The following is a 135,808-nucleotide window of genomic DNA, read 5'->3' as shown; positions in this document are numbered from 1 at the left end:
CAGCTTTCGAAACAGACCAGAGTGCCTGAAGACGCAAACATCATGTACCTTTCCCGGCCATCCCATGTTGATGTTGGTGAAACGTCCCTTGTGATTCACCAGGGCTTGCAGCAGCATTGAAAAGTACCCCTTGCAGTTTATGTACTCGGTGGCTTGGTGCTCCGGTGACAAGATAGGGATATGGGTTCCGTCTATCGCCCCACCACAGTTTGGGAATCCCATTGCAGCAAAGCCATCCACTATGACCTGCACGTTTCCCAGAGTCACTACGCTTGATATCAGCAGGTCTTTGATTACCCTGGCAACTTGGATCACAGCAGCCCCCACAGTAGATTTGCCCACTCCAAATTGATTCCCAACTGATCGGTAGCTGTCTGGCGTTGCAAGCTTCCACAGGGCTATCGCCACTCGCTTCTCAACTGTGAGGGCTGCTCTCATCTTGGTATTCTGGTGCTTCAGGGCAGGGGACAGCAAGTCACAAAGTTCCATGAAAGTGCCCTTATGCATGCGAAAGTTTCACAGCCACTGGGAATCGTCCCAGACCTGCAACACGATGCGGTCCCACCAGTCTGTGCTTGTTTCCCGGGCCCAGAATCGGCTTTCCACAGCATGAACCTGCCCCAGTAACACCATGATTTGCACATTGCTGGGACCCGTACTTTGTGTGAGGGCTGTGTCCATGTCAATTTCCTCATCACTCTCATCGCCACGCTGCAATCGCCTCATCAGCTGGTCCTGGTTTTGCTTTGGCATGTCCTGGCTCTGCATATACTCCAGGACAATGCGCGTGGTGTTCATAGTGCTCGTAATTGCCGCGGTGATCTGAGCGGGCTCCATGATCCCAGTGCTATGGCGTCTGGTCTGAAAAAAGGCGCGAAACTGACGGAGGAAGGGAGGGGCAACTGACGACATAGCGTACAGGTACAGGGAATTAAAATCAACAAAGGTGGCTGTGCATCAGGGAGAAACACAAACAACTGTCACACAGAATGGCCCCCCCAAAGATTGAACTCAAAACCCTGGGTTTAGCAGGCCGTTGATTTCACAGAGGGAGGGGGAAGCAAATGAATACATCTATTTTTTACATCTTAAGCTGGCAGCCGATGGTCCAGCATGACTGATAGCCCTCAGCATCTTCTGGGTGCTTGGCAGAAGATACTGTACTACGACTGCTAGCCATCATCGTCAAGACGGTTCAACAGGACTGCCAGCAGGACTGAATCTCTAGGAGACAAAGCATGTCTGCCCAGGTGCCTATGATTGAACTGGAGTACGACGACAACAGATACCAGTCGTAATACACCATCTACTGCCTTAGGGGCTGCTGCTGTGTAGCAATGCAGCCCCACATCTGCCAGCACCCAGTTAGCCGATGAAGGCTACCAGTCATACTACACCATCTACTGCCAAAAGGCAATTAGCTGCTGCTGTGTGTGGAGTTCCTCAGGGATCAGTTTTGGGACCAATCTTATTTAATCTTTTTATTACTGACCTTGGCACAAAAAGTGGGAATGTGCTAATAAAGTTTGCGGATGACACAAAGCTGGGAGGTATTGCCAATACAGAGAAGGGCTGGGATATCATACAGGAAGATCTGGATGACCTTGTAAACTGGAGTAAAAGTAATAGGATGAAATTTAATAGTGAAAAGTGCAAGGTCATGCATTTAGGGATTAATAACAAGAATTTTGGTTATAAGCTGGGAACAGATCAGTTGGAAGTAACAGAGGAGGAGAAGGACCTCGAATTATTGGTTGATCACAGGATGACTATGAGCCACCAATGTGATATGGCCGTGAAAAAGGCTAATGTGATCTTGGGATGCATCAGGCGAAGTATTTCCAGTAGAGATAAGGAGGTGTTAGTACCATTATACAAGGCATTGGTGAGATCTCATCTGGAATACTGTGTGCAGTTCTGGTCTCCCATGTTTAAGAAGGATGAATTCAAATTGGAACAGGTACAGAGAAGGGCTACTAGGATGATCTGAGGAATGGAAAACCTGTCTTATGAAAGGAGACTCAAAAAGCTCAGCTTGCTTAGCCTAACCAAAAGAAGGCTGAGGGGAGATACGATTGCCCTCTATAAATATATCAGAGGGATAAATACCAGGGAGGGAGAGGAATTATTTAAGCTCAGTACCAATGTGGACACAAGAACAAATGGATATAAACTGGCCATCAGGAAGTTTAGACTTGAAATTAGATGAAGGTTTCTAACCATCAGAGCAGTGAAGTTCTGGAACAGTCTGCCAAGGAGTAGTGGAGGCAAAAGACATATCTGGCTTCAAGACTAAGCTTGATACGTTTATGGAGGGGATGGTATGATGGGATAGCCTAATTTTGGCAATTAATTGATCTTTGATTATTAGCGGTAAATATGCCCAATGGCTTGTGATGGGATGTTAGATGGGGTGGGATCTGAGTTACTACAGAAAATTCTTTCCTGGGTGTCTGGCTGGTGAGTCTTGCCCACATGCTCAGGGTTTAGCTGATCGCCATATTTGGGGTCGGGAAGGAATTTTCCCCCATGGCAGATTTTGCCTTCATCTGTAGTGTGGGTCACGGGTCACTTGCTGGAGGATTCTCTACACCTTGAAGTCTTTAAACCATGATTTGAGGACTTCAATGGCTCAGATACAGGTTAGTGGTTTGTTACCAGAGTGAGTGGGTGAGATTCTGTGGCCTGCGTTGTGCAGGAGGTCGGACTAGATGATCATAATGGTCCCTTCTGACCTTAAAGTCTATGATTCTATGATTAATCTTTAATTAAAGATAATGTCATGTGATGAAACCTCCAACAATTTGTCCAACCAAAGATGGTAATCCTATTCGTTCACAAAGCTGTAGGTTGAGTTGAAGTCACAGGAAACTTGGTCCACTGTTATTGATTTCTTAATCCCCTACTGTTCCATTTAGTTATTCTTTATAAAATATTTGAACATATAAATTCCTACATATGTGCTAAATATTATTATTCCTAAAAAGAAGAACAGGAGTACTTGTGGCACCTTAGAGACTAACACATTTATTAGAGCATAAGCTTTCGTGGATAAATTTGTTAGTCTCTAAGGTGCCACAAGTACTCCTGTTCTTCTTTTTGCGGATACAGACTAACACGGCTGCTACTCTGAAACCTGTTATTATTCCTAAGAAATTTATTAGCTCTTCAAAACAAAACTGGAAAACAAAAGCTTCTCAGCTGAGCAGCCCAACAATAACAATTATTTCCACTCATGGGTAGATTCATAGATTCTAGGACTGGAAGGGATCTCGAGAGGTCATCAATACACATGAATACATAATTTGCATTATTCCTCCATTTTGCCAGCTTGCTCCATTCTCCAAAGCAGAGTATTAATATTTACAAGAACCCTGTTCTCAAATATAAAGCTGACTATCCAAATATTAAGCCTAAAAGACATAGTAACAACTGAGTTGGTTGGAGAAACTTCAGCAGAACCATATTCTGTCAGAATATGCAGGTCTGTCTAAATCAAAATGCTTTGTGAAATTGACCTAATTTTGCTGGAATTTCATTTCAGAAGAAACAAACAAGAATAGTTCCAACAATGTTGAAACATTCCATTTTGACATTTTTGTGCATGAAATATTTTGATATTTTGTTTTGAAACAACTTTTCAAATTTTTTATCTTGTATATATAATATTATGTAAAAAAGTCAAACTCAAAATGAAACTTGTTAAAACAAAACATTTTGTTTGACCTGAAACAAATTTCTTTTCCAGGATTTTCCTTCAGGAAATCTCAAAATTTTGGGTTTTCATTCCAATTCAGAACCAAGCCAGATTTCAAAATCTCAAAATCCATCATGAAATGGAATGTGCATCATCCACAGAGCTTTAGTAACTGTACAGCAGTGTTTCATGAGTTTAGCAATATATCCTGTGCAGTTGACAATTAGCTGTTTTAAGACACTATCAACACAAATATTTAAGGCCAAATTTTCAGCTATACCCTCATCTTTTCCCACCAAAAATATACACATTAATGTTTGCACCTAAAAATGACATACACAAACACAGGTACACATCCAATTTGGTGAACATAAACATTTAGAACATAAATGTATTTTTGTGATCTAAAAATTATGGGTCAGCTTGAGGTCAACTGAACTTGGCCCCACATATTTAAAATCTTGTAAGCACAAGAAATTTGCTTTAATGGGACCACTCAGTGCATAATGCTAAGCATGTACCTAAGTCTCTGTAAAATAGGAAACTTTGATTGTAAGTTCTTTGGAGGAGACTCTTCTTTTGTTAGGTGTGTGTAAAATGCTTGCTACAATGGATCCTCTAAGCACTATTGCAATACAAATAATAATACGATTAACCATTGATCTCTCACTATTATTGTGCATTATAATATGTAATAATGTTTGCTACTCTACATAACAAATAAAAGGCACCAATCCTGTAATTTACAACATGTGGGCGCAACAGTCCACCAACACATTGTAAATTAAAGGATTGGTGCCAAAGTTACTAGTTTGGAGCCATAGCAATCGTACTGGTCGTGTGCTCTAGCATTCTTGGCTAAGCAGATGCTTATCCAAAGTCTTACTAATGTGAGAAACAGCAAGCACTGATAGTTATGCAATAGGCATCCAGTGCTGAGACACTACATAACTACTATACATAAACTTGAGGAGAGAGATGAATACTTTATTCCAATTGCCATACAAAAAGACTATTTTTGGGAGGAGGAGAGAGCATGGCTCATTCAGAACTGACCATCATCATAGAATTTGTTCTTGTCCACTGGCCGAATAATACAGGATAAAGGTCTCACGCTGCAAAAGCAGAAGTTTTGCAGAAACCTTCTGAAATTAAAAAGGTTCAATGTTTTCAAAATCTCTTGCCCTTTTCATCAAGATTTGCATGTCAGTTATTATCACTTTGTCGTATACTCTTGACAAACTGATAGTATTAAAGACCTTAGCTGTTAACACTACAAAATCATTAGCTATGTATTACGCTGTATGTCTATAGATTAATCAGTTATGTAAAATCTCAATAATTTCCCTGGAATCCTTTGGGCCTAGCTACAATACTGAACCATGTTTGCTTCTGGAAGAAGAACAGCCCTGTCTCCATGCCAGTCAAAGAATAGGTCATCTATTTATACAGATATATCAATAAGATGTAATACAGCTTTTTTATAAGCATTCATCTCCTAAAATTTCAAGAACAATAATTTTCAAACTAATGCACAAAAGATTTACCAGTATTTCTCCTATTATTTTTAGTGGAAATTTCACTTTGAAATGTCCCATACATTTATGGAAAAATATGTGAAATGTAGCATTGCTATGTATGCTAAAGTTCTAGTATTATTTTAACTATTATGTTACACACACACACACCCCACAAAAAATAAAGCTTCCAGATCACATTCTTAATCTTTTATTCAATTATTATGCCTGAAATCTGCCAGTCAGATGCTGGAGGTGGGGGGGGGGGGCAGTGTCACTCCCTGTCACGGTGGCAGGGCAACTGTTGCGAGCCCAGGATGCAGCAACAGCTGTCAGTCAGCACCCCTCTGTGGGACCCCTTCCTCAGGGCTGAGAGCTGGGTGGGGGGGCGGGATCCAGCAGCTGTGGCTTGCAAGGGAATGGACCAATCAGATGCAGATGTAGGGGAGGGACCAATCAGGAAGCAGACCAACTGGGGCCAGCTTGTCTGGTCTGCAAAAACCCTGGACTTTGCCTGTTATTTTTAAAATCCCTCCCATACCCCCACCTCCACCCCCCGCCCTGGACAGAGAAAGGTGGCTACAAAAAGAGGCTGTGTCTGGGAAAACCCAGATGTATGATAACCCTATCTGTGACACAAGAATACCAAGAATCACAGCAATTCAGGTTACTCATAATCCTAAGGACCCGTTACAAGTCAACTGTGTTTTAGTCTCACACCAAAGATGACAGCGGTAGCCAATCCTATAGTAAATAACATGAAAACTTATTAAATAGGAAAAAGAAATTAAGGAGTTATTTATAAGGTTAAAGCGAGCAGACACACAAATAAATTACCGTCTTAGGGCATGTCTACACTGGCAGAGTTACAGCACCAGCAGGTACAGTGCCGCTCAGAAAGTGCTGAAGGGAAACTGCTGTTATGTGTTCACACTTTCAGCTGCCTGTGCAATAGCGTGCTCACACTTCCAGCACTTGCAGTGGTATTCAGAGCAGTGCACTCTGGGGAGCTATCCCACAGAGCATTTATTCTTCGTCCACAGTTGTGGGAAGACGGACGGGGGTCGCAGGGCATCCTGGGTCCTGTCCCAATGCCCCATGATGCATTGCTTTGCATCCCAGCAATTCCTGTGTGTCCATCCACATTTGGCGCCATCTTTCAACGGTTTGTGTACTGCACGCCCTGCCTCTTTGGGCTACAAGAATGGATCTTGAACTGTTGACCAGTATGCTGCTCACTCTGACCAACACTTCACGAGTGGCAGTGGAAAGGCAAGAGGAGTGCGACATTGATCTCGCCACGCATAGTAGCTATGACACGAGGTTGCTTGTGGCATTCACAGAGGTGTTGACCACAGTGGAACGCTGCTTTTGGGCTCGGGAAACAAGCACTGAGTGGTGGGATCACATAGTGATGCACATCTGGGATGATGAGCAGTGGCTGCAGAACGTTTGGATGAGGAAAGCCACATTCATGGGACTGTGTGTTGAGCTCGCCCCAGCCCTGCGGCACAAGGACACGAGAATGAGAGCTGCCCTGCCATTGGAGAAGCACATGGCGATTGCACTGTTGAAGCTGGCTGCTCCAGACTGCTACCGATCAGTCACTAACCAGTTCAGAGTGGGAAAGTCAACCGTTGGACTCGTGTTGATGGAAGTGTGCAGGGCCATTAATCGCATCCTGTTCCGAAAGACCGTGACTGGGCAACATGCGTAACATTGTGGATGGCTTTGCACAAATGGGCGTCCCTAACTGCAGAGGGGTGATAGATGGCATGCACATTCCAATTCTAGCACCAGACCACCTAGCCACCGAGTACATTAATTGGAAGGGGTATTTCTCTATGGTTCTCCAGGCACTTTTGGATCACCGTGGACATTTCACAAGCATTAATGTAGGCTGATCCGGAAAGGTGCACGACACATGCATTTTTCGGAATACTGGCCTGATCAGGAAGCTACAAGCAGGGACTTTCTTCCCGGACCAGAAGATCACCATAGGGGAAGTTAAAATGCCCATTGTGATCCTGGGAGACACCGCCTACCCTTAATGCCATCGCTTATGAAGCCATACATGGGGCAACTTGATAGCAGCAAGGAGCAGTTCAACAACAGGCTGTGCAAGTGAAGAATGATTGTTGAGTGTGCTTTTGGCCATTTAAAGGCCCTATGGCATTGCCTCTATGGGAAGCTGGACCTGGCCAATGACAATATTCCTATGCTTATAGCCACGTGCTGTACGCTCCATAATATTTGTGAAGGGAAGGGTGAAAGCTTCACTCAGGGCTGGACCACAGAGGCTCAGCGCCTGGAGGCTGAGTTTGAACAGCCAGAGACCAGGGCTATTAGAGGGGCACAGTGCAGGGTCATAAGGATCAGGGATGTCTTGAGGCAGCCATTTGATGCTGAAAGTCACTAATATTTGTTGCTATTCTTGGGAGTGTAGTCCTTGTAATGCTAGGAGGTGATTGTGATTGGTGCAGACGATGCAATATGAAGGTTTAACATAATTGTCTGTTGCTTTGCAGGGCTCTGTTTGCTTTCAATTAGTAGAATAAAGATTGCTTTCAAACCCACACAATTCTTTTATTAAAAAACAACAACCGGAGGAGAGAGTCAAACAAACAAACAAAAAAAAAAAACAATCAGCAGTGAGGGGGATGGGGGAAGGGAATGTCCCAGGAGGAGGTGGGGTCCCGGGATGGCTAAAGATTTGTGTATGTCCAGGGATCATATCCAACCTTCTCCTTTGGAGTACAATGCAGCAGGTGCTGTACTTCAGCAGGGCCAAACTTCAGAGGTGTTGAGTGTAGTGGGAGTCCACAATGCTGGACTGTGAGGGGGAGAAGTGGAATGCCTCAGGTATAGACTGGAGCCAGGAGGTTGATAAGAGTGTGTTGGGGGGGGAGGGGGCCATGGGAAAGAGTTTTGCGACAGCAGCTGCAGGGGAGGGCAGTGTGGAGCTGCTCGGTTTGCAGAGCTAGTATCACCTAGAGCATGTCTGCTTGGCACTTCATAACCTTTAAGAGCCACTCCGTGGCTTCATTCTGGTGTGCCGCGTTCTCCTTTTGGTTCCTCTTCTCGCTGTCCTGCCACTTCTTCAATTCCTGTTTCTTGGCGGCGTTCATCATAACATCACACAGGAAGTCCTCCTTAGTTCTTCTTGGCCGCTTTCTAATTCTGTGCAGCGATTCAGCTGCTGATAAAGAGGGAGGCTGGGCTCCCAAGGTCATCTCTGTGAAGTTTAAACACAACCTTTTTTCAGAAGCAGTATGTTTGCAACACAGAGAACAGTGATTCAGTGATTTAAAACACAGCCATTACTCACACACCTGTCACTAACTGGCAGACCCCAGACAAGCACACATGAGCCACAAACAGGGTCAGCTCCAGGGTTTTTGCTGCCCCAAGCAGCCCCCCCCCCCCCCCCCCCCAAAAAAAGCCGCAATCGCGATCTGCGGCAGCAATTCGGTGGGAGGTCCTTCACTCCGAGCGGGAGTTAGAGGAGTGAGAGACCCTCCGCCGAATTGCCGCCGAACAGCTGGACGTGCCGCCCCTCTCCGGACTGGCTGCCCCAAGCACCTGCTTGCCAAGCTGGTGCCTGGAGTCGGCCCTGGCCACAAGACCACTAAAATGGTGAGTAGTCGCAGGGGCAGGGAAAATCACTCTTCCCAGACCCTGCTGTACACTGGGCACGTGGCTGTTGGGGAGAGCCAGCACTGTAGGGGCAGCCTAATAATCATTCCTGTCCCCACACTTTCCACAGGATGTGATCATTATGGAAGATATCTCGCTGCTGAGCGTGATCAGTGAATCAAGGGAGTGTCTTCTCCAAGACTGCGGCTTCCGCCCTGGCCCCTATGCGGCTCGACCTTGTGCAGCAATGGTCCCCGCCCCCATGACAGCACAGTGGAGGGGGGAAAGTTACCGTTAATGGGGCAAGAAACAAAGCAGCTCTGCCAAAGAACCTGCAGCAGCAGATTCTCCTGGAGATACTGGGCAGTTTCCTGGAGATCTCTGAGGGAGATTTCCATGAAGTGAGGGAGTCAATCAACAGCTTGTTCCACTGCTCAGACTAGGCGTGCGGTGGGAGACAAGCCTGCTTTCTGCAACCCTTCTTTCCCTAAAAACTCGCTTCAGCGATTCCCAAATCAAATCCACTTACCAGAGGCCTTCTCTTCTTTTTGTGCTTCGCCAACATCCAACAGCTGTGACTGGCTAACCTCCTCTGGGCTAGAAAAGAGCTCCTGCTGCATGCATCTCTGACCTTTGAGTCATCCTCTGCCTCTGGGTTCCCCTCCCGCTCCACATCCTCGTCCAAAATTTCCTCTTCATATGAGCCACCGAAGTATCCACAGCGGTCTTTGCAGTAGAGGTGGTGTCACCGCCGAGTATTGCGTCCAGCTCTTTGTAGAACTGGCGGGCACAGCACCAGAGCGGCGGTTTGCCTCCCGTGCCTTGTGGTAGGCATTCCGCAGCACCTTCACTTTGACCCTGCACTGTAGTGTGTCCCTGTCATGGCCCCTTTCTGTCATACATCGTTAAATCTGTCCGTAGATATCATAATTCCTACGGCTGGAGCGCAGCTGGGACTGGACAGCCTCCTCTCCCCAAATGCTGATGAGGTCCAGCAGCTCAGCATTGCTCCAAGCAGGGACTTTCCAGGTGGCCATGCTTGCTCCATGCAGACAGCTCTTTTAAAGCAGCTGGGGACCTCTTGCTTATGCCTAGAAACACCTTGCCTCCCCCCACCCCAAGTCCAAGCAGCATAGAGATCCTTAGTTCCTTTGGTTTCAGGTTTTTATCCCCCTCCTGCCATTCATGTGCTCTCAGCTGACTGTAGGAGTCCACTTGCATGACTCATCTTCAGAGGGAGGAGAGCAGACCAACAATAAGAATCTTAATTCTTGTGTTGATGGTTTCTCAATCCAGATGTAAGGAGTTTCCAGTTGAAAGATCCAGCCATAGCCTGGTATTGATAGGTCTTTTCTTTCAGGGCGTGTGTGTGTGTGTGTGTGTGTGTGTAACAATTTCTGTAGAAGAGCAGCTCTTCACACTAATTAATCTCCCTCTCCTGTGTGGCAATTCATACAGTTGCAGAGGCTCACAATACAATCACTCAAATTACATTACAATATGGAACACAGAAGTTACAAGTAAGATTAATGCTTGCAATTCACAAGCATTCAGAGTCTCAACAATAAAAACTTTCTTGTAATTCAAATACCTATTTTATCAATATTAACCCACAAGTTAGCCAGACAAACTCCAACTATGTGTCTGTTAGTGTCCAGCTGAGACATGGGGACCTTGGCATGAACTGGCACCTGGTCTGCCAGTGTCACAATTTTGAAGTGCTTTCTCCTCATTTAAATTGTCTCAATCGTATCCAGGATAAGAATGAGCCAGCTACTTTCCAGTTTATTGTCTATTACAGATATTGAGGCAATTGTGTCATGATATTGTCTGCTCTTGATGAAAAAGATATATATGGCTGGCAGGGCCAGTGCAACCATTAAGGCAAACTAGGCGATTGCCTAGGGCGCCAAGATTTGGGGGTGCCAAAAAGCGGTGCCCCCAATTTTTTTTTTACAGCATTCCTACGCCCCCCTCCCCGAGCGCGTGGTTGCCGCTCCACTTTTCCCGCCCCCCCCCAGACTTGCAGCACCAATCAGCTGTTTGGCGCCACAAGCCTGGGAGGGGAGGAGAATTCGAGGGGGGATGGTGTGCTCAGGGAGGAGGCGGAGCAGAGGTGAGCTGGGGTGGGGAGCTGCCACATGGCTCCCGGGGGGGGAGTTGCCACGGGGGGGGGCGCCTCAGGGCAGAGGGGCGGGAGCTGCCGCGGGGGGGGCATCTCAGGGCGGGGGGGGCAGGGAGCTGCCGCAGGTCTGGGGAGGGGGCACGAGGTGGAAGTTTCACCTAGGGGACGAAACTTCCTTGCACCGGCGCTGATGGCTGGACACCATTCATAGCCTATTGGCATTTGAGCGCATGATCTGATAGTTTCCCCTGCTATTCTGTCTTGGATGTGAATAGCCAAAAAGCTATGTTTAGGCTTGGAAGGATTAGATTTTTAATCAGTAAATGTCAATTTCACTGTACACACACAAACTGATCAAAAATATTTCCATTGATGATCAACATTTACAGCTAAGCAAAGTAAGAAAAATGCTGCTTGAAAACTTAGCGTTTGATTTAAGGCCATTAACGTTGCATATTTTGACATATTATGACTATTTACTTTAATGGTTATAAAGCTTTAACTTTCTGAATCTCAGTATATACTGTAATTAAATAATTAATCTGACCTCTTTCCATTATTTCCCACACCTGTCAAAATTTAAATTGATAATAAAAAATGCTTAAAACCCATAATTTTTCACAGTGAAAATTTAAATTGATCAAAATTGAAAAAATGCTTTAAAATCATCAAATTAACTGTCAAAATTATAAAAAAAATAATAAATGAATTCTGCCAAACCTGCCTACATTCAAGCCTTGTGGGACTCCCCATGTAAGAACGTTCAAAGTGAAGAAGCAGCTGCCAGTCAAAGCCTTTGGGATTTGTCAAAAAGGAATAAACCGAATCAGTTTAACTTCATCCATCCCTGCCATATGGCACAGGGATTTGGTGGTGTTAAAAGAGGTTGAAAAGTCTAGTAATGTCACCATGAGATTTTGGTGAAGGGAGGGGTTGCCTTCCCTCCATGGCTTGAGTCATTGCTAGCACATATTCTGCATGGCACAATCTGTAAGGGCATCCAGCATAAGGAAATGATCAATGAGCTTTTCTGACCACTTTGCCATCTGAGATAAAGCTTGCATGCCCTTACCATTTATGAAATGGCTCCTGGATGTTGAGAGAGCTCCTGAAACATTATGGTCAAGTTGCAGCTGGTCCTTTGCTAGTGAACAAGTGTGGAAGAGGTCATCGGGGGTCCTCATGACCCTGTCCCTTGTGCTGGCACAGTTCAAGAATAAGAGGCAGTGTTAGTATTGCCAGATGCTCCAAAAGAGGTATGGGCATGGCCCAACTTTTTCTACAATGGCTGATGGACTCAAGGGAATTTGCACACGGTACTCCTCAAAAAGTTGTAGGAGCAGCCTATTAGAACACTGTGGTGGAGGGCACAGTGGTGCATAAGAGTTACAGGGCTCCTCTGCGTCTGCTATTTACAAACTTGCTCACCAAAGAGTCTCATGTAAGGTCTTTATTGTAAGTCTGAGTTGCACTGGTCATTGTAATCTTTGCAAAATGTACATGCAGATAATATGTAAGGAGATTATATATATATATATATAGGAAATTATGTTCTTAAATCCTTGAAGTTAAAGGCAGGTCACCCAGAGGTTCCACCAGACAGGAGGAAGGAGACACTTATATATTATGTGTATAGTATGTATCAAAGGGTACATCTACACTACAGCGGGGAGTTGATTTAAGATACGCAAATTCAGCTACGTGAATAGCGTAGCTGAATTCGACGTATTGCAGCCGACTTACCCCGTTGTGAGGACGGCGGCAAAATCGACTTCTGCCGCTTTTTGTCGGCGGCGCTTACTACCACCTCCGCTGGTGGAGTTAGAGCGCCGATTTGGGGATCGATTGTCGCGTCCCAACGGGACGCGATAAATCAATCCCCGAGAGGTCGATTTCTACCCGCTGATTCAGGCGGGTAGTATAGACCAGACCTTAGAGTGGAAGTCTATTTGCATACTGAGTCAAATGCAAATGAAGAGATTGCGGGACTCCATGAGAATAAATTAACAGGAAGAGGAAAGAGGTGACCAGCCAGGACGGGAGGAGGACAGTTTATAGGTGAAGAACAAAGAACTGATCTAATATAGCTAGGGAGGTGCAGAGCAATGCCTTGGCTTCCTTCTTCTGGGGAGACAAGCTGCCAGTGGGCTTGGTTTTATGAAAGGATGGTCTCAGCCATCTTGTTAAAAACATTATGAGATGGCCTTTGTGTAAGCAGTATTTTATTAGACAAAAGGGCATCTTGTTAGATAAGTTTAGATTCTAGAGTGCATGTTATGATTTTGTTTTATATGTAACCATTTGTTTCCAGTATTTCTACTTGCTATCATTAGTATCCCTGAACTTTGTTCAATAAACTTATTCTTGTTTTTGCTATAAACAAATTAAGTGCTGTGTGTTAAGCGGAGCTCTGTCCTTTGGTGTAACTGGTAAGCTGTGGTGTACTGTTCCTTTGGGAACAGAGGATCTGGAAATTCTGAGTATCTAGTGCAACAGGGGCTGGGCACTTTAGGGAGACACTCAGAGAACTCAGGTGTTGGAGTGTGCCAATTGCTTAACTGCAGCGCTGCCTGGGCAGTGTTTGTGTTGCTTCTAGCTGATATAGTCAGGGAGCTGATCCCTGGCATGCAGACAAGGCTTCCTCATGCCAAGGGCAAGTGGTAGTGAGGTGCCTCTCAGTCCTGAGTATCCCTGGAAAGCATCACACACAAACACACATGCGCACACATCCCCCTGCTAACAAAAATACTCTGCCTGTTCTCAGGAACTACCAGTAGTACAGTGGCTCTTCTACTGTCTTCCCCCCGGAGCACAGCTCTGACTCAAAGACAGCCACAATCGAACTCTATTTTGCCACACCCAAAGTGGATTTCGGTTGATAGGAGGTTAATGTTGCTTAGGTCCTCCTTTTGTAGCTGTTACGTGTACAAAGTCCTCACTGAAGTCAACAAGAGTTCAATGTGTGTAACAGCTATAGGAACGGGCTCTACTTCCTGTAATATCTTGTATTATTTTTCCAGAATAGCAAACGTGTAAGACACATGCTTCACTGTTTCTTGTTACAAGCCTGCAGTTCTTTTTCTTGAGATGATAACCTCTAGAATTGTTACTTATTTAATACAGTTCAAGATTTAAACATTCTTGCAATGAAAATAAATACATACTACTACTACTATCCAGCTGTTATGGCTCTTTTCATTAGTAGATCACAAAGTGCTTTACAAAGGAAGGAAGTATCATTATCCTCATTTTACAGTAAATTTTCAGTTCTTCTGAGAGGGACCTTCTTTGTGTTATAAATAATATACTAACCAGGTGGTTTTGGCTTCTGTGAAGAATTTAGAGGCATGTTTTAAATTAATTACTACAGTTTTCAGTACACAAGCCAGGAGAACATTTGGCCTATTACCAAAAAAAAAAAAAAATCTGTGTAACTAGCAGGACTCTGGTATGATAATATAGGCACTATACAAATAGAAAATGAATGGGAAGGTGGGAGTGTACTAATGAGAGTAAAGATATGAGGTGGCTAATTTAATATGCTGAGGTGTTGACACAAGGATGGTTGTGATCAGATTAAAAAGCTTTGTAAGGGAGCATTATGTGGATGAAAGAAGTCTTTTATCATGTTTGTGGAGCTTAATGAGAGAGACTGACACCCTCCTCACTTTAGAATTTCAAGTAATCCGTATGGATTTAGTTTCATCTTGAAATTGCACTGTCTCTTCTAATCTTTTATTGTATTCTGCGATCTGTAGGTACAATTAACACAGCACTTTTCTGGGGGTTTTTTTGTTTTTTTTTTGTTTTTTTTTTAAATCAGGAGAGAATCTTGCTCAGATCATCTTTGGAATTTAATGAGACTACAATCAGGACATGAAAAACCTTGAGAACTACTATTAACAGTTGAAACTATCTTACAGAATAGATAAAAGTTATGCTGTATGGTATGCAGAGTTTGATTGTGGGTTTGTAAGTTGTTTGGTGAGGTTTGAGTGGATCAGGTTTTTGAAAAGCCTGGGAAGCATGTGTAAAACTGTATGATAGGACATGTAAAAATGTATTGTTGTATATGTGTTCCTAGAGAAGGAAATGGAAGGAGTGAATTAGGGTAGATTTCAATATGAAGAGAGAGTGATATTTTCTTGGGAATATATGAGATACAGTAGAATCTCAGAGTTACAAACTGACCAGTCAACCGCACACCTCATTTGGAACTGGAAGTATACAATCAGGCAGCAGCAGAGATGACAAAAAACAAACATATACAGTACTGTGTTGAACATAAATGATTAAAAAAAATAAAGGGAAAGCAGCATTTTTCTTCTGCATAGTAAAGGTTCAAAGCTGTATTAAGTCAATGTTCAGTTGTCAACTTTTGAAAGAACAACCATGACGTTTTGTTCAGCATTACAAACATTTCAGAGTTATGAATAGCCTCCATTCCCGAGGTGTTCATAACTCTGAGGTTCTACCGTAACAGCACAAGGCCTGGTATGCATAGTTCTGTATGCATTTATTTATACATAATTATACTTTTCCTTCAGACTGTCTCACAGAACACCTGCTTTAAAAATTTGCTGTGATCATGCAATGAGTTAAATGGAGGTTTTCTTCACATCTTAATGCAGTAAGAGAGAGATCATTTGATTCTATATGGTTGTCTCTGCTGGTAAAAAAGACGAAATAATACCAACTGCTCCATTGCAGAGAGCCTGAAAGGGGCATGTATGGAACCTCACAAACTATTATTGCTTGGACAATGGAGAGTTTTTCTTTGCATTTCCCCATCGTAAATGATTATCCAAGGAAAGTGTATGCTGTGGAGGGACAGAAAGACAATTTCTACCTGAAGGCCTATTTACATCAAGGGGAGCAAAGTTAGGCCAATGCTGAGCCCTCTTTACAATCCCATCGTACACATGCTGTGCCTTAAGATTGACATTTTTTTGAGGCAGGACCTATAAAACACAACAAGCATATTGTCTCAGGGTATGTCTACACTACTAGCGCTACAGCGGCACAACCACTGTAGTGTAGTGTAGACACTACAGTGACAATGTGTTTTTCCATTCTTGTAGTAAATGCACCCCTGCAAGAGGGGATAGCTAGGTCAACAGAAGATTTCTTCCATCACTCTAGCAGCATCTACAGTGGGAGTTCGGTCGATCCAACTACATCACACAGTGGGAGACATTTTTCACAGCCCTGAGTGATGTAACTAGGTCAACCTGGGTTTTAGGTGTAGACCAGGTCTCAGTAATGTAAAGTATAAATCGTTTAAAAAATATAAAGTACTGCACATTAAGATCAAGATCAGTCCATATTAGGCAATAATGGACAGGGTTTTATCCCAGCAGTGTCTGGGTTCATTCTGGGACTCCTATTTTACAGATGGGAAGCTGAGGCACAGAGAGGCTCAGTCACACATGATGACCCTGGTGGAGTAGAGAACTGAACCCAGGTCTCTCACATCCCCGTCTCTGGATCAGAGACCGATAATACCTTTCTCAAATTATTGCTCCCCTTGGCTAATTGTATTGAATTAACTTCCCATAACTTTTAACTTTCTTTTTTGCTACAAAACTATTCTAATGTCTTCTGTAGATTTTTGCTTTGGTATTGTTCACTTCCATTTACATCTGTAGTATTCCACTGGCCCATTTCTGCACTCCTTGAACACTGAAATGCCCACTGATGTCAATGAGAGTTTTGGAAGCAAAAGGAATGCAGGATTAGTAAAATGCTACCATCTACATCTAGGGTTATAAAACTTGACAGGAATAGACTAATCTCAGAGTTTATTTGAAGAACCCACACAGAAAAGTTTAAGCACCACCTCATGAAATTTCATTTGATGTCAAATTGTTTGTTTAGCTCTTGGATGCAGTAGTCTCCACCTCCTCTCAAAAATCCATTTAGCCCCTGTAGAAAATGTATAACACACAGAGATGACAACAAAATACTATCACTTCTACCACAGAGTCTTTGTATTTCTATTATTCTCTAATATCAAGGATTCACTTTTCAGAACCAGAAGGATTTCCATTTGGATTAGAACTTTTTATGATTTGACACTTTACTTTTTTTTTTTTTACCTCTGAAAATCTAAAGAGATTCTTAACCACAGGTCTGGAATTGTTAAAAAAATACAAAAGGATCTCAAATCACCGTGGACTTATATATATATATCTTTTCAAATATGTCATAAATTAAAGGGCTGGGTAGGAGGTATTTCATATATAACATTTCCTCTTGGAACTATATTATATTACTTGTAAAACAGGGCAAAAGGATGTTGTGTTTTGAATTCTGATACATTTTGTTAATTACTTCTAATTATTACCTGAATAAGGAATTCAGAACACCAATGTCTATTGTAAGAAATCATCAAATGCTAAACAGGTTTTCTACATTTAGTTGAATAAAGAAATGAGCACAGCTTCCTTTTTAAACTTTAACAATATTTCGCTGGCTGACTCTCCTGAGGATGATGACAATTGGACTGCAAGGTTTACCCAGCCTGGATGGCAAACAGCCCTTTGGGCTATCACTTATTCTTTCATAGTTACTGCATCAATTATTGGCAATGTGATTGTCAGCTGGATTATTGTAGCACACAAGAATGAGGACTGTTACCAATTATTTTATTGTTAATTTGGCTCTTTCTGATCTACTTATAGCTGCTTTCAATACACTTTTCAATTTTATTTATGCCAGCCTCAACGTCTGGTATTTTGGCAAGGAATTCTGCAGGTTTCAGAACTTTTTTCCTATAACTGCAATGTTTGTGAGTATTTATTCTATGACTGCGATTGCTGCTGACAGGTAAAAGATGCAATGGAAAGGTAAATAAGAAAATTAAAGATAAAGGAAGATTATTTTATTGCAAGACTTTGATTATGGAACAGTTTCACAACTGGCCACTTCAGTGGTTTATTAACAAAAAAGGATTAATATCTACATATTTACTGAGGGATTGGATGGTTTAGGAGATTGGTAATGGGATATAGACCCTTTCACCTCTAGGTCACTGATCTGACTCAAACCTGGGTTAATGTAATGAATGAAAGTGGCTTGTACAGTATTTCTGAGTTTTGCTTTGTTTGAAATATTAAATATCACAGGAGGTTCCTAAATCTTCATGTAAATATAAATACTTTTTTCACCCCAGAAAGACCCATCATTTGTTTGGAGGTGGAATTTATATGATCTCTTACTAAAAATGTCATAATCCACAATGCTATTTCTGAATCAAGATGCAACTACAAAGAAAAGGCAAAGAAATGTACTTCAGATACAAGACTTAGCATCCACAAATGGTTAGGATTTATTATTCAAGAACAAAACTTAGATTATATTCATTGTGATTTTGAATGTCTCTGATAAGTAAGAGGCAATTTAATATTTTCAAAATGCTCCATTAGATTTGCAAAATTTATTTCACAACAAGAGCAACTTGCAAGGTTTGGGTACATTTATGGTCCACATGCTAAATGAGTTAACATTTTTCTTTACTAGGAAGTAGTCTAAATTCAATTGAAGTTATTTTTCATTGTCTGTAAGAAAGGAAAAGGAGTGAAAGCGGGCTAAACTGACTCCCAAACTCTCCAGTTCCTTCCAGGCCTTCTCCAGACCTATTTGATCTTCTCCTTGATCAATCTTCTCCCCAATCTCCTCCATTCTCCACCAGGCACTAGAAACACCTTTAATCTTTCCCCTCCTACCTTCTCTGAGTCTCCGATCTTCCACAAGTCTTCTCACGGAAGTGACTCAGAATCCACAGTTCAGGAAATATCTGGGTTTCACTGATTCTTCTCAATGGAACTGCGATGTCTGACAGAATTTTTCCGCCTATCAAAGAAGGGCAACATATAAGTCTCCTGCCAACTGTCTCTGTCAGAAACACTGTTTATCTGCAAGGGTAAGACATGCTTCCCTCTGGAATCCTTCCAAAGGCATTATTTAATTAATCACCAGGAGCTGCTTTTATAGCAGCTTCTGCTGTTAGCAGTCCTGTTCAGAAGTGAGAGTAACTGTTGTGACACACTCAGTCCCTGCCAACCTCGTGATAGAAAAATCAAGTTCAGGATAAACAGATTTGCTTGCATAATATCCTGCAAAATAAGTCATTATGCCCTTGCAGAACATTAGACATGCAATGTATGCTGAAAATTATACTTGAAAATAGAAACATGTCCTGATTAAGAGTTACCAAATTTTAACACAGAATGGTGCTGTTGATAATTAGCCCATAGTTAGTACAAATAGAAGTAAATATGATTTAAGAGGGAACAGTATTTTGATTTTAGAATTCAGATACAGGTTGCTTTTCTGGCTTTAAATCAAAGATTTTTGATAACTCTTATGTACATCCTTAGAACTTGTCAAAGAACATTTAATAAAATCCATTCCACCTCAGCCCATTCTGATCTGTATCTACTTTTCCTCCTTAGGGATTCTTGGTAAAAATATCTACAAAGCTAAAACCTTTTTAGTCATATGGTAAGGTTCAAAAACAAAACTTGGCAGCTCTGCCTAACCATGTTTAGCTATCCTTTACTTGACCTTAAATAGATCCTGACACTGTCGCCTGGAAACTGAAAGATTCTGTTTCCGTTTATTGTTATATGTTAATATCTGCTCAAGCTCAGTTGTCTCCCCTCAATGAAACACACGAATTTAAAACAGTTCATCCTAAAGGAGCAAGCTAAAAGTGGCATGTCTAAAAGTCACTTACCGCACTTTTAGTCATTACTATGGGGGAAGACGCCAGTCATTTTGCCTGTGTCACAATGATTAGCATTGAGCTGTTTCTTTCTTGCCAGCCAAAGGATCTGCTAATATTTCCAGCTGCACTGTATATTATAATACCTGTAGAACCTGCACAGTATCGCTAATGCAGACAAGCTACACGTAGGCCTCCAGGCAGAGGTGTATGAGTAGCTGGAGATTCAAATTCCAGATAACAAGCCCCTCCAGGCTCCCTTGAAAAAGTTCATAAGCACATAATGTTCATACTATAGTTTGTGCCATTGATCCAGTTGTTTTGTCTAAGTAGGGAGGAAGTCACATCGAGTGGGGCATGATGGAAGCCTGTAGGGAGTGAGGGAAGAGAAAGAGAAGGGAAGCTCAGGGACATAGCAAGGAGGGAGGGAGAAAAAATCTCTGGATTTGGATGAGTGTCCAAACTTGTTGGTGCTTATCTAAAACCATCATCTCTCTAATCTGCTCTGCATTGCTGTAATACCTTCCTTAGCTCCAACACTTGGTTCAATTTCAATTCCTCATTGACAGCTCAGTCAGTGCCATAGTTGACAGTTATATTTCAGAGTTGCTTTTCATCATGAGAAATGGAATAGAACACAGATAGATTCATAAACTTCTGTAAGCAAACACTTAGGGGATTGTTTACTGTTTGACTCTTTCCTGGCCAGGTTCTAACAAAGTATAACTTAATATACTGTAGACTAAAGAAACAAAGTATCACAGGAATTGTACATTTCTTCTCGCTAAATAAGGCTGACAGATATGCAATACTTATGGTGCTTGTGTTCATGTATTCTTTATCATGTCTATATTATATGAAGACCTGGACAGAATTCTCTTCAATAGCCACAGTCTTCCTTTGCTATGAAAACAAGGAAGTAATTGGAGTTTTCCACTGTAGCTGGACTTTGAAACAACCATGATAAAGAATAAGGCAGATATGAATAATCGATTATATAGTCTCTAGGATACAACTGCATTTTTTACACAGAGAAGTTAAAAACAAGGCATTGCTCTTCCAAGTAATTTTACAGTCAGCTAGATACTGGACATGATTGTTCTGAACAGGTGTGGGAGAAAAGGATACAACTGCATTTTTTACACAGAGAAATTAAAAACAAGGCATTGCTCTTCCAAGTAATTTTACAGTCAGCTAGATACCAGACATGATTGTTCTGAACAGGTGTGGGAGAAAAGGATCAACACTATACCACTTAAACTGCTAACACAAGTGCTAGAGTGGTTACAGAAAGAGGAGGAGGGTGACACAAGGAGTTTCCAATGCTAAAATCAACAATTCAGATCCATGGCAAATGACTTGCAAGACCACGATCTGCGGTTGAGAATAAAATAGGAGGCTTTGGTGGAGACCCTGCTTTAATTTAACCTTCCCCTGATAGCGGGAAATAGATTCCATGCAACAAAGCAGTATGTAACTCAAAGCTTTAATAGGAATAATATATATACACATCTGCTACTGAAAATATTAATGCAATTCATGCTACCAAGATTCAGACTGAATACATATCACAGTTTCAGTACTTTTTTCTGGCTTCAGTGAGAGACAGCTGCAACGATGTAGCAAATCATTCTTGTGGACTGAGCTGGCTTTGCAATTATTCAGCTGGGCCTAACATCAGTTCCACAACAGCAGCACATTCAGCTGTCTTCGTTATTTAAGGTGGACTGTGTTCATTCATGTACAATCGTTTGTGTTAGTCTTTGCAGAAAGTTTAATTTATCTTAGTTCATTCAAGCTTTCCAAATTAGTAAATTATAACATACAGCGAGGAAGCAGTAATTAAGATTAGAAGGAAGAAGGATCACTGCAAACCTATTATGCATGTACTCTTACACAAAAGGATTGCTCTCTCTCTCTATGAATGTTATTGTACTAACTAAGACCCTGTTGATACAAGGTATAAGAAGTTTCACACACAATAGTGCATTCCCTTGGGATAAACTAGCAGTGATTTTTATAAAATATTTTAATTTTTCCTTCCAGTGGAAGATACTAAACCAAACCAAACCAAAACTAACAAACAAAAAAATCCTGCACCAACTGAAATATGTAGTTTTGGTTATTTATTGATAAATGATTTGGGATATTTTTGCCCTCATTATAATTTTTGACTAGTTTATTGGTACAACAATAAAAATGATGTTACCCCATTTTTCTCCTAGGTACATGGCTATAATTTATCCCTTTAAGCCCAAACTTTCTGCTGTGAGCACCAAAGTAATGAAAGGAATAATATGGTTGGTGGCTTTTGGACTTGCCTTCCCACAGTGCTTTTATGCTGAGATCATGATTGATAATGGAATGACTAAATGTATTGTTGCCTGGCCAGATGGTGTTGGACGGAAGCATCAGCTCACGTAAGAACTCCTCAATTGTATAAAATAGAAATGAGAACTCTATGCAGCATCACCTGAAAGTTTACTGAACATTTTTATAATTTCAGTACCCTTGGTTACAAGAGCTATAAACAATGAGGAAGTAATATCCTTCTGACTCCATGAGGCGAAGGGGAGGACAACTGTAACCTTAAGCACCCCTTGTAGCCAGAAATAAAACAGCATTGCAACCTAGGAGAAGGTTATTCATCTCCTTGATCAGAGAATTTGTACTGTAACCCAGCTAATGTTGCAGAGGGAGACAATCAAGGGGATGGAAATGGGGGTTATATTGTGTGAATGTGATAAGAGAAAACTGAATGTAAAGTCTGATAAATAGACAATAAATCTTGGTTCCAGTGAATCCCCTGCACCCCCTACTTCAGGCAGGAAGAACCCAAGTATTTTTATAATCTGAGGACCATATAATTAGCTAAACATGTAATCTACTTTGATGTAGCAAATAAGTACATAATGTCATCATTCTGAGAAGACACACATATGTAGCCTTTTGTGGTTAATGCCAGAAGCGTGTGGCAAAGGCTTCATGCATAATCCTCCTTTTACAGAATTTATCTGAAAATGACATCTGCTGTAACTGAGTAAATCAGTTGTTCCCTCCCTATAAATGGTGGTTGCTTAAAATAATCATACCAAGCATAACATTTATATTTTCCTTACATGAGATGAAACTTGGGGGATAACATTAGATAGTGTTCTCATATACAATCGAAGCAGATGCTATTGGTTTTGGTAGTAGCGACAGCTGGTAGCCTGCTTTGACAATTGGTTTAAGTATTTATTTTTGTGTTTATAAATCAAAAAACAATATATATAATAATCTAAGTTTGAATGCCATTCACTTATCAAAACTTTACAAAGAAATATTCCTGGTTATCTTTCTTAAAAATCCAGCCACACTTGCTTCCAATACATTGAAATTTGAAGTACTTAATCCAACAAAATTCCCATTGACTTCAACAGGAGTTTGCAGGATTAAGAACCTCAGAATTCAGCCCAGTGTCCTTGTGTACTGGAAGGTACTTTATGATTTTATAGCATTTTGATTTTATATCTTCCATAATTTGTGGCTAACTTTTTTATAGCCACAAATGCTATAAATCCCTCTGTCATGACCCAAGTAAGGCAGTGAACCCTGAACAAGATGACATGAAATCTAAGTCACTGTTAAAAAGATAAATAATGTTGTCCTTAAAAAGAGCCAAGACTTCAGTTCAAGGAAAGATCTCTGGAACATGAAAGAAATGCATTTTTACAGTTTGTGGAAGTTCCTTCCATCTGCATTGAGGCTTTAAAGTGAAATTCTGTTCTCAGATGCAGGTGCACAGCTCCCATTGAAATTAATGGAAACCATGCAACAACCACACATCCACGGCAAGTATTTGACACTTGGACAAAAGCTCTTTGAGACACACATTAAATGTGAAGATGTATCTGTTTTTCTTTTTCAGGTATCAAATCATAGTGATTGCCTTGATTTACCTGCTGCCTTTAATAGTGATGTTTGTCGCATATAGCATTATAGGAATTACTCTTTGGAGTAGTACAGTCCCCGGAGACCACACTAATAGGATCTATTATCACTGTCAAGTTACTGCCAAAAAAAGATTAGAAGTGAAACTTAATAATTATCTTTTATCTTGCCAGTGGTTCTGACATATTAAGGATGTATGAAAAAGTGGCAAAATATTTTAGAAGGAGGGTGTGACGTTCCCCTCTGGTGTTATCTGCTAGGTCACTCCAATCCTTGACTCTGGGAGCCAGCCTTACCCTGCTCTGCTGTGAGAAGCCCCACTCCTGGGCTGTTCACACACAGCCTCTGGCATGTAAGCTGCTCCTTGGATTTGCAACTGAATGACACTAGCCAATATCTTTGGTCCCAGACACAACCCTAGGAACCTCCATTTTGCAGAGTCCAGTTATGCCTGCTGGATGCTGCAAGCTCATATGAGTTCGTCAATTTAACAAAGAAAATAATATGTACCAGGCTTGTTATCCCAAAGGGAGTTTCTGACATGTTTCAAACCAAATGCACTGCTCCAGGTAGAATAAACGAACAGTTTTATTAACTATAAAGATAGATTTTAAGTGATTATAAGTCAAAACATAAGTCAGATTTGGTCAAATGAAATAAAAGCAAAATGTATTCTAAGCTGATCTTGATTGTAATGTCCTTACAAACTTAGATGCTTCTCACCACAGGCTGGCTGGTTGCTCTTCAGCCAGGCTCTCCCCTTTGATCAGCGCTTCAGTCGCTTGGTGTGGTGTCTGTAGATGTAGGTGGAAGAGAGAGGAAGAGCATGGCAAATGTCTCTACCTTTTATCATGTCCTTTCTTCCCTCTTGGCTTTGCCCTTCCCACCCTTCAGAGTCAGGTGAGCATTACCTCATCGCAGTCCCAAACTGACCAAAGGAAGGGGGGTGACTCCCTCCAGAGTCTAACAGATCCTTTTGTTGCTGCCTAGGCCAGCATCCTTTGTTCCTGTGAGGCTGAGCTGGGTTTGTCCCATACCTGCCCTGATGAGGTGTGAACTGCCCCTCTGCTCCTGGAGAGTTTTTGCCTGCGCTTGCTTTAAGCCATGAGGGTACATTTTCAGCCTCATAACCATATACATGAAATTATATACAATTACTATAACATTACTGTAACAATTACTATAACAATCATGCTCAGTGCATCATGAACCTTCCGAAGACACCCAACATGACAAACTTTTCATTGGATACCACACAATCATTTTATAAAGATGAACATGGGGGTGTAGGGTGTTCCCCCGAGATACAGAGTGTCACAGAGGGGGTGAGGTGCTCTTTTCACAGACCTCCTAACGAGTGTGAAATGCAATTATTTGTCATAAGACAGTCTCTACAAGAGAGAACTTCCAATCAGGAGAATGTACTGATTTGCCCAAGGCTACATTGAGTGGAGGAGGTAGCGTCCAATGGATTCATGCTTCAAGGAATAGATCTATGTATGCTGCAGATAGGAAGAAATTTCTCTTCCCATTATACACCACCACCAGTTCAACTGATGGTCTCATTACCTACCTTTCCCTAATAATTCCAATTTGACTGTAAACAATTCCGATGGAGCAGGCTACCTTCATATGCTAAAATGTATTAATGCAAAGAAACATATAAAATCTACAGTCACTATATGCCCTTGCACTTTCTGCGCTCAGAACTCCTATCAGCATCAATAGTGTAGGAGTTCTTCTCATTGATCTAAGGCATAATAAGTTCCCTAATATATGATAAAAATATGCACTGACTTAATAATTCAGGAGGAAGAACAGTATTGTTTTAAATCAGTTAAACATGAAACTTCAGATAATTGCACAGAGACAATGAAGTAAAATATTCCTTTTATTTTTCTAGTTTGTGAGAACCATAGTCATTGTTGTGATAACTTTTGCTGTCTGTTGGTTACCTTATCACCTCTACTTCATCCTGGGGAGCTTCAGGGAAGACATCTATCAGCAAAAGTATATTCAGCAAGTATATCTTGCAGTCTTTCTGCTTGCTATGAGTTCTTCGATGTACAATCCAGTTATTTACTGCTACCTTCACCAAAGGTTAGTAGCAAAAATATATATATATATATATATATATATATATATATATCCCACCATCCTATAGACAACTGGCTAAATTCTCTAGCTGTGAATGGGAGGAATTCTATTGAACTCGATGGAGCTGTGCCCATTTAGACCCACAGAGAATTTAGTCTGTTGTTCTCTGAACGCGCTTTGCATGTTACTAGCCATTTTAAATCAGCTTTAAAACGTTTTGCTCTCGGGAAAGTTCAGAAAGTTACTATGTGATCAAGTGATCAGAACTTGCATCCACTTCCGTGGTGCAGGATCATTCCATAATAGAGTAACAAAAGGCATTTGTATTATCTGCCTCTTGTTTGCCTACCTGATGCAGTAACACCTGACATTGGTGTGTCTAGCTATGGGCTGCCTACAGCATAAATCACAAACAATTAATTCTATAACAAAGCTCTTCACGTTTAAAATTAATTATTAGTTTCTTCTGACTAGCAAAAAAAGAAAGCAGGCAAGGGCACAGAAGCAATAGTCATCCTGATTGCTTATTCAGGTATCCACGTAAGCAGGCTTGCAAAATAAAGACCTAATGAATTAATAACAACTCTTCTTTATTCAAAGCAGCTCCTCTAATGTACTATCTCTAACTGGAATTTTCTTAATACAGCTCACGGTCATTTAGCATTTATTAAGAGTGACTATATTAAACACACAACGGACCTACATGAACATCCCATCTATAAATGTCAGAATGAAAAACTAGCTAACAAGTACAATCTTGCCACAGCCCAAACTTGTAGGGGTTTTTAGGGGCTTCTGTGTCGGGTGGAGCACTCACTTTTAGGCTCTGATAGTGCATTGCGTAAAATAGAAAGAGACTTCATCACTGCCTCATACTGCTTTGTCCATCTGAGCAGTGAAAGTGTCTCTCTGTTTTTATGCATTCAATCCCCCAACTGCCAAATTCTTCCCTCAGACAAGTGCACAGGGCTCTCATTGACTTCAATGGAAGCCTTTCATATCCCCATGCTCATTCAAGGGTGGAACACACCCCATCTCCCTCTCTCTCTCTCTCTTTGCAGTTAGCATGATCATTGTAGCATTTAATCTCTTTTTTGTATTTGTGCACGTTTGCAGGTTTCGTTCTGGCTTCAGATTAGCTTTCCAATGGCGCCCATGTATAAAAGCAACGGAGGGAGACAAACAAACTTATTTACCCATCAACTTCACAGCTGATCTGCAACCAGCCAGCCAAACAAAGCTAATTGAAAAACAGACACACTGAAATGAGAAACAGAAGACATCATTAACCTGCATGCATTTAACACTTGGATTTTTATTTTGATGCTCTGGAATATTGTTCAAAATATAGTCTCTAAAAGATAGTGTCTGTGATTTTTGAAGCCTGGGATCGATTCTTAATTGATTATTTTGTACCATGCTGTGCCAGATGCCATCAACATTGAAAATAGGATAAGAGTAGTCGGTATTTATCGGTTTCAGAGGTGGACTTTTTCAGCCAACCCTTTCCTCCTCCTCCTCACCAAAAAATGCAGGTTTGAGTCAATCAAAACATATCAGAAATTTATGTGGCTTTTGTCAAATTGTTTGAGCTGAAACAATCAAAAAAATATGTTGGAAATGTCTAAATAGGTTGTTTCAGCAATAGTGAAACAGAGGGGATTTAGGCATCAGTCACAAAATGGAGATGATGGCAGGGGCAATGGGACCCTTATACTCACTAGTTAGGGCACTCACCTGGGATGTGGGAGATCCCATGTTTGAATCCCAGCTTTAGAGAAGGGATTTCAACCCAGGTCTCTCCCACCAACATGTGAGTAGCTACCAGGCTATACAATCATTCTCTTGTGTTCTCTCACTCTCTCTCTCTGGCTAGTCAAGTATTTTATACAAAGTGGGCAACCAATTGCCTGGTGTTTAGCTGGGAGAAAGCAAACCTGGGTTCAAGTCCCTGTTCCAGAGTAGGGATTCAAACCTGGTTCCCTAGGTAAGTGCCCTAGCCACCTCCTCCTCTCTTTTGTGAATCTAGCCCCTCGCTTTCTTTGCCTTTATCCAAATAAAATAAATAAATGGTTAAAATGTCTGAAATCAAAATGAAAATTTCATTTTGTGTCAAACCAAACATCTCCTTTGCCCCAAAACAATTTTTCTGACTTTTTCCATTCACCAAAAATTCTAAAAAAATTCAGTCTTGGTTTGACCCAAACTGAATTTGTTTTTTATATTTTTAAACTCCCAGTGTTACTGAAAAATCCATTATTCATACAACTCTACTTGCACCATGATACAGTGTCCATAAGCTGTACAGGCACGTATTTTCCAAATACCATCATCAACTTAAGAATTTATATCAGCCCATCCCAGGATTGAAAATCATAATAGGAAGAATTCAATAAAAAAAATAAATGAAAATAAATAAATAAATTGGGTTAACAAAAGGGTTAAATAAAAAAATCCTGATGGAAATGTCCTTCCTTTTTCTCTTCTTTAAGAAACTTTTCTATGGAAAAGAACCAACCTACAGCTATAGGTCCCAGTTCCACAATCAGATCCATTCAGCGGGACCCTCACTCACACAGATCAGGAGTACACCCACAAGATGAGATTGCAGGATTGGGCCATAGGAGATATTTATAACTAAAACAAATTATAACCATAAATTAGAGCTTGACCCAAGCTGCAAAGTTTGGCTTTGAACTTTTCCAGAGATCTGGGGTGTTTGGGCTTTTGTTCTGATATGGCCTTATAGTTTATCAATAAAAATTGGGAAGCCATTCCTTAAAGAATCTTTATTGGTGGAATTCTTATTTATAAGAAGTAGGACCAAAATCTCAGCATCATTTCTTTATAAACTTATCTCAGAAATTAAACCTTTAATAGACATTATTATACAAGCAAAACATAAGTTACCAACATGGACATTAATTAACACCCATGTTAACAGAATAAAATACCTGAGCCTCTGAGATCCTCTATAGATCTAAAAGCATTTTGCAAATGAAAATATAATTATCCCCAATTTACAGGTGAAGACATGGTGGCACAAGAAGGTTTTACCCACGGGCACACAGCAGGTTCAGTAGCAATGCTGGATACAGATCACAAATCTCCTAACCCCCTGTCCAGTGCCCTGTGTATTGGCCATGCTGTCTCCCATGCAAATGTCATATGGGCTTGTAATAGTTCTCGTGCACTGAAGGAAGCAGATGAAGCTTGAGTGACATTGGCTGTTATCTTTCAGTTTAATACTTCTCAGGAGCACAATAGTTCTGTCTGAGGCCTTCACAACTAGAGGAAGAAACCTCTCTAAGTAGAATCTGTACAGTTAGATCATCTCCCTCCTTACTAGCAGTTATTTCAAATGTATTTCATCTGATTCATTGGCTGATAATTGCTTGTTACTGATTAACAACATTTAGTAGGGATTGTATGTTCCCAGCCCATGCCTCAAGCTAACACATACATGCAAATGCAACCACTGCTAGAAGCTAGGTTTAATATAAAATGAATAGACCATGCAGAGAACTGTTTTAATCCTTTGAACCCAGCATGACACTGTGACAGACTGACAGTTTTCTACAGTATCCTGAATGAACTTTATTAGGTTAAACCTTATTGAATTAGGGTTCATACCTTGGGAGTCCATTGAATTAAAAATACAATTGTGTATGTACTATTGTGGCATTGTATGTACATGCTCTAGTAGGAGGGGGAAACTAACCAGAGAAATTACATTTTGGCCCTTTAAAGCCAGCCCCCTGGAGAGATTTGCACATATACCTCTACCCGGATATAACGCGACCCAATATAACACAAATTCGGATATAACGCAGTAAAGCAATGCTTGGGGGGGGGAGACGGGGGGGGGGGGGGCAGGGCTGTGCACTCCTGCGGATCAAAGCAAGTTCGATATAACGTGGTTTCACTTATAACACAGTAAGATTTTTTGACTCCCGAGGACAGCGTTTTATCGGGGTAGAGGTGTACTAGTTTAAACTTGATTCTCCGGCGTCCAACAGACAGAGAAAGGATTTTTGGACAAATAGCCTGTTTATAACCAGGCTAACGAGCTTTTTCCTGATCTACCCAATGGACAGCACCCGTATCCACAGAGATCCCCAATCCTTAGGGAAGGCATGGCATGACTTGGCCAACTGAGGCCCCATTAGACTGTGTGCTTCTTCTGACTCCAAGCTGTAATGAACTTGGAATCACAAGGATGCCCCTTGCGTGGGGAGTTGAAGGTTTGCTGCTGCCAGCGTCCGTGTTAGGGTTGGGGTGATCTCTGGTAAGCTTACTAGCATGTGTGTAGGTTCTTTTACTGTTCTTAACGTTTTCTCTGTAATCTTTTTACCTTAAGAATAAAGTAGCTTGCATAGGAAGTGCTGTGTGGTAACTTGTAACTGTAGCAATTACACCTGTTAACTGTCTCTGAAGAGAAAGCAAGCAGTTCTATCTGTCTTTGCTGGGAATAACACAGTGAAGGCAGGGACCTGTGGGGCCTGGAAATATCCCAGTCAGAAGAGAGACGTGTATCTCTACCCAAGAAAGGCACGGCTGCAGGAGCAGGAAGCCTGAGAGTGGGTGCCCATGCTGGACCACTGAGGGGAAATGCATGTGTGGTTGCCCTGAATTGGCACAGCCATTTTGATCATCCAAGCGTCCTGACTGCCTAACTCATTTACTCCCACCCTTACACCCATCTCAGCTCCCTTCCAGTGTTAGTTATCCACACCATTTCTCCTCCCCCATATTAAAAATAAAAGCAAGGGTGAATAGGGGAATGATGCTGTGTTAAAAGTTTGAGAAATTAAGCACAATAAATTGAAGACATACAAACATGGTGAGTGACTGATAAGGGTTTAGAATAGACGCACCTTCTCCATCATAAGCAGAGTGTTCTATAATATTAAAGAGCCTTACCGTGACCGTAGATGGAACACCTGGTGAGACTTAGCTCCTTCTTTTCTATTACACCCTCCATTTTGTCAGTCATTTGGAAATATTCCACCTTTGCTCTAAGAGCTTGGTAGCTATGAAGTGTTGGCCTGGATGGGGATTAGAGGACTAGCACCTCCCCTTCTTCCTCTGCTCAATTGGAGCAATGGGAAGAGAGAAAGGAGGAGAAAGAAAGAAAACTTCAAGGCTTAGTGCAACTGAAAATATGAAGATATATTTCCTGAGGCCCCTATAAGCAGTGGAAATAGGACACATACCTAGCTGGAGTCCCTGAATGTGTGGGGAGCAAAGAAAAGATTTCTGATGTACTGCCAGGTCCCCAACATTCACAGTGACAAAAGGTGACATCAGAGATGCTCGCTTGCAAGCAGTGTTTGAAGAACAGTTTGAAAACAAGGTAGTTCCAGGAGGAGGGTTGAAAATCCACACCACAAACAGTAGGCTAGTGAAATACTTAGACTTCACTATACATTTCATCACACACTACATTAATCTGTAGTTTGATTGCCTGTTTATAAAAGTCAATATATGCAACTGTCTTGAATAATGTTCAGATTTTCAGTTACTTGTCCATTTTAGAAATTTGGTGAAATATCAAACATTTGAACAAATGACTAAATGTTTCAATCATTTAATCAAAAGATTAGTTTCAGAGTGAATGTTATACAGATATATATTGTTTATATTTATATAGACACGTCCAGTTACATGTATGATATTGTTTGGGTGTTTGTTTCGGTTTGCTTATATTATGTGCAATGAATGGATGGATGTTAACTTTGGGAAATAAAAAATAAGAAAGGGGAAAAGCAATCTCATTTGCTACTTTAATTTGTTACACCTCCAAGTTTTACCAATCCCTTCATTCTGCAAACACAGAATTACTAAGGCCTCATCCAAAACCCATTTGAGTCAATGGGATTTCTTTCTATTGACTTTAGTGGGATATAATCAGGCCCATGAATGAATAAAGAGTAATAAAGCCATGTTTGTAAATAAAATTGAAAGAGTAGACAGGGACAATTTTCCTTCCCAGTTTTGTTTTAGGCAGGGGAATAGATGGTACCTCTTCAATATCTGCCTAATAATCCCACGTATGCACCCTGTAGAAAATTCTGCTCAAAATTACACTGGTATGACTCCATAGTTCTGTGGGTTCCCATCACTGTAACTGCAGTTTGGCACTGTCTCTTTCATCTTTCAAAGGTTCAGCTTTGTTTTTAAAGATTTCAAAAAATTACCAAAAGCTGTTCCTAGTCCTGACACTAGTCAACTATCCCTTGACTGTACAGCTTGATTTTTCCAGAGACAGCATTTCTCATCCACATGTGGCAGTCAGGGCTATTTCTGGTGGCACTAATTCCCAGAAGACTGTAGCACATGATGGGTAACTGCAGTAAGGAACAGGGTTTTTAAACAGTACAGTACCATTCAGATGTTTAATCTGGACATTATTTAGCTGGTTTTGGGGGGCATGCAACTGTTTACCATTATTTTAAGAAAATGAATGGGAGTTAGAAAAAGAAACCACCTATAGTGATGCTACTAAATATAGTACAACAGATAAAAAAAATGAAAGCTCATTTTCTCTTACACACACACACCTTGATAAGCAGTCTCTGAAAGAAACTGAAATGAAGACAGCTTTGTTTAATAAGAACCACCATGATTCCTTCTGCTACAGGAAATAAAAGCAATTTAGGAGAGATTCTCTGCTAAAGAAATTTGTCAAGTGTTCCTAGTCACTGTAAGCCTGAGTTACACATCATTATGGGTCTATCCCTAGATGATGCAAAAAGGTGCTTTTTTCAACTAAGTTAGATTAACACTACTGGAAAGCCCCATTAACACCCTATACAATTGTGTTATAGTTGTCCATTCCTCAGCTACAATATGACCCAGCTAATTTAACTGTAATGATGTTAAAGTGTCTACACAGATGTTAAGGACAGCTTAACCTGAATTGATAAAAGCAACTAAACAGAGAGCACTAGTTCACTTACTGTGCCTGCCAACCATTTCAGATTCCAAGGCCAGAAGGGACCATTGCAATCCAAAATAATTCCTAGAATGTATCTTTTAGAAAAACATCCAATCTTGATTTTAAAATGGTCAGTGATGGAGAATCCACCATGACCTGTGTCCATTCTTCCAGAAAGCTAGTTCATCTTCCATCTCTTCTTGACATATAACCAGATTGTTTGCACTTTTGGTGACTACCTTGAGTTTTCCTCCCACTAAACAGCTCTACAATACCCTAGTAAGGAACTGAAGGGTTGCTGTATTGAGGGAGTGGGATATAGATTACCCTTCTGGGCATCAGGTTGTTCTTTTTCTTGAAGGGCTGGGATAGCATGTTGCAGAGCTAGCATCACCATCCTTCCTTGAACTGTATGGCTATGAAGGTTGCAACCATTTTCTGATGGATCAGATCACTGATGTTTTTTGTTAGCCTGGTTCTGGTTCATATTCGGAGAATGTCTTCTAAAACTGAAGAAATCATCGCTAAATTTCTATGCAGGAATCAGAATATGATTTCTGATAAGATCTGTCATGTCACTGATGCAGTAGTTGAAAGTGGAGACTTTTTCCCCATCGTTCAGTCGGCACAGCAATAAGACGGTGGAGTGTAAGGCAGGTTGCATTATTTATAGCAATTCACAAGGTAACAAGAAGATGGCTCTCCATAATAATAAATAAAATCCTTCATAATATATAGATATAGAAATGATTAAATATTAAACTGCAGTTAAAATATCCAGTTACTGAGAACTGCCATTTACAGTTATTTTTGTTTTTAAATACCAAAAAAAGGAGTCCCTTGTATTCATTAAGGAAAAATTGTCTGAAGAATCTCATCATTCCAACAAAAAGAAGAAACAAAAAGCACAAAATAGTTTCAGAAATTAGGAAACTCTTTATTTTTACCTTCTGCTAATTTAAAATGAACAAAAATTGCTTGTTTTAAAACATTAAAATGCCGATGAGACCGTTGTAAGAGAAACACTAAAGGACCCTCAAATCAGCATGAGCAGATGACAGCATAACATGGGTATGCAAATGACACTTTTCCCATGAAATAAGGTTTATATGATCATTTTTAAATAACAAACATCTTACAAAGTAAGGATCATAATTTTATTCTTCAAGCCACAAACCTTTAAATAATGCACTGTAAGACATCTCAATTACTGCTTGGTCAACATGGAATTTAAGACATTTTTAAAAATACAATCAAGACTTGCACTTCACTCTTAACACACTTCTTATGGGTAAGAAGCAGTTTAGAGATTAAAGTCCTGCATACATCTATCTTCTGCTTAGAAAAGAACTAGGGCTTCTCATCTCACATCAACTATCCTCCATGACAGCGAAAGTTCCACTGTTATAAACACAAAGCCACCTCCATGCTTATTGTCATCTCCTTTTTATTTATTATAAATTATGAAGATTGGCCCAACCAAACATCCACATATCCAAGCACCTCCAAATTTAGTGGGAAGAGGTTTCACAATCTAAACTTTGATCCAGATTTGAATTTTGCTGCCATTCAGTCTCTCTATACTGAACCAAATTCTCAGATTCAAACAGACCCAAATTTACTAGTGCTCAAAAGTCAGATCCAAATTTTATGGCTCAAGCCATCTCCAAAAGATTGTTGACATCATAAATAAGATTCATGCAATTAAAATGATAGAAAATGTAACTTACACTAACAAGCAAACAAAAACCTTGTTCAGCATAGCAAGCTTCTCACTTTATTTTGTCTAATCATTTTGGATTACAGATGCATATCTGGGTCTTGGCAGGCTGACAGCAGAGATTATGAGTTGTAGTTTCAACTAGAGGCACAATTGGCACACCTGCGAGAGCACAACATTTGTGCACACAAACTGACATTTCAACATACAAATCAGGTAAATGCATATGCAACCCAGTGGATGTGTGTAGTTACCCGACACATGTGGGTGTACAAATGTCAGATGGTGCGCACAAACAAGGCGGTTGTGGACTCCATAAGAGTATGTGCAGCTTTGCAGAAGTGCATCTATCATATCCTGGACTGAACAGCTGGCCAAATGTATTTCTAAGCAGGTTTGCTTTAGTACAATAGGCCAAGTCTTTGTCATGCCTGTGGACTCCTCTTTAGTAATAGAGTACATAGGAATATAAAAACCCCTGACATTGCTGCGATGAGGTTTTATACCTTTATAAAACAGAAGAGCTTTGCAAAGTACCAAGCCATCATCCAACAGAGCCTCTTCCAGAAAGAATCACGGGACACCAGTTAACACACATCAAAAAAAGTTTAATATTTTCACAAATATCACTTAACACTAGTATAACTATTACTAGTGTGCAAAGTAAAAAGACTTTCTACCTTTGCAAAACCAGTTAGGCATGCAATTCTTCAGGTAGACACACACACACTTAAAGCTGCAAGTACTGTTTGTGACTCACATGTTACCTTACAACATTCAATCACAGTGCATCATAATGCATACTGAAATGTTATCAATAACTAGGGCAATCCAAATCTTGGGAGTGACACAAGAAGAGGGAAGAGCAAGCTGCATATCCAGATTTTCTGCAGGAAAAAACCATGCAGAGACCTCAATTCATTTCTGGTAGAAAAGGAGGAATTAACTACAAAGGATGCTCCTTTTTTTGCAGGAAAAAAAGTGTGACATGCAAAAGTTATTTAATGTAGACTGGCTTAACTTGCTTCTCGGTTTAAAAAAATAGATGTGCTAAATACTTACACGACAGAATCGATTCAACATAGGAAGGGATACTCAGTATGTATATCATCTTTGTCGTCGTTGTTTTAGTCCATGGAATAACTGGGCCTGGCATTGTTTTTGTGGTTTATTTGTTTTACGCACCTGGGTCCTTAACGTCCAAACCAAAGCCAGACCCTGGTATTTCCTTAGGATCATGAACTTTAGCTGGGTGTTTGTTTTGAGAAGGTGTTTAAACATTAAAACTTGCTTTGAAGCGCAAAAAAAAAAAAAAAAAAAACCTCTTTAAAGTAAGAGGGGGAATTTTACACTTCTGTATGATGCTGTTTCAGTCTGTTTAGCTACAGACTCAGCAAAACAGCAGTGTGCTGATTTATTTAGTTAAAAAAAGGATAGAAAACTTTTACAAGAAATCTTAGACTCTGAAAAATACAACAAAATCTGCTAAAGACCACAGATTTCCCATGTCCAGAGATTTGGATTACCCCAAGCAATCACTTGATTTTACTAGTAAAGATTTTCCTCTTTAAACAATACATATTGTAGTTGGTAACACAACACTATTCACGGAAGCAATGGGAAATGCCAGTGATACCAGATTTGTGGGACAGAGCCATTTACTTTTACTGTAATAAAACATGAACTGAGGAAGCAAATAAGTCATATTCTAAGTCCCACTATAGAGTTACATGAGCACCCAGTGCTGACACACTGTAATATTTCCAGAGTCATTTTAAGTGAAACAACATTAGACAGAAATGCAGGAGGGAATTATTACTTCTGCTTCTATAAGCATAAACACCTTGATTTTATGTTCAGCATAACAGTGGTGCATTTAACATGGACGTAGTATCTGCTGGAGAGAATACATTTCATACAAACTAACAGTAGCTCTCATTAATGTATATCGTTTGGCTGTAATTTTATCTCAAAGAATAACTTATTTTGACAACTGCATAAATAATAAACTGATTTTCATGACCTAGAGATGGGGAATGTATGTACCAACCAGGTGGAAAAGAAACATGCAGATTGGGGGTCCAGAGATGGGTGATATTATCAACAGCACACACTCTATTTTGTATCCTATTTTTTATGTCATTAGTTGTATTTTTCAATAAAGCAGTGAATTCTGGTCTTCTACCAGTTCAGACTACAGAGTCGCAGCTTTATAAGAAAGTGCTCGAAAGGCAGAATTAAAGCCAGTGTTCTGGAGTTTAGTTTTGCTCAGCATCACGCAGTCTACATCCCACAGCAGTAATGAGAGCTGCTCCTTTCCCACTGCCATCTTCCGAAAGGAGGAATGTCACATTGCATTTTGGTGCGAGATCCTTTACTGTTTGGTGCATGATCTTTGAAAAGCTACAAAACAAACAGATAGGGATGTAAGTGTAATCCAGCAGCATCGCTACAGGATTCTGCCATGAGGAACATAGTCCCAACAAAATTCTGAACACTGGCTAGGCACATAAAGAGAGATGAAGAACATTGCTGGAGAGTGCAGATGATTGGGAGAAAATATAACAATGGTTGTTATGAAAGGAAAAAGCTGTTTAAATGATAACTATTTAGTTCTACCCCTTAGCTGTAGGCGCATGGTTGCCTGAACCTATACTACCTCTGCCCTTCCCTCCTACCATCATTAATGCGAGACAGACTCAGGAGTTTATCCTATCTCTCCACACACTCACTGGCTCTGGGAAGTCTATGGGGAAGCTCCCTTAAGCCCCACAGCTGATGAAGAGTTGTCTTTACCACCTGGGCTGCTTGCTCCTGCCTCCCACCACTGCTGCTACGAGGTAACTGTACCAAATGCACCCCTGCAGTCACACCCTACACACGACTATAATAAGCTTTGTACAAAATATGCCTTGTGAGGTATTATTTGAAAACTTATAACTCACTGGTCATTAATATCATGATGAAATATGTGTAGTAACATTATGTGTAAAGTTATAAACAGAAGCCGAAATTAGGCCTGAAATGTGTTTACCAGACAAGTCTGAGTAAACCAGTCTCTCAAAAAGAGAAAGAACAAGCTGACGTCTCTAGCCAGGTGTCATCCAAGTTGATGAGCAATCACCTATCAAGTGGCCATTTTTTGGCAAGGAGGGGAGCTCGGGAACAAATGGATCCGCATGAAACCTCTTACCACAATACTCCATGACTTCAACCTCACAGCGTGAATGAGTTTTATCTAGGGGTAACCCTTGGAAAAATGCATTTCAAAGGACTATAAAAGGGGGCGGGGGGGACACCCCAAGGTATCTCTCCCTATCCATCTCTCTCTCTTTCACCTAAGGCGACAAAACAAACAGCCACTGGACTTTGGGAGCAGGTCCTGGCCTGCGAGTTTTGTCAGCAACGTTACTGGAAACATGTGGTATTAGACTTCACCTTGAAACCAAGTCTAGTTTGTTAAGTTTTAGTCCTAGGAAGAGTGTTCTCTATTTCTCTGGTAAGCATTTCTGAATTTAATGCCTTACACTTGTACTACCTTAAAATCTCTCTCTTTGTAGTTAAATAAACTTATTTTATTCTTTAATCAAAACGAATCCACTGTTGTGACCTGTGTGGGTAACTCCCTTTAGGGAGACAAACTGTTGTATATGGATCCCCTTAGAGAGGCAATGAACCTAATATGTCTGGACTGTCGAGGAGAGGGCTGGACAGTGCAGAACACACATTTTGGGGGAAAACCCGGACTGGGAGTATGTTCGGGTCACCCTGCAAGTGGTAACCAAAGCTGGTGGAAGCCAGAGTGTGACTGATGTGTGGCTGGCAGGCTGCAGCTATACACACTCAGGGTGTTACCTGCATGCTGGAAGGCTGTTTGTGGACAGCTCAGGTGGGAGCTACAAAGCATTGTGAGGCACCCAAGTATGCAGGGCAGGGGTGACAGCCCCTCATTGGTCTGGACTGCACCCCGGAATGTCACAGTAATCCTAGGAGCTCTCCTCTCTAATGTCACAGCAGGGAGTGGGGTGATGGAAGCAGGGGATTTGGGAAACCCATAAATTTATATATATTTTCAAAAGTATACAAGTTATGGGAAATATATGACCTAGACCAGGGGTAGGCAACCTATGGCATGCGTGCCAAAGGCGGCACGCGAGCTGATTTTCAATGGCACTCACACTGCCCGAGTCCTGGCCACCGGTCCGGGGGGCTCTGCATTTTAATTTAATTTTAAATGAAGCTTCTTAAACATTTTTAAAACCTTATTTACTTTACGTACAACAATAGTTTAGTTATATATTATAGACTTATAGAGAGAGACCTTCTAAAAATGTTAAAATGTGTTACTGGCACGCGAAACCTTAAATTAGAGTGAATAAATGAAGTCTCGGCACACCACTTCTGAAAGGTTGCCAATCCCCGACCTAGACCCTAAACTACATGTTTACACAAAACATGGGTTGAGAATCACTAGCATTTTACTAATTTATTATCTACCCCCACTATTAGATACTTCACATGATAATCTGTCAGGCCCACATTTGACTGTCAAGATATACTGAATCTACTGGTTCCTCACAGCCCTGCAAAAGTCATGACATTTTCCAACACAATTTATCTTCCACAAATCCACAGTGACTTACACACTGTATTATCTCTAAACCTTTTCCTAATATATACATTAGACTTGCAATGTGCAATGTTTAGCTTCTTTTAAATAGTGGAACTATATTTACCATTTTCCAGTCTCCTGGAATATTCTCAGTATCAAATGATTACTTAAAAGGCTCTTTGGAGCAGAGACCGTCTCTTCATTCCATGTGTGTGGACAATGCCTAGCACAATGGTGTTCCAAACCCTGACTGGGGCATCTAGACAACTGCAACACCATTATTAACTTAGCAGCAGTTAATGGTTGAGCTTTGATAGCTTACGCCATATCTTTCATGGAAGTAACCTGATTTGTATTCCTTTATTTTTGCCTACCACTGTTTCATTAATGTCAGTCTCTACAGTTCTTCCTCACTACTACACACAGACACCCTCCAAAGTTGCAATATCAAACTCTGATGCAAAGAAACCATTTAATTCTTCTGTCATTTCTTTTTCAGGAAGCAATAATTCTTTGCTTTTCTCCCCTATTTAATGGCCCTATTGCTCTCGCCTGTATTTCTGACCTCCAACTTATTTAATGAGTTTCATTACTTTTTATTTGGCATTGTAGCGGGGTGGTTACCTGCGCCTGCCCTGAGGGGTTTAAAGTCAGCCCAGAGGGAGGGCTGTAGGAAGGGAAAAAGCTGCTAGGCTGATTGGGGAAGTAGCTGCAGCTGGGCCACACCCCAATCAGGCCTCAGCTGGGCCTATATAAGAGGCTGGGAGCCAGGAGCGTAACAGTCTCTCTCTGTTTGTAGAGGGAGATAGGCCAGGGTGCAGGGAGCTAGAGACAGGGTACCTGAGTGGAGCAGGGCTGGAGAAAGGCAGAGGAGCTGGGGAGCTCCAGCCTGGAAAGCCCCAGGTTGTGGCCTACCAAAAGGCAAATAGGTACTGGGGGTTGCAGAGAGCAGTCCAGGGGTAGGCAAAGGCAGCAGGTCCAAACCCAACCTTGCCGATGATGAGTGGCTTATACTGCAGTCTGCCCCAGGGAGCGGGGGCTAGTTGGTGACTGGCAGTGGCCTTATTCTCAGGCGAGGTGGGGATAGTGGGTGGGGGTTCCCCAGGGAGGGAAGACCCAAAGAGAAAGGGGTTACTGCCAAGGGGCAGCCCCCCAGATAAAGGGGCACCAGGTCCTGGGAGGGACACGGGGGCCAAGAGGCAGTGGGACACTGGCCTGCAGAGGGCGCTCCGGAGCTGGGACGAGCTAATTCCCATGGATGACCAGCAGGAGGCGCTGCAGAGGTGAGTCTGTACACTTACAGGCATACTACTGCTAACTATTTATGCTTTATTATTCCTTTTACAGTCTCTTATTCCCCTTATAAAGCTCCAACCATAATTGTTTTTCAAGCTCTGTTTTTGCTTGCTATTAATTTAAATGACTATTCTTCCTCTAACAGAGACCAGTATCTGACACTTCAGAGAAAGGCCAAACCTACAGCAGTGTAGCACTCATTACAAACAAATGCAGAAAAAAATAATACTTACTGTGGATGTAGTTTATACAGCGTCCCATCTACACCAACTGTTATATCCAGGTGGTCTAATCCTCTGTTCTCTCTTATTTTATCTACAACCGCAGCCATTCCAGCTCCACACACCTGAGCTCCTCTTCTCGATACTGCTCCACAAACCATCTTTACAATTATACTGTCATCACAGGTACCGTTCAAGCCCAGCTGCTGGAGGATTGTTCGTACCTGAAGCAATGCTAACCTGTCACTGAAAAGAAAGGAAAACAAGATGTTTGACCAGGTCACTGAATGAAGCCTTTAACAATATTTAGTATTTATACCACAATTAACACCTAATAAATTCTCACAACCCCTCTGTGAGGCACAGTGAGCTTAGGAGCCCATGAATGCCAACGGGCAGAGGGCACACCATACCATGACTTACATTAGGCCTGACACATTCATTGCCCCAACACACTATTGTCATAATCTGTATCTAAAAGATGTTGGGGAAAGTATCATATGCAAACTGGTGACACATTGGTCCCAAAACCACTGTGTGATGTATGTATGGGGTGAGTACAATGAGTTATAAATGTAGGATGAAATTATGTCCTTAAAATGTGTTTGACAGGCAGCTCATAAATCCCAGCCTGCCCTAAACAAAGGAACATGTATTTACTTGTCTGACCCGCTTGATCACAGAGGACAATGAAAAGAACATTTACATGTAAGGTAAACAAAGCCACCAAACTAGAAAGTGGGGGAGATGACAATAGGAGATAGAGTCCATACACCCAGGAAGCCTTCCTGGCTCTTGAAACAGAGACAAGGAACTTTGAGGTAATATAAGGGGGGGGAATATTTGAATAATCCATCACCTGAGAGAACAAAGAAGCCAGTGCTTTGTATCTATAAAAGCTAGATCCTCCTGTTAAAACAGGTCTGAGAACGCTGGCAGTTTGGAGTGAGCAGGAAACTACATAAGGCAGCGATATTTCTTGCTAGAATTAAGTGTTATTTTTGTTTTGTTTATAACCCTTTGCTATCTTTCGCTCTTACTTGAAATCACTTAAATCCATGTTCTTTGTTAATAAACTTATTCTCAGTTTTACTACAAGCTATCTCAGTGTGTGTATAAACCCAGCTCGGCTAACAAGCTGTTGTGTGTACTGGCTTTTCAGAGGCTGCAAACTTTGTGTTACCTTTGTGAGCACCCAGTAAGAGGGACAGGACACTGCAGGGGAGACAGTTTTGGGGAGACTCAGGACCAGAAGAATTGTTGGTGTCACCCTGCAAAGAGTAACTGGGCCGGTGGAAGCCAGGATGAGACCATTGTGCTATGGGCATGCTGCTGGTGTCAAGGCTCTGAATCATAGCTACATTAATACAGAGGTACCCAAGGTTACAGAGCAGGTGATAACAGAGCTTCTTATTGATCTGGGTGAACCTCCAAATCATCACAGGCACATCTAGCAAATATTTGCTGTTGGAGCCAGGTTAGGACTCACATGAGTGTCTCACAATCTTGAGCTCATTTCTCCACCCTATGCTGCTGCATTCAAGCATCAATCATCATATAAAGAGTCACGGCAAACACTGAAACATGTTCTATTTAGAAGTAATATTGGTTCAACAGACTGGATTTTTTTTTTGCAGGTCTCTTCCCTCATCATTTGTTCTAAAGGATATTTCCATGAGAAAAGTATTTATAAGTCTCTATTATACTAGGCATTTCCTTGAAACATCAAATGGCCTTTAAATTACTTTACAATATACTATCTTGGTACTAATAGTACAATACAAATAATCAATGAGTAGCTATTGCTAGTATAGCTTAATAATTATCTCTCTACTACTACATAGTACTGTATGTATTCAATAAGAACAAGGAAATTGTTTGTTTTTGTTTTTAAACATACAAACAATAAAATGAAACAGCAAAAACATCTTTGATTACTATCACTATGACTCAGGCTATGTCTACACTAGAGAGATTCCAGCAGCAGCTGTACCGATGCTGCTGTACCACTGTAAGATCTCTCGTGTAGCCATACTATGCTGACTAGAGAGCACTCCCATCAACATAGTAACAGCATCTCCTACGAGCAGCAATAGCTATATCAGCGAGAGAAGTTCTCCTGGGCTGACATAGCGCTGTGCACACTACCATTTATGCTGGAGTAACTTACATCGCTCAGGAAGGTGTTTTTTTCACACCCCTGAGCAACGTATGTTTTGCCGACATAAGAGGTAGTTGGAAATACTCCTATGAACTGAGAAGACATTCTAAAGAATTCTTCTTGCAGCCTTGATAGGCCTTCAGTACAGATAAAAACAAAATATTTTCCCTCGTATTTACAAAAGTATTTGAGCACAAAATCATTTTTCTGTTTCCTGATTTGTGATCCCATTATTTCCCTACGTAAGTCATATAGTTCTAAGTGAACTTCTCATTTCATTATTGTGCTCTATAAATAGTTTTGCTAATCTGGCATGAATCTTTCTTTTCCTTCCGGGTTATCATATGCACATTCAGTTGGAGAGGTAAAACTACTGTATGACACTTAAAAAGGAAAATGTTGCATTTTATAAATGTTAGAATTCCTAAATTGCCAGAGGATCTTACTTTCAGAAAAGGTAAAAAGCCAAAACACGATTAAGCTTTAAACGTATGTTATAAGGGCAAGTTAAACAGTTTAAAATTCTGTGAGCTGAGGCAATTAGCCTGAATCTCACTAGAGTACAAAAAAGGAAAATAGTAACATCTACCTTACATAAATATACACAAAAGATATATGTCAAATATGTAAGGCTATCCATGACCACTGACATTTGTGCCATTTAACAGTTACTAATGTGTATAAGTTTTGACATCAAAGAATCTGAGAGCTACACAATTTAGGCTTTGATCCTGCAAACACTTGCCTAGGGGTCAATTTTACTCATGCAAGATGGGATACTGAATTCAGTAAGGCTACTCAAAATAAAATTAAACACACACGTGAATGTTTGCAAAAGCAGGGCCTTACAGTTTACAAACCAGTGTGTGCTTCAATAAGAATTGAATGCCAAGCAGTTGCTCAGATTTAGTTAATGAGGACACATGTTGTATAATCTATATCAGTTTAATTCTAGAAAAATTCCATCTGCTGAGATTCATCGCTCTTTAATGAAGATCATGGTACAGGTACCTTCCAATGACAAGCAGAGTTGAACTGCACTCCTAGATGTTTCCTCCCCTCAAACACCAGTACTAAATTAAACATGCACTATTTCAACTGGAGCAATTCTACCGGGCGTCAATCTTACCTCTCAATCTGTGAAAGGAACTTGGTTTCAAAGATACCTCTGGTCTTCAGCGACTCTGAAATTTGACCTCTAAACAGGAATCCCCTTTTAGTGAAGTCAATCAGAATATTGCGAACGATTTCTCCCAGGTACATTCCACTAATCATTTTCTCATACCTGGAATTAAAGACAATGGTACAGTTCAGAAGGAATGTTATTTATAAATAATCCAGCTTGTTTACATGGATATGCCGAACAGTAGTGAAGAGTTTGGTCACTGTCTCATAACTGGAGTCTTAGAACATTAAATGGAGCTGCCTCGGTGTTGGTAGGTTACACAGACAATGTGCGTTTAGAGCTGAGTTTCAGTCCCTGGAGCTTGACCTTTTTTCATAGAGGAGATCTACAAAGAGCAGAAACTACTGGGTAACACACTGAAAAAAGTAAGTGCATGAACAGTGGTAAAAGTAATATTACGTGTTCATAAGTATTTCCTGGAGTATAGCTTACTTACCATTACTTATTGGTTTCATTTTGGATGAATTCATCAGTACAGAGAGTAGGGCTATTTATATTGTATCATTGAAGATTTTATTTCAATGTCTTGCTGCACTTAATCTGTTGCACGTGTCCAGATGTAGAGGCAACAGTAAATGTGCCAAAATGCATAACAAATCATTGAGTTAAAAGAAACCCAACACATCTTGATCCAAACATTGCATGTTGGGACTTGCAATTTCTCAAGGACATGCCTCTATACTAGAGATTATGGAAAATGCAATGTGTTCCATTTTATCCATATTATCTTTGCCTCCTTAGAATTCCAACCAAGTTGCTAAGATCATGCTCAGCTGGGCAGAGTTTGAGCATCTCTGTCCTAAACTAGCTCTTTAATTATATCTTAGCTGTTTACAGTAAACAGTTGTGACAGACCTTGAAAAGGAATAACTGAATTCTCTGAGGAAATTTTGTATTAAATTTGATCCCCCTTTCTTTGCATATACACGCAGCCAGAGCAGTATTTAATTTATCCTCATTCTTCACGTGGGTGTTGTGAAGTGTAATTAGGTGTACTCAAATCATGTTAGGTTCTTGAGATGAAAGGTGTTATACAAACTCAAATACTGTATACTATTGGAATCTATGCTTACCAACCCTCTTTGCCCAGCTCCTGTAACTAGCTGTCAATTTTGCCCCCGACGTGAGTATAACAATTCCTGTTAGCAATTCAACAATAGCTAGGAGAGCTAACATGATTCTCAAACGTTTAATGTATTTGACAATTACTAATGTTAGAATTTTGCTAATTCACACTTTGTTCATATACAAACACAGAAGTCAGTGGTCAATTCCCATTTCTCAGCAGAAATACAGTAACAGAGACAACGGAGTACTGAGGTCCCATATTAATAAACTTTTCTTTTAAAATGCAGGGGATCTGATATACATCTCTCGATTCGTAACATCATTTTTATTGCTATCAGGTGCTCAGTGACGGACATTGATAAAATTTCTAAATGAACATTTACTGGTTTAGGATGAAGTATTATTTTAATAATTAAAACTAAACATAGGAACACAGGACATAGCACTAGATGGGACCTCCTGGAAGGCCACTCCCATGCTATCTCATCATATAATCCCATTCATAAATTTATCAAGCTCTGCCTCAAAATTAGTTATGTTATTTGCCCACACTAGTCCTATTGGGAGGCTGTTCCAGAACCTCATTCTTCTCATAGTTAGAAACCATCTTCAAATTTCCAGTCTACATTTGTTCATGGCCAATTTATACCCATTTGTTTTTGTGCCAACATTGGTCTTTAGCTTAAATAGCTCTTCTCCCTCCTTGGTGTTTACCCCCTACCCCTTGTTTATTTATAGAGAGCAATCATATCCTCTCTCTCAGCCTTTGTTGTACTTGGCTAAACAAGCCAACCTCTTACAGGGTAAGTCTACACAGCAAACAAAGGTGTGATGGGGTGTGAGTACACTCATGCTACCTTTACTCCAGCTATTATCAGTAACAACAGTAGTGAAGCCATGGCAGCACAGGCCTCAGCATGGGTTAGCTACCACAGCACCAGTGCACTGGGGACCCTGGGTATGTACTCCGGTTGCTAGCCCATGCAGAAGCCTGTGCCACCAAGTCTTCACTATGATTGTTTCCCATGCTAGCTAGCTTAGCACTGGTATGTTTACTTGTGCTACAATCACACTTTCATTTACTTTGTAAACATACTGCCCAGTCTCCTCTTGTAGAATACTCTCCATTCCCATGATCATCCTAGCAGCCCTTCTTTGCAGCTGTTCTAGTCTGAATTTATCTTTCTTTAACATGGGTGACCAGAATTATACACAGTACTCCAAGGCTCCACATCTGTTAATTCACTGCAAGGTACATTTCGCTTTTTTTTGTTTAATCAATAATTCACTACATTACAGTGTCTTTCGCAGTCCTTTGTGCAAATCTGAGATTTTACTGGCTCCTCCATCCAACCTAGGTACAAAGTAACATTTCACATTGGAAGGGGGCCGTATAGTCCAATTAGGTCCATGAACAGTCTTGTATCCTATAAATGGCCTCTCTCCTAAGTGCCTAACTCTATCTGAATTATATACTCCTTTGGAAGTTCATTCCATGCTCACTTTGCTGTCATTGCAAAAAAGCGTCTCCCAGCTTCCTCAGTGCCTGATCCTTTATGGACTTCAAATTGTACCCTCACATTTTGGAGCTTCCCAAGCAGTCTGCCACCTTCTCTGTATTCCTTGTGTGTTTTTACACTTCAATCATTATTTTTATAAATATATTTATATGATGGCTTGTGTACACAGCAAGTTAATGTGCAGCAAGCTGCAGCGTGAATCGCAAGCACACTAGCTTGCCACGTGTTAACTCATTGTGCAGACTCTGCTACCATGCACTAAGAGTTTCAAAGCCTACTCCCCCTTCCAAGTTCTCACCAAAACCTTTAATTTAAACTGGTCACAAATAAGAGGCCAGTACAGCATTCTGAGCTGATGTTCTGGACACGTAACAGCTCACCGCACTTAAAAAGCAGACAGCTGCATTCTCAGGTAGCTGAAATTTCCAGATGATCGTGAGAAGGTAGTCCCAAGCAAAGTGCGGTGCAGTTTAACAGCTTGGAGGTGACAAAAACAAGGATGACCACTGCAGAGTAGACATTAGAGAAAAGACTCCAACCACTTGACCTGTCAGAGATGGAGAAAGTCATCCATCTGGGAAATCAGGAACAAGGGAGCTCCAACAGGGGACAGTGATGGTGTAAACTATTATGTCCTCTTAATCCCTCCATTTTTCGTAAATGGAGATCTAATTACACCACTTTTAAAATCAGCTGAAGGCAATTATCACTTATTCCTAGCACATCAGTATTCCATAAATTTTGCATCAGATTTCTTGCTAGATGTCAGTATTAAATACCTTTGTTTTCCAGCATTTAACGAATAATCATCGACAGCTTTGTCATAAATTGTCCTGATGTCATCCAGGCATCCATTGTCTCCAAACGCACCCCATTCCATGTTCACACACATTCGTCCTTGATCTCCCTCTACCATCTCTATATTTCTCATTTCCTCCATGTAACATGCATTGCTGCCAGTGCCTAAAACAAGTGAACAGATTTAAAAAAAAAACAAAACAAAAAAAAACCGAACAAGCATTAGAACCCCTTATGGGCTTTTTCACCTGTTTTTTTCATATTTATAAAATAATTTCATATTGTAATAATGATAAATCTTCAGTACTTATAAAGAGACGGAACTAAATAATCCCCTTGCTGGTACAGTGATATTACCCATGCAGTGCCTCCTCTGCAAGAAGTCTCCGGCTGGCCAGGGCTGAATTGCATATGGGAAGGCAGAGAGGAGCATGTTTGTGAAGTACAGGGCACAGTTAGCAGCAGATGAACCTGGGCTCTTCAATTCCAACTGGGCTAGTGCTTTCTAAGAATTTTTAATACAAGAGGGAAGCAGCACAATATCTGACAGAAGATTAACATGCAACTCTAATTAATGTGCATCTGAAACCAAAATCGCAATCCTGAAGTTATTCGTTAGCTTTGACTTACTAAGCCAAAACTCCCACTGGGTTCAATAAGAATCTTGCCTGAATAAGTATTCGGCCTAATATTAGGATATTTGTCCAAAGTTTTGACATCCATCTAAATTTAAAAACAAAAGAAAATAACATTGGCAGGTGTACAATCCCTGTAAATGGCTAACTGTTGAATTATTCTGTAGCTGCAATTCTATTGCTGTCCAATTCTAATTTGAGAAAGAAGAGAAAAAGCCATATTTTCAGAAAAAGCCCACTGCTCAGCGAAACAAAAAAGAAACCCATTTCACCTGTGGTAGTGTTTTACTGATGTTCATAGAATACAATATGCCATAAATATAAGAATATGCCATAAATCCTATACAAGAGAACACCATGTGTTAATGTTTCCATTTTCTCTCTAGTTAGCCTGCCAAAATCACAATACTAAACTTGACCTGCATAACTCTAAATATATTAATAATTTGTCTCTGATTCATCTAAACAATCTTTCTATGGGTCTGCATGACCCACTGAGACTTTATAGTTCTCCTAGCCTCATTGCACTCTTTTATTGTGTGAATCATCTTTTTTTCCTCTATCATATTACTGACCATTTCTTGATTTTGCTTTTTTTAAAGAAAACAATCATAGTTCCAAAAGCAATTGAGAGGCAGTTCCACCTTATTCTCCCATAAAGCTCCACTCTCCAAAAGCTTCCACCTGCAAAGAGTATCTATCCTGTGATTAGCAACAGAGGGTCCTGTGGCACCTTTGAGACTAACAGAAGTATTGGGAGCATAAGCTTTCGTGGGTAAGAACCTCACTTCTTCAGATGCAAGTCCTGTGATTGCAACCCATATTAGTTTCCATATTAAACAATCAATCAAATTGGCAACCCCAGACATATATGGAAGCTCAAAAGGTCATATCAATATTGAAAGAAACCTGCCCTACAGGTCTGTCCATTTCTAGTTCTGGAAACCACACATTTTACTATACATTCAACCACATATTTTACTATACATTACAGAATGACTTGACAGAGGAAGTAATCTGATTGGCAGATGGGACTGTATTAACACAGATGAGTTAATTACATTATGCTGCCCCATAGTCCAACCAACACTGAAGAAACCCATCCTGGATACTAATTCTAATCAGTTCTAGCCTACTAATTTCCAGTATCAAACCTCCCCTTCCTGAGCAAGCTAATAGAGATGCTAGATAAAGGCCAAATGCAAGCCCATCTAACTTAATCTGATATTTTAGACCTGGCACAATCTGGATTCACACAAGGATATAGGCCTGAAACCATTTAGTGGCATTTAGGGGAAAAGGCGGGGGACGGGGAAGACAGCTGGTGTGTGTGTGGGGGGGTTATTAGTGGGTTATAGATTGTCATTATAAACCATAATTCCAGTGTCTTTATTCAGTCCATGATTTTTAATGTCTAGCAAAGCTGTGAATTTAAGCTCCCAGGCTCATCTTTTGAAGGTGTTGTGCAGGTTTCATTTGGTGTGCTTTGCTTTACAAGTCTGCCTTAGGCAGACCACATGATCAAGGCAAGATGTGGGTCATCATACTAGTGAATTAGGGATACATGTTACAGAATAAACTAATGGGTAACCACATACTGGCAACTTTATTTGCTCACTTTTGCATTAATTCTGTGAAACAGATTGATTTTCAAGTTAAAATATTCAGTATTGGTTCATATTTATTAGACAATATTTCTAGAGAACAAAAAAGAACTAATACATTTGTTGATTTTTTTTTCACCTAACTGACTTAAATAGATGGCTCTGGGGGATGTCTATTAGTCAAACGCTATATTTCACTTGTATATTCTCTGTACCAAAACGAAACTGGCAAAAATAGTAATGGGGGAAGCAGCACATTTCTCCTGTTAATAATATATATCCAGGTCTAGGTTTTAAAACTATTGGATGGATTCAGATTACACTTTTCAAGGAAACTATTATCCTATTCATCATAAGAAGAAACGGTAAGTCAGGTTTGAAGAAATTCCACAAACATCCCAGATACAGGTTTAGTTAACAATAGGAATTAGAGGAAACACATCCAATCATGTGTCCTAATAGTCTTAATTGAACAAATTTATTTGTTTATAAGGATAGTAGACGATGTTTTTACCCCTCGGCTCTCAAAAAGCCGAGCTGAAATAAAATAAAAAGTAATTAATACCTACCAACAATGAGTCCTATTTCACAATTTGGATCTTCATATGCACAAGTCATCATAGTGCCAACTGTATCATTCACCACTGCCACAACATCTAAGTCAAATTCCTTTGAAGAAAAAAATATATTTCTATAGAAAAAGTATTTCTTTGTTTGCAATATATCAAACCAACCCTTGCAATGTTTGTTAGACTGCAAGGAATTAAAGCAACTGTCTAAAATGTGTTGAGTCCAAATGAATAAAAATATAAACTTAATATTCAAGAATAAAAAAAAAAATTTCTTTTAAAACAAGAAGTAATATAATTTGTATGCAGGTATCGTGACTTACTGGTCTACTGTGCTGGAGCTGTACAATATACTACTTTATTGCAGTGCAAATACCAATTTAGGTTAGGACATTTTTAATACTAACTTCTTATATAGGGATAACACTCACTATTCACACACACACACACACACACACACACACACACACACACACACACATTCTATAGGCAGTCATATAGTGAATGTTGCTCAAGGCTTTTCATTACAAGAACCTCTTTTCAGTTGTTTTTAACTGTGTCAAGCTTAAACCATGCAGGCTCAAACTTTCCATGCCTGCTGGTTGTCTCAGGCTGAATTGTTCTGGAAAATTTTGCCTAGAAAAGTTCTGCCATTTCCAAGAATACAATAGGGAAAAATATGTTGTTTTGCCTATTAAAAAAAAACAAAACCTCTTACAAGCATTTTGTTGAGAAAAAGACGGTTACTCACCGTTGTAACTGTTGTTCTTCGAGATGTGTTGCTCATATCCATTCCATTAGGTGTGTGCGCGCTGCGTGCACGATCGTCGGAAGATTTTCTACCCTAGCAACACCGGCGGGTCGGCTGTGGAGCCCCCTAGAGTGGCGCCTTCATGGCGCTGAATATATACCCCAGCCGACCCGGCGCCCCCTCAGTTCCTTCTTGCCGGCTACTCCGACAGTGGGGACGGGGGGCGGGTTTGGAATGGATATGAGCAACACATCTCGAAGAACAACAGTTACAACGGTGAGTAACCGTCTTTTCTTCTTCGAGTGCTTGCTCATATCCATTCCATTAGGTGACTCCCAAGCCCAACTTAGGTGGTGGGGTCGGAGTGAGACATTGCTGTGTGCAAAACCGCTGATCCGAATGCAGCATCGTCCCTGGACTGCTGCACTAGTGCATAGTGAGCTGTAAACGTGTGGACTGATGACCAAACCGCCGCTCTACAAATGTCCTGGATCGGAACATGTGCCAGGAAAGCAGTCGAGGAAGCTTGGGCCCTCGTGGAGTGAGCGGTGAGGTGCGGTGCAGAGACACCTGCCAGGTCATAGCAAGTCCGGATGCAAGACGTAATCCAGGAGGATAGGCGTTGTGAGGAGACCGGTGAGCCTTTCATTCGGTCGGCCACTGCAACGAAGAGTTGCGTCGTCTTTCTAAAGTGCTTTGTGCGGTCAATATAGAAGGCCAGGGCCCTGCGTACGTCCAGGGAATGCAAACGTTGATCCTGGCGAGTAGCATGTGGTTTAGGGTGAAAAACCGGAAGAAATATGTCCTGGTTGATATGAAATGGAGAAACCACCTTAGGGAGAAAGGCAGGATGTGGACGAAGCTGCACTTTACCCTTATGGAAAACTGTATAAGGGGGCTCGGATGTAAGCGCCCTGAGTTCAGAAACGCGCCTTGCTGAGGTGATGGCTACGAGGAAGGCTGTCTTCCAGGATAGGTACAAAAGTGAACAGGTGGCTAGTAGTTCGAATGGAGGACCTGTGAGTTTGGAGAGAACCAGATTGAGGTCCCACGTCGGGACGGGATGACGCTGTTGTGGGTACGTCCGGTCTAAGCCCTTGAGGAATCGAACGACCATCGGGTTAGAGAATACCGAGGACGTGAGTTCCCCTGGGTGAAAGGCTGATATAGCGGCCAGGTGAACTCTAATTGAAGATATCGCCAACCCTTGCTGTTTTAGGGAGAGGAGATATTCCAATATGAGAGGAATAGGTGCCTGTAACGGGGACGTGGCTCGTTGTTCGCACCAACAGGAGAACCGCTTCCACTTGGCCAAATACGTGGCTCGTGTTGAGGGCTTCCTACTGCTCAGCAGAATCTGTCGGACAGAGTGCGAGCATTGCCGCTCTGCCTGGGTGAACCATGGAGCAGCCACGCTGTGAGGTGGAGTGATTGCAGGTCGGGGTGACGCAGCCGGCCGTGGTCCTGAGAGATGAGATCCGGACATAATGGAAGCGGGATCGGTGTCTGAACCGAGAGTTCCAACAGTGTGGTGTACCAATGTTGTCTCGGCCACGCTGGAGCGATCAGAATTACGTGTGCCTGGTCTCTGCGCAATTTGAGCAGTACCTTGTGGACCAGAGGAAACGGAGGGAAGGCATAAAACAGGTGGTCTTTCCAGGGAAGGAGAAATGCATCCGAGAGGGAGCCCGGAGCTCGACCTTGTAGGGAGCAGAACACGTGGCACTTCCTGTTGTCTCGCGATGCAAACAGGTCTATCTGGGGAAAACCCCACTTCTGGAAGATGGAATGTATGACGTCCGGACGGATAGACCACTCGTGCGTCTGGAAGGACCTGCTGAGTCGGTCCGCTAGAGTGTTCTGGACTCCAGGGAGGAACGATGCCGTGAGATGGATTGAGTGGGCGATGCAGAAGTCCCACAGGCGAATGGCCTCTTGGCATAGAACTGACGAACGTGCTCCTCCTTGCTTGTTGATGTAAAACATGGCCGTGGTGTTGTCGATGAGAACTAACACACAACGGCCACGTAGTTGATTGAGAAATGCCTGGCACGCCAGGCGCACCGCCATCAGCTCCCGAACATTGATGTGCAGGGCTAACTGGGGTGCAGTCCACAGGCCCTGGGTATGGTGTTCGTTGAGATGGGCGCCCCAACCCAGAGATGAAGCGTCTGTGACCAGATGCAGAGAGGGTTGTGGGGCGTGAAATGGCATCCCTTCGCAGACCACATTGTGATCTAGCCACCAGGTGAGGGAGGTTAGGACCGAGTTCGGGACCGTGACCACCATGTTCAGGCTGTCCCGATGTGGACGGTATATTGATGACACCCAGGTCTGGAGTGGGCGAAGCCGAAGTCTGGCATGCCTGGTTACGTACGTGCAGGAAGCCATGTGACCCAGCAGGGTAAGGCACGACCTCACCGTGGTAGTTGGGAAGGCCTGTAACCCTTGAATGAGGCTCGTGATGGTGCCAAAGCGGTTGTCTGGCAGGATGGCTTGTGCACGTCTGGAGTCTAGAACTGCGCCGATGAAATCTATTCTCTGGGTAGGTTCTAGAGTGGATTTGTCCTTGTTGAGTAGGATGCCCAACTCGTTGAATGTGTGCACTATTCTGTGGACGTGAGCTTGAACTTGCTCTTTGGTGCGACCGCGTACCAGCCAGTCGTCTAGGTACGGGAACACCTGTATCTCCTGCCGACGAAGGTACGCTGCCACGACAGCCATACATTTCGTGAACACTCTTGGGGCCGAGGATAGGCCGAAAGGAAGGACTGCAAATTGGTAGTGCACCGTGTTTACCACGAATCGCAGGAAGCGTCTGTGAGGTGGGTAAATTGAGATGTGAAAGTATGCGTCTTTCATGTCGAGGGCGGCGAACCAGTCTCCAGGATCGAGGGAAGGGATAATGGCCCCCAGAGAGACCATGCGGAACTTCAACTTTACTACGAATTTGTTGAGTCCGCGCAAGTCCAAGATGGGCCGCAGACCTCCTTTGGACTTGGGGATCAGGAAGTAACGGGAATAAAATCCCCTGCCCCTTAACTCTATCGGAACCTCCTCTATGGCCCCCATGGCCAGGAGCGTAGAAACCTCCTGTATAAGAAGTTGCTCGTGAGAAGGGTCCCTGAAGAGGGACGGGGAAGGGGGGTGGGAGGGGGGGATAGAAGAAAACTGGATAGCGTATCCCTTCTCCACCGTGCGGAGGACCCAGCGGTCTGAAGTTATAAGGGACCAAGCACGGTGGAAGTGGGAGAGGCGATCCCGGAAGGAGGGGGCTGGATCCTGGGCGATGACTGGGGCGCCGTCCTCGACCGCACCTTCAAAAGTTCTGCCTGGGGCCTGAAGGTGGTCTAGGTGGCCCTTGGTTTTGGCCGGGTTGAGGGCCGGTCCACCTTCTTCTACCACCTCGCCCTCGCCTCCGGGTCGAGTCCTGTCTCTGACGAGGCGGGGGGGGGGTAGAAGCGCTGAGGCTGCGGCCTAAATGGTCTGCGCTGAGGGCCCACAACATGCATCCCCAGGGAGCGCATGATTGTTCTCGAGTCCTTGAGGCTCTGCAGGCGAGAGTCCGTCTTGTCCGAGAACAATCCATGTCCCTCAAAGGGCAGATCCTGTAGGGTTTGCTGCAGCTCCGGGGGCAACCCCAAAACCTGAAGCCAGGAGATCCTCCGCATAGCGATACCCAAAGCCATGGTCCTCGCAGCCGAGTCCGCTATGTCCAAGGAGGCTTGCAAGGAGGTCCGAGCCACCTTCTTACCCTCCTCTACCATGGCTCCAAACTCCTCCCTGGACTCTTGGGGAATCAACTCCTTAAACTTCCCCATAGAGTTCCAGGAGTTGAAGTTGTAGCGGCTCAGGAGCGCCTGCTGGTTCGCCGCTCTAAGTTGCAGCCCTCCGGCTGAGTAAACCTTACGGCCAAACAAATCGAGCCGCTTAGCCTCCTTTGATTTAGGCGCTGCAGCCTGCTGACCGTGGCGCTCTCTTGCGTTCACTGATGCCACCACCAGTGAACACGGTTGGGGGTGGGTGTACAAGTACCCATAGTCCTTAGACGGGACAAAGTATTTCCTTTCCACCCCTCTCGCTGTGGGTGGGATAGAGGCAGGAGTTTGCCATATCGTATCCGCATTGGTTTGTATCGTGCGGATCAGGGGTAACGCCACCCTCGATGGGGCATCCGCTCCGAGGATGTTAACGATAGGGTCCTGCACTTCCACTATCTCCTCCGCCTGCAGGTCCATATTACGGGCCATCCTACGCAGGAGATTCTGGTGAGCCCGAAGATCTATCGGAGGGGGACCTGTACATGACGTGCCCGCCACTGCCTCATCCGGAGAGGAAGAGGAAGATGCCTCCGGTGGTACTGGATCCAATGAAGGGTCCTGATCCCCCTGCTCCTGGGCCGGAGCATCACCTGTACTTGGATCTATGGTGTCGGGTGGCGTGGACACGGAAGCCTCCATGCCCCCTGGCGGAGGCCGAGAGATGGTGGATTCCGGGACCCTTCTAACTGAGTGACCCGAGCGAGAGGTCGATGGTATTGGAGCCCCTTGCTCCGGGTGGTACGCACACGGGGTCCAAAACGACCAGTGAGATGGGCCATGAGAGTGGTCCTCTGCCATCTCCTGCCAATGGCCCAAGTTCCGTTCCTCGGCTTGCCCTTGAGGGGGGTATGCCGATCTCGACAGGTCCTCCGAGGAGCGAGACACCGATCTTGATGGCCATGGCGGTGCCGAGAGAAACGAGACGATTCCCGTGGGCTGCGGTGCCGCACGGTGCCGGTCCGGAGATGATCTATCTCTGCGCGGTGCCGGCGAACGGTGCCTGGACCGCGATCGGTGCCGATGATCTCGTCGGTGTCGGGAGCCGGATCTGGACCTCGACGAGGACCTGGAGTATGCCCGGTGCCGGGAGCGGCCTCTCGACGTCGAGCGTCGACCGTAGCGGTGCCGAGAACTACGTCTCGACGTTGATCGGTGCCGACGATCATAGCGGTGCCGAGACGTAGAGCGGTGCCGCGACGAAGATCTTGGCCGCGAGTACGACCGGTGCCGAGGTGATATTCGGTGCCGGGACTGCGAGCGGCGTGGGGACCTGCTTCGGGACCTGGACCGGTGCCGAGGTTCCAGCCCTTGCGATGGAGGGCGCATCAGGGCAGGTTTCCCCCTTGACTGGACCGGGCGAGTCAACGGTGCCGTCGGTGCCAGTGGTTGAGGCGGTGCCGGCTCTGTGAGAGCTATCAAGTCTCTCGCCGCCACGAAGGTCTCCGGAGTCGACGGGAGTTGTATTATCTCCGGTCTCGGTGGAGACGCTATCTGCACCGGACTCAACGGCCTCGGTGCCGGAGTCGACAGTGCTGGAGGCACCTGTTTCCGGTGCTCCACCGGCGGATTCGGCTCTACCCCCGGCACTGAGGGAGCCGGCGCCTTCAGCACGGAGGTCCCCGTCTTATGGGCTTTTTTATGCCCCGGGGATAATGACCGGCGTCGAGGTACTTGCTGCAGTGCCGACGAGGTCCGGTGCCGGGGAGGCTTGTCCGACACCACCCGCGCGGTCGGCATTGCCGGTGCTGCTGGGGCACTGCGCACCGAGGCGCTAGGTGCCGTGGCTTGGCTCGTAGAGGGAGTGTCCGGACTAAGTGCCGCCTCCATCAGGAGTTGCCGGAGCCGAAAGTCCCGCTCTTTCTTGGTCCTTGGTCTGAAGGCCTTACAGATCTTGCACTTATCTGTTTGGTGGGACTCTCCCAGGCACTTCAGACAGGAGTCGTGCGGGTCGCTCGTGGGCATAGGCTTAGCGCAGGAGGCGCACTGCTTGAAGCCGGGAGCTTTGGGCATGAGCCCGGGCCCGCGGCCGGGGGAGAAAGGGGGAGACGACCCCCTTAGTCCCCTGGACTACTATAACAACTATAACAACTTTAAAACTATTTAACTATTTAACTACAAACACTAGAACTATAACTATAACTACAACTGCGAATAACTAACAAAGCTAGGGAGAGTGGAGGACAGCTATGCCGCGCTCCACAGTTCCAACGACCGTCAGGGGCGGTAAGAAGGAACTGAGGGGGCGCCGAGTCGGCTGGGGTATATATTCAGCGCCATGAAGGCGCCACTCTAGGGGGCTCCACAGCCGACCCGCCGGTGTTGCTAGGGTAGAAAATCTTCCGACGATCGTGCACGCGGCGCGAACACACCTAATGGAATGGATATGAGCAAGCACTCGAAGAAGAACTCTAGTATCTCCATTCTTTGGAGCAGGGAGCTGAAATTTGACAGGGGTATTGCCTTGGTGTCTGAGATGATAAAAGGCACATCCCTAAGAAAACTCACCTAAATTTGGCCAAATTACAAGCCTCTGAAAAATGTCAGTTCACACATTCTCAGTAGAGATGTGTTAAAGTTTGACAAATTCCCTGACGATTCCATCTGCAGTGAGCACGCTCCATCCCCTCATAGCTCCTACATACCAACTGTACTCTACATACGCTATCCCCACAAAGCAACCAAGCGTGGAGAAACAAGTGGTTTTGTTTGGCAAGAATCTTTCTTTTGTGTATTTCCTAGCCCCTTTGTAAGATGTGTACCATTTGTGTAAATACAAAAGCAAAGTGCATCCAAATTCATCAATGACAGAATGCCAGAGGCATAAGAATTCTATCACACACAATCAAGTTAACAAATACATTCAAGAAAATAATGAAATACTAAAATGTCACCTCTCTCCTTCTAATTCCTTCCCTAAGCAAATACACGACATCCTCTCCTTCACAATCTGTCGTTTTAAAGCCTTTGGTCCAGTTGAGGAGGATACCCTAAAAAGAAGAGATTTTCATTACTAAGTTTCTGAGTATGTCTTTCATTAGAACATAAGAGTTTTTAAAAAACCATTCTGAAATACATACACAGGTTTAAAAGACTGAATACATACACACACACATAAAAGCACATACATATCTGTTTCAAACTGCAGTTAAACCCATGGCTCAAAACAACAGTGTTCCACTGTGAGAGGTTGTACATTCTAACCCTGATGCCACATTATATGCAGATGGCAGTGGTGACCTCACAGCCATGACCATGACTCTTACAGATTGGAACCCAGTTGTTGGATTGTACACCTGTGAACCACAGATATGGAGCGCTGAAACAAGGAAGAGCATCTCCAGCGTTCTCTGGGAAAATACAACACAAGTATAGGAATGTACTACAACCCTCTACTGAACAGCATATACTGTGTATTTCAGTCATGCTCAGGTTCCCTCTCCTGGCTGGAACAGCTCTTTTAACTCATTTGGTAAAAGGACCATTTTTCAAGCTGAAGGTGATTAATTCTATTTCCTGATACTGTAGGTGGTTCACCCTCAAGCATAGTTTCTGGACAGAGCTCACCATGTTATGGTTTTGTTTTTAATGTTAAAAATGCTTATCTGACAGACAAATACTCACTTTACAAACTGTAAAGTATGCACTTCAGAGTGAAAAAAAGTCTCAAAGATTCAAAAGGAGTCATGGAGCACCTATTATTGATGCACTCCTTCACATATGAATATTACTCTTATTTTCAATAGGAATGTTATATATATTTTCTACTTACTCCAAATTTCAAATATTTTACTGTGAAGCTACATTTAGAGAGAAGGTCTCTTTGCGTCTTCAAAATTTGCATCAGCTTTTTAATTTGGACTAAAGCAACGAATTCTAATTGAATGACAAAATCTCCAGAATTAAAAAGCAAATCTGCTAATTAAATCATTCCATATTCTGCTCAACTCTGAAAATGCAAGACAAAAGTGAAATAGGGGGTGCCATTGTCCCAGATAAAGGACCCTTTGAAGATGCTACAATCTTAGCCAAAGAAAAATCACATTACAGGGAAAGAATGCTACTACCCAGAATGTAACCACAAGCGGTAGATGTTGAATTCTAGATGAAAATGTGGTAGAGAAAGCCATCTTTCTAAAACAGTGTTGAATAGAATAAGGTTACCCTACTATAGAAGTCAATATTACATTTGAGGCACATAATTCTGCAATTCTTTCCACAGACTTACTCACACAACCTTTAATAGAACTACTCATGTGAGTAAGTATTATGTAGTCTGTGTGAGGGTGGAGAATCAGGCCCAGAAGAAGCACTAAAGGACAGATTCAAAAGATACAAGATATTATAAAAAACTTACAGCATCTAAACTGGTCTGCTTGCAAGGGAAGGAAAACGTAAAGCCAAGGGGAAGTCGTGCGCCTTTTATTCCCATGTAATCCAGGAAGTCTGAGATACAGCTAACAATGTGATCAAACAGCTTAAAAAAGAAATATATAAACATTATTACAATTAGTCATATTTATTTAAATATATATTTATACATTCTTTGAAAATAAGTGATAATGCTAAAAAGAAATAGAAATGCTCACTTCTTCTCCAGTACCCTGCATGACCTCTATAGGAATAGCATATATTTTATTGTGCATTTCAACTGTTCTCCTTTTACCACTACGGATCTTCACAAGCAAAACTCTGAAGTTTGTTCCTCCCAGATCGAGAGCCAGAAAATCTCCATTCTCTGTAACAAAATAATTATACATTTTAGGAACACAGAAACAAAGCGTAGGCAGGTGTCCATTTTTCAAGCAGGCATTTTGGCATAATACTCTGAAAGTTCTCTCTATCATCTGAAGGATTTAAAGATTTTTCATGTTCATTCTAAGCCTTCTCCCTGCTTATTGAAAAGAACAGAAGAAATACATTGCCACATAGCTGCCGCTCCTTCAAAAGACAACAACGACTGGGTGGTCTTTGCCACTGCACATGCTCAACTCAACTACACATTCTCTAAAAAGGGAAGAATTCTCCAGGAAGCCAGCAGATGGTGCTATGTTCCTGCTTCAGCAACTGCAGAGTGTGGTCTTAAGCAGTGCATGTGCTTGAGACAGGCATTGGGAGGTGAGGGAAGAAGAAAAGGGAGTGGCCATTCTCTCTCTGCTACATATGGAAGACAAGAGAAAGCATGAGGCTGTCTCTACTGGTTGAGGTATCTATTCCTATATATAGGGTGACCAGATGTCCTGTTTTTAGAGGGACAGTCCCGTTTTTGGGGACTTTTTCTGATATAGATGCCTATTCCCCCTCAACCCCAGTCCTGTTTTTTCACAGTTACTATCTGGTTAGGGTTACCATATCTAACAAATAAAAAAAGAGGACCCTCCACGGGGCCCTGGCCCACCCATTTCCCCACCCCCAGCCCCGCCCCAACTCTGCCCCTTCCCCCGCCCTAACTCCGCCCCCTCCTCCCTCCCACTCCCAGCCACGCGGAAAGGGCTGCCCGAGCGCTACCGGCTTCACGGTTTGCTGGGCAGCCCCCAGACCCTGCGCCACCGGCCGGCGCTTCCCCAGCGCAGCTGGAGCCCAGGAGGGGAAGCGCCCAGCTGGGGGCGCAGGGTCTGGAGGCTGCCTGGCAAACCGTGAAGCCGGTAGCGCTTGGGCTTCCGGCAGCCCCCTTGTCTCTGGACCCTGCACCCCCGGCCGGGCACTTCCCCTCCCGGGCTCTGGCGGCGCAGGGTCCGGAGGTATGGGGGCTGCCCAAAGCCCGTAGCGCTTGGCTCTTAAACAGAGCCGAAGAGTCGGGGAGGAGCAGAGCCGCCGCGGCTGGAGGCTCTGCTCCTCCCCTGACTCTTCAGCTCTGTTTAAGAGCCGAGCTGCCCCAGCGCTACCGGCTTCGGGCAGCCCCCATGCCTCTGGACCCTGCGCTGCCGGAGCCCAGGAGGGGAAGTGCCTGGCCGGCGGCTGGGGTCCGGAGGCAAGGGGGCTGCCTGAAGCCCATAGCGCTCGGGCAGCTCGGCTCTTAAACAGAGCCGAAGAGTCAGGGGAGGAGCAGAGCTGCCCCGGGAGGGGAAGTGCCTGAGCGGCATTTTCCCGGACATGTTCGGCTTTTTGGCAATTCCCCCCCGGACGGGGGTTTGAGTGCCGAAAAGCCGGACATGTCCGGGAAAAAGAGGACGTATGGTAACCCTATATCTGGTAACCCTACCTATACAGGAGCGATGAGAATGGAACCAGCCACTTTTCATGGCTCTCTGAAACACTCCCACTGACTTACAGATTTTGCACCAAGTACTAGATGAGGCAAAGGTACCTGTAAGCTCTCAACTAGTGGAAAGCAGTGGGGCAGAGAGCTGCATTTATATTTATGTATAGACTCACAACTGCCACTCTAATTTACAGAAGATGTGTTAAAAGAGGAATTATAGCCTTGACTCAGAATTTCCTCTTTTTGGTGGTTTAAGAGTTTTGTAGTGAACACACACTCTACTCCAGACACAAATCCATTAGCTGGATCCAATTCATTAAATTACAAACTAGCATTTCAGCTCCAAGTTTATATTTTTTATTTTCTTGCACCACAGCGTCCTGCTTGGCTGGAAGTACAGTCTGCTATGTAGGGCTTTACTAGGGCTGTCAAGCGATTAAAAAAATTAATTATGTGATTAATTGCACTGTTCAATAATAATAGAATACCATTTATTTAAATAGTTTTGGCTATTTTCTACATTTTCAAATATATTGATTTCAATTACAACACAGAATACAGTGTACAGTTCTCACTTTATATTTATTTTTTACTATAAATATTTGCACTGTAAAAACCAAAAGAAATCGTATTTTTCAATTCACCTAATACAAGTACTGTAGTGCAATCTCTTTATTATGAAAGTTGAATTTACAAGTGTAGAATTATGTACAAAAAAAACCCTTCATTCAAAAATAAAGCAATGTAAAACTTTAGAGCCTACACGTTCACTCAGTCCTATTTCTTGTTCAGCCAATTGCTCAAACAAGTTTGTTTACATGTGCAGGTGATAATGCTGCCCGCTTCTTGTTTGCAATGTCACCTGAAAGTGAGAACAGGTATTCGCATGGCACTGTTGTAGCCGGTGTTGCAAGATATTTATGTGCCAGATGCACTACAGATTCATATGTCTCTTCGTGCTTCAACCACCATTCCAGAGGACATGCATCCATGCTGATAACGGGTTCCGCTCGATAACCATTCAAAGCAGTCCAGACCGACGCATGTTTATTTTCATCATCTGAGTCAGATGCCACCAGCAGAAGGTTGATTTTCTTTTTTGGTGGTTCGGGTTCTGTAATTTCCGCCTCAGTGTGTTGCTCTTTTAAGACTTCTGAAAGCATGCTCTGCACCTCATCCCTCTCAGATTTTGGATGGCACTTCTACAGATTCTAAAATCTTGGGTCAAGTGATGTAGCTATCTTTAGAAATCTCGCATTGGTACCTTCTTTGTGTTTTGTCAAATTTGCAGTGAAAGTGTTCTTAAAACGAACAATATGTGCTGGGTCATCATCCGAGATTGCTATAACATGAAATATATGGCAGAATGCAGGAAAAACAGAGGAGAAGACATACAATTCTCCCCCAAGGAGTTGTGTCACAAATTTAATTAACGCATTATTATTTTAACGAGCGTCATCAGCATGGAAGCATGTCTTCTGGAATGGTGGCCGAAGCATGAAGGGGCATACGAATGTTTAGCATATCTGGCACGTAAATACCTTGCAATGCCGGCTACAAAAGTGCCATGCGAACACCTGTTCTCACTGTCAGGTGACATGTAAACAAGAAGCTGGCAACAATCTCTCCCGTAAACGTAAACAAACTTGTTTGTCTTAGCGATTGGCTGAACAAGAAGTAGGACTGAGTGGACTTGTAGACTCTAAAGTTTTACACTGTTTTGTTTTTGAGTGCAGTTATGTAACAAAAAAAAAAAAACCATACATTTGTAAGTTGCACTTTCACGATAAAGAGATTGCACTACAGTACTTGTATGAGGTGAACTGAAAAATATTATCTTTTGTTTGCCATTTTTACAGTGCAAACATTTGTAATAAAAATAATAATATAAAGTGAGCACTGTCAACTTTGTATATTGTGGTCTAACTGAAATCAATATATTTAAAAATGTAGAAAAACATCAAAAACATGTAATACACTTCAAATGGTATTCTACTGTTTATTTTTTTAAATCGTGATTAATTTTTGTGAGTTAACTGCAATTAATCAACAGCCCTAGTATCTACCATGCTGCTCTTGCATCAATTATAATGAAACTACCTGTTCCATCTGGTGTGCTGCGAACAAAGGTAGGCAGCATTTTTACTTTTGCATTTTCATGAGTTTTCTTCCTCAGCCCAGCTTCTATTTCTGATCGCATCCTTTTTTTAATCTGCAACAGCTGCTCATGAGTAAGCTTGAATTCAGCCAGAGTCTCATCTATCAGCCTGTGCTGCTCAGACAACCTGTATGCTACTGCTGTGACCATTGCAGCACCCTTTCCACTGCCACTCTCAGACAGAAGGAATCGCACGTCAGAGTCAGGAACTAATCGCCTCGTTGTTTTCTGTAAGCGTCTGGCATATCTGCAAGAGAAAATTGTAAAACTGTAATCTCTCTCTGGTCAGCTCAAAAATCTGCACTGGTCATCACTGGCTATAAAACATGAAAGGAGCATGGGAAATAGGTTAGCTTCTCTGTCTTTGAAATTTTCCAGTCCCTGTTTTCTGCTGCACAATGAGTTTTTCCTTGCAAGTTTCCTAACCAAGCATGCACCAGCCCCAAACCTCCTTGGGCAGTGCTTTCCTCATATCACACAAGCTGAAGTATGTCTTCCCTTGTAAAAGGAATCATCATGACGAAAGGGTAGAGTGGAAAAGTATTCATCTGATAGACAGATTTTTTCCCTGAATTCAGATAAAATCCTAGCAAAAGCCATGGAAAAAAAACTCTCAGAATATCATCCTCTTAAGAGGACATATCAGGGTCAAACTGGATCACCCTACGATGTGAGCCACTATGGCATCTCTTATGTTATTGCAGATTCCTTTTAGCTGGAATCACAATATTCTTGATTTTTCTTTTTAATACTTAAGAGGAAACGTATAAAAATTAATTTAAAAGCTCAAAATATCAGCTTATAAATTAAAAACAACAGAATAAACAAACAGCATGCACTAGATACCTGATATCTAGTAGAGGGGATAAAAATAATGGTGTTTTTCCCATAAACATTTTCAGGGAATATTTTCCTTTTGAACAACAAAAAATTAAAAAAATATTCACCAAAATACCAGAAAATTTCCACAAAAAGATTTAAGAAATGCAAACATTTTTGTTTCTTCCAAAAATATTCCACACAAAATGTTTATTCTTCTCCTTTATGTTCCATCTACAATATATCTATATTATATGCTCCACCCCCAAAGCAGTATCAAAATATTTTAAGTAACTAACTTTTCCAACTAGATACTGTTCATTAGAGGTAGTACACGCTTCCAGCTTTTGTGTACACCAAAATTCTGATGTGTGACAACAATGGTACTACAGAGTAGAGTAAAACCATTTGTTAGGACTAATTCTAAATTAATTTATGAAACAGACACCTCATTATGAAAAACATTCTAGCCTCTGCACATGAAGGATACTAAAGAAATCATGCCTGTACCCTTGTTATTTCTGTCAGTTTTGTGGTTTTGGTGCTGATCCTGCAAACACTTATGCACATGCTTAACTCTAACCCAATGACTTCACAGGTAAGTGTCTGCAGGACCAAAGCCTTTGGTCATTGGTTTAACTGTTAGAACTAGAATATCTTCAAGTGACTGTAAACAAGCTACATGGTAACTTTGATACACATTAAAAAAATAAGACTGCCTCCTCTATGAAGTTTACATCAATCTGAACTAGTACATTATAAAAATGCAGCTTAGAAACAGAGAAACAAATAAGCTGCTTTTATAAGGACAAGGAAAGGCAGACACTATTTTTTCCTTCTAACTTCCAAGTATAAGCAAGGGAAGACTGGAGAAATGGGGTTATCAAAGTCATTTTCAAAACAATTCAGTTTAAACAGGTAATAAGGAATAACATTCTATTACTGGGGTTTCCTCCTGAGAGCCCAGTCCATAGGCACAAAAGTACAGTCTTTGGATATTTAACTGTATTGTTGATCAAATAAATTGTCCTTTACAGCTGGGACTTTCAAAGGCACATAAGGGAGTCAGGCATCCAAACCACAATTACTTTCAATGAGAGTTGGTTACCTACTTCCCTTAGGCGCCTTTGAATTACCAACGTAGTCCTACAGTTAAAGGCAACAACATTTCTCCATATAGATTTTTACTTCTCAATATACATATGCGCGCACACAACTTCTGTTTCCTTATCTCATTCGTGACTGCATGTCAAGATGCTGGCCTCATATTACATGTCTGACCTTTGCAAAAGATGAATCCTAACAGATGCCAAATATTAATTATAGAAACAGCAGGACTTACTGTGGATGCATCTTGTAAAGGGAACCATCCACACCCACCGTGGTGCGCAGCCTGGTTACGCCTTTATTATCACGCAATTGATTCAGAATCGCACCCAGAGTACTAGCCACCAGATTAGCAGAACGGAATGAAACAATTGTACAGACGTGCTGGACAGCAATGCAGTCTTCATGGGATGGTTCTACCCCAAGACGTGTCAAAATTTCTTTGGCTTTATTCAGACCTTCTTTGCTTCTACAGACAGGAATTTAAACAGTGAACTCTTTAATATTAAATTATAAAATGCATAATTAAGTAACATGATCTGATGTCAGGTGCTTTGCCACATGACAATGTTCTGAGAGTCTGAGAAGGGTCTTAGAAAAAGCAGTTGAGGGCAATATCAGCCCATGTCAATCTCTCTATTAACTGGACTACACAATCACAAAGTACAAAACAAGGGAGACTAAAGCCAAAATAATGTTTGCTAAGAATATAGAGCTTTTCAGTAAAGCCCAATGGAAATATATAGTCTATGAAATCATTTCTATCAGTGGTACAATGTAGTTTCAACAATTCTGTTAGCACCAGTTCTGTCAGTACTATTCTACTTATATATATATATGTATATGTATATATATATGTATATGTATATATGTATATATATTTAAAATGCTGTTCATCACCTCAAAATTTGTTTGCCAAGGTGCATCACGTCTTAATTAAGATGAGTTTATAAGATTCACCTCCAACAGGGAGCAATTTTGTTCACTGTGCCAGATTGTCTGAGCAAATCTACTTTCTAGTGACTTTGCCATAATTCAAACACGTGTGAAGCCAAACCAAAACTGCCGACAATAATATTTATATTGCTATTGCCAAGTGTTACCTGATAACATGGCATGTACATGTAAGAGAAGGATGGTAAAAAGACATGGAGAAGCCTGTGGAAGCCAGTCATTTGTCACCTCCAAAGCAAAAAAAGAGAGCAGCAATGCCATTAAAGTTCCTTTGGTTAATTGCCCCAGGGAACTAGTAAGCATCTCAGCTGTACACCTCTACATGCCTGGAGAAATTAAATTTCTTTATGCCTTGTTGACTTTTTTTAAATTATAATAAACTAATTCACAATTTTGAATGATAAGCAGAGGCCACCATTCAGCAAGCTACTTAAGCATGTGCCTAACTTTGAACACACAAGTAATTCCATACTCACATGCTTTAAATGTCACCTGAATTAGGGCCAGGGTATACAGAGATGGCTATAAGCTAAGGGTGTCTAAGCATTTTTCATTCTAAAGCATGTTTTTCAGATTTTTATAACTTTGTAAAACTTTTACCTTTTTCGCTGAAATTTTCTACAGTGGTTCTCACTGTTGGTTTTTAAACACCACAATACCTTAATTCTCTTCACTCACCTTTCTATTGACTATACATGCATGTGAATGTAAGTTGGATCCATTTTCACTTTTAATGTGGAGTTGCTTATGGAATAGGATGTAGGGAGGTGTGCAGGGAAAGAGGGTTGGCTCCGCAGAAGTTGCAGAAATTACTGACTGTTCCCACAATATTGCACCAAAAATTGTAGACCCAAAAATCAGAAACAGATTTTTAAAAATTTGGCTCAAGGAGAGTATTATACTGTAATACAAATTTTAAAAATCAGTAGTGAAAGCCGTAAGTATCGACTGAAAAGGTGCTGACATTGTCACATTCATCACCTCATATTTTACAGGTCAGTGTAATATAAATTGTTGTTTACTGGATGGGATGCTCTGTATACTTTTCACATTTATTTATTTTCTACATGACAGTAATATGGAGATGGGAGAGGGTGTTACAGAAACATTTACTGGTATGCACTAAGCAACACTTTTAACAGGTTTAATTACGTGGTAGGAGAATATGTTTCTGGTACACCACGGTGGAATACATGGTAGTTGCAACGTTCTAGATAGTAGAGATAGGTTTCAGTAGAAACACCAATCACCTGCCAGGACTTGATAGCACTTCAAAAATATTCACACCTCCACAGGCATGCCAACAGACCATGCGTCACTATCATTTCTACCCCAGAAAGCACACTGGTTTAGAATGGCAAAGTGCATTAGCACATCGGTATTTCTAGTTTCTATTTTTGACCTCTCATTCCTGAAAGGATGACAGTAAGCAAACTGCCAGAAATACTGTCAAAAATGCACGATGCCAACACAAACAAGAGGAGGCGCTGGTAGCAAACCACTCACTTGGGTAGTCAGGTCTGGGAAAAGGCTCTGTTTGGAAATAGAGGAGTGCACCAGGCAACAATGGCTATTGATGGCAGTGGTGCTTTAACTCCCAATGAGATTAATAAATGCCCTTTGAGTTAACAAAGTACGTTAGTAAACTGGAGCTCCCATATTAAGTTGGTGAACAGATTTGAAGTCTGATTCTCATTTACACTAAAGTCACCTTTACACGATTCTGGCAACGTAAATGGATTTTAAAGTGGATGCGAATGTAATTACCTTTAAACCAACTTTAAGGTCCCTTCACACTGCCCAGAGTGGTGTAAAGGGGGCCCTCGTATAAATAAGAATCAGGTCCTGGATCTAATTTTATACTTAAGTTTTAGGTTCATTTGAAATCAATGTCCCAGCTTCACTTTACACATTTGGCAATTGCGCCCAGAACTCTGTAAGTGTAGGAACATTAGCAAATAGGTTGGGGGATGCAAGACTAAGTACATTTATTGTCCACTGCTATTAGACACACTACTTGTTCACACTGCAGTCAGAAAGCGGCCGTTTGCAACGGGCCATCTAAGAGCCTGCCCTGAAACTCCTTGTTCACACAGCAGCCACCAAGATTATTTTATCCCACTTTCCTAGCCACTGCCAAATAAGAAAGGGGCAGCAAAGAATTAAAAAAGGAAGAGGTGGCCACAAAACTGCACGTGCTGATGCCTTTACAAATCACAGAAAGAAAGAAAAAAAGAGAAAGAAAGCAAGAAATGAGTTGCTCACTTTTCTATGGCAGACACATGTTTCGTTTCAAATTTTCCTTTGGTTAAAAGCTCTGGAGTGATTCGCCCCTCAAACAGTAGTCCCTCTTTGGCCATCTTTACAAGGATAAGCCTGACCAGCTCACCCATGTACTGTCCGCTGACCATCTTCTCGAACCTGTAACAACAACAACAACAACAAAAACACACAAGTTAAAAGTTTTCACAGTGAACTCTCAGATTTAGACTTTTTATCTAAAGTTCAGAAGTAAGTCACCGTGGATGCTTTTCGACCTCCCATCTTTTCTACTAAGAGGGGAAACCATATTCTGCTATTTGCTACAACTCTGGCAATATCATTTATTGAATTAAGATCATTCAAATATGCAACAGACACAGGATCAGGGTTATGAGTGGAAAGTGCCCTCATTATACAGAGAAACCTCAGAGAGGCCAAAAACGCATCTGCAAATAATAGTGGGTGAAATTCTGTCACTTAGATGTCACTAAGTACAGTACCTGATTTGCATCTGTAAGTCACCTACTTGATTTATAATGCTTAGTGGTATGGTCTGCACCTGCAAATACATGCAAGAGTAGAACTGGTCTTGCTAGAAGAGAAGCTGGGCTAAGGCCTGGCTGAAAATCTGGACTGTTATTTACATAAATGCCCCCACCATATGACAATGAGAATTTCTGAGTCATCAACTAATAGTTCTCAAAATAGCACTAATCATGTCACTGGAGAACATTCAAAAAGGAAACTCAATAATTTCTTACATACAAATATTAGTTTCAGGCTTTTATCCACTTGTCTGCTCTGCAACAGACCAAGTAGGAAAAGCCAAAAGACTGACAGTGCTGCCTAACATACTAGTTTCTTTCCTTTTCAAATAAGGATGCCACTTTTCAAGAAAAGTGACAAGTGCCACTGCTATACAGAGGTTGCAGCAGCCGTCAGGGCAAAGTAATAAATGTAACCAAATACCCCATTTTACATATAAATTTAATCTCCCCTTCTTACTGAAATGCACAAAAACAGTTCAGAATGTAAATCCGAAGATGCTTCTGGTAACATGACATGTTGACTGTGAACTTTCCATTGTGCTCTGGTATTTATGCTAGTCTATGGAAGGGACATGTCCCCCACCACAACTTGGTAAAATCTTACTGACGCCCAACTCAGTGCACACGTGCATACTCGTCACCTGATCCCACCTAACTTTTGGATGCAGTTGCATATATGATCCAGCGTGTGTACATTGTACAAGACAAAAAATGTCAAGCACCACCGAGAGCAGAAGTTCCAAAGGCAACATCCGAACACATCAGCAGAACAGACCAGGACTGGATTCAGGATAGGCAGTGCTGGCTAACTATGGACTCTAAATGCAGGAAATAATACTAAATTAGAGCTGTCAAGAAACAGTCAGCACAGCATGGTAACATCTGATGATATTGAGGATAAGAAGCACTGGAAGCCAAGCTGCGACAAAAGCAAGTGTAGGATTCAGACAAGATTCAGGTTAAAGTAGCAGCAGTGGGTGCTAACAGAACCTCACAAAATCATCATGAAAAGGTACCTGCTCAGGCATAGTGTCTACTCATCCACCCTTACCAGCATGATAATTAAGATAATGAACAAGCTAATATGATTTTATTTTAAATTAGCTGCCTCAGACAAGACGGGGCAAATAGAATTTCACAAGGTTGTGATACAGGCTGAATGCAGGAAATTAGACTGAACTGAAACAGACAAGTAAATTCAACCTCAGCAACAATGATATCCATAACTCATGCTATGTCTCCACTTCAAACGCTACAGCTGCACTGCTGCAGCTGCGCCACTGAAGTGCTTCAGTGTAGATGCTTACTCCAGTGACGGGAGGAGTTCTCCTGCTGCTGCAAGTAATCCACCTCCTCGAGAGGCAGCAGAATTCTTCCACTGACCTAGCGCCATTTACACTGGGGGTTAGGTTGACTTAACTACATCTCTCAGGGGTGTGGATTTTTCACAGCCATGAGAGATGTAACTGCCGATGTAACTTTGCAGAGCAGACCGGCCCGCAGACAAAATCCTGCACCTCAGACTCACTGGGAAGTTATCCTTTTCAATGACCTACAGGATAGTTTTGAAGTAAAGAGAAAACTTACTGGGTTTTGGGATCCAGCTCAAATACTGATCTGAGTAGCTTTAAACAAAATGACAGAGGCAGAATTTACTGAACTGTCACTGTACTCTTCTAGCAAAGAGACAAGTGCTTCTTAATTCCCCTTTTTAACTGTTGTTTAAACCCTTTCAAGTGCATGGCAGTATGCAAAATGTGTCTCTAACCTCTTAAGCCTAGACTAAGTGCCAACTATCAAAAAGAATTTATAAATATCATTCTTCCATATTAAACCAAATGACTTAAGAGTCATTCTGGTTAACTTTAGCACATTAGCCAGCGTTCTATACCAAGTATTGTACTGTAATAGGGCTGTTTAATACTGTAAAAGGGACTCCTTCAGTGATCACTGAGACAAGCCTGGAAAATGAACATGCCAAGACAGAAATAAAGTACTATAACCATTACTATTTATCAAGGACCAACCCTGACAATATTGCTATTACCAAGGTGGTAGTAAAATGAATGAATAGTCTATTCCAGTAATAAACTCTCGAACAATCAGGCTGGATGGGGTGCTGTAACCACACCCAGCCCATCTAGTAAAGCTACTTGGGTGGGTGTACGCACGCTTGTTTACAAGGAAAAATCTCAAGCAATAGGATTCTATCTGGACCAAACCATGATCAGTACTGAGAACCAAAAGACTTAGAGACCATACAGTAATGAAAGGGAGGAAAGACATGGCTTTGTGGTAGGGGGTTTCCAGGCTACAGTACAGGGAAATCAGAGATATTCCTGACTAAAAATGATGCTGAATACAATGGTGTCTCAGGCAGTGATTTCACAAGTGCTAACGAAACTTCAGTGGATGGAGTGTCCCCTCCTCCTTTTCTATGGTTCACAAACATGCAGTGCTAAACCTCCCTTAGCCCCCCTACTCAATGGGTATATTATCAGCATAGATAGCTCTATTTTACTACCTGGTAATTAATTTGTTAAGATGGGGACTGCAGTAGGTGGAGGCACTAGAGCTATCTTGCTTCCCTCTGCCCAGTTCAGACAGCCACATTTGTTTTACGAACCATGACCCAAATCCTCTGCTGCACCCAGTCTCTCCTGGGAGTCATAACCAGCTGGGCAAGTTTAGAGCAGCCAGCAGGAAGCAATAAATTCCAGCAGGAAAGCTGTAAATCCAGCCCAAAGATCAGAGAGACATCAAAAGCTAAAAGACCTTAGAGCCAGACAAAGTACAACTCGATTTGTTCTCCTTCACCAACCTTAGACTCACCGAAATTCTCACATCCTGCTGCAGAGAGGTGATTTACATGGGACAAAGGTCCAAGAGCCTGCTGAAGGTGCAGGAAGTTTGAAAGGGAAAAAACAGTTATATGGGATAAGACATACACCTGAGAGTAGAGAGGTGGTGTGGGGAATGGAGAAGAAAAAAAAAAAATCACTGGTTTCACTGAGATCTCACAGTACACGATATTTAAATTCATTGGAGTCAAAGCACAGCAGCAAGTGCCTGAGTTTTTGGGCCTGTAAACCAAACTTTAACAGGTTAAGGGTGTGGTGAGGTGGGAATTTGGGCCTATTGAAGTATTAAGGGAAGAAAGGAGTCAAGACCTGTTGGAAGTTCACAGTGAGGGAAGAGGAAAAAAGGGGAATTTGCTTGGAAACTTCTGGACTGGAAAAGAATGAGGCCCAATCTTACTGAAGACCTGTGATGGTGGGGACAGCCAGTGTCACAGCAGAACTTTAGAATAAAAAGGCTTTGGATCAATTCACTTGAGCCACGGGCAAGAGTCCAGGGGTGGGGTGGGGGTTATATTTCATTTTGTCCATCCATAAGTAAGATCTCAAAGCTTCCCCTGGCCTATGGTTTGTAGACTACAAGGTGGAATTGTTTTAAATGTGACAGACTTCACAGGGCTGCTTCCTATAATTGCCTCACTAAATTGCCTAATCCTGAGATTGCTCTACTATGAGTTTATAGATTAATCTCAATCATTTTATGCCACTAAATAAGCAAATGAAAGTCTCACTTACAGTTGTTTTCCAGGATTGAGGGATCCACGGTCAATCTCCTTGTCAAACTCAGTTCTGATGTCTTCTAGTGACCCATCATCTCCAAAGGCTCCCCACTCAGTGTTAATGCACATCCTCCCCTCATCACCTTCCACCAGATCAATATGCCTCAATTCTTCCATGTAGCAGGCATTCGTGCCAGTACCTTTAGGAACAGATACCAGCAGATATTAACAAAACAAGCCAACAAAAAACAAAATGCAATATGTCTACTGTAGCAGAGGAATGAATGTCACCTATAATCAAGCCAACTTCACAACGCTGGTCATCAAACCCACAGGTCATCATTGTTCCTACTGTGTCATTTACAACTGCCATGATGTCTGCATCATAGTCCTGAAGGACAAAACAGAATTTTACTAATATCACACACTTTCCTTAAAAAAAATTAATATCAATACATCAATGTAAAATGTCACTGACCATAGAACTTTGAAAAACATTATATTTAAAGACAACTCTGCTTATATCAATCAATTTCTCTATTACTACAGATACAGTATTTGCTTGTAAACAGGAATTTTGTTCTTAAGAAATCACCCCTACTCTTCCTATTGTCCATCTGAAGTCACAATCTTGCGTTGGCAATAAAGTTTATTTGGAGAACATTGCAAGAGCGCTAGAAGCAGATTAATGTTCCAGGTGAAGAATAAGTAACAGTAACAGAGTAATTCCTAAGGAATAAAGATTCTGTCTTTATATAAAGTCTCCAATAACAGAAAAGCAGAGATCAAATTGTCTTACAATAGAATGTTTTGCTAAGTTTTTCTTGAGGAGTCCATGAGTCTCCAAGTGTCCTTTTGAATGTCTGATGTAAAGATTTCTTTAATTAATATTAATTGAAAACTTTGAGTAAAGATTTTAATGTATGCATGTAATCGGTAAATAATAAAATAAAAAGAATTTACCAAAATTACATAAAAATCAAAGCATTTCCATCAATCAGTTAATTTGGTGTGTTATTTATCTTTCCCGAAGTCTGAAAAAGTAACTGATTACATACTGGCATGTCTTGGTGAAGATAAAATCAGCTTATCAAAGGTTTTCCTGCTGCTGAAATAGAACAAAAAGTGTCCAGTTTCAACAGAGAGTTCTATTTTCAGACCAAGTCACACTTTATGACATCAACAGGCTCACCTGATTGTAATAGTCATATGATTTGTAAGTAGTTGCTCAGGAAGAGAATTTACTGAGCTACAGGGTGACGTTGCTAGAGAACTAGCACGGTGATACACATAATTTCACATTTAATGAGAATGATAAAATTGCTTGAGCTTTCAGGTTAACTATTGTGAGATACAGTAACTTAATTTTGCTTCATGGGACAAATGGTGTTCTGATGAGATGTGTAATTTTATTAAAGTTATTGTAAATTTTCACATAGTAACTATGAAATTATTCTGTTTCCCCACTGCATATCACATTATGGGCTCTAAACAATCTGTGTGGGGGGGGCAGGGGAAGAGAGAGAGAGATTTTCTAGAGCCCATAATGTGATATGCATATGTGCATATGTGTGTGTGTGTGTGCGCGCGTGTGTACATATGTATGTACTTATGTATGTAAAAGACTAAACAAATTTACCCCACGTTTCTTGATTGCCTTGTTGAGCAGCTTTACTACATCTGCTCCCTCAACTCCGCTTGCTTTGAAGCGTTTTGTCCAGGTTATCAGAATACCCTAATAAAAAAGGAGAGTAACATTAAGTACAATATTAAACCAAACACAAAAAGATTATCTTTTTCTCTAAAACAAAACATTAGCACTCCAAATGAATCTACAAATCCCTGGGTTTGGATGGTCAATCTTTTCCCCCACAATGCCATCTTAATCTGACGTGACTGGCAGTCTTTGTTTCTTACTATAGCTGGTTGAAAAAATGGGGCAAGTTTTCATCAAAGATTTTGTGTAAGAGAAAGAGTGAGAGAGCTTGGCTGAAGTTTCAAATTTTCTGTAAGCTCCACTGATTATTATTGTTCCTGAATGGTTTCCTTCTCTAAGACCCATTCCAGTTTCCCATTTCTCCCATTAAGGAACTGGGACCCTGCAGTTCCCAGAGGGGTTTCACCATGCAGACATGACTGAAAGAGGAATGACAGTGAACTCATGTGGAGGGAAAGAAAAAGACTTGATCAGTGGAGATGGTGCCAGGAATCAGACTGGTCTGCATCCGTCATCACTGATTCGCATCAGGAGGGAGAGAGGAGGATGGGCATCTTGCAACAGTAAAGAAAATGTTCTTCAAGGGTTGAAATAAACTGAAATATTAGAAATGTGGCAAGGGTTAAAAACAATTTTTAAAAAGGTAATGGGCTAAAATAGTTTCAGAAAGCTAAGTATGCAAGGATCAATTATAAATTTTTTTTAAAAATCACAAATGACTATGCTAAAAAAATCATTTAGAAACATAACATGCAAGGATTAATTAGAAAGAAAAGCCTTAAAACAAATAGGGTTAAAATAATTTACACACTGAAAAGGAATGGACTCAAGAGGAATAAAAAAAATAAGAAAAAAGGCAAGGGTTAAAATAAATAAAATATTAAACAGAATTAAGCAAAAATAATGTATAAAATAAATAGATACATTCGAAAAATTTGTTACGGTTAAATTACTTAATGTACAATTGTCTAGGCTCACTAATAATCAAGACGGTGATGGCTAAGTATGGGATAAAGTAACAAAAGTGGGAATGAAGCAAGGATCAAATAGTAATAATAATAATAAATAAATAAATAAACCCACCCTCCCTTGTATTGCATTCCATAACCCATCACCTTGTCTGCAATTGCGTTAGACTGTAAGCTCTCCTGGGTAAGAACCATGTCTAATTTTTTGCATCTGCATGGCGCCTAGCTCACTTTGGGGCATTCAATGAATAAATAATAAATAATAATGAAAGGAAGGAAGGAGACAAGAGCTGCTGATCAACAAAAGAGAAAAGATACAAACTAGCACCATTTATTTTCTCTCTCTCACACACACACACACACACACACACACACACGCCCAAGCTACCCACCCAGCCAGGCTTTTATAACAGCACTCACCACAGCAGAGTCTGAGTGCCTTCCAAAGAGTTAAAATACAAATCTACAAATGGCCTCTGATCTAATACTCCTCCATGTCTGCAAGATTCTCCTCTTAAAAGCTGGCTACCACTTCTGCCTATAAATTCTTTCAGAAGGTTAATTTTTCTCCCCTCAGAATTGGACAGTATTTATTTCAGTGGATACAGGAGAAAGGTTTGTCATGGCAGCTCTGCTTACATCAGTGCTCTTTTCACAGAAAGATGTATAAAGTCTGTCTCTAACTCCTAAATAATTGCTCTTGCCCACAAGTCATTAAGGAACCTGTGTGCCAACAGGCAGAGGGCACAGGGATGCATAAGGGTTACAGGGATCAGTAGCGAGGTGTCTCAGAACCCTAAGAAGCATCACAACCTGTGACAAAATCCCCCAGAACCAAAGTCAATAGGCCTCCACGTGAGTGCAGGGGTCCAGCCTTGCATATTCCAATGCAAGACCACAGCCTGCAAGTATGCGATCTTCAGTACAGGTACTCTGTTCTTGGACTAGTCCATTTTGCCTGTTATACAGCACCATGTACATGTATGACACTATGTAAAAATAATTTCACCATCCTCTGCCCTTGTGTTGTGTCTCATGGGTTATACATTCCTACTATCCATTTTATTCAGTCTCTTCCCGGGGGAAGCACTGATATACAGTTGACATTTCTGAAGCTCAGATACTATCGATGGGACTCTTCAGTCAAAATGCCTGCTTCTAATTCTCATTTGATGATTGACATAGGATACAGCTTGATGCAGTTGCTTCTTTTATTGACGGGCTTCCAGCTGCTGTTTGAACTCTATAAACGCCCTTAAGACTGCTCTCATTACAAGGACATTATCTGGTAAAGTATATTCCTTCTGAGCCTTCTAATTATACCTAAACTCAGAGACTAAATGATCCTCTGCCTGCAAGCACAGGCCCCATTCTGCGATGTGAAATGCACTATGAATATTAAAAGTAGGTGCCTTACACCGCTAGGGCAACTTCCATCCAAAGATCTCTTAAAAACATTAGTGAATAACCTTCACAACAGCTCTGAGAAATAAATATTATCCCCATTTTACAGATGGGGACATACACAGGAAGGGTAAATTACTTGCCTAAGGTCACACATTGAGACCAGGTCTACACTACAAACTTCTGCTGGAACCTCTACGTCCATGAGGGATATGACAAGGTGTGTGATTTGTTGTATTCTCCATAACATTTAGCCCCTTAGAACTAGTACTGATGTCATGTTTAGAATATTGAAGGCCTATCAATATGTGCACTCTCACTGCTTCTAAGTACATCAGCATTAGTACACTGTTTCTATAGCAATACTGTATTAGCAAGTCACTGAGTCATTCTACTTATCTGACGTAAAAGATGGGAAATAATGCAGAAATACAATACTGCAGAGCACTCTGTGGTTCAGGGAATCACATAACAATCATTATGCATTCAGAGTAACAACACAGCCAGACAGATTTCATTTTGTAGCCATGTTTGTTTTCAAACCATCTCAAATAGGTTTTTTTTCAATCTAGTGGTCTGATTCTAGGCGGTGCTGAGCACCTTACACTCCAGTTTTTGCTCAATGAGAGCTAAGGATGCTCACTACCTCTCAAGATTAGGTCCTAAATTAAGCCAGTTTCTGCAATTTTTACTCACAATGAGTAAGTGCTAGTCAGTATGAGCAAGCATTGGTGAATTGGGCCCTCAAAATTATAACCTGTATACTATACTATACTTTAAATTAAAATATCATAATTCAACCAAAATGTTAACACAAAATAGTAGAAACTGTTCATTTGTTAAAAAGCATTTTTAAATAATTTTGAGATGAAGTACTACAATGAAATAGGCAATAATTGATTCTTACACTGAAAGTCAGGCCAGCTGGAATACTGCTTGTTTGCTGACACGGAGGAGAGGAGGGAAGGGTTAATAGCACAGTGTCTCTGCTGTACATTAATAAAATTCTGAAATATTCTTACCTCATCTAGCTTGGATTGTCTACATGGGAAAGAAAATGTAAACCCAACTGGCAATTTTTTGTCCTTGATTTGTTGCTTCTCCATGAAATCTCCCAGGCATTCAGCAACATGATCGAAGAGCTGTAAGAAAAAGAGGAACATAAAATGACAATAGTCAGAAAGACAGTTTTAAGAAAAAGATATGCCTTGACCCTCACAGGAAACACTGGAAAGAATTAAAGTGACTATTATAAACAACCAATTCCAAATTTAGAGAGACATTTTCCATGTGTCATTTAGAATTGATAACACGTTAAAATTAAGGCAACATAGATAAATACTTCAATATTTAATAAGGAAAACATTGATCTTTTAGCAAATTCTACTTAACTTTTTTTTCACCGCTCTTTAAAAAAATGCAAAACCTAAAATGATGGTAAGTGCCACTTTAGTATATTATAACACATCTATTAATAATTTGATGAGACAAAAAATCAGTTTCTTTTAAGAGATTATTAATAATATATTTATTATGTAAATGCAGCTACCTGAAAGAGCTTATATTTGGCATTTGATCATAAAAGGGCTTGTCTATACTTACCGCGCTGGTTCGGCGGCAGGCAATCGAACTTCTGGGTTCGATTTATCGCGTCTAGTCTGGACGCGATAAATCGAACTCAGAAGTGCTCCCCGTCGACTCCGGTAATCCTGCTCGCCGCGAGGAGTACGCGGAGTCGACGGGGGAGCCTGCCTGCCGGGTCTGGACGGGGGTAAGTTCGAACTAAGGTATGTCGACTTCAGCTACGTTATTCACGTAGCTGAAGTTGCGTACCTTAGTTCGATTTGGGGGTTTAGTGTAGACCAAGCCCAAGAAGCTGACCCAGCAAATCAACACAAGCTTAACTTTAAGCAGGTAAAATAATCGTATTAGTCAATTAAACTATTCGTATTCCTTGAAGTGTTGCTAGATTGAGATCATGAAGAGAAGAACCTTGCAGGATTGAACCCTCAAGTAACATCATCTCGTTTAAAAAAAAATAAAAACAAAAAAACCCATGAAAAATCAGATTTTTAAAATACTGCACATGCTCCAAGTGACAAAGGGCAGGGTACATTCTGTGAACTGATTACATCTCCAGTACTGTAGCATCTTAGATGTGACGAGCACTACAGCATTACTGCAGACGAAAGAGAAAAGCCAGGACAGCACAACAAGACAAGATAGCCAGGGCAGGCAACACTAGAAAACCTCTCTTCCCCCCTTAGTGGGGTTCTTACTCTGGTAGTTCAACTCTCCAATCTCAAACCAGGTAACAGCCAAAGCACTTCATAGCCTTTTCAAAATAAAAAGCACTGGAGCTCCAGTCTGGCTTGAGCATACCCATACACCCGCTCCCTGTGCTGCAAATCAGGCCAGTGACTGATGCTCCATCTTTTAACAGATCTCTCCTTTTCAGATGACACCTAACAAGAGAGCCCAGAACACTATCGGTGGCCAAACTCAATCTGCATGCTGAAATGATTGGCCGATCGTATCAGTGGTCAGTCAGCTACAAAGAGGGTATTATGAACTTTATTGGTTTGAGTGTCATTTTCAGCAGCAGCAATGATATTAACAAACAAATCTACATCTAATTGGCTTAGCTGCTAAAATGACAGTCATTTGGGGCTGCTTGTCAGGATGCAGGACACCATAAATGAACATTCAGGTTTGTTTGTCCCAGAAAAATAGGAGTAGATGGGCTGAGAGGTCAGCTAAGAGGTGTAGCATTAATGAAAGTGGCTCTGGAAGCTTTAATTTACACTGGGCCTTTTTGAGGGGATAGTAGGAGACACTTGCCGTTGCCATCTCCATCCCCCCCTTGGCTTTACCCACTCATTCTTGTGGCTATTCACTTCTGGGTTTACTGACATCAGAAGTGTGTGTGTGTGTGTGTGTGTGTGTGTGTGTGTGTGTGTGTGTGTGTGTGTGTGTGTGTGTGTGTGTGTGTGTGTGTTCAAACACACAGTCTACTAAGGACAATGCACCAGCCACAGTGATAACTATATAGCAAGACACAAAGCACACCATAGGGCTGACTTAGGCCCCTTGGATTGAAATGTTTAAAAACAAAAAACACCACAATATTCATATCTACCAGTACAAAAGGGTGCCTGTGCCTCAAATTGACCTATTACAAATCTCTCTCCTTGTACCAGACGATTATATTTCTTGCACATTGTGACTCAAACATTGTGACACAAACCTGGAAAAATACCAGCATTCTAGGGCTACTGACTGAAACTACAAAATAGCCTTTTTATCACCCGTAGGTTGCCATGTATTTACCTAGCTCTAATCAAAATAATTTACAAGATCCCAGAATGATAGAGGAAATACTATAGACAGCAGCAAATACGAAACTTAAAAGGGTTGGGGTTTTGTTTTTTTTACAAGACTATTCTGTTCAGAACTAAAAAGTGGTTTACATGACATTTCTACTTACTAGACTATATTAAACCCATAACTAAAATAAGAGCTAATCTGATTTAGCATTACTATGGTAATTTCAGAGAGGAAACTGCAATTTATAGTCTTTTGCAATTGAGAACACCAATACCCTCATACACAACCAGAAAGCGAAGGAAATGAAAGAGGCTTCACTTTTGTAACATCATGCTCAGCTGTCCAAATGAGAGATTAAAAGAGTTATAGAAAGAGGAATTATAATTAAACAAAAAAGTATGACAGTTCATATAAAATGAGTTGTTACAGTAATAATACATTATACATCTATATAGTCTCTTCCAAGTGGAAGTGCTTTGCAAACTACACATACCATCACTAAAATGTTACCCCCACTAGGGTTAAAGGTGACAGCCAGGTGAAAAACAAACAGAGAATCCATTAAATTACAGTCCAGGAAGAGGAAACATTAGCCAAGGACACCAGTGCAAACTTAGGGTGACCAGGTGTCTGGTTTTCGACCAGAACACCCTGTTGAAAAGGGATCCTGGCAGCTCTGGTCAGCACCGCTGACCAGGCCATTGATTGTCCGGTCGGAGGCGCCGCGCAGCCGGCATGTCCCCTCTCTGGGAAGCAGCCGGCATATCCCCCCTCCAGCACGTTCCCCCTCTAGCTCCTACCCGTAGGAGCAGCCGGGGAGATCTGCACGCTGCCCCCACCCCAAGTGCCACCCCCGCAGCTTGCATTGGCCGGGAACCGCAACCAATGGAAGCTGCGGGGGCAGCGCCTGCGGACAGGGCAGTGCACAGAGCCGACTGGCCATGCCTCCACGTAGGAGCCGGAGGGGGGACATGCTGCTGCTGCTTCCGGGAGCTGCTTGAGATAAGCACTGCCTGAACCCTGCACTCCTGAGCACCCCCTTCCCCCTGTGCCCCAACCCCCTGTCCCAGCCCTGATCCCCCTCCTGCCCTCTAACCCCCTTGATCCCAGCCCAGAGCGCCAGAAGCGTAGCTGGGGGGGGGGGAGCAGGGGGAAACGGCCGCTCCCCCCGAGCACATTTTCTAAAAGCGGCGCCTTTCCGTGCAGCCAGCACTGGGCTCCGGACTCAGAGTCCGGAGCCGGGTTTTGTATGCGGCCCCAGCTGGCTCTGGGCTCCGCACCGCCCTCCTCCCCCATCCCCAGCCTGGCTTGCTCATTTCAGGTGGCGTCAGCTGGTTGCCTGGCTCCCACCCGCCCGCAGCTGCCCGGCTTGCTAAGCCGAGCCTTGCTTGGTGCACGCTGCCCAGGCGAGGTGGGCTCTGCCAGGAGGGGAAGGGGCGGCAGCGCAGCCCCCCAGCACGGCGGGGGGCGGGACTGAGGAGCAGCAGCCCCGTTGCAGGGAGCCCTGAGCCCTTTAAATCCCGGCCGGCCAGCCCCCGTCCTGTTTTAAATAATTTTTTTTATTAGTGTTTTAAATAATTTTTTTCGGTCCAGAGGAAATTCGTCACTTATCTTTTTTAACTTTATAAAGTGCTGTGCACAGCTATAGCAGTATAAAAATATAAAACAAGGAAACCAATTATTTTCAGGTGTGATTAATAATTCAAAGGCTTAGAGTCAATGCAGATCACCAGATATATACAGGCGAATGTATTTGATTGCTCACAAACCAACTATGGGTATTTTTGTGATCTAGCGGAGACCCCAACAGGTATCAAATACTTAGTTACATTTGTAGCTTGGTATATATTTTCCCTTTCTCTCTCTCTCTCACTCTCTCTCTCTCTCTTTCAGGGATGCTATTTTAATTTTGTCGTCTTCTTTTTCTATTGCCAACTATAGTTACCACACAAGAGACCAGTACAACTAGTAAGTCTTCTCTCACTCTTGCCTTACAGAATGTTCTTTTCAATGTGTGATCCATGTTTACATGCCTATTGAAGGGTAGCCCTTAAATTCACAGCGGATTTCTTGAATTCTCACTTCCATTTGTATACATACACACCTGTATTCTCATGGACATAGCAGATATCTGCAGAGGCAAATGCAATATTTCTTAATCTGGCTTTCTTTTCCCTTAAAGAGAAAATTATTCTGGGAGCAACTCCGTTTCAGATTTTTTTAACTCATTTTCTTATCCCCCAACAAATAATGGTGTGAACACAGCTGTGTATGGCCTTGTATATAGTATCCATGGTACCTTCCCTACCAGATTTAATAATTTTATATTAAGCTGAATTTATGCGTCCATAAAATCCTATTTGCTCTGCATGGTTTGGAGTTGACCTCTGGTTCTTTTGCAAGGGGGACTTAAAGGGCAAGAAATGAAGAGGAAACTTGTGGTACTTTCGCCCTTCCAGACCCCTTCACAATGTTTTCCCTACAGCAGCAAGTGATCTAAGCTTACTGCAAAAGCACGTCAGATGTAATTCTACTTTATTTTTGCCAGTAATTCAAAGTTTTTTGAAATATCTCTTCCATAAAGTATTTAATTTTGGTTTTTTATTTAATTTATTTATTTACCAATTCCTCCATCTACTACCCAGGAGCCCATTACTACATGTAAGTTTGGATTCCAGTTTGAAGAATGGCCTGTGATTTCACAGGACATGTACTAGATTCCTGTCTCCACTGCTTTACAGAAATATACCTGCATTCCAATGGAAAGAGCAGATATTTACAGAAGTAAAGCCATTTTCTTCTTCTGTGGCTTACTTACTATTTTGACAGTAGGAAATTATTCTATAGGTGGCTCCTTTTTCCATCCTCCTAAGCTCTTGTCTACACTGGAGGGGGGTTTGCACTGATGTGCCACTATGTAAACAACTACAGGTGAACATTCCTAGTTTAGATGAGCTACACCAATGCAACACCAAGAAATAAGGGAACCATTGGCTGGAAACCAAGCGTGCAGCACTACAATAGGCACCTGTCACTTGGAAGTTAACACGGCTTCCAAGCTTTCAGTTTTCTCACAGCAGGACATCCAAGGAGACCTCGACAGAACAGCACAAAAGCCACAATCTGGTGCCAGAGGAGGAGGTGGAGAAGGAAGGAAAAGGGGAGGGGGGGGGGATGTTTTTTTCTCGTGGTCTCTCTTCAGCGGCATCTTTTCTCCGTGAGCAACGGCAGCCCGGGGAATGACTCTGCCGCAGCCAAGCCGCCGCTCTGCTCCGGGGGCGAGGGGTGACAATTACAAACTACCGTATTTTGTGATTTACTTTCTAGAATCTAAAGTATATCTAAGTATAATCTAAAGTTCTCCTGTGAAATGCCGGCTGTGAAAACCCTTCCGTGGCTGGATCATTCTTGTGTTTTTATTTTAAGTACAAATAAATATGTATAACGAATTTAAAAGTATGTAATTAGTAATTTGATAAGTCAGATGGCACCTTTTTTTGTGGGTTCGCTCCCCCGATGTTAGAACCTGGGCTACGCCACTGCAGAGTGCCCTCCTTCACCCCAGTTTAACGAAGACAAATGCAAAGTGCTCCACTTAGGAAGGAACTATCAGTTTCACACATACAGAATGGGAAAAGACTGTCTAGGAAGGAGTACGGCAGAAAAGGATCTAGGGGTTATAGTGGAACACAAGCTAAATATGAGTCAACAGTGTGATGCTGTTGCAAAAAAAAGCAAACATGATTCTGGGATGCATTAACAGGTGTGTTGTGAGCAAGACATGAGAAGTCATTCTTCCGCTCTACTCTGCGCTGGCTAGGCCTCAACTGGAGTACTGTGTCCAGTTCTGGGCACTGCATTTCAAGAAAGATGTGGAGAAATTGGAGAGGGTCCAGAGAAGAGCAACAAGAATGATTAAAGGTCTTGAGAACATGATCTATGAAGGAAGGCTGAAAGAATTGGGTTTGTTTAGTTTGGAAAAGAGAAGACTGAGAGGGGACATGATAGCAGTTTTCAGGTATCTAAAAGGGTGTCATAAGGAGGAGGGAGAAAACTTGTTCACCTTAGCCTCTAAGGATAGAACAAGAAGCAATGGGCTTAAACTGCAGCAAGGGAGGTTTAGGTTGGACATTAGGAAAAAGTTCCTGACTGTCAGGGTGGTTAAACACTGGAATAAACTGCCTAGGGAGGTTGTAGAATCTCCATCTCTGGAGATATTTAAGAGTAGGTTAGATAAATGTCTAGATCATCCCGGTTAGACAGTATTTGGTCCTGCCATGAGGGCAGGGGACTGGACTCGATGACCTCTCGAGGTCCCTTCCAGTCCTAGAATCTATGAATCCCCTCATACCCAGCCCCACCCCAGATCCGGCACCCCCGGCAGGAACCCTCACACACCCCCGCACCCCAACCCCCTGCCCAAAGCCCCCTCCCACACTCCAAACCCTTCAGCCCCAGCCCAGAGCCCCCTCCCACACCGGAGCCCCTGAAGCCAGCCTGGTGAAAATGAGTGAGTGAGGGAGGGAGGGGAGAACGAGCGACAAAAGGGAGGGGGGATGGAGTGAGAAGGGGCGGAGCCTCAGAGGAGGGGTGGGGCAGGGAAAGGGTATTCGGTTTTGGGCAAGTAGAAAGTTGGCAATCCTATGCAAACTCTTGCTCTCAGGCAAACAGCCAGGGCCACCAGGAGGAGACAGGCCCTGTTTTTTAAATTTTAATTAAAAAAAGATCCCCTATTGTACACAGTGAGTTTTGTGGAACTCTGTGCATTGTCTTGGAGAAGATGAAGGGCAACCTGACAGGATTTAAACCTGTGGTTCCAAGAAGTATAGATATATTGTATATGAAGGTTAGACTGCTAAACTATCCACCCTCACTTAATACCTGAATGAGCTGAAACCACAAAATGTGTACCAATGACTCAGAGCACATCTTTACAGCATAAGAGGTATTTTAATATATAAAAACTAGACAGGCAAATCAAGTGAATTAACTAGCTATTAGCTATGTTTTTATGAGTATGATAGCACAGTCAGGAGTGTCTTTAATTTATATAGTACAGGATTACTGTACCAGATTAAAAAAACAAAACTCAATTAACGAACTATAGGAGAGAGAAATGGATTGTTAGGCAGAGTAACGAAGCGAGAGATACATGCTTACAATTTTTGCTACCATCTTTATTTACTACTGGTTTTATGATTTTTTTCCAAAGTGTCACTGTGACTCATACACAAGTCCTCCTAAGGATTCATTTGGCTGGAAGTTTGCAAATTGATATTTTTTTAAGGGTTAATGTCTAATTGGAAGGAATTTACAGAGCTGATAGAGTCAGGGAGATAGAGTAAACTTCAGGAGGAAGGAACCCAGCAGAAAAACAGTTAAATGTGCATTGCTCAGACTCAAAAACTTTTTCAATAGAATGTAGAGTACAAAGATTAATGTAGAAATCAGGTTTTAAATTAGCTCTAGCTCTTTAGACTGACTTGGAAGAGTCTCTAGAAACTTTGGGCCTGATATTGAACAACTGAAGTAAATGGGGGTTTTGCCCTTGACTTTAACGGGAGAAGAAATGGACTTATATAAAAGTGAAATATGTTTGTATCTGACAGATGGGGGAGGATAAAAGTCTGAATACACCAACATGGAAAATCTCAAAATAAACTCTGCCAGCTAGACACAAAGTCATAATTCATAATTCCTCCACTGATCTGAATGGGATTTAAGAGGATAAATCTTTGAGGTTAACGAGTGTTAGTAACCAATCCTGTTCAGAAGGTCAATGGAACAGCTATTCAGGTAATTGTGACAACTGGTTCACAAATTTAAAAGGAACCACTAGCATAAGAATCAGTCAAAAGCATTTAATCATTAACCACCTGAGTACCTATCAGTTTCCTCAGGTGTCCTTGTAGAAGAACAGCACGAATTCTGCCATTACCATACCACCATAGAAAATGTTAGTCATGTTTACATTGTCATACAAGAACTAAGGAAATGGATCTAATTCTGATGATGATCTTTCCAGCTTATTTCTCTCTTTATCAGTATCTAGATACTAGGGTATCTAGTCATTACAGAGTACAATAGTAGCTACCGTTCTTACCTCTCTTCCCAGTTTAAAGCCCTCTTGACAATTCCTTTTAGTTTTGAGCCCAGGCAGCTGGTCTCTTAATATATGTAGGGACTTCTAATATTTACCTTGTTTATCTTATGATTTATTTTTTAAAATCATATTTAACTGGCCTGAACCATCTAACCGTGTACACCGCTAGCCCAAGTAATAAGAATACACATGTAGTATTTCCTTTGCCCTCTGTCCCCTATTTCTTCCCATTGTTTGCAGCACCTGCTTGTAGAATCTCGCCTTAAATTAGACTTCATCCCAGAAACGCTTAGAGTCCCACAAGACCAGAAAGCCATGTGGTAGTCACTGTGACCAGAGGGAGAAGAATCAGGCTCTGACCAGTCTCTCATTTGCCTCTGAGTAAGGGGCAGAAAGGGAAGCAGCAGAGGATGCTGGAGAGCAGAAGATGAGCCATCTTGTGAAAAGCTGGCAATTGCCCAACTCCTCCACAGAAGCTCCTCCTTCTGCTGCCATGGGGCCAGGAAAGCAGCTGATAGATTACATGAAGCTGCCCAAATCCCCAACTTCTGTAGCACATCCTGGAGCAATAGGGTACCCCGATAGCAAGTATGAAAAATCAGGACGGGGGTGGAGGGTAATAGGCACCTATATAAAACAAAGCCCCAAATATTGGTAGAGCCCTAGCGGATACAAAAATGTGGATCCACATCCGCCAGAATCAACCTGCGATCCGACCTGCAATCCGCTAGCCGTCTTCTGTGTCTTTTGTGTGTATCCGCACCCACAGCAGCAAGCTGTCTCACAAGGACTAGTGATGGGGGAGGGGGAAGAGCAGAGAGGAGCAAGCAGGGGAGTGTGTGTCTTGCAGGGAAGAGCCGGTGTGGGGGGAAGGGGCATCGCATCACGTGCTGCTCCCGGGGGCTCGCAAGTGACGGCAGCAGCAGTGCCTGTTGCATCACAGCAGGGCAGAGGGGTGGGGCGTGAGGGCCCACCTGCTCCAATCCCCATGGCTGGGGGTGGGCCCCGCTGCGCAGGAGCCGGCAGGCCGGGAGCGCAGCCAGTGCTGCCAGGCCGGGCCATGGTGGGGATGCTGGCGCTGCCAAGGGGCCCGAGCTGCTGGATGGGAAGCGGTGCAGCAAGTGGGTGCTGGACAGCCCCAACTTCAGCCTGCTGCCCAGCCCCAGCCACTGGCCCTGAGCGCGCTGTGCCCCCCAAGCTGGACACCGCAGGCCAGGCGCCGCTGATGAGCGGAGCCCTGCATGATTGTATCCGCATCCGATCCACTATCCGCAAAAATGGTCGGCAGACAGCCGCATCTGCGGATATCCACGGATATGAAGTGGATATCCGCAGATTTGCAGGGCTTAGGGTGACCAGATGAGAGGAAGAAAATATTGGGACACATGGGGGGGGGGGGGGCGGTCCGCCGAGTGCTGCAAAAAAAAAAAAACCTAAACAGTGCTGCCGGCGGAGCGAAATATCAGGACAAATTGCGTCCCGACCAAAGATCGGGGGACAAGCACCTAAATATCAGGACGTCTGGTCATCCTAGCAGGGCTCTAAATAGCAGGACTGTCCCTGTAAAATTGGAATATCTGGTCACCCTATCGAGCAACACATTTGGAAAGCCACCCAACTGATCACACAGGAAACAACAGGTAGCAGCATTACTTTTTAGCTTTTTTTTATTTGTCACTGTTTTGTTAAAAAACAACAACACAGCCACCGGTGTAATGTGGGGCTGGGGTCAGGAGAATGGCAGAGCCATCATCAAACTTGAGGAAAGTGATAAGGAGAAAGTAACGTTGTGTGTGTTAAATGTATACTGCAGACTGTCCATGGGACCACCCATTTCTCTTGGTACTTTTCCACCTGAAACCTCCCATCAGTTTTAACCCCACCACTGGACAAAATTGTAACAAAAACCAATTTATAATTTAAAAATGTACATGAACATTAATGTATGCTTTTAGATAAATCCCGACCTGTTCAATCTAGCCAAAGTAATAAAATCCACAACTTTTTAAATCTTTGTAATATTAGTATAGATCAAGTATCACTGCAACTGTTATATAAATTAATCCCAGTAATTTGAGTGATTATCAGATGATACTGTATATCATAACTATGTAGCAATTGTCATCAGATCTGAAAAAATTAAGGATGAAAATCCCTTTGCAACCATTTCTTCAACTTTTTAAAAATGGACTTTGAATTTTCTGAATGGCAATCTTTACATTCTTCAATGGCTCCTCATTCTTATCAAGAAATAAAAGAGAAGTGTCAAAAACTGTATTTGCCCAAGGATGAAAATCCCATAACGTATGCTACACTTGAGCAGAATATTTATATATGTAAAATATTCTCTGTAATCCCATTTCCTGACCATATACTAAATGTTTCTCCATAGGCAAATTTGTATTCTAGGAACACAGGAGACTGAAAAAATTACAACTACCTGGTTTCAAACAGCATTCACCACCAAGTCAGATTTATGTGGTGGTAAAACGCTTTGCCACCTACAGTATAATTAAAAACAAAACAAACAAACAAAAAACAACACTACAGTCCTCATACTCTTTCATGCAAGAGTCCTCTTGTAGGGGAATGAATACTTGGTCTGGTCATCAATCTTCATCTGTTTCTAGGCACAGCCCTACATTTCAATTGCAAGCTAGATTGAATTAATCCATTACAAAGACTGGGAGGTTTTTCAACCCTCTGTTCCCATAAGTGATTTTTAGAACATGATAAGACAGAGAAATTGGTTTAGAACTGTAAATTCAAACTCAGCAGGAAGTGACTTGTGCAGTGAAGGCTGCATTCTAATTCCCTTGGCTAATTACCAAGACTGCTTATTTATTCTTAATATCAATAAGAATTATAGATTTCAGAGTGGTAGCCAAAGGACGAGTCTTTGTGGCACCTTAGAGACTAAAAAATTTATTTGAGCATAAGCTTTTGTGGGCTAGAACCTTACTTCATCAGATGCATGGAGTGGAAAATACAGGAGCAGGGATAAATACATGAAAAGATGCGAGTTGCCTTACCAAGTGTGAGGTCAGTCTAACAAGACAATTCAATTAACAGTAGGATACCAAGGGAGGAAAAATAACTTTTGTAGTGGTAATGAGAGTGGCCCATTTCAAACAGTTGACAAGAAGGTGTGAAAAGAAGAACAGGAGTACTTGTGGCACCTTAGAGACTAACAAATTTATTAGAGCATAAGCTTTCGTGGACTACAGCCCACTTCTTCGGATGCATATAGAATGGAACATAATGAGGAGATATATAGTGGAAGTAGTCCACGAAAGCTTATGCTCTAATAAATTTGTTAGTCTCTAAGGTGCCACAAGTACTCCTGTTCTTCTTTTTGCGGATACAGACTAACACGGCTGTTACTCTGAAAGAAGGTGTGAGTAACAGTAGGGGGAAATTAGGTTTAGGCTTTGTAATGACCCAATCACTCCCAGTCTTTATTCAGGCCTATTTTGATGGTGTCCAGTTTGCAAATTAATTCAAGTTCTGCAGTTTCATGGTGGAGTCTGTTTTTGAAGTTTTTTTGTTGAAGAATTGACACTTTTAGGTCTGTTATTGAGTGATCAGGGAGTTGAAGTGTTCTCCTACTGGTTTTTGAATGTAATAATTCCTGATGTCAGATTTGTGTCCATTTATTCTTTTGCGTAGACACTGTCCAGTTTGACCAATGTACATGGCAGAGGGGCACTGCTGGCACATGATGGCTTGGGTCATTACAAAACCTAAACCTAATTTCCCCCTACTGTTACTCACACCTTCTTGTCAACTGTTTGAAATGGGCCACTCTCATTACCACTACAAAAGTTATTTTTCCTCCTTTGGTATCCTACTGTTAATTGAATTGTCTCGTTAGACTGACCTCACACTTGGTAAGGCAACTCCCATCTTTTCATGTATTTATCCCTGCTCCTGTATTTTCTACTCCATCAGTGCCGGCTCCCAACTTTTTTGCTGCCCCAAGTGGCGAAGAAAAAAAAAAAAAAGAACCCAATTGAGCTGCCGCCGAAGTGCTGCCAAAGAGGAAGACAGCGAGTGGAGGACGCGCCGCTGAATTGCCGCCGATCTGGAGCGGGCCGATTGAGCTGCCGCTGAAGTGCCGGTGCCACCAATCCGGACGTGCCGCCCTGACAAGGCACGCACTGCTGCCTCTTTCTATTGGCCACCCCAGGCACCTACTTCCTTCGCTGGTGCCTGGAGCCGGCCCTGCACTCCATGCATCTAATGAAGTGGGTTCTAGCCCACGAAAGCTTATGCCCAAATAAATGTGTTGGTCTCTAAGGTGCCACAAAGAATTATAGAGTTCAGTAGATAGTTTTGAATATTAAAGCATTAATAAGAATTTTCTTTCTACACTTCAAAATGGTAATGTAAAACTTCTAATATTTAGATAAGTATCTCTGAGAAAAGAAACCTACCCGGGTTCCAGTGCCATGCATGATATCTTCTGGTGTGTCATAAATCTCAGTTTCCATTTGTACGGTCTGCTTTTTCTCATGAGAGACCTTCACTCGCAGAATTCGAAAATAAGATCCACCAAGATCCAATGCAATGAAATCTCCTTTCTCTATTTGGGAGACAAGATTCAAGTAATCAAAATTGTTAAATGGCTCTGACCTATGAAACAGCGATCTATGTATAAAGCATAAATACATGTACTTTGCTTATAGCAAGTAAGTTCTATCTACTGCATGCCTATACACAGTATGTCAAGCTAATTCACTGTAATTCAACCTAAGATTAGTGCTATAGCAACACTGAACATCAGTGATGTAAAGTAAATAATAGCGTGGCTTATCCAGAGAGAGGGCAGTGAAGTAGTGGTTGTAGATAAATCTCTGATAATTTTCATATAACTTTACATTGTGCCTCTTCATATAACCTTGTGGTGGGTCTACCCACGTGTGACCTCTGTTTTCATGGGACTTTGTATCAAAGCCTCATTTAGAAACTTTGCATTGCCCTTAGTATAATATTATAGCCCCTAAGGATAGAATAAAATAAAAGAACAATTTCTTTTTGCTAGCAGTAGAACAAGAGCTCTCTCCCCCCCCCCCCCCCCCCCCAAATCAATTGCCCTGTTGAATGAATAAAGTGTGGATAAGCAAGGCATGGAAGGCAGCACCTCCAGACAGCCTCAACTGTTGGAGAGGGGCTGGGAGCCAGACCCAAGGACAATAAAACGTGTCAAGTGGGCTCATTAAAAACAAGCAGACATACCGAGGGGCCTCGGGGATTAGAAGCAAGCACCTTCTTTTGGAAACACCCTCTTTGCAGCATTGGGACAACACTCAAAAGAAAGCAGCACAAAGGACCAATGGACACAGTCACAGAGTTTGAATCTGGTCTAGATTTGCATAAGAGGGAAGCTGCTATAAAAGTGAGGTGTCTTGCAGAGGACCCCGGGTCTCGTCTTGTCAACATGGGAGCATCGATCCGGATCAGCAGAAGCCCGGCTCCACCCCCTCCCCCATCTAACTCACCTGGCCAGTGAAGTTAAGGGGAGCAACTAATTGGTAACAACAAGACGGAGTGTGTTTGTGTGTGTGTGTGAGTGTAAGTGTAATATATTATATGCATATAATACAGTGTTAATAAATACATGTATTACTAATAAATGTGGTGTTTTGTCTTATTCCCCCTGAAAAGATCCTGTGCAGTACTTTAAGTACAACATTTTGGTGGAGAATGCGAAAGGGGGAGCAAGCATAAAATCCACAGTTATTATAAAACTGGTGTGCACACCGCCAGCTTTAGCAAGCCTGGCACTACAGAAAAAAAGAGCGTAAACTTTCAGTTAATTAACCAAACTCTGAAGGATATAGGAGTTTAGGTTTAAATTGTGTTCATGACTGAGCTAAAGAGAAGAACTTAGTGTTTCTCACTCTGATCCGGGAAAGGATTAACCAAACTCTAAAGGATATAGGAGTTTAGGTTTAAATTGTGTTATAGAGGTACATACACCCTCAGCCGTAGCAAGACTGAGCTAAAGAGGAGAACTTAGTGTTTCTCACTCTGATCCGGGGAAGGATTTGTATAATTGGTGTATAAACCCTCGGTGGTAGCAGACCGAGTAATACAAAGGGAGGCTTAGTGTCTCTCCCTCTGGCCCAGAGTGGGTTAAAAATATAAGCTACAAATCTTGTTCTGTTAAACCAAACTCTGAAAAATATAGGAGTTTGGGCAGTGTAGTGTGGTTTATGTTTGTTTGTTTTGTTTGTTTTTTGTAAGTAATATTGTGGTAATTTCACAATTTTAAAGAAAACGTTTAAGAAACTGTACCAGGAAGGGTGGGGGCTAGTTAAAAAGCCCACCCTCCTTGCTAAATTGGTAGTAAAACAAGGCTTGTGCCCATGGAAAAAAACTGTTTATTGAAAAAAGCAGGATTGGGCCCAGGCAAGCAATAAATAAAGAAACTGAAAAACAGGTTGGGTACTGAAAGTTAATACAGCACTCTCAAATCTTACAGCAGCAGTAACATCAGAAGAAGAAACATTTAATACCCCAGAAGGGGGCAGACCTTTGAAACCCCTCTGGAGATTGGGAAGGGGGATATTTGGGTAAATTCCTCCTCCCAGGACCAAAATGCCATTAAAACAGTTAACAACAGTGCCTGCTTCTGCCTCAGATCTCCAGGCCATGGCAAAATGGCTGGAGATTTTAAAACAGAATTTTTTTTTCTAAATGGAGTGTTAACGCCCTTTTACTGAAAGAAAGGGAGAATTTACACTCACAAAAAATGCACCACTTAATTAGCATTTGTGCAGCTCCAAGTACCAAACACACTGTGGCAGAGACTAAGCAGGTTCTGCCATGGTGGGAGCACTGTGCTAATTTGTTTCCAAGCTTCTATCTTTCAGGCTCTAAACCAGAACATCAGAAGAGCTGGTACCAGCTGAAGAGTTATAAAATACCATGGTTATAGTGTCATGACAAAGTCTGTGTTCAGTGTTCTGTGTTGCATGTTCTGTGTCTCTCTCTAGTGGTGTCCTGTGCTAGCATTGGGTCCAGAAAAAAGAGGGGATACTACACTAGACAGGGCAAATGTCTTTTCCTCTCTCTTCTTCCCCCATGTCCATACAATTTATCAATCACCACTTGTGTCCAAAACACTTTGGTCCCCAATGCATCAGATTTATTTTTTGTTAGGTTCTCTAATAGTCATTTTGTTGTTAATTTTTGTTATTAATACATTTGTATTGTTAGTTACATTTGCTTGTATTATTATTAATTCCACACTTTCCTCTATGCACTCTAATTCTACTTCCCCAAGCCCTAAAGGGTAGTTCTTGGGCCCCCATAACCTGTAAGACCTTGGCCCATAATTGTATGGCCCCATCTTTCAGGTCCCCAGAAACCTCTAAGAACAACTGTTAAAAATAAAAAATTCTACAACATTTTAGCAACTGAATGTTAGTTTAAGTCCAAATCAGCTTAACCTTGCATAACAACTGTGGTACTCCTACAAAATCTTATTTGTTGTGTGTGCTTAAAAAGGTCCTGACCTCAGTGACTGTTATTGTTTGATGGCTATTGCAGCATCAAACTTGGGCTTCATTTTGTTTGTCAATGTACCCAATTATTGTAATGGTAATGGTTTTGTTGTATTTCCAATTATTATAATTATAATTGTTTGCATTTGTGTTTATGTTATATCTGGGGTTTAGTCAATTGTAATGGTTTTCGTTATATTCACCTGGTTATAATTGTTTGGTTTGTTTGCAACAAATACAAAAGATTTATATGGTGACCACTCAAGAATTGTTCTTGAGAGGTCAAAAGGGGGACAATGTAGATAAATCTCTGATAATTTTCATATAACTTTACATTGTGCCTCTTCATATAACCTTGTGGTGGGTCTACCCATGTGTAACCTCTGTTTTCATGGGACTTTGTATCAAAGCCTCATTTAGAAACTTTGCATTGCCCTTGGTATAATATTATAGCCCCTAAGGATAGAATAAAATAAAAGAACAATTTCTTTTTGCTAGCAGTAGAACAAAAGTTCTCCCCCCCCCCCCCCCCCGCCCTTAATCAATTGCCCTGTTAAATAAATAAGGTGTGAATAAGCAAGGCATGGAAGGCAGCACCTCCAGACAGCCTCAACTGTTGGAGAGGGGCTGGGAGCCAGACCCAAGGACAATAAAACGTGTCAAGTGGGCTCATTAAAAACAAGCAGACATACCGAGGGGCCTTGGGGGTTAGAAGCAAGCACCTTCTTTTGGAAACACCCTCTTTGCAGCATTGGGACAACACTCAAAAGAAAGCAGCACAAAGGACCAATGGACACAGTCACAGAGTTTGAATCTGGTCTAGATTTGCATAAGAGGGAAGCTGCTATAAAAGTGAGGTGTCTTGCAGAGGACCCCGGGTCTCGTCTTGTCAACATGGGAACATTGATCCGGATCGGCAGAAGCCCAGCTCCACCCCCTCCCCCATCTAACTCACCTGGCCAGTGAAGTTAAGGGGAGCAACTAATTGGTAACAACAAGACGAAGTGTGTTTGTGTGTGTGTGTGTGTAAGTGTAAGTGTAATATATTATATGCATATAATACAGTGTTAATAAATACATGTATTACTAATAAATGTGGTGTTTTGTCTTATTCCCCCTGAAAAGATCCTGTGCAGTACTTTAAGTACAACATGGTCAACAATCAGGGTTCAGGCATCATGACTAAGCTGGCTCACCAGACTCAATGAAGAAGATCTGAGGAGCAAGCTGCAAACATTGTAAATCTGGATGGAATGGAATCATGGTGTGTGGGAAATTAAAGAGTGTTTCTCTGGGGGAGGGCACAGACTGAGAGGAAGAGTCTTTCCAGGGGGACCTAACGTATTTCTGGGAGAACTCTGAAGTTTTGATGGATCTGGATACAATTTAGCCTTAAATCACCCCAATTTACACGGGGACACAGTTAACTATAAACCAAGAGTTTTATTCATGGGAGCTAAATTTCAGTGAAAACTACAATAATGCAATAGATGTCAGATAGAGAGAAGTCATACTAAAAACTGTCTCGACAAACCAATAGCTGTCACAACAGACGAGTTCAAAATTTGTGACTTCTGCTGAATCTGACACAGATATAGCTGCCTAAAACAATTTCCTCCTGCGAACCAGAGAAAATATTAGGACATTTCCGTCTCTATCTCAAGGGAGAGGAGATGGGTTTCAAAACTTTGAAACCAATTCAATTGATCATCTACCTCAAGAGCAGTTCAAAAAGCTTTAAGGATGTGACCCAGTCATGCTACAGAGACTGGCATATATCTGAAAAGTAACACTTTCAGTGCTTGTTTTACTGCTAAGTAAATATACTTGACTGATCCAGGTGATGACACTTGTGCTGTCTTGTCTTATCAGACAATGGAACAAATAAGGACAGTGATCATTAACGGTTTGAAGAAGAGATAACGATGGAAACACTTACACAATCTTTATAACAATGAGCTACAGGCCTGTGTGCGCAATACATGAACACTGAAGCCCTTGAGCCCCTCTCCTCCTCCCTACCCACACACACAGAGAAGCCAGTGGATTTTAGAAGGCTGATCGCAGCTTAGCAGCACAGTTAGGGTAACACTACACTTTCTAGTGTTCTCTCAAATTCCATCTCTTCACTGATTTGTCACTTTGGTTAAACTTCAGAAACTACACATATAGTGGGTGAAATCCTGGCTTTGTTGAAGTCAATGGGAGTTTTGCCACTGACTTCTGTTGGACCAGGATTCTTTGCCACATATTATACCATTCATTGCGGTTAGCACAGAACCAATTGTACCACTTGTCCTCATTACTATGATGCCCCACGGGATTCAATCTTTGATCCATAGAAATATCTATCTCACCTTCCTTTTGAATTCAACCTCTTGTATAATTCCTATGAAGGAAATTCCCAACTCTCTTGACATTGTTTGTTTCAGCCATGTGTCTGTCTAAAATCATACTGATGCACTTTTAACTGCTAAGTATCATCCCCAAAACTTCATTATCTCCAGCTTCTCTTCAACTCAAATCTCACATCCATCTGTATAGTCAAGAATCTAGGTTGACTGACCCCAAATCTTCGTCCTACGACTCTTGGGTCTGTAATTTGCCTACTGCAACCTTCAAACCAGAACTTGCATCTGACATTATTTTGACCACTCCTCTGCAAAAGCTAGTATAGCCTTATTTATACTTCCACCTCTCCTCATCTGTCCCTCTTTGATGTTATGTGCACAGACAGAGTCTTCCAGAATATTGTCCTGCCTAGTAAGCTTCCATAGGCAGTGTAACTTTCAAGAAGGAATGATCCCACTGTGCTAAAGTGGGATATGACTGCATCAAAGGGCACATCTTCACTGGCAACATTAAAGTGCTGCCATGGCAGTGCTTTATCGTGGCTTGTGTAGTCGCGGCAGAAAGCTCTCCCAGCGCTCTAAAAAAAAAAAAAAAAAAAAAAACCCAACCTCCACGAGGAGCGTAGCTCCCAGTGCTGGGAGAGCGGCTCCAAGTGCTGGTGCGCGGTCTACCCTGGCACATTACAGCGCTGAAACTTGCAGCACTCAGGGGTGTGTTTTTTCACACCCCTGAGCGAGAAAGTTGCAGCGCTGTAAAGTGCCAGTGTAAACAAGCCCAAATTGTGAAATCTGTTTTGTACCTGCGTTGCTATATTGGCACTGTAGCTGCATTCGTTCAGACTTGTCCAGGGGCAGCCTACTCTGCTGCATTCTAGGCAGCTGCTCTGCCTAGGAAAAGCATTTGACACCTTTACGACCAGGACCATCACTGAAAGTCATCGAGGCTATAACCTGGGGCTGTTGACTTGTATTCCCCACTACTGGCCCACCCTCATGGAACAATGGTCTTTCCACAGAGGCTGCAGTGGGTGGGCAAGCACGACTGGTGAATACAGAACCTCACAGTTTGAGCGTACCGCACGGAAACAAGGCCCTATGTAAGAGTGGGATTCTGCTCTGTGGGGGTTGACCATCACCACACATAAGGAGGACTTGCAGGAGAGAGAGGGCAGGAGGGACTCTGCCCTGTCTGAAACACTGAGCCCTGGTCTACATTACAAATTTATGTTGGTATAACTACACCGCTCAGGGGTATAGAAAATGCACATCTCTGTATAACTGTGTTGCTCCAACCGAACTCCTGGTGTAGACAGCGCTATGTCAACAGGCGTGCTTCTCCTGAGGAGGTGGAGCTCTTCCATCAGCATAGGTTGCATCTTCACTGAAGCACTACAGCAGCATAGCAGTGTAGACAAGCCCTGATGAACCACAGACTCACGTGAAGGATGAGTGCAAACTAGGAGAGCAGGCATGTCAGGACTTGTTATTTTCAAAGATCTTAATGGCTTGTCTACACTGAGTGTTAGTACACGGCAACATGGGTATAAAGCTACAGCACACTAGCATGCTGTGCGCTAACTGGCTCTGTGGACCCTGCTACCACACACATTGTCCTTCTAGACAAGGCCTCAAATGACTGTTATTAAGCAATTCTGCTGCTACGCTTGGGTTCCTTGCTTTTCTGCCACACTGTCTCTCAAGGGGTTAAGGGGGGGGGAGCATGTGTAAGTGACTCGGGGAGGTCAGGAGGTCTCACACACCGGTTTCAGCATCTAGGGTGGTTGGATAGCAGTGTTCCATATCTCAAGGAAGGATGTCAGACAAGAGGGCTGACCCTAGGAGCTCTCTAGAGTCCCAGAGCTAGAAATAGTGACTAGATTCTACCCAGACCCAGTTGACTTGGAAATGACTGGGTCCCAATGACTGGATCCACTTGCAACAGACTGGTGACTGTACAGGGGTTACTGGGCCAGTCTAAGACACCTACCAGCTGTCAATTTCCATCCTGGAAATTAGGAACTACTAAAGGGGGAAATAAGTTCCCTACAGAAGTTGTTATAGGTCTCCCAAGTTGCAGCATATAGCAGCAAGCAAACCACCATATACGAGACACCAAAACCAACTCATGCATAAAAAATAAACTATAACTGGTAAAGTTGAATATTAAAGACCAAACTTAGATTATAAGTCTCTTCTAATACTTTTACCACATAACTTTAAGCTCTCTTTTTCTGCTGCCTCAAACATTGGGCTGATCCTGTTTCGTTTACTGGAGGAAAGCTCCCTTAGTACTTTCATATGTATTTTAAAACTACACAGTTTTAGAAATTATTTTTTAAGTTGTGCAAATGAACATAATTTAAAATCTGAACATATCCTCAAAATTCTGCAGGTAGCTTCTTTTATCATATTTAACACAGTAAACGGGGTTTTCATAGCTCTCTCCATTGTCACAGAATCTGAAGTTAAAATGTTCATCCCGGTCACCTCATTAAAAGAAATACCTGAATAAGCCATAACATAAGAGAACATCATTTGTCCGGTACAAGCCATTACCTTCAATAAATAATGATAAACAAACACTAGAACAGATGGTCCTTTTTCAAGCTTAAATGCACCCTGGAATATACTTCAAACAAATACTGCACTTCAGAAACGTCTATTCTGGCAATAGGTAACAAATTAACACATTTGTTTGCAAATATATTTGGCTCTCCTTACAAACCAAAAATTTAATGAGAAATTCATGCTTTTCACTTAAAAACAAAAATCAACAAAACCTAAAACATTCCATGAGTATATTAATGTTTCAGATTTAGATTATTTCATGATTTAAACAAATCTAAGTAAAAGTGTTTAATCTAAGTTTTGTAACACAAAGATGCAATTAAGCATACCAGAAGTTAATTCAGAAAGATCTTTTTGTAAATCATTTTAAATAGCTTCAGATGCTTTCCTGACCATTATGGCCAAGAAAATTTCTGTATTCTCAAATTAATGACTTCAGAATTTTAAAAAATAATAATAATTCTAAGAACAACATCTCCACAGTCTTTAAAAGATATTACTCAAAAGGTTATCTGTTAACAGAACGGAAATGTAGATTACTAACTAAAAAACAGTATTTCTTCAGAATATTCAGCTTTCATTCATCCTTCATGATTTAGGATTTACAACTAATTCATGCACTGAAATTATTGTCTCTAAATTATTTTCACAGTTGTTACAAGATAGCAAGATTGTTCCCGCAGGACTCCATTCTGATCTTAGGGCTTGTATTCATTACTGGGGAGATTGACGCTACTGCAATCAGTGCAGCAGAGCAGGGCCGTCCTTACCCATACTCAAAGTGCGCAGCTGCGTAGGGCACCAGGAAATTTGGAGCACCAAATTTCCTGGTGCCCTGCGCAGCTGCGTGCTGCTCCAGCCCCTGCTGCGGCTCTTCCTCAGGGCCCCCGCCTCTGCTCTGCCCCGCCTCTTCCCCGTCCCCACTCCTGAAGACTCCAGAAGCGGTCAGGCCTGCACTCACCAGTAAGTAGAGCGACCCAGCCCCAGCCTGCTCCGCTCCCTTGGCTCCCATCCACGCCGCCGGCGAGTGCTGGGGGGCGGTTCCTCCCTCCCCCCCAAGCCTGGGAGCCAGGGGAGCAGAGCAGGCTGGGGCCAGGTCACTCCACTTCCCGCTGGAAGTGGCCAGCCGCCCTCCCCTCCGTCCCCAACCGAGGCCTGGGGCCAGCCCCCCTGTGCTGCCCCCCACGGAGGCCTGGGGCGGGGTGGGGCCCTACACAGCCCCCCCGCGGAGGGGCTGTGTAGGGCACCAAAATAGCTAGGGACGGCCCTGCAGCAGAGTGTGTCAATTTAGCGGGTCTAGTGAAGACCTGCTAAATCAACGGCAGAGCGCTCTCATGTTGACTCCAATACTCCAGCTCCCCGAGGGGAGTATGGGAGGTCGACGGGAGAGCATCTCCCATTGACGCAGCGCAGTGAAGACACCGCGGTAAGTCGACCTAAGCTACGTCGACTCCAGTTACACTACTCCAGCCTCGTGAATAATGTAACTTATGTCAATTTACCCCAGTAGTGTAGACAAGGCCTTAGATACATGTGTCTCTGGTCTGAGCCCATTAGCTTGTAGGCCCCAGAAATCTATGAACTGCTCAATATTTTCCTACCTGCAGTTTCACCTGGTATCGCTTTTTATTGGCTCATACAATGGGTGAGTTCTTATGTCCAGCATCTTTTACTAGAGTCTAAACAGCCACTTTTCAATGACTGTGGTAAAGGATTTTATACAGAAGAGCCAGGGCAAAAATCTTCATACAGCATTGTATCGTTAAAAATGAAAGGGGCACTCTAGTCTCATTAGTTCAATACTGGATTTTTCATTTGTAGGGAACATAAGACACGTGACGAACAATGTATTTGCAATTTCAGGAACCCAGATGCCAACAGTTACGTACAGAAAATATTGTATTTTTCATATTTTAAGTCAGACATGCATTTATACAAATATTGTGCAGCAAAATCATTTAGTTTTTCAATTATTATCCAAAGATAGATACTAAAAACCTGCACTGCTTCAAGAGTGCACAGTCTCCTTCTGTGTCTGAACTGGATATAGACTACAAGCTCCATGGAGAAGGCTGGTGTCATCTTCTATGTTTGTACAGCAACACACATACTATCACCACTTGCTTTGTGCACCAATGAAGTCAATGGGAGTTTTATCATCACCAATTAAAATGGGAACAGAATTAAGCCATAAAAGCACTCCATGAATAATATTCGCTGTTTCTTTTTGTAAGTCATGTAACATTTATGATGAAACTGATATTTTAATTCATTTGTACTCCTGATGGGGGGGAGACACTAAATATGACATTTTTCCTGTCTCGGCTCTGCCTAAGGATTGGATTTTGATGTCACTATTTTATTGTATTTTATTTCTTATTGTGAGTTAAGCTACTGTTTATGAAAGTGAGACGTTAACAGCACTGCCTGGAACCAGGCTTACTGCACCAGGTCCAACCCCGATGGTTTTCAAGTCTTGACGCCCAATACCTCCCACCTATTCCAGGCCTAAGCCATCCTGCAGCATGCTGCATTGTGCCTAAAGGTCTCCTGGTTCCGTATTTACGTCTTTTAATAATTCATAATGTTATTTGTTTTACTTACTCAGTGTGCTAGCGACTGAGTGCTGGTGGGATAGGGGATATATTTGTGCTTGACTGGAAGAAGTGAAGATGCAGGAAAATCTGAAGCTCAGGGTCAGCAAAAATGTTAGAACTGCCATTGGGCACCAGGAACATACATTCTCTGCACCAACAAACAGGAGAACAGAATGCACGGCCAGTCAAAGCCATGTCATTGCTTCCTTCTTAGGCCAACATACAACCCAACGTGCACATACAGTGAAATTCACTCCCTCTGTAGAAAGTCTAAGTATTTGGCTTCAGTATGGTAGTGTGCAGACGGAGTGGAAAAATGAAATCCATTCCATCCCTTTCATAACCAGAGTGCGGAACTACTGAATCACCCCTCTATGGCAGCCATGTACTCTCCATATCCGTTGCATGTGGCATTGGGGCTACTGAATCCACATAAACATGGACCCCCAACCCAGGATCACTCCCACTACCCTGGCAAAACCCATTCCCATAGCAACCATGCATGGTCACCTCACCAAGGGTCTGCCACAGCAGCTTCTATGCATGGCTTAAACAGATAAATGGCTTTGGGCTGGCAATCCGCACACTAGTAAATTTCATCATAGTAGCCAACAGCACACAAGTGGAGGACTTGAAAAATATGCTTAACACAGTTCTCTAATTTCAAGCATAAAAAATTAGTATTAAGCTACAAGAAGCGAGAGCAGAACCATAAAAGATTTCCACTCACAATACAGACTAGCGTTTCACTGCCTAATATTAACTTGTTGGTTTTAACCCAACCGGTTCTCCCAACAGGACTGCACCATTATGCTGCAAACAGAGATTTAAAACAACTGCAGAAATGCAATGTAATTACTAACTCATGTATATTAAATAACGCAGAGATTGAAAATGAATCACTGGTAGAATCAAAATAAGGGCAAAATTTGCTATCAAATACTAACACACCATCTCTTTGGGTTGTGAAGGATATGTGGTATTTTCATAAGACGCTCACTCATATGTCCACTTTTAAAACCCCTAGTCCACTATAGACCACTGCTAATCATTTAAAAAAAAAAAAAAATCTGTAATTTTACCAACAAGAATTCTGTAATGAAAACAAGGTTTTCAATCCAATTAATATTGTGGGAGTGTTGATGGATAGAATACCTAGAAAGAAGTTAAAAAAAAAATCTCTTTTCCAGCTTTAATGTGACCCATTTTGCATAGGTCTGTAAAGAAATTACACAAATTAGTTCCATGCATTGGAATGAATACATGCATATGAGGCTCTCAAGAGAGTAAAATGCTTTGTTTGGTTTCAGTAGTATTTAAAAAGACATTTTCATGCAGTGTGTCACATTAACACATCACAATATTCTAATCCTTACCTGAGCCATCAGGAATTGATCTTACAAATGTAGGAAGCATTTTTACTGTGGCTGTTGGATTGAAGTCTCTAGAAAGACCATTTTGCATCTCTCTCTTGAAGCGAGACATGATATCCAGTAGTGTTTCATCAGAGAGCCGCATGGAATAAAGATATTTATCAATCTAGAAAAAAAGAAAAGAAAAGTTAAAATCCTGCATTTGCTTGTGTGAATGCAGATACTTTTTTTTTCTTTAACTGGACTTTTCCAGCAGATTAAATGTTTATATACTGAACATGTGACTCTTCTAGTTTGATTCTGGGATTCTCCAGTCAAATGAGAAATACAACCAATACCAACAAGTTTTCTATTCTTTTAACTCAAAAAGAAAAAGAAAAGAACACAGTAACTGACATACCAAATTAGAGCAGAGGCACTTCTAGCCCTGCATCCTTCTTCAGGTTTAAAACTAGGTGAAACCCCCCTTCTTCCCCCCAGCAAATAAATAAATAAATAAATAAATAAAAGTTAATGCACTTGGTTCTGGTGTACAATATTATACATTTGGGGGGGAGAAGAGAAATTCCTTCCTTTCCTTCCTCTCTGAAGGTAATCAGCTTATGCCCTGAAGCATGGGACTTGTTTATCATCACCATTAGCCTAGCTTAAGGACAAGGAGTAGTTTACAGCAAAGAGGCTCTAATTTCATTATGAAAAGGTTTCACTGCAATTTAGGCCCCATAAATACTGGGCTGGGTAAACAATAGGGACCAAAGGAGAAAGACCTGTGAAAAAGAGAATTAATGTGTGGAAAATACTTTGAAATCCTTGGACAGGAGGCTGTGACCCTGAGGCTATTTCTACACTACGCACCGTTTAGCAACACAGCTGTGCTGCTACAGCCAGGCTGCTAAAAGGTGCGCAGTGTAGCCGCTGTTTGACAAGAAACTTCCACCCCCAATGAGCAGCGGTAGCTTTGTCGGCAGGAGAGCTCTCCTGCCAACAAAGCGCTGTTCACACTGGCACTTTTCGTCGGTAAAACTTTTGTCGTTCAAGTGGGATGTGTTTTTTTTCACACCCCTGAACGACAAAAGTTCAGGTTCCAGTGTAGATAAAGCCTAGGAGCACCTTTTATGCCCACTGGCAACATACAGTTGATTTAGTGCCTTGTAAGGTGTCATATAAGAACTGGTGACATGCTGGTCATGAATTTCATTGCCTGATGTATGTACGGGTTGTGTATAAAGAATTATGTATGTGTATTGGAAATAAATTCTGAAAATATGTTTTAGAGGCAGTGGATAAACGAGCCTACCTTAGACAAGGGAATGCGGATTTATTTGTCTGCATGGCTTGACTACAAGCTAAGGACAAGTAAAATTACACATAAGGTAAACAAAGCAATCAAGCTAACAAGCAGCAGAGCAAACAGCTTGATGAGCACGGGGGAGGAGGGGAGGGGAGACACCAGATTCTGAATTTTCAGGAGGTTTTCCTGGCTCTTGAGACAAAGACAATGGATTTTCAGAAATATAAGGGGAGCGAAAAGACATTCGAGTTATCCAGCACCTGCGGGGGGGAAAGGAGGCAGCACCCTCTGATTCTGTGAACACTAGATCCTCTTGCCTGGAGGGCTAGAGATGCAGGTAGCTTGATGCAAGTGAGAAATCATTTTAGGCAAAGACATAGCTTTCTAAAATTAAGTTGTAGGCACCAGAAAGTGTGTTATTTTTGTATTGTTTGTAATCCTTTCCTATCTTCTTAATTCTTCCTTGGTATCACTTAAATCTGTTTCTTTATTAATAAGCTTATTCTTGTTTTATTACAAAGCCAGCCCAGTGCAGGGATTTCAGCCAAACTAACAGACTGGTGTGTGCTCTGGCTCTTTGGAGATAGCAAACAATTTCTGTGAGTGCTCAGTGAGATGGAGTGGACACAGCAGAGAGACATCCCTGGAAAACTCAGGAATTGGGGCTCACTTATGAAAGGCACAATTAGGAATGGCAGAGTCTCAAGGTACTTGTTGGTGAGGCAGACAGACTGGTCTGTCTCCAGCAAAGCGCTCTTATTAAGGTAGTGAGGTAACACAGTGGCTTGCAGATCTGGGTTCCCAGAGGAGAGTATCACAAAGGCATTTAAATACGTTATGTAGTAGCAGCAGTTCCAAAAACCTTTGGAATCTGAATTCTTCATAATTTTGTGGAGCATAGCTCAGAATGAATCAAGGGTACGGAATACACTACTCTCCAATTCACCAAAGTATCTACCCAGAAGCCACAGGATTAGACTCTATTATACACATTTTGCAGAAAGTTGACCTGATGTAGCAGGGTTGTCTACAGCAGGCTCTTAACAAGGTTAGAAAGGTCAAACAGATCATTACTGATTTGGTTAACATTCACAAAAACAACATGGAGAAAATCTTGCAAGATCACTGATCACATCCAAACTATAACCATAGTATATGTCCAGTCTGGTTTTGAATCCAGAATGGAACCAAAACCACTGGGACACATTTAGAACCATGGAAACAAACCCAATACTAAAGAGATACAGAGATTTGAATTCAAGATTCCAGATTTGGATCATTTCTAGATTCAGGTATGCACTTCTCTGAATACAGATATCAGTGTTTTAAATTATTCTGCACAGAAATGTTAATGAATAACTCTCTCTGCTTTGCTGCTTCTTTTTAAAATCTTTTCCCTCGACCAAAAAAGCACCTGCCCCAAAGACATGAAATAAATCCCCAACAGGCTTCAAATTAATTCTTTTACAATTCAGCGATTGCAATATTTATTCAGCTGAGCAAGAAAATAATCAAAAGAACTATTCCATAGCTTATTTGATTAGAAAATATCCAGTGAGCAGAGCCTCATTTCTCTGATTCTCTCCCAAGAAAAAAATTAAGTAGTGCAGTAAACTACAGTAGCATTCAAGGCAGTGATAACTTTGACAGAGACAGAGTCACAATTTTTGCATATCCACACAATAAGGAATACTAACATTTCAACATAATAGACCCAATTTTGCCCTCAGTCTATGACAGCTGCACATACAACTGCTGGAAGGATTGAGTCCACTGTCCAGCATGCAGCACTATATGGGCTTCTGCTCCCATCTGGTATGCCAAAGATATTATTTGTACAAACATTCCCCAGAGCAAGAGATGTCAGGAGACAACAGCAACCCAGACAGCTAGACAAACTGTCAGCATTTGCCATGTGATCCCAAGACAAAATGTGTGTAGCATCAAAGAGCAACACATTCAGACTTCTATGGGAACCACAAAGGAGTCAGTCTGGCTAAGCTTCATCCACCCTGCAAGACTCAGGGTTACAAAACTTCCTGGCCACAACTGCACACAGCTATGAGCTGGCATTGCCAAACAGCAACAGAAACATCTGTAATTATTAATGAAACCACCTGGATTAATCTGAAGAGGCAAGGAAAGCTCATTCCCAAGCTATGTAACTCTTTGGACTGTTGATGAACTGAAAGTTTAGGATAAAAGTCTCTCTTTTTAACATCTATTCTCATCTCAGTGGATGGGGGGGATTTATTTCCTGTATATATTATTCTCTCATATTTAATGCCTTTCATCACAAAGGATCCAAAAATGTTTTATAAACACATTTATTGTATACTATATAAAAGCATACAAACGTATCTAATATGTGGAGACAATATGATCAATTAATTTCATGGATCTGCAGCTTATCACGCACCCTCTGACTGACTCATCTGCCCTTGCTCACTAATCCACGTCTCCAGAATTTATTCGAGCATTCTAACCCCTGAGCAACTTCAAAGAGCCACATCCCCACACACCCCTCTAAAATTACCCCAGCCCAAGGCCGGGGGTAACTCAGCCCGGGGTCATTGCCAGCTTTTTGGTACACAACAATGTAAGTTTTACAGTTCATTGTTTCACAACCCTACATAGTCAGAAATAGGAAATTATACCACTGGAAAGAGGCAAGAGTTCCAGCTTCCCCTGATGCCCAGCACTATTTTGTTCACAATATTACACAAATCCTCTTCATCTTCAAAGAGGATAACAGCAGCAGTGATGCTTCAGAGAAACAATTCAACCTTCAGAGATCTGGTTAAAAGACATCTGTGTCCCATTCCTGTTTACCATCAGCTTCTAGTCTAGCCCAGTTTACTGTCTGGCTTGTAAATATTGGCCTAGAAATTCATCAGCCTGAAGCAACATTTTCCACATCACATGGCCTCTCTTACTCTCTGTACTAAGAACAGCTTACTATATGGTCCAGAGCATTAAAATGCAACCCACGTACCTGACAATCAATGTGCCTGCAGTGGCAAACGCATGTCAGATACATGAGGTTCCTTTATCAAGACCCTCTCCTTTAATCTTGTATATAATTAGGTAATATTAATATCTATCGTTCAAAAACACAACTTTGATTACCACGCCAGCACCATAATGTACTCTCACACATCATATATACATACGAACAGACACCCACACACTAAACAACAGTTTAAGGCAGGAAGTGATGAAGAATACTCTACTATTCTCCAGCTTAAGGAGAATATAGCTAGTCAGAATGTAATTAGGGCCCAAAATGTAATTTGGCCAGGAAACCAGTCCCAATGCAATTACTCTTGCAAAAAGTATTTCACTCACAAGTGATCAAAATCTCAGTTTGACATCCCAACTGCAGATGGCACATGACAGAACAAGGCAACCTAACATAATGACCAAGCATTCATGTACCAGTGCTGTGAACTACTGAACCACCAAAAACACTTCCTGCAACACCTTACATTTCTCTTGCACTAAGCAGGTCTAACCATATTTAGCTTGTCAGATCTCACTTGGTCTCATCTTAAATTGATAGGGCTGCATCCTAATCCCTCTGCGTCAAAGTTAGGTTGAACCTTTTTTATTATCAATCCTTGAATATGTTGTAAAGCATTTAATATGAAGCTTATCAGAAGAAAAGTGGAAAGTTATCCAAAAATAAATTGGAAAAAAAAATTAGACACAGCAATTACAAGAATTAATATCATACACTAGCCCATAAATGGCAGATTATATTAATTTATCCAGGGTTCTACCTAAACACTAGCCATCTGATCTTGAAATCATCTGTCTGAATCCAACCCAGATCAGTAATGGGTGGATGCTGTTACAATCTCACGTTCAGAACGTTGGAATGAGTTGGTGCTCAGTCCCGCTCCTAGTGGAGGAGTATCCTCATCACAGAAACCACCACAGATGGTGCTCTTGTGGGCAGTTTCAATAAACAGACCAAGAACTCAGTGATTCTGGAGACTGCTCAAGGCTGTCTCTCCAGAACAGCTGAGACATAATGGTGAAAGGATGAGGAGCCCTGCACTGTTGCTACACATGCCACAGGTTTTCTGGGAATAAACAGAAGGCATCTGTCTCCAGCACTCAGCCGTATGCAAGAGGCCTGATGTACTGTCTTTTTAAAATGGGAGGGGGGACACTAATTAAGGCTGCACTGTCATTCTGAATCTTGACTGTCCATAATCTCCTTGCTCATGTAATGGTCTAATTGGCTGTTACATGCTTTATAATATCTTGTCATGCATCTAAGATAAACTCTGTAGACGCTCCACCTCCTGCCTCCCATTTACAATAATGTGCTGAAGGCTAAAGAAGTTAAGGGACACTTTGGAAAATGTTTTCTGAGAGGCCACAATTAGGAAAGTGCCACTTTACTGAATAGGAGGTTTAATAAGGTGTTCCCAACCAGAGCTCATCTGGAAACTATTCAGACCTTCTCTAGACTGGCGATGAAGCAACCTGTGTGGAATTAGGAGGCAGGAGCACAGGCAGGGCCAGTTGCAGACACAAACATTAAGGGTGGCGCCAAATCAACACCTGGGGAGGTACTGGTCTGATTTTGGTTTGTTTGGGTTGAGAGTTTTTTGTTGGCCTTTTGGGTTTTGTAGCTCAGCTGTTGGGGGAAACACCAAAAATGTTTTCCGCCCTGAGTTGCAAAACACTGAGGACCAGCCTTGAGCTCAGGTTGCAGAAGAGTTTGGAGGAGGCATCGGCAAGTCAGTCTGTATGCACATGGCTTGACAGCTAACTGAAACTGCAGCATCTCTGTAAATAGTTCTCTCATTAAAGAGCCTGTTTAGTTTTACAAGCACGGCATCCTCTCATTATTGCCCAACATACAATACTTGAAAGAGGATTTCCCCAGATTACACACTCATTGGTGCAGCTGCCTGGCACAATCCCTAGTGCAGACAGGCAAAGCCCGTACTTGCACCAGTGGAGCTTATCCAGATTTCAAGCAGGGAAGACCTTCTGTGAAGATCTGGCTGCTGCCTGGGCACATTGGGAGATGGTCCTGAGAAACTTATATGGAAGGGAAGGGAAGTAGCCTTCCAAAGGTTTAGCAGAGTACATCTGAAGTTTTGAAGTGAATGGCTGCACTGATGCAAAACAGCAGAATTTGTCCCTTTACCAACAGCTGGCACGTCCTGAGAAATGCCATAATTCATGATAGTGGAAGCATGGAGCCCTACAAAAGGATTAATAGTTTCCATTTGATTTTAAAAGTATATTAACTATTTTTTTAAATGGAGAGTGCTATAAACAAAATAGTAGACATGTAATTTTTCTTGACTAAAACATGTAATGCGGATTCATTTTCATACATTAGAAAAGACTTCTTGAATTCCAAGAACTGCAGGAATCATGCAGTGGATTTGTAGATAAATATAACTAATTGTACAGTATGCGCTCACATTTCTACGTAAACACCTACTCAGCTACTAAGGACCAATAACTGCCCTTAGATGCATGTCTAGTTTGCATTGACACCAATGGAAGTCTCATGCATACCCACGGACAGAGAGAGGCCTCCTTCTTATAAAGATTTCCAAAAATCATTAGCACCTATTTTAGTCACACAGTCCTTATAGGGAAGTCATTAACTTATGCATACACTCCGACCATACAGTTGTTCATGCAGCATGCTCATTTAAATGTGAGGAATATTCATCAGGAGTAAAAAATGCATTAATAAAAATAGTTTAAACATTGCAAGACCTTTCCCTTTTCAATTACATATTGCTTCAGTTTGTAACTCCTATACAGCAGTGATTCTGGGTAGTTAATTCTATTAATTTTATTATATCCAAACTATTGCCATTTACATCACATTTCCTGCATTTTTAAGAAACAAAATGCTTTTCAGAGTTTTCTCTTTTTTATTTCATTATCTATTTTGAGATTTTGTCAGGCACCCAATGAGTAAAAATAGAAAGTTGGCAAAATCTTAAACTTCACACATAGATTTACAAATGCAATGGTACGCTAATAGAAAACAAAAGTACTCAGCCTTTTGAAGACCAGGCCCTGATCCTGCAAAGACTTATACACCTGCTCAACTTTATGTAGTGTGAGCTGTTACACTAAAGTCAATGAGAATGATCACATAAAGTTGTTTGCAGTGTTGTTGTGGCCCCAGGATATTACAGAGACAAGATGGATGAGGTAATATCTTTTATTGGACTTAGGGTTGCCAACTTTCTAATTGCACAAAACCGAACAGACCTTCCCCGCCCCTTCCCCAAGGCTCCGCCCCTACCCTGCCCCATCTCTGAGGCCCCGCCCCCACTCATTCCAGCTCCTCTCCCTCTATCGCTCGTTTTCCCTCACCCACTTCACTGGGTTGGGGTAGTGGGTGAGGGCTCCAGCCGGGCAGCGCTTACTTCAGGCAGCTCCCGGTCGGCAGCACAGCAGCGCTAAGGCAGGCTTCCTGCCTGCCCTTGCTCCGCGCTGCTCCCAAAAGTGGCCAGCATGTCCGGCCCCTAGGCAGAGACGCGGGCAGGCGGCTCTGCACAGTGCGCGCTGCCCACACCCACTGGCGCCGCTCCCGCAGCTCCCACTGGCCACGGTTCCTGGCCAATGGGAGCTTCAGAGCCGGCGCTCGGGGCGGGGCCAGCGCGCGGAGCCTCCCTGGCCCCTGTGCCTGGGGGCTTCAGGGACATGTCGCCGCTTCCGGGAGCTGTGCACAGCCAGGGCAGGCAGGGAGCCTGCATTAGTCGGGCTGTGCTACCAACTGGACTTTTAACAGCCTGGTCAGTGGTGCTGACCAGAACCGCCAGGGTCCCTTTTTGACCGGGCATTCCAGTCGAAAACTGGACGTCTGGCAACCCTAATTGGACTGCCTGCTGTTGGTGAAAGAGAGATGCTTTTGAGTGACACTCTCTCCACACTTTCATCAACAGAATGTGGTCCAATAAAATATATTACTTCACCCCCCTGCTCTCACAGTACATAAGAACATAAGAACCTAAGAACGGCTATACTGGGTCAGACCAAGGGTCCATCAAGCCCAGTACCCTGTCCTCTGACAATGGCGAATAACAGGTGCCCCAAAGGGAATGAACAGACAGGTTATCATCAAGTGATCCGTGCCCTGTCACCCAATCCCAGCTTCTGGCAAACAGAGGCTAGGGACACCATTCCTGCCCATCCTGGCTAATAGTCATTGATGGACCTATCGTCCATGAATCTATCTAGCTCCCTTTTGAACCCTGTTATTGTATTGGCCTTCACAACAACTTCTGGCAAGGAGTTCCAGAGGCTGCGTTGTGTGAAAAAATACTTTCTTGTGTTTGTTTTAAGCCTATTAATTTCATTTGGTGGCCCCTTGTTCTTGTATTATGAGCAAGAGTAAATAATACTTCCTTATTTACCTTCTCTCTACCACTCATGATTTTATAGACCTCTATCATATCCCCCCTTAGTCACCTCTTTTCCAAGCTGGAAAGTCCCAGTCTTATTAATCTCTCCTCATACAGAAACTGTTCTATACCCCTAATCATTTTTGTTGACCTTTTCTGAACCTTTTATGCTTAATTCTTTGCAGGATCAGGTTTTAATCAGCATATGTGCACAGAGACAAACTTGCCATAAGTATCCTAAAATTTTGCCCTAGAACTGCCACCAGAGCTGCTACCAGCAAAAGGCTCGCCAATACCAATTATAAGGAAAAAATGAGTTTTCAAATTCATTTCACAGTTTATCCCACATGGAACAAAACTATATGCATCTTATATACCTATTAATGCTCCTGTATACTTTTAGCTTGGTTTACATATTGCACTTGCATGAGATCATATATTGACACATGATTTTACATGGAAGTGGCTCCTTTTTCATATATTACAGCCCCACAAATTTTGTTCACTTATAACATACTATTTCTGCCCATGAAACACACACTATCTTCTTTCCACATCATGGTGATTCCTGCCTTTAAAATTTTCCAGACACTGTACTAACCAAAATTAGTGGATATCTCCTTCAAGAGCCTGTCTTAAACAAAGAAAAACAAATTTTATATCTATATTCAAGTTAAACTGGAGGCAGTATTCTTAACTCATTATACCTAGGTACTCCACATGTCTCAGAACCATATCATCTCCATACTATATCTAGCCACAATGAATCGCACTATGCGAAGGTAACTGCTATAGTACAGATCCTTAAAGTTACTGTCTCTGAGGAAACTGGTTAACTACCAGGTGAATGACACTAGAGTACAGCCTGTATTACATGACCACAAAGATTCTGTGGAGGAGGGAAAATTTCTAGTCACTGGGATACAGAGCACCGTGGGACTCAGGCTGAACAAGTTCCAGCTTACCTTGTCTCTTTTTTGCTGATAATCCTTCCTTATCCCCCATGCCCTATGGTGGCATTCTCAGTGTGACTCACCACCTGCACTACCAGCTGTCACCTAAACCTCAGGCCAAAAACCAGTGCAAGGGAGACTAAGATTAACAGTTCAGGCCTGCATTCAGGGTTAGAACTATATGGATGTGGAGCAGTACGAAGTTATAGGGGAGGCAAGTAATAGAGGGGTGGTCAGCGAGGGGTGGAAACAAATCAGGCTATAGTGGAATAAAAGAGACCTCCCCCTTTTGAGAAGGAGGAAGCACAGCTAGGAGGGAGCTAAAATGAGAACTGAAGACAAGTATTCTTCTGTGCAATATACTGAGGATAAGTACATTTGTACCACTATCATGGGTCAACATGAGTCACCTTCCAGTATTTTGAGGGTCAGAACAGGACTAGAATTCTGATCCAACCAGCCCCCTCATAAACCTTCCAACACTGATTTTTTATTAATTTATCATTTTTTTAAAGGAGGCCAGGAGGAAGGGGGGGTTGTTCTTAGCTTCAATATCAATAGATTCTGATTAGGGTGCACATATAGAAATATTTTACTTATATGCTTAGATTTGTGTGCAATCTAAATGGGATTTTAATTTATACAATAGCTATCTATATTTCTAAAATACCCCATCACAATGGTTTCTAGTACAGTCAAATAAAATTATGTTTCTCACTGTAACAAAATTTACAAACACACTGTCTATATTTTTATAACAATATCTGTGAGACAACACCATAGAACTTCCCCTTTTTCAGATGCAGTAAATGTAAAGTTTGTGACATCTTGTGTATGAACCACCTCCGCTGCGATTGTGATTCTTTGTTTATTTTGGATTGTTAAATATAACAACAATAAAACAGATTATGCTTTACACTGGTTTATAAATCTGGAGCAGTAAGTGGCCAGCATGGATGTGATACACCAGTGTAAGATGTGGTATGCACCAACGTGACTCATCTTTGCTAGTTGCACAAATGCAGTGCATCTATGCTGAACATTTACACCAACACCAATGTAGCAACATCAATCTAGTCACACAGGTGCAAATTTCCCTAGACTAGGCAGACAAGCTCAGATATTACTACAAAAATGCACATTTGTAACATTAACAGAAAAGGACAGGGTCACATTATTCAGAGTTTTACAAAAATCTTACATGCACCTTTAATAATATTCCTCTCTCCTCCCCATTTCTCCCCTCAAATCCACATAATATGGACAAATGTGGCACAGAAAGGGTCAGCAGAATCTTCCAGGTTATGGCACCTGTTTGTGAAAAGCCACTGAGCTTCTTCAGAAAGTCAAACTTTTTTTTTTGGCCTAGTACCAAAATCTCCAGCATTGCTAGCTATTCAACTAAACTACTGTGCTTTTCCTTTTCATGTTAAGCCACCACACCCAGGCATCTAGTAGTACTCAGAAATAAGGTAATACTGTTTTACAATCTATTTACACAGAACTCCACACCCATTTTGTACTATGCTGTTAAACAGCAACACCATGCAACTAACTGGCACACAACAATATTCCCCCTTAACTGCTTAAAGATCAAGCTTTTTAACACAAAGTCCAGCCTCTGTCAATTCACTATAAAAACATTACTGTTGCCCCATACATTCATAAGTCACAACAACATAAAATCCAAAATTGATTGTGACTTGAATTTGTTTTTAACTCACATTCTTGTAATACATGTCTGTGCAAGCACTAATAAAAAAGGAGTGATCGCCTCTATATATGCTGTTGTTTACAAAGAGCAAGAAATAAAAAGAAACATATTGAAGTGATGTACGTGGAAGTGATTTCCTGACGTGGAAATGACTTATTGATAATTAGAGCTCTTTTTGTTTTTCAATTCTGCTGCAGTAACACAATGACAACAAAACTACATCAAATGTAGTTAAAATACCTTACAGTCATTACAAATTCTGCAGCATAAGGAAACTTTTATATTTTTTCTTTAATATTTCTGCAAAGTCTGTGTTTATAGCCTACACCCACAGTGGCGCTACACCTAGTATAATGAAATGTTGGGCCTCCTCCCGGTAAGAGGCCTAAGGACATTATTCTGATCATACTAAAAACAGAATATTTCATCTCTATATAGAGGCCCATCTCAATAAGGGACCACCTACGAGTCATGAGGACACAGCATAACTGTAAAATAACCTTAGGGGAAACTAGTGTGACCCCTATTTGGCACTTTAATAAGAATATAAATAAATTGCTTCAAATTTGTGAATAAATTATCAGACTACATTTTAAATGTTACATTCAACTCAGTTCTTTCACTCAATTGCTAGCTAAAAATATTACTTTAATTAACAGCAAGAAATAAGCAGATTTTTTGGGTAGGACTCTACTTTAAAAATAAATAAATTACAGTTAAGGTAACTTAATTTTTAAATAATAATTGGCTTGGGCCTTGGATTCCCCGTGTAATAAAACATATTTGCCGTTCATTCAGTTACATATTATGAGACTGACAAACTGTATTAGTGTATTTTAGACTATTCTACAAAGGCCCTGGAGGGACTCTCAGTGGAGAAATGACATCTACATCCGTCTTTCAAGGACACTGCAGCATATTACTCAGCTTTTCAGGGGTTATACCCTTCAAATATTACAAACTCAAGGCTCCACTGCTTTTCTAAAACACCCCACACGCACCAGACAAGATAATTCATTTTATTAGAGCAAATATTTCCGATTTTGCTAGGTTCAGCTTTTCTACCAAATATTTTCATCAACTGGAAGCACATGTCAGACACTGACAACACAAAGACATCTTTATGAAACATAAATTGGCCATTGGGGTGCAAATATTCGGTTTCTGACTTACCTTTTTGACCTGATCATCCTTCAATTCGGTGAAGAAATAGGCCAGAAGCTGGGCAGCTATCATCCTGTCTGATTAAGTAAAATAATTAAAGGGTTTTGCTGAACACCAGAGCAGTCAGGACACAAACACAACTCTCACAGGAACGATTTAAAGGCTCTGTTTTGTTTTTGTTTTTTTTCTTCCTTGCACGAAAAGCTTCTAAACTGCAGGAAGGCTGCTTCTTCCTCCTCTCCCCCCACCACGCAAAAAAAGATGCAGAGGCTTTTTCCATACAGGGGATAATGACAGAGTAAAACCTGCCCACTTCCTGCGCTGGGATTGGCTGTTACAGGAGGGCTCTGCAGCATTAGGGAAGAAACAAACAGTCTCCTAGGCACCGTGATGGACAGTCTGTGTGCAGAAAAAGAAGGTGGGTTTTCCATCGCCCCCAAAATGATACATCACTGCACGTTCCCCACGTACGTTACTTATTTCAAGTGCGCTGGAAACCCGTTTGTTTGGTAGCAGGAGGAGAGGCAGCCAAAGTTACCGAGCCCGCTGCCATCACTTCCTGCAAAGGGCCCGGCCTGGAGAGCGAGAGCCCGCAGCGCCAGAGGGATTCCTGCACTTGAAGATCGAGCGGTTCCTGCTATTCCTCGCACATAAGTAACCGGGACTGAGGGAAGGGTGTATGGACACACACACACACACACACTGTATTAGCGTTCGGGTTACAGGGCTGCTTAAACCCCAGAAAGAGCCGGTTGTTCCGCATCCCCGTGGAGTGTTTACACGGTTAATGTTTTAACACGCCTGCTTCACCCAAGGCACGTTGCAAACGCAGGTACATGGAGCTCAATGGGGGGGGGACTTGTCTTTTGCAGTTAGCGGGAAATAAAACTGCAGCCCCGCTAACGCCCCTCGCCGCCTCCTTCGCGGCTCGCACAGGCTGCGCCACTTACTGGCACGTGACCCGCTGGCGCTGCAGCATCCCCTCCCCCTCTCTCTCGGCCTGGACGGAGGGAATCATTTGCATCACTACTAGGCCATATGCTACTTTGTATGGGCCGTGGTGATCACGTGCCCTCACTATAGGCTTAGGGCTGCTGGGTGTGTTGGGAGATATTAAATGGGATTAGTATGATACAAGTGTAATCAAATAGCAGTAAAGTCCCTAACATGGATGTTTACCTTCCTGTGGGGTCCCTAGGCATCACACTCCAGCTCTCAATTTCAGGGCTGTCTTCCGGCAGCCATGTAAATAATTACAGAAAAGACATAAATACATAAACCATTCAAAATAAAACTATTACTGATAATATTTCACACTACAAAACCATCATCACAAAAGTGAAGTATATTAGAAACTGCATGAAAATTACTCCAAAAGAAGGATTCTTCCTAGCCAGTGAATGAATCTTGGCAGGTTTGCAACTACAGTTAGTCACACTTGATAGCTCCTGCAAGTCATTTGGCTAATTTTGAATAGTTGTGCTAAACCACATTCCTTTGCTCCCTCATTTATCAAGGCCTTGTATTCAATTCAGAGGGCAGCTACCTTCTTATGCTGGACACATTTTACAATCAAGGAGAAGAATAATTACAGTCTTTGTCCTAACTAGCAGTATTAAAAATCTAGCTGATACTGTGAAACATGTAACTAAAACCTCACACTGTCTGCTAGCTCCTAATGAGTGCAGCCTTCTAGCCTCTAGTCAGAAATAATTTGTCAAAGATTATTTTGGGTATTTGTTCAGATAGTATTTATAAATAGCACAGAGTAGGCCAGCTAATGTAACCAACAAAAATCAGATATAAAGATGGCTTATGTCCTCAGGATATTCCCAATTAACTGGAGAACACTGCAATGCAATTTGTAGAAAATTTAAAAGATGACATTTGCATGTCTACAATAACTTTATTTTCAAAACACAGCCAACTCTAAGGTAGAGAGAAGCAAGCAACCAGCATAAGAGTTTGATGTAAGAGGGAGTTTTGGCCAAGGACAGCAGGACAAACCTCTACCATTATGGAACGTGCTGTAGGATCTGTATGGACCACAGAAAGCAGACAAAACTTGGATTTGTAATGCCTCATATGACCACCACACAGTAAAATAGCACTCTAGTGGCCAGATTATTCACCAGTATGCTCCAGTTTTGCACCAATCCAGTGACACAAACCAACCCTAAACTCAGTTTAACCAGATAGACTGGATTTATGGCTGCTTAGGCCAGTTCTTTCCTGTTAACTTTTGCTAGCACAGCTGTGTTGGTCAGAGATGTGATGAGGTGTGATGTGACCAACATAACTGTGCCAGCAAAAATGCACTTTTCCAGAATAGTTTATTTCACTCAGAAGGCTGGAAAAAGCTGCACTGCCAAATGACAGTTTGGAGCAATATGCCAGTATAGTGTACTGATACAGCTATCCCAGCAAATCTTTCCACACATACACCTGGCCAGCTGTAGAGCCACTAGAATAGTGCCGAGCAGCCAGAGTGCACAAGCAAGGCTTGCCCAATGTACCTAGCTCCAAGGATGTAGGGCTGGGACATGAAGCTGAAGCTCTTGAGAGTCTAGGTATATCAAACTTCTTGTTCAGACCTGTGTCCCAGTCCTTCAGATGTTATCAATATTTTTACAACAGAACAGAAGAGGGTAATCTGCTTTGGGTTTTTTAATAAAATTTGCCTCGACATCAGAAGAGTAAAAGTACATGTTAAAAATGAACAGTCATAGCTATTTTTAGAAGACCTTCTTCACTTCAAAATCTTTGAAGGAGATAGCAGAGTTTCAGTCAGTTGGAGAGTGTGCTAGAGAAAAAATAGCCACTAGAGTTAATTTTATACTTCACTGTGTTTTGACAGTTTGCTTTTCACCTGCACACAAGGCAACATAGTAGAGGCTGCTACCATGAAGGAGTTAATGACCAAGAGTGAAAGTTGCCAAGCTGGTGGCCTAATGCCAGTGCTCTGCTCCTCATGGTGATTGATTCCTAGGGCCAACTTCTTCCCTGGATTAAAGTGGCACTATTCTAAAAATCACTGGAAGTTGTGCCCACTTACTTAAGAGCCCTTCATTACTGTCCCTTGTTCTGGCAGGGACTAGGGAAGCTGCAGAATTGGAAGCTCAACTTTGTTGGGAGCAGGCTGCTTGTATTCTTCATCAATGACCAATAAACCAATTTAAGAACAGCGGAGACAGACTGAAGAGAATCTTGTAGACTATAGTCATCAGTCAGAGACACACTGGCTGCAACACAAAGATCTGAAGATAAAGAAGCTTAAAATGAGCTGGGGGAGACTTGAGGAATATATAGCCAGGACTTCAAGGAAATGAACAACTGCCCTCCCATCCTGCAGGAAAGAGTGATCCTTATCCAAAAATATAATCTAAAAGGGTGATTTTCAGATGTACAAATGGAAGCTAAATATCTAATCCTCCTCCTACTCCCCTACATTGAAAGTCAATAAGAGTTAGGCATCTAACTGTCATTTATGCTTTTTAAATATCTCCCCCTATGCTATTAGAATGGTTGCAGCAACTTTTAGCAAGCATATAAAGAAAGGTCACTAAGCCTCCATTACACATGCATGCTCACAAACAAGCATTTAAATGGGTGACAACTGATACCTGATTTTGTACTCAGAGATCTTACTACATATGGAAATGAGAAGCTCACTTAAATTTATCTTACGGCAACAGCATATCTGGCCTTGTGGCTTGCTAGCAGTATGTTGCTCAGCATGAGACAAAGATTTGGGAGCAACACTGTGACTTCTGCTATGGCTGGGGGAATTGCTGGTGCATTACAGAGGCAATGTATTCTAGTTCAAGGAAAAGAGTTGAAACTGTATCCCGCTTCATCACTGTCTGCAGGTTGATTTTCCAAAGCAGTATTGCTAGTCGGGTCCTGCTCTGCTAGGCAAAGCAGAGCTGCCTTTGGTGGCCTAGATGCCACCATTGACCAGACAGGAAAGGAAATGAGAAGAAAACAAACTTATTTCTCATTGTTCACTATCTAGTGGAGGTCATTATGTAAATAACCCAAAATACTGGCCATTGATAGAACAGCAAAATGAAATGAAAGGGCTATAGGAGGGGCATAATCCCAAGCTCATTTCAAATTTTGTGAGGCTTAAAATGTAAGCAATCAATGTTTACAAAGTCTTTTGAGATCTAAAGGGACTATATAAGCTACATTAATTACTAGCTAGCTAGGTTCTTATAAGCTCCTATCACCACAGTATCTGAATAATTCATATGTTATCCATACTGAGGAGGAAAAGGTTTCAAACACAGCAAAAGTCACCAATTTACCTATTAATAGATGCTTCAGTCATAATTACTTAGATTGTGAGCTCTTTGGGGCAGAGACTATATTTTGGTCTGTGTTTGTACAGCACCTAACACAATGAGGTCCTGGTCCATGACTGGGGCTCCTAGGTGCTACAGTAATACACATAATAATTGTGATTTGAAAAACATTTTTAGAAAGAGTTATGTTGGAGAGTCAGAGCCTTTTTACATGCTGAAGGGCAAATTCACTCTCCAGTGTGCATGCACAGCTCCCACTGACTTTAAACTAGAACAGCCTCCAGTCACTGAAGCCAGAGTGGGTGCACTGAATTGACTGCTACAAGAGGCAGAAGGAGATTCCCTGCAATTAACAACATAGGGACATTCACTGAATACATTAGATGTTATTGAGAAAGCCTGTAGTTCCCTAAAGACCGCCTTGACATTGAAACACTGCCTTGACAATGTTTGCATTGAAGTCAGTTACTGCAGCCAAGTAATTAAATATTTGGCCTGCAGGTGCTGGCTTCCTTTTCAGAGCTGTTCTGGTGAAATCAGTTGTTTGCATTAACCAATATTCTCAGGCTCCTTTGCAAGGCTTATCTTCCTTTATCTTGGGCAAATCAGCCTCAATGAGTGGGATGCCATTCCCTAGATTTCTGTATTTATTTAAGCTCAGTTCTTGACATTTCCATCAAGATTTCACTGATCCTCATGTTATTCCTTTCTCTTTTGTTTGGAGGGGGTGGGGCAAGCATCCTTGATTTCCCCTAAGCATGCCTAGTCCCTGCCCAGTCTGCAGCTGTACAGTATTACTGAGCAGCCAGCAGCAATCTTGTGTTTAAGGAACAGGGGATTTGTCTTTCATTCACCAGAGCTTTCTTGTTCCTACTTGCTTACATGGACTTGTAGAGTCTCCCCAACTCTAGAGCAGTTCCTCTCCCAAAGACTCCGCTCTAGCTCAGAATTTAGTGCCAGATAATCAGATTTCTAAATTTGCAAAAGGAAGTGATCTTTCCCTTTCTGCCCACCCATTTTGTTGCTGCATTTATATGTTCCAGTAGAGAGAATATAATGAGCTGCTTCACATGTGACAAAATGTTTAAGAGTGGCTAGCTGAATTAATCCTTCTCTGTTCAGATAACAAGACTGGCACATTCACTATCAGCCCATTTCCCTCCCCCTTTTTTGAGTGTGATAAGTAAGGACTCCAGGCAACCTCAACAACAATACCAGTGAGACAAGAGCTCTGTGTGGCTCAAAAGCTTGTTCTCTCACAAACAGAAGTGGTCCAATAAAAGATAGCATCGGGGGTAGCTGTGTTAGTCTGTATCCACAAAAACAACAAGGAGTCTGGTGGCACCTTAAAGACTAATAGATTTATTTGGGCATAAGCTTTCATGGGTTAAAAAAAAACCTTCTTCAGATGCATAAATAAAATAAATCAAAGATATTACCTCATCCACCTTGTGTCTCTAATACCCTGGGACCAATATAGCTACACTGCATGCAATAATAATAATAATAATAGCACTTAACAGGTTATTTTCCTCTTTAAATTATACTCAACCCCAGGTGAGATAGGTGCTGGAACAAGAGGACTGGTTTCTGGATCACCTACACAGCATTCAGCACTGTTTCTGGAACCGGGAAACCAGCATGGACGGGTGGGAGAGGATTGGTCTGCAAAGCTGGGAAGACCAGGTGAAGCAAGAGAACTTCAGAATGGGGAAGGCTACCTTTTTTGAGATCTGTGCAGAACTGACCCTGAAGCTTCAGTGACATACTACCAATGTGGTGTCCTGTACCCATGGAGAAACAGATTGCCATTGTCATCTGGAAACCTCAGAATGTTACTGGTCTGTAGCCAACCAATTCTGGGCAGGGAGATCAACTGCTGGGGCCATTCTGATGCAGGTCTGCTATGGCATTGATAAGGTGCTGTGTCTAACTGAGATATTGAGGCTGGGTAATGCTCAGGAGATTACTTATGTCTTTGCACACATGGCTTCCTAAACTCTTGTGGGGCAGTTGAAGGAACCCATGTGCCTATCATTCCCTAGCCCATGATGCTAGGATCCTTCAGAATTCAGTACTATTTAAATTAGAATCATAGAATATCAGGGTTGGAAGGGATCTCAGGAGGTCATTTAGTCCAACCCCCTGCTCAAAGCAGGACCAATCGCCAGACAGATTTTTGCCCCAGATCCCTAAATGGCCCCTCAAGAATTGAACTCACAACCCTGGGTTTAGCAGGCCAATGCTCAAACCACAGAGCTATCCCTCCCCCCTTAGTGGAGAAAGGACTGTGTGCCCAGAGTTGCAATGTGGACATTAATGGTGTGAAGGTGGGTCCAGTTATTCTGGGAGGCCCAATTTATTCCCCTGATGCCTTGGCTAATTTGAAGCCACATACAGGCTGCTTGAACAGAAGGAAGGAACATTTTAACTATTGCCTGAGTAGCTGCAGCATGGTAGTCGAGTGTGCACTTGGCCATTTGAAAAGCAAATGGCGCTGATAATGGAATAGGTTGGAAGTAACAGGGGGAAAAAATGTTCCACTGCATGTTGTGTTTTACACAATAATTATGAGAGTAAGGAGGAAAGCCTTGCCAATGGCTGAGGTGGAAAGACTTGCTCGGAGGTTTGAGAAGCCAGCAATGCATCCCACAGAGACAAAAACCAGTGGGAGAACACTTTAACCTGTCTGGTCATTCAATGACAGACCCGCGGGTGGCTATCTTACAACAGAAAAACTTCAAAAACAGACTCCAATGAGAGACTGCTGAGCTGGAATTGATATGCAAACTAGACACAATCAGCTCAGGATTGAACAAGGACTGGGAATGGCTGAGCCATTGCAAACATTGAATCTATCTCCCCTTGTAAGTATTCTCACACTTCTTATCAAACTGTCTGTACTGGGCTATCTTGATTATCACTTCAAAAGTTTTTTTTTCTCTTACTTAATTGGCCTCTCAGAGTTGGTAAGACAACTCCCACCTGTTTACACACATACAGAGAGCATATATATATCTCCTCAATATTTATTCCACTCTATATGCATCCGAAGAAGTGGGCTGTAGTCCACGAAAGCTTATGCTCTAATAAATCTGTTAGTCTGTAAGGTGCCACAAGTACTCCTGTTCTTTTTGCAAACACCAGGGGGAACTCCGTCAGGGATGCCTACTGTTCATATTTTGAGTCTCCTGCATAAACCTGTCAGCCAATAGTGGGTGTGTTGGGATGCAGACATTGGGTGCACTGTGGTATTGTGTTTAAACTTCCCTGTGTGCTTTTTTAAAACCCTCTGAATTATTTCAGCTTTATTTAAAGGATTTTCTGTGTTAAGTGCAAAGACGACTCATAGTGGATGTACTGTAAATAGTTTTATTATGAAAGAACAATAGAAAATAACATTTTAATGACACCAGTGGAAGAATATATCTTTGTATTTGGAAATGTATTTAATCAATTGTCTTCAGTCACCAACTATATGCAAACCTTTAATTTCTGCAACAGTGCAAACAAAACTCAGAGTACAACAGTGAGAACATTTCAAAAACAACAATTGATGGGATAGGGCATCTCTAAAGTTAACAGTGAGTACACACCTTGCCTCTGGCACTTCTCGTCTGCATGCGTTCTGGGGTTGAGTGCTGTGGCTCAAAAGAGTTGGACTCCCAGGTGCTGGTGTTGTCGGTGCCCAGAGGTTGGATCTGAGAGGTGAATGGGAGCCTCTGAGAGCACTGTTGTAGGGGTACAGAGGTTACAAGTGCTGCTGGTCCCAGTAGCTAGCATTGTCTGGAGGCTGAAGAGCATGACAGGGTCCCAAATTACAGGTCTGCAGAGCCACTGGCCTAGCAGCAGCATATTTGCAGGAGAGTGTTTTGCAGGAGGGTATTTTGGCTTATGAGTTACCTCTGCATCTCTCTGCCTTTTTCCATGTTCTCTTTCGCCACAGTGATGCTGTCCTTAGCCACAGACACGCTTTCCCTGGTCACTGCAACTCCATCTTTGGCCACTGCCAGGATCTCCTGGGGGAGGTGCATTTCTTTCTCCTGGGTCTTCATATACAGCCTTCAAACTCTGAGCCAGCCTGGTTTGCTTCTGACTCTGCCATGAGTTCTGCCAACACTTCATCCAGAGTCTTCCTTTTTCTCTCCTTCAGGTTGGCCAGTCTATCAGCAATAGATAGAGGTTCTGTCGTTGACGGCTTGGCTGTTACAGGTGCTGTGGCTATGGCAGTAGGGGGGGAAATAGTTTATGGTTCATATCCCAAACAAGTCATGATAGCTTTTTTTGGTATGTATATGTGACTTTACCTTTGAGACTCTTCCCATTCTTTGGGGAACCCAGAGATAAGTGGTCTATGTGTAAAGAGGGTGCTGGGTGCATTGGGATTTCAGTCTATTGTACCTGTTTTCCTGCTGTTAGGGGTGGGGTGATCGGACCTATGTTCCAAGTTTGGTTTTGCAGCTTTGTTTATGCACAGGAGGTGCTACTATGGCCTCAGAGGCGTAAAGGAGGGAGATTATGGGGAGCAAGCTGGACAGTAATCCCCTCTACATCTCCTTTAAGATGTTCTGACACTCGATGTTACGCTGAGGCATGTAACTAGGAGACAGAAGATGGTCTTATTTAAAAGGCAGACCACCAAGATATGCTGTGAAGTTATTCACCAGGATTGTCCCCCAAAAGTGCTGCAGGAGTGGGAGTGGCTTGCAAGCTATACTGGGGACATGGCGGGGAGGGGCTATTCCCTATAACGTGCAAAACAAAACCAAGCTGTTTCTCAGTGTTAAAAGTTTTGCTATATCTCCCCTGCAGACACAGAGAAAGTGCAGAGGAAAATAGATAGGGCCCTGTAATGACTGTCAACTATAGTGTGTGTTACAGGGCATTTTGTACCCATGGGAAGCAGCATTGTCTGTGCCTTGACCAGCTGTGCAATGTGCACTGAGACCTCATGTAAACTATGAAAATTAACCACATTTCTTTCCCTGTAAGCTCTGCCTCCATAAACTGTTGAATTTTGCACATATGAATGCTTTGTTATTGAAATCTGCCACAGGGTGGGGCAGGAGAAGGGGCCACAGATTGTGCCTGTGCCATGCTGGGGGAAGCCATTTTGAAGCAGCAAAAAGGGGGAAGGGAGGTGGAAGGTAGTTCACATCTGCCAATAATAATAATAGGTACTTACATGCCTAAGTTCACTCCATGGGATCTGATTCTTCAGTCCCCGCCTGGGTTTCTGGCTGGGATTTGGGATCAGTTGATGCAGGACAGGAAGCAGAGTCTGTTGTAACAGGGCAGGACTGGGGCTGCCTCTCCACTTGGCCATCAACAGGTTCCTGAGTCCCAAAAAGATCCTGGCTCTCAGAGGGTAGCTCCTTTCCCACTGAGAAACTCACCCCAGTATTGCCAATAGCCCAGTTGTTTGGGCTCTCCTCCAGATAGGGGAAACCTGGACTCAAGTCTCTGTTCCAATTAAGGCAGAGTGGGCATCTGCAAATAGGTGAGTGCTCTAGTCCTGGGTTATTGGCTATAACTGGGGGTGGGTCTTTCTGTCTTCTTGAGGAAGAGCTGACCTGGTTTAGGTGCCTAACTCCTAGAGAGGGTTCACAGCTGTGATTACCCAAGACGATATGGGTGCCCAACTACCTTGGTGGGATAGGGCTTAGGGCAGGCCATATCCTTCTCTCCTCAGCATCTCCTACTGGCTAGCTTTGGCAGCTCCCCACTCAGCTTGCTGGCTGGCTTCTGAGAGTCTTGTTATAGCTCCCCTGCAGTCCCATGTGATCTAGTGGTTAGGATTCCTGGTTTTCACCTACGTGGCCTGGGTTCAATTCCCAGTGTGGGAATAATGCAGTGCTTTCAACAAACTAAGGATAGCTCAGTGGTTTAAGCATTGGCCTGCTAAACCCAGGGTTGTGAGCTCAATCCTTGAGGGGGCCACTTAGGGATCTGGGGCAAAATCAGTACTTGGTCCTGCTAGTGAAGGCAGGGGGCTGGACTTAATGACCTTTTAAGGTCCCTTCCAGTTCTAGGAGATAGGATATCTCCATTAATTTAGTTTTCCTCATAGATTCCAAAGCCAGAAGGAACTATTGTGATCATCTAGTTTGACCTCCAATATAACTCAGGCCATAGAACTTCTCCAAAATAATTCCTAGAGTAGATCTTTTGAGAAAAACATCCAACCTTGATTTAAAAATTGTTAGTGATGGAGAATCCACCACAATCTGTAGTAAATTGTTCCAATGGTTAATGATCCTCACTGTTAAAAATTTACACTTTATTTCTTGTCTGAATTTGTGTAGCTTCAACTTCCAACCATTGGATTGTGTTACACCTTTCTCTGCTAGATTGAAGAGCCCATTATTCAATATTTGTTCCCCATGTAGATACTTATAGACTGTAATCAAATCACCCCACTTTAATGTTCTCTTTGTTAAATTAACTAGATTAAGTTCTTTGAGTCTATCACTATGAGGCATGTTTTCTAATCCTTTCATTAGTCTCGTGGCTCTTCTCTGAACCCTCTCCAATTTATCAACATCCTTCTTGAATTGTGGACACCAGAACTGGACACAGTATTCCAACAGCAACCACACCAGTGCAAAATACAGAGGTAAAGTAACTTTTCTGCTCCTATTCGAGATTCCCTGTTTATACATCCCAGGATCACATTAGCTCTTTTGGCCACATCATCAAAATGGGGTCTCATATTCAGCTGATTATCCACCACAACTCCCAAGTCTTTTTCAGAGTCACTGCTTCCAAGGATAGAGGGTTAGGCACCCTATGCATTGTACAGGAACCTGAAAGTTACATGTTGCAACACTGAGCATTGTACATCTAAATCCTGGTGTGGATCTAGACCTAAAAGACCTGCAACACCTATCTCACTTCTCCAAGCCCTCGCATTCTGATTAGAAAGGGGGGGAAACAGAACTCACTCCCTGAAATAAAATTGTGTGCAACAATTACAGCTTCCATACTGTACAGCAAAGTTATGCTATATGGGTTCACAGAGGAGGGTACTAATCATTCTGGAGGGCCTGATGGTAACCTCAGGCCAATACTCAAATGTCTAACAGTTTTCGTACTGGCTGTTTTTACAAAATGTCTACCATCTTCAGATTAAGTCAAGAAAGTCAATTCATTTAAGACACTACTAAATGTCACAGATCCGATGATACATTATACGTTTTCCAGACATGAACAATTTCACTGTTTGTGCACAAGCCTCCCCTGCTGGTCAAAGATAAAACAGCATCGGAGAATCATTTGCCAACTTTCTACAGAAAGAAAAAAGCTATTGCAGAGCAGCTAAATGTAGAAGAGGTAAGGGAGGAATTAAATTAACCATATTTTTTCAGTGGAGATCGCCTTAAGTAAAATATCCAACTCATGAGCAGTCCTTTCTAGAAGAATTGTGTCTACTGCAAAATATACAGGTTGTGCACAAACAGTGAGTTCACAGAATACTTTAAATCAATTGTACATTTAAAAAGAATTAGATGGGATATGTTAGGTGATTCCTGGGTCAGCATTACTGATTTAGTGACATTGGAGTAAGGTATGCAGCAAAACTGATAATTAAGTTAAAATTAAATCACAACAATCCTCACATATTTAAAATTTTCTGTTAAGCCAAAAATGAGGGCAATTGTTTGGTCACTCCCTAGTCCACATAAATAAGACATAATTTTCTAACACTGCTAATCAAACCCCTTTCTCCAGAATTTATTCAGTAGGTATATGTATATTTAAAAGGAACATGGAACCTGAAAGATTGGTCAGTAATGGCCTGGTGCAGACAGCAACAACAACAAAAATCACATACCAGATTCCCTGATGCATCCAGCTTACATGGGTCACTCTCAGGGGTCTAGTTATAGTTCCCTGACTCTCTGCTTGGTCCCATGTGCAGGTTAGAGCAGCTCCCATACCCCGAAGGGATCATCTGCCAGCTAGGGATAACCAGAGTATACCACACTCTGGCCATGCACATCCCCTACACTGTAGGCTGCAATGAGGATGGTGTAGGAACCATCTGTGTCGGCTGGGGATGATGACCTCTTCCCTGGCCCTCCCAAGCCCCCATACAAAGGGACCAAAGCGGGAGTTAGAATCTGACCCCCATATCTCACGTTAGTCAAAGATCATACCATTCCATTGACCAGAACTCCATTCATGTTCACCTCTCGCAAAGAGGTCAGTTTGTAAAAGTGAACAGCAACAACAGCTTTTATTAAAGCTGCATGCATGGCAATAAAATGAAAGTTTTGTCAGTCTAAATAGCATGTTGCACTCAAAAACATGCCCTTTATTGCATGGATACATGCATATACCACAGGCCCCTTTCATAACTTGGATAAATAAGTTCCATTCAGTTTATTCTGGTTATCATGGCCTTCAAAAAAATTGAAAGAAGTCTCAACCCACAACCCAGAAATCTGCCAATTCAAAAGATGATACGAAAGGAAACAACATATGTATGTCTGAGTTTTTTAATGCTGAGAGGTGCTTATCTTTCAAAAATGTCAGCATGCTCATCTGATCAATGTGTACAGTTTTTTTAAAGTTCATATTACATGACATGTGAGAATAGGATTACCCCAGCCCCAAAATGTCAAACAATTTTGACTGGAATCAAAATCCTCCAGGGAACATCCCAAAACTTCATACCGTTACTGCGTACTAACGTTTGTACTGGAAATGGAGGTTACTTACCTGTAACTGATAGCTCTTCAAGATGTGTGGTCCCTATCTGTAATCCACACATGGGGACACATGCGCACCATGTGCCCAAGTCCAGAAATTCTAACAAGCAGTGTCCATTGAGCTGCACATGTACAGTAGCATTCCTTGTGCTCCCAACCGAGGGCAAACAAGGCAGTGTGGGCCAGTGACTCTCCAGTTCCTCTTCTTACTATGAATGCAACAAAATCCAAAGCCGAGGGGACAGAGAGCAGGTAGTGGAATACAGATAGGGACAATACATCTGCAAGAGCTTCCAGTTACAGGTAAGTAACCTCTAGTTCTTCAAGTGCTGGTCGCTATGGGTATTCCACACATGGGTGATTTACAAGCAGTGCTGAGGCTGGAGAGGGGTACAAGGAAGCCAGCAGCAAAGATGATTGCAGTATTGCAGTTCCCACTGCTGCATCTGTAGCAGAAGCCTGAACTAGCAAACGTGTGGATGGAGCTCCAGGTGGCCACTCTGCTTTTGTCTAGTATTGCAGCGTCCTGCAGGGATGCTTGTGATGTGGTTTGTGCCCTAGTGGAATGTGCCTTCAGGAGGAGGTGGGTGTTTTAACCTGTAGCTGATGCACCCAGAAACCCACATAGAGATACTCAGAGGATCTTGCTTGACCTCACAATCTTTCTACTATGGCAAGAAAAAGTGTGTGATTTTCTGATAGGTTTGGTCCTTTGCAGAACACCAGGGCAGGTCTGATGTCAAGGGAATGAAGTCTTCTCTTCAGCAGAAGCATGGGGTTTCAGAAAAAGGACACGTAAGTGGATACTTTGGTTGACATGGAATTCATAAATAACCGTGGGGAGGAACTTAGGATGGAGGCAAAAGGATAAAGGGGTCTGCCATGAAGGCTCCCAAACTCACTCACCTTCCTGGCTAAAGTAATAGCAATTAAAAATGCAACTTTCATAGACAGGTGAGACATGTAGCATGTTGCCAAATGTTCAAACAGTAGTCTAGTGAGTATTGACAGGATGCAATTGAGGTCCCATTGAGGTGTAGGTTTGACCCTGGGTGGAAAGATCCTGACTAGGCCCCTCATGAATCTTGTTGTAGTTGGGTGGGTGAAAACAGAACATCATTATAATGGAGGAAGGAAGGCACTAATTCCTCTGAGATGGACTCACAGTGAGCTAATGGAAAGGCCCAAATTTCTTTTAGAGACAGGAGATAATCTAAAATGACCAGAATATTTACAGTGCCTGGAGAAGGTTGATGATGCTGCCTCCAGGTAGAGAAACACCTCCATTTAGCTAAGTAGCAGGTCCTAATTGGCTCTTGCCTACTTTGGGTAAGGATAGAATGGACAGGTGTTGAATAGGAGCATTCTATTTTTCAATACCCATCCAAACACCAGGCCATGAGATGGAGCAAGTCTGGACTGGGGTGTCTGATTCTGCCCCATCCCTACCCCCCATGCCATTATGGGGTCCAGGAAGAAGTAGATCCTGATTGGGGGAGGGCTGACATTTTCAGGAACTCTGGGAACCAAACTGGGTGCTAGAAGAATAACTCTGGTCCTGTCATGACAGATCTTTCTCAGGACCTGTGGTAGTAGGGGAATGGGAGGAAAGTAATATTTGAGATCATTTGTCCATGACATCAGGACAGTATCACCCTGGATGCCATAGCCCATAGCTCTTTTGGAGCAGTCAGGGAAATTTTCCTGTTTGGGACATACAGCGATCCCATTGAGGTGAACCCCACTGAGCAAATATTTTGCTCAGGACAGAGTTGTGAATCTCCCACTCGTGGGCTGCAAAGAAGCACCTGCTCAGGTTGGCTGCTGAAGTGTTCTGAGCACCTGGGAGGTATGCAGCTTGATTAGCGATGCTGTTTCTGATGCACCACTTCCAAAGCCTGACTGCTTCCAGGCAAAGGGGAAGAGATCTGGCTCCACCCAGTTTGTTTATGTAAATGACTGTGGTGATACTGTCTGACAACTTGCAACCCTGTCTGCAACCCTGTCAAACTGCTCTCAGTTCTAATATACTGCTGTGCAGTCTGGCCTTCCGTGTAGTCCGGGTACCTTGTTCGGATGAACACCCCAACCCAGAAGGGAAGCATCTGTTAGGATGGTGGCATTAGGGGTGGAAGTGTTGAAGGCAAAACTCACTCTCACTTTCTCTGGGTTCAGCCACTGGATGAGGGAGACAATGACTCTGCTGGGAACAGTCACTTTAGAGTTGATGGGATCTTTGTCTGGTGAGTAGCCAGCCAGAGCCAGGCCTGTAGACATCATAGATGAAGCATGATGTATGGCATCACATAAGTGCACAAGGCCATATGGCCTAAAAACAAGAGGCACAATCTGACTGCAGTTCTTGGTCTACGAGTAATCTGTGCTATCAGACTGCTCATTAACTGAAATCTTTCTGTGGGAAGAAAAATTCTCACAGAAACAGAGTCCAGTGTCGCTCTGACGAAGTTTATCATCCGTGTGGATGATAAAATGGACTTTTTTTGTTTATGCAGAAATCCAGGGCTACTAGAAGATGGAGCAGAAACTCCGTCACCAACTTGACCTCTCAGCAGGAGCAACTTACCAGGAGCCAATCGTTCAGATATGAGACAACTGTGTAACATTAACATTTCATTTGGGCTGCCACCACAGAGAAAACTTTTGTAAACACTCTGGATGCTATTGCTAGCCAAAGAGAAGAACTCTGAACTGGAATTGTTCTTGGCCCACCATAAATTGCAGGAACCTTCTGTGAGCGGGATGAATTTCTACATGAAAGTAAAAAGCAACAGAGGGTCCTGTGGCACCTTTAAGACTAACAGAAGTATTGGGAGCATAAGCTTTCGTGGGTAAGAACCTCACTTCTTCAGATGCAAACTGAAGAACGTGAAAGTATGCATCCTTCATATCGAGAGCCACAAATTACATTGGATAATCAATGCTAATGTAACCATCCTGAATTTCAACTTTCAAATAAAGATGTTTAGTTGCAGAAGGTTCAGAATATGTGTCCACCCTCTGTCTTTTTTGGGGACTAGGAAATAAGGGAAATAGAACCCTCTCCCTTAATACTGAGGAGAGGCGGCGAACAGCAGAGGCTAACAGCGGGAGTTTGCCTGGGAGCTGTCCGAGAGGAGGTACGCTAAGTGCTGCATTAGGGGGGCTGTGTTGGTGAGTATCTGAGTGTCTGCTGCTGGGACAGTTGGTCAGTTTGACCGTGTGCTTGATTGCTTGCTTGTTTGTTTGAAAAGTGTGAATTGGGAGTGCTTTGTTCCAGCTGGGCCTTGAGTGGGCCTGACTGGTATATAAGGGCAGTCAGCAGCGAACCAGCTGAGCGGCGAACAGCAGAGGCTAACAGCGGGAGTTTGCCTGGGAGCTGTCCGAGAGGAGGTACGCTAAGTGCTGCATTAGGGGGGCTGTGTTGGTGAGTATCTGAGTGTCTGCTGCTGGGACAGTTGGTCAGTTTGACCGTGTGCTTGATTGCTTGCTTGTTTGTTTGAAAAGTGTGAATTGGGAGTGCTTTGTTCCAGCTGGGCCTTGAGTGGGCCTGACTGGTATATAAGGGCAGTCAGCAGCGAACCAGCTGAGCGGCGAACAGCAGAGGCTAACAGCGGGAGTTTGCCTGGGAGCTGTCCGAGAGGAGGTACGCTAAGTGCTGCATTAGGGGGGCTGTGTTGGTGAGTATCTGAGTGTCTGCTGCTGGGACAGTTGGTCAGTTTGACCGTGTGCTTGATTGCTTGCTTGTTTGTTTGAAAAGTGTGAATTGGGAGTGCTTTGTTCCAGCTGGGCCTTGAGTGGGCCTGACTGGTATATAAGGGCAGTCAGCAGCGAACCAGCTGAGCGGCGAACAGCAGAGGCTAACAGCGGGAGTTTGCCTGGGAGCTGTCCGAGAGGAGGTACGCTAAGTGCTGCATTAGGGGGGCTGTGTTGGTGAGTATCTGAGTGTCTGCTGCTGGGACAGTTGGTCAGTTTGACCGTGTGCTTGATTGCTTGCTTGTTTGTTTGAAAAGTGTGAATTGGGAGTGCTTTGTTCCAGCTGGGCCTTGAGTGGGCCTGACTGGTATATAAGGGCAGTCAGCAGCGAACCAGCTGAGCGGCGAACAGCAGAGGCTAACAGCGGGAGTTTGCCTGGGAGCTGTCCGAGAGGAGGTACGCTAAGTGCTGCATTAGGGGGGCTGTGTTGGTGAGTATCTGAGTGTCTGCTGCTGGGACAGTTGGTCAGTTTGACCGTGTGCTTGATTGCTTGCTTGTTTGTTTGAAAAGTGTGAATTGGGAGTGCTTTGTTCCAGCTGGGCCTTGAGTGGGCCTGACTGGTATATAAGGGCAGTCAGCAGCGAACCAGCTGAGCGGCGAACAGCAGAGGCTAACAGCGGGAGTTTGCCTGGGAGCTGTCCGAGAGGAGGTACGCTAAGTGCTGCATTAGGGGGGCTGTGTTGGTGAGTATCTGAGTGTCTGCTGCTGGGACAGTTGGTCAGTTTGACCGTGTGCTTGATTGCTTGCTTGTTTGTTTGAAAAGTGTGAATTGGGAGTGCTTTGTTCCAGCTGGGCCTTGAGTGGGCCTGACTGGTATATAAGGGCAGTCAGCAGCGAACCAGCTGAGCGGCGAACAGCAGAGGCTAACAGCGGGAGTTTGCCTGGGAGCTGTCCGAGAGGAGGTACGCTAAGTGCTGCATTAGGGGGGCTGTGTTGGTGAGTATCTGAGTGTCTGCTGCTGGGACAGTTGGTCAGTTTGACCGTGTGCTTGATTGCTTGCTTGTTTGTTTGAAAAGTGTGAATTGGGAGTGCTTTGTTCCAGCTGGGCCTTGAGTGGGCCTGACTGGTATATAAGGGCAGTCAGCAGCGAACCAGCTGAGTGGCGAACAGCAGAGGCTAACAGCGGGAGTTTGCCTGGGAGTTCGCCTAGGGAGAGCGCACTGAGGCTTTCATCTGCAGGTTTCTCCGAGTAGTTCCTGCAACAGTTGAGGAAGCTCCTAAGAGGACGGTGATATGGAAGGTGAGCGATCAGCTGTTGTAACCTGCACAGGTTGTGCCATGTTTGTCTTTCTTCCACAGGACAGAAGCGACTTTGTCTGCACAAAGTGTAAGCTGGTCTCCATATTGGAGGAGAAGGTTCGAGGGCTGGAGAAACAAGTATCAACTCTGCGTTGCATAAGGGAAAATGAAGATTTCCTGGACAGACGTCAGGAGATGCTTCTACGGCCACAATGTTCTGAAGATTCAGAGCAGGCGCAGCAGGGACAGAAGGATTGTGAGGAGGTTTGGCAGCATGTGACCTCCAGAAGAAGAAAGAGGAGCGTCCATGCACCAGCAATGGAGATACAGGTGAGGAATCATTTCCATGTTCTCTCTACAGGTGCTAATGCGGAGAGTGGACTAGATGGCCCATCTGAGGGAAGGGAGCAGAAGGAGACTCCACCGATTGGAAGGCAAAAGATGCACTGTCCTAGGGATGGGGGTTCCACGACCACCACTCCCAAAAGGAGGAGGAGGGTGGTGGTGGTCGGGGACTCCCTCCTCAGGGGGACTGAGTCATCTATCTGCCGCCCTGACCGGGAAAACCGAGAGGTCTGCTGCTTGCCAGGAGCTAGGATACACGATGTGACGGAGAGACTGCCGAGACTCATCAAGCCCTCGGATCGCTACCCCTTCCTGCTTCTCCACGTGGGCACCAATGATACTGCCAAGAATGACCTTGAGCGGATCACTGCAGACTACGTGGCTCTGGGAAGAAGGATAAAGGAGTTTGAGGCGCAAGTGGTGTTCTCGTCCATCCTCCCTGTGCAAGGAAAAGGCCGGGGTAGAGACCGTCGAATCGTGGAAGTCAACGAATGGCTACGCAGGTGGTGTCGGAGAGAAGGCTTTGGATTCTTCGACCATGGGATGGTGTTCCAAGAAGAAGGAGTGCTAGGCAGAGACGGGCTCCACCTAACGAAGAGAGGGAAGAGCATCTTCGCCAGCAGGCTGGCTAACCTAGTGAGGAGGGCTTTAAACTAGGTTCACCGGGGGAAGGAGACCAAAGCCCTGAGGTAAGTGGGGAAATGGGATCCTGGGAGGAAGCACAAGCAGGAGAGCGCAACAGGGGAGGACTCCTGTCTCATGCTGAGAAAGAGGGACGATCGTTGAGTTATCTTAAGTGCCTATACACAAATGCAAGAAGCCTGGGAAACAAGCAGGGAGAACTGGAAGTCCTGGCACAGTCAGGGAACTATGATGTGATTGGAATAACAGAGACTTGGTGGGATAACTCACATGACTGGAGTACTGTCATGGATGGATATAAACTGTTCAGGAAGGACAGGCAGGGCAGAAAAGGTGGGGGAGTTGCGTTGTATGTAAGAGAGGAGTATGACTGCTCAGAGCTCCGGTATGATACTGCAGAAAAACCTGAGAGTCTCTGGATAAAGTTGAGAAGTGTGAGCAACAAGGGTGATGTCGTGGTTGGAGTCTGCTATAGACCACCAGACCAGGGGGATGAGGTGGACGAGGCTTTCTTCTGGCAACTAGCAGAAGTTGCTAGATCGCAGGCCCTGGTTCTCATGGGAGACTTTAATCACCCTGATATCTGCTGGGAGAGCAATACAGCGGTGCACAGGCAATCCAGGAAATTTTTGGAAAGTGTAGGGGACAATTTCCTGGTGCAAGTGCTGGAGGAACCAACTAGGGGCAAAGCTTTTCTTGACCTGCTGCTCACAAACAGGGAAGAACTAGTAGGGGAAGCAAAAGTGGATGGGAACCTGGGAGGCAGTGACCATGAGATGGTCGAGTTCAGGATCCTGACACAAGGAAGAAAGGAGAGCAGCAGAATACGGACCCTGGAGTTCAGAAAAGCAGACTTTGACTCCCTCAGGGAACAGATGGGCAGGATCCCCTGGGAGAATAACATGAAGGGCAAAGGGGTCCAGGAGAGCTGGCTGTATTTTAAAGAATCCTTATTGAGGTTGCAGGAACAAACCATCCCGATGTGTAGAAAGAATAGTAAATATGGCAGGCGACCAGCTTGGCTAAACAGTGAAATCCTTGCTGATCTTAAACGCAAAAAAGAGGCTTATAAGGAGTGGAAGATTGGACAAATGACCAGGGAGGAGTATAAAAATATTGCTCAGGCGTGCAGGAGTGAAATCAGGAAGGCCAAATCACACTTGGAGTTGCAGTTAGCAAGAGATGTTAAGAGTAACAAGAAGGGTTTCTTCAGGTATGTTAGCAACAAGAAGAAAATCAAGGAAAGTGTGGGCCCCTTACTGAATGAGGGAGGCAACCTAGTGACCGAGGATGTGGAAAAAGCTAATGTACTCAATGATTTTTTTGCCTCTGTCTTCACGCACAAGGTCAGCTCCCAGATTGCTGCACTGGGCAGTACAGCATGGGGAGAAGGTGACCAGCCCTCTGTGGAGAAAGAAGTGGTTCGGGACTATTTAGAAAAACTGGACGTGCACAAGTCCATGGGGCCGGATGCGCTGCATCCGAGGGTGCTAAAGGAGTTGGCGGGTGAGATTGCAGAGCCATTAGCCATTATTTTTGAAAACTCATGGCGATCAGGGGAGGTCCCAGATGACTGGAAAAAGGCTAATGTAGTGCCCATCTTTAAAAAAGGGAAGAAGGAGGATCCGGGGAACTACAGGCCAGTCAGCCTCACCTCAGTACCTGGAAAAATCATGGAGCAGGTCCTCAAGGAATCAATTATGAAACATTTAGAGGAGAGGAAAGTGATCAGGAACAGTCAGCATGGATTCACGAAGGGGAAGTCGTGCCTGACTAACCTAATTGCCTTCTATGATGAGATAACTGGCTCTGTGGATGAGGGGAAAGCAGTGGATGTGTTATTTCTTGACTTTAGCAAAGCTTTTGATACTGTCTCCCACAGTATTCTTGCCACCAAGTTAAAGAAGTATGGGCTGGATGAATGGACTGTAAGGTGGATAGAAAGCTGGCTAGATCATCGGGCTCAACGGGTAGTGATCAATGGCTCCATGTCTAGTTGGCAGCCGGTTTCAAGTGGAGTGCCCCAAGGGTCGGTCCTGGGGCCGGTTTTGTTTAATATCTTTATTAATGATCTGGAGGATGGTGTGGACTGCACTCTCAGCAAGTTT

General features: G+C 42.4%; 2 protein-coding genes, 1 long non-coding RNA gene and 1 other non-coding gene across 6 annotated transcripts; 3 read left to right on the top strand and 1 right to left on the bottom strand.

The window, feature by feature from the left end:
• Nucleotides 1-17,407: 17,407 nt before the first annotated feature.
• TACR2 (tachykinin receptor 2) lies at nucleotides 17,408-27,097 on the top strand. The gene is given in 6 exon segments (XM_054035615.1): nucleotides 17,408-17,595; nucleotides 17,597-17,803; nucleotides 21,929-22,123; nucleotides 23,614-23,776; nucleotides 25,540-25,736; nucleotides 26,850-27,097. Coding segments are annotated over 6 exon segments (1,098 nt in total). The 3' UTR covers nucleotides 26,998-27,097.
• A 7,883-nt stretch (nucleotides 27,098-34,980) lies between these two features.
• HK1 (hexokinase 1) lies at nucleotides 34,981-115,446 on the bottom strand. Of its 2 annotated transcripts, XM_054035577.1 has the most exons (18): nucleotides 114,710-114,926; nucleotides 102,182-102,344; nucleotides 90,215-90,363; nucleotides 77,371-77,490; nucleotides 73,899-73,994; nucleotides 72,551-72,650; nucleotides 72,276-72,459; nucleotides 68,138-68,293; nucleotides 65,154-65,387; nucleotides 62,935-63,239; nucleotides 59,222-59,370; nucleotides 58,990-59,109; nucleotides 57,527-57,622; nucleotides 50,064-50,163; nucleotides 47,237-47,420; nucleotides 43,813-43,968; nucleotides 40,535-40,768; nucleotides 34,981-36,796 (listed from the first exon to the last, which is right to left on the bottom strand). In XM_054035577.1, the coding sequence occupies exons 1-18, from the start codon at nucleotides 114,770-114,772 to the stop codon at nucleotides 36,652-36,654; spliced, it is 2,754 nt and encodes a 917-aa protein (XP_053891552.1). In that variant the 5' UTR covers nucleotides 114,773-114,926; the 3' UTR covers nucleotides 34,981-36,651. The 2 variants fall into 2 exon arrangements, with proteins under 2 accessions (XP_053891552.1, XP_053891553.1); XM_054035578.1 differs by lacking the exons at nucleotides 90,215-90,363; nucleotides 102,182-102,344; nucleotides 114,710-114,926 and adding an exon at nucleotides 115,443-115,446 and having other exon boundaries at nucleotides 77,371-77,484.
• LOC128840965 (uncharacterized) lies at nucleotides 115,039-130,702 on the top strand. Of its 2 annotated transcripts, none has more exons than XR_008445752.1 (4): nucleotides 115,039-115,354; nucleotides 125,511-125,623; nucleotides 128,440-128,516; nucleotides 130,235-130,702. It is a non-coding gene; the product is annotated as an uncharacterized LOC128840965 (long non-coding RNA). The 2 variants fall into 2 exon arrangements; XR_008445751.1 differs by having other exon boundaries at nucleotides 128,424-128,516.
• Nucleotides 124,782-124,853, top strand: TRNAE-UUC (transfer RNA glutamic acid (anticodon UUC)). Its single transcript has one exon. It is a non-coding gene; the product is annotated as a tRNA-Glu (tRNA).
• Nucleotides 130,703-135,808: the final 5,106 nt, after the last annotated feature.

This window comes from Malaclemys terrapin, chromosome 7 (genome assembly GCF_027887155.1).
Source record: "Malaclemys terrapin pileata isolate rMalTer1 chromosome 7, rMalTer1.hap1, whole genome shotgun sequence".
In the NCBI taxonomy this organism is placed as follows: Eukaryota; Metazoa; Chordata; order Testudines; family Emydidae; genus Malaclemys; species Malaclemys terrapin.
Note: the sequence above shows the minus strand (reverse complement) of the source record. Positions and strands in the feature narration are given on the sequence as shown.

Excerpts from the sequence above, each read along its gene's own strand:
- HK1 (XM_054035577.1), bottom strand. The coding sequence starts at position 114,772 with ATGATAGCTGCCCAGCTTCTGGCCTATTTCTTCACCGAATTGAAGGAT. Across the intron at positions 77,491-90,214 it reads TGCATGGCACTGGAACCCGG|CTCTTCGATCATGTTGCTGA; the intron begins GTAGGTTTCTTT and ends TTTTTCTTACAG. Across the intron at positions 68,294-72,275 it reads CTCAATCCTGGAAAACAACT|GTTCGAGAAGATGGTCAGCG; the intron begins GTAAGTGAGACT and ends TTGTTGTTACAG.